Raw genomic sequence first — 144,179 nt, forward strand, 5'->3', positions numbered from 1 at the left:
TGCTGGCATGTCTCCTGCACCACCTGCCCCCATCCATCCCCGGGCAGCAGCAGAGCCAGAGGACAGGGGTTATCCGTGCTCCACACCAACAGCCTGGCAACTTCAGTTGCCCATTTCCATGACAGCGTCACGGGCTGCAGAGAAAGGTTTACAGAGGGCACAATGCCAGGAAAGTCCTGGAGAAGATCTACCTAGAGAAGATTCCCTTTTAAACCACAATCTCACCCACAGCACCCATGACAACTGATCTCTCCTAGAACTGAATACAGGGAAAAGGTATTTCTTTTTATGCCTTTGACTGGCAATGAGCACAAGGCAGATCCCTGGACTTGGGTCTTCATTCACTGGCAGAACTGCAGTGGCTGAGGGAATCGCAGCTCCCAAAGCCTCACAGCAATCATGTGCTTGCTTGCTAGAAAAGTTTTGAAGCTGGATGAGGAAGATGAGCTTCCCTTTACTCAGACCTGGAAACAAAAAAGCCAACATTTCTTCATTCCATAGCATGCCTCTGAGAACCACAGGTACCATGAAATGCCTTGAAACCAGATAGCAGCCAAAAGCAGGCTCCCAAAGTTAGGACATTCTTCTGAATGCCAGGGAGGAGGCTGTGTGTACGCCCTGCCTCTGAGTGTAGCCTCAGGCAAGGCACTGCCTTGGATGCCTACACCTCAAACCTGCTAAAAGTAACCTTTCCTGGTCTTGCTTTAACTCTCCAAGAACATGAATTCCTCTGCAAGCCCAGCACGTACCACTCTCCACATTTAGCTGGCCAAGTAGACCCTCTGCAGCTGCGGCCTGGGCCCTTTAATTGCTGCTCCTGTATTTCAGATGGCTCTTGCAAACCTCCTGTAACCTGAGCAGACAAAATTGGTGCTGGCACTGGAGAGCAGTTATGCAATATGCAGGAGGTAAAACCCTCCTGGCAGGGGCACGTGAAAGGAGATACAAGTGGGAGGTTCCAGTTGCTGAGGTGAACACCATGTCCCACGAAGAGACTGGGAGAGGAGATATACATGTCACAGAATCATAGAATGGTTTGGAGGGGACCTCAAAGATCATCTGGTTCCAGCCCCCACTCCAGTGACTGTCTCCCTCCTTGCTGTTGTTCTCCCAGCCCATCTCTGCCGTGAAAGGTGGACAGACCTGGGCATGGTGAAGACACTGCTGGAAAAAGCAGCACTCTGAATCTGAAACTCCAACAGACAGGAGGCCTGTGCAGAGGCTGTTCACCCTTGTGAACATGTTTCAGGCATCATCTTTTTGTGTTCAAAGCCATCAAGTCAGCCACATGTTCACCGAGTTGTATCCTGTCTTCCCTCTCCCAGTGCTATCCTGGAGCATGCAAACACAGGAGGCTCCTGAGGCAGAGCTGGGAAGGTGCTGGGCACCCCCACGGGGTGCAGCCTGCCTCCTGTTGCCCTGGTAAGCGTGCCATGCCATGCCATGCCATGCCATGCCATGCCATGCCAGGCTCCTCCGCCAGCCGGGCCCCGCTGCTCCCAAGGGCAGGGTTTGGCTGAGGCAGGCTGGCTCTGGCACGTGTGAGCAGCAGGGCACGGATCCTGTTTCCTTGCACTGGCATGTGCTGCGCTCTGTGGTGGGGCTGTACAGGCTTGAGCTGTCCTGTCTCCTCAGGTGAAGTGTGAGGCTGATCCCACCCCTGCTGCCAGGGCAGCTGCTCCAACCTGTAAAGGCAGGATTTTGCCCACAGCATGTTTTTCTCCAGCCATGCAAATTAATGTGAAATTAACCAAGAAGTGGGATCTCGCCAGTGCTCTGCACCACCTGCCTGAGTTGGAGTTGCTGGTGTTCCTCTCCTCCTTTTCTCCCTGCTGAAAGCCCCCAAGTTGCCAGCTCCATGGAGCTGCCCTCTCGCCCTCAGCCAGAGAAACCTGGCTCCCAACGCTGCTGGTTCAGCTGTGAACAAATGTCCAGCAGCTTCTTGCTGCATTCTCCTGCATGAGCCATGCAAGATATTTGGATTTTGGCTGCAGAAGGTCTTGCACCCTTCTCCTTTCCACCCTTGCAAGCAGCTGCCTTGCTTTTCCCTGCCTGATTAAGCACATTCCTTCCTCTCTCTCTCTCTCTCTTTTCTTCGCTCTGCCCCGCAGCAATTTCCAAAGCATTTTTGTGGCATCCAAGACCCGGAGACAAATTCATGAGCTGTGGAGATGTGGTTTCTGCCATGTGCTCTCAGCTCTGAGTCCTGGCTAGTGCAGGGGAGGTGGGTCCACAAGCATGAGGGCACTGTGCTCCTTTCTTGAGGGTCAAGGGGTACTGTTCCACATCTGTGTCCTTCTGAGTGAAATCAAATTTCTCACTGTGAGCTGACTGGGGAAATACTGTCTATGCATTCTCTTCCAGGTTCCTGACTCTCAAAATAATAATAATTATGTGGCCTGGAAAAAATTATTGTTAACCATAAGCCTGGGAAGTGCTTCTATTATTCAGCTTTATGGGAATCCATACAGCTCCCATGGAAGGGGATTATTTACCTAGGCCCTGAGAAAAAGTGGAGGAGCCTGCATGCTCCTTCTGGCTATTGTGCTGCCAAATCCCACGGCAAGGCGGCCGGAGGAGAGCGGTTTCCTCTGGCTGTCATTATTCCTTGTGGGCTTGGCGGCCTCAGCGCACGGCATCCTTGGGTCACCGGCTGCTGGGGAGCCAGGCTATTGTTTGAGGGCTTTTGTCCCAGACAGAGGAGCTGGGGAGCCAGGCTGTTCAGGTGTCCCCACCACACAGTGACTGGTTTGCAGCCTGACACTGGCTCAGGCCTTTCCCGGCTGTGCTGCTGGGATTGGACCCGTTTCGATGAGGCCGAAGGAAGGGGTGGCCCAGGGATGTCCCAGTATGAGCTGTGCTCACCCTGCATGAGGGAGCTTCCCCACACACCTGTGGCTGCAAGGAGAGGGCTCCACCACAGCCCCCATGGATAGGATGGAATGCCCAGGACCCCCAACTCCCCCCGGTCCCTAACTCTCAGCCTGATCTTCTAATCCCTGCAGGGCACAAGCAGGAAGGCTCAGTTTCAATTCAGTGCGTGAACTGGAACAAAGGAAATGTACTCTTTCTCTAAGAGCTAAAAGAAGTCTTGCAGAGAGGCTTTCTAACAGGGATGTTGCCCATGGCATGTATGTGCACAAATGTGCGTGGAAGGAATTGTGGCATGGAGGGAAACCCAAGCAGGCCATTCACTCTTGCCATGGGCTTGCAGAGCCCTTTCTGGTTCTTTTAATGGTGACAACCTTAGAGGAAGAAACAGAAATATGTGTTTTCCAAGCCAGGGTTCAAAGGGGGTTTATAGCTCTGATGGGAAAGTCTCTGTTCAAGGTTGCATCTGTCTCAGCACAAGCTGCACTTTAGAGACAGCTCAGAAGGAAGTAAGCTGTGATTTCTTCCCCACTGATGCTGGCAGGCAGTGCACTGGTAAGTTGCCTTTTCTTTCTCTAGGTGAGGCATACAGCAATGCCTTCATGTGGGCATTTCTCCCCACTCCTGTCCCTCTCAGGGCTTTAGGAAGGTCCCAGAGCAAAGCAGCTAGCCCCTACAGGCACCACATTGTGACTGGAAGCTTTCCTCTCTGGCTTGCAGCTGGAGCTCCCTGTTCCTGCCCAGGGGTGTTGTGTGCCACCGCAGCTTTGCCAGTGGCAGCAATATTATTTTGATGCTGCAATCATTCCTTTTTGGTAACTCATTGCTTTGAGAGGTGCTGCTGATGGACTGGAATGAGAAAGTCACTTTTTACAGCAGCCCAGCAGTGACACCAGAAGAGCATCCAGGATCTGAAGAAGGTCTGTCTGATGGCCCCCATAAGCAGAGCTGTGCTGTTGTCCCCCCCAGTGCCACCTGGGCAAGGGACACAGGGAGAGTCTGTGGGTTTTCCATACCCACACAGTGTGGGGCTGCCTCAGAGACCCCTGGGCTGGTGCACCCCATGGCCCTGTGTGCAGTGCTGGGCTGGGGGCACACTGGTGTGGCTCCATACCTTGGCTCCCAGCCCACACCTCCAGTGTGGAGGTGCAGGGACCCAGCTGTGCAGCTGGCCAGGCAGCCTCCATGCCTTGCAGGGATCACAAAACACCAGCATGGCCCAAGGGACCTGCCCAAGGTTCCCCTGGGAATCTGCAGCAGAGCAAAGGTCCAAGCTCTGTGTGACCCAGCCAGTGCCTGGTGGAAGCAGAGCCACCCTAGTCCTGTATCAGCCTTCACAGAGTGTGGGGGAGTGGGGTGGTGCTGCTCTCAGGCATCAATCCCTCCATCTTCTCCCTGACTTTGCCCAGTGAGGGGCATGCAGGGGTGCAGAGGGACACCCTTGCCCTGCCCTGTGCTCAGCGGATGAGGACGGCAGTGGCAGCCAGACAGAGCTGCTTTCTGCAGCACAGTGCTGCCATTGTCCAGCTGGGCTCTGGGCTCTCTCATCCCCACCAGGATGCAGGCACAGCCTGGAGCTCTGCAGCCCAGCAGCACAGACAAGGTGAAGGGGATGGATGGAAGCCTCTGGAGCAGGCAGCCCACCTTTGTGTCTCCACAGTGCAGCCCCACTGCTTTTTGGACTTCTGTGCAAAAGATGATACAAGGGAGCACAGTAAGGTGGTGGCTAAAAAAAGGAAAATCTGAATGAATAGGAGGGGGAAGGGAGAGCAGATGACGCTGAGATGTGAGGGGCAAGAGAGAGCCAGCGAGAGAGAGCTGGGCTGCGAGCCGGAGAGGAAAAGCCGTGAGCCCCATGGGAGCTGGGCTGTGGGAAGAGACAATGCGATGGAGGGGAAGGAGCCAGCTCCCACTCTGGGACAGGCACAAGGCTGCAATTAGAGAGAGGAGACAGCGTGTCTGCCCAGCCTGGGAAGGCTCTGCCATGGACTCAGGGTCGTGCAGGGGCTGGGGCAGAAAGCCCCCGCCTGCTCTGTGCCCCTGCACACAGCTCCCCTTCGAGTGGCACCCGAGGGGGCAGAGACCCCAAGGGCAGACACTGGCAGTGCCTGTGGCTCCAAGGCGCAGGGGCTTTGCTCCCCAGTGCTGGCACAAGATGTCTGGGTTGCTTTATGCTTGCCCTGCAGTGGCACAGTCATACCAGGCCCCCTTCCCCGGGTCAGCCTTCCTCCCCTGGCTGCCCTGGGCAGCTCCCTCCTGCCTCCTAAACCAGCTGATCAAATACCAATGTCCTCCAGGCAAGCAGGTTGCTTGACTGTTCACCCTTCACAGCTAGCACCCTTCAGCAGGTTTTTGGAATTTTCCTGGATGAAGGATGCTATGGAAATATGCAACTCCAGAGCACACGCTCTGGTTTTAGTGTCCTCCTCTGCACTGCGATTATCTAGCTCCCAATGGAAAATTTAAGTTTGTTTGGAAACAGTCTCTGGGTTTGGCTTGAAAAGACTCAGAAAATGCCATGCAAGGGTCACAAACTTTTAGCACAAGCCATGTTTGGCTGGGGCTGTAAAAGAGGAGGGAGGTGGAGGAGGAATATGAGCACACACCATTTTTGCTACCACAAACTTGGCCGGGAAACTCTGCGCTTCGCTCCCTCTGGACATAAAGGTCCAAGAAAGGAGTTTGGTGCTTTTAAAAGAAAACAACATGCAGCCAGAGGAACTGATTTCCAAATTTGCTTTTTACGGCTCGTTTTCACCACCCAGCCAAGAGGCAGATGAAGCAGAGCTCCTGCAAACTTCTGCTGAAGTGACAGCAAAGGGAGATGCTTGAAAAAAGCCATCAACTCCTGGCAGGGACAGAAGAAAGAGGAGGGCGCTGGTGAACCAACAGTGGTTTTTTAAAATACAAAATAATATACTTCAGACTTGCAGTGGTTTTTTTGCTTCCTGATCAACAGTTTTAAGCCAACCCAACTGCTTTCCTCTTTTTCTGGACATTTTAAGATCTTTTCACCGAGGTGAAATTAAATACGAGGCGCTGGAGGAGACCTGCCCGTTTTCCTGCCATTCTCACCTGCGTGGGAGCAGCAGGAGCTGGGAGTTAAGGCAGCACCGTGTATTCACTGACCAGGCAGGCAGAGAGAAGTGTGGAAGATCACCACAGTGTATTTAAAGCTGTGCAGCAATAACAACTAATTTGTTTTTGCCTAAAGAGCAGTTAGGGTTGGTTTTGTTTCATTTTAAATAAAGACATTTGGACTCCAAAGGTCATTTCCGTGGAATAACAATGCTCCTTTCATAAAGGGGCACCGGCAGGGTCTCCGTTACTCCCAGTGCTCCCAGTCTGGTTTGAAAGCCCAGCTGCAGCTCAGCCGGGTGAGCATCCCCTGGGCTGCCCTCTACATTGCAGCAGCTGCAGTTCCAGTGCCCCCACCACGGGAAGTGCAGGAGCTCCGGAAGAACTGTTGGCTCCTCTGCTGGGGTGTTCATATAGGCACCATCCTCTCCCGGTGCCTATTTGACAGTAAAGTGAGGATGGTGCCCAGTCCATTTCACCCCTCACCCCAACCTCAGCAGCACTCCTGTGCCTTCTGGGAGTGCTGGAAGAGGGTGGTGCATCCCCAGCAGGCAACATACGGCCATAGGTTCTCCTCATCCTCAACAGGTATGGCATGAGGAGCAGATTTGGTCAAAAATTCTGATTCTAAAGTAGGTCATTTGCAGTGTGGAAAGGTTTTCCAGGAGCTGCTGCCTTTAAATGGCAGGTGAACATGCTTCACTGACTTCAGTGAAATTGGTACCATGATCTGTATCCATGCAAACACATCAACGCTAGGCAATACAGGAAGCATTCAGCAGAGCTGGGTGAAAAAGCAGGCACCTTGGTGCCCAGATCCAGTTACATACTTATTTTCCTACATGCTTCCTAAACAGCTACTCTTTCAGGCTTTAAGCAGGCAGAAAGCATTGGAGATGTGAAAAAGTAAACATGAGGTTTAGGCTATTCTCTGTCTTGCAGGCATGTATTTGCCGAAAACTTCCTCTCTGCTTCAGTGCAGCCCCCAGCATCACTTCCTATCAGTTAGTCTTTAAGTTACAGGGCACTTTGCTTGAAAAGTACTTTATCTTTTATTCTATGTGGGGAAAGGATCTTCGGAAAGAAAAAAAGCCTGTGAGTTAAAAAGAGCTCTCCTTAGCAAGCACTGCTGTTTGTCACCATCTCGGAAATTTGTAAACCCTTTTCTCTGTATTTATCTAACTCTGCTATTTTGGGATTTGCCGTAACTGTCTGCACCAATGAGGTGTGTGTGGAAGGGAGAGTGTCTGTGCTGCTTGGCTGATATTTTTGGCCAGTGCAGAGCTCATTTCTGGGAACCTGGGTACCATGGGAAGATGCAGTTCTGATCCCCTCATCTCTCTGCCTCCTCTTCCTCTTCTGAGAGCATTGATGCCCACAGAGGCTCAGCACTCCCCAGCATAGATGCCTCTGGGTGTGCTGAGGGATCGAGGAGAGAGGAGGAGACTGGGATGGATGGCAGTGGGACCTGGCTGCAGTGGGACCTCTTCTCCCATGCCAGCACTCTTGTAGCTCCAGGAAAATTCATCATGACAGCTGAAGGAGGTTTGCACAATTTTGCCTCCCAGGGGCATGGTGGGACTGTGATGCTCCATAAGAAAAGGCAGTTTACTTCCTCTCTTCTTCCCAAAACTGCCCTGGCAACTCCCAGACAGCCAGCTCCTGTGTGGGAAAGAGCAGCATGGGCCAAACGTGGCCAGCCAGGAACAAAAAGGAAAGGGCTTCATCAGCTCACAGTGCTCCCCAGGGAGGTGTGAGTGTGCATGCATATTGTATGCATACACGTGTGTATGTACCTTAATACCCTACAGCTTACAAGATACTCGTAATTTTAATTTTCTTGACTGGCAAGGGTCTTTCCAAACACAGTTAACCCTGTCTTGCCCTATTCTGCTCTCTTGTGCTGTCAATGGAGACACCTGTCCTCGCCTAACCAAAGTTGTGTTCAGAGCCATTGTACATCTACTGATCACACACAAAGGTCTTCCAGATTTCTTGGAAGCTTGCAGGAAAAATTTTTTTCAGTTCCAGAGTTTTGATTAGGGCTTGTCTTCCAGTAGCCAGGAGGTCACAGTGTCTGCACAGATCACAACCTGAACATCTGCATCCTATTACACAGCGTGGTGATTATTTTTCAACATTCCCCATGTCTTCTAGCAGTGACAGTGGTGATTAAAGCCTGGAGTGGATTCCTGAGTAGCATTTCAGCTTCCTTTACTTTCGCATCCTGACCGTAAACAGAAGAAGAGGGTTTTCCTTGGGCACTAGGTCAGGAAGCCCATGTGCCTTAGGGTGATGCTGACGCACTGATGAAAGCCCGGAGATGTCAACTGGTACAAAGCAGCTGAACAAACCTGCCAAGGGATGCCAACAATAGCAGGATGTCACTGCGGCTCACAGGGAGGAGATTTCCATTCACTGATTTAGCTCCCGTGCCAAAAGCCGTCCAGTGGTCCAAGGAATAAAGCCATTGTCTCCAGGAAGTGACCTGCAGCAGACTCTGGTGGCTCAGAGAGAGTGACGGGGATTTGGTTTCCCATCTGCAGTGCCAGAGCAGCAAGAGGAGGAGGAGGAGGAGGAGGAGGAGGAGGTGTGTGAGGCAGAGTCTGGGCAGGGCACCTCTGGGCAGCCCCCCTTGCTCATCTCACATGGTTTGAAGCCCCTGCTACAAGAGCTCCATAAACCGTCTTGTAGAAGACTGGGACTTTATTGTTCTCCTTGGTGGAGGGAGGGGAGACAGGTCAGGGAGATCAAGGAGCCAAGAGGAAAAGGATTATTCATGGCAAGTCTATAGCAAGAGGCTGGAGCTGCCAAGCAAGTATTCCAGCCAGGAGACAGTCTCAAAATTTCCTGACTGAGAAAGGATTTTACTTTCTCTGCTCATTATGCATGGTGGCATTAATGAGCCCACATTTCTGGGCTGCTGGGTTTGGCCTTGTGCAGGTCAGCATTCAACGTTCAAGAAACTTCCTTCACCGTATTTTTCTCTACAAGTCTGTGAGGCAGCCAAGGGCAGGAAACTCTCTATAAATGAGGGCAACTGCTCTGGGTGGGGTCCCAGCACTGAAAGCAGCTGATGTCTATGGTCTGGGTCCAGCCAGAGGGGAGAGAGGAGAGAGAAGGCCAGACTCCTTCTCCTGGGAAGAAGGGCTGTGGCACACACCAGGGCACACGCCCTGCACAGCAGCTCCTGCTGCTTCCCCTCACCACAGCCCTCTGCAGCTCCTCCTGTGCTGTCCCTCATTACCTGCCTGGCATTTCTCTGCTTCTCTGCTCATCTGTCTCCTCCTCGGTGTGCCAGAGTGCTGTCCCCATGTGCCTGCCTGCACGTGCAGCCCTGTCTGTGTGTCTTGCTCTCAGCGAAGGCTCAGGTTGCCCGGGGCTGCCTGCACATCCTCGTCCATCTGTGTTTCTCTGCTCAGTTACGCTTGTGTGCCTCTCCCTGGTCCGCCTTCCAGAGCCTGCCTGTGTCTCTGCTTGCATCTCCCTGCACTGGCCCTTTTCATCCCGGTAAACAGGACAGGCACGTGCATCCAAACCCCGTGTGCCCAAGCTGGCTGGAGCTGCCCCGGCTCAGAGCCAAGACAAAGGAGAGGGAAGAGGAGGAGGGACAGGGAAGTGGAGGGAAGCAAAAGGGCTACTGGAAAAGGCCTGAGGGACAACCCAGCTTCTTGTTGCCTTTGCATTGCCCTCATGGAAAAGATCCTCAGATAAGCCTGCTCACTATGATAATGACCTAGTGCCTCCAAGCCACCAAGCTGGAGATGAAGAGAAGCTCTCCTTCATCCTCTAAGACAAGAAAGGACGAGTATGAACCAAGGCAGCTGCCTCTTGGCTTAATGGGGGTCAAGGGTGGGGGGCACATCAGAGCTCAGGCAAAAGGGGAGGGCTGCAAGACATTTGGAAAAGGCAGACTCAAGGCAAAAATCCTCCAATTTCAGAAAAATGCAGGTTGTGCAATTAAGGCCGTTAAGGAGTAACAATGCACCCCTCCCTCAGAGAAAGGGCAGCTGGCCCTGCACGACATATCTTGGAAATACCTGCTCAGAGCCTTGCTTAAAAATTTGTTCCCTACACACTGGCAACCACATCACACACCAGATGAACTGCCACCTGCATGAGGAGCTTCTGTGCTGTGCCCACAGGTGTGGTGGTGCAGGGGGAGGATGCTGCAGCAAGGACATGTTGAGACTTTCCAAAAGAGTTTGCAAAGGATAGGGGAACTGCAGCTGCTGTGGGCTTTGAAGAGTGCAGAGGACCCTGATGGGCAAAATTACAAGAAGCAGAGAGGTCAGGTGAGAAATCCTGGAAGAGGAAGGACTGGCAAAGTTTCTGGAGACATAGCTGGGAGGAGGGATGGAGCAAGCTGGCTCTTGCTTCTTGCATGGCACGTGCCACACAAGTGGTCAGAGGCACCCTGGAGCACCGGCAGTGCCGGCAGTGTACACATGTGCAGGGAGACAGATGCAGGGGTGGGGAGACAGGAAGAGGCACAGAGGCAGGCACAAGATGAGTCAGCTGTACCAGCTGATGACTAGGGGGGGTCCTGGAAGCTGTCAACATTTCTGTCTCACTTTCTGGAAAATACCCAGCCTCAATGGAAAACTACTGCAGCAGAAGTTACCAGCACAAATCCTGCTTTGAATACTGGGCCAAAACCAACACAGCGGTGCTTGCTTTCCCAAATTTTAATATGACTCCTTTAGTCCTATATGGAACCAAGAAACCTTAATGAAGCAGTTGACACGATGGAAGAAAGGGATGCCATCCAGACAACCTGGACAATCTTAAGATCTGGGTGCTTCCAAGGTCAAGTTGTTGCGTCTTATGCCCTTGCGGTCATAAACACTTAATCCAATTTCAATCTCAGCAATCTCTTCTGGGAGATCAGGACAGAAGACTCTGATGTTTTGAGGAGATGCCTGACGCTTCCTTTTTTGCCTGGCCAGCCAGCAGATGACAGCAAGCAGGACCAGGCCAACTGCTGCAGTCCAAAACAGCCACCCAGAAAAGAACCGGCCTTCCTCTGCAATCGTGCTGTTCTCAATCTCCTGCAGCAAATGAATCAACTCCTGGTGCAGATGCACCTCACGCTCCAGCATCTGTTTGGCCGTGGCTCTGCTGATGTGCTGATACTTCTTCTGGCCAGGCTGGATCATCTCTCTGGCCATCGAAGCTAGGAGGAGAGAATTTGCTGCAGCCATGGCCTGGAGGAGGAGGGAGGAAAGGGGGCTCATCAGGTCTGCGTGGGAGAGAGAATGGAGCTGGGGCCACCCAGAACATTCCCAAAGCCTCTCCAGGCACCTGCCATCTCTGGGAGCCCTGAGCCACTCTGCCCCCAGACCCAAGGGTGGCAGTGCCCTGTCCTGAGGGGCTCAGCTCTCTCTCTCTGTTCCAGAACCCCCTGGCATCTGCCCTATCCTCCATCCAGCCCAGCTTTCTCCCTGCACGAGCACTCACCAACACCTAAGTCCTACATGGGTGCAGCTGTGGTGGAGCTGGGGCTGCCTACTGATGCTCCTGGTGACTTCTCCCACTGTGGGACATCCTCCATGATGTCACAGCCACCAGAGCCACATCACCCGGCCACCAAGCCCAGGCTCCGTCCCCACCACCCAGCTCAGCAAGGCCTGGCCACCACACCAAGAGCAAACCCCAACTGCAGAAGCAAGCTCCCGGGAATCGTCTTGACAAAGGGACTCCCCTCCAAAACTGCAATTGAAATGAAAATGGGGACTGCAGGTGTATGTCCCTGACATAGGGGCGTGATGTTTTCTGGGCCAGGTGGTCTGACTCCAAGTTACCTTGCAAAGAAGAGCTACGAGCCCTTGGGCAGAGACAACTCTACTTGCTCTCATCCTCTTGGCTTTCTTCTGCTGGGCCAGGGCATGTAGATAGCAGTTAATTTAAGAGAAATTTTTAAAAAATCATGGCAGCCACAGCTAAAGGTCTAGCAAGGAATGCCTGCAGCTACCAGTGCTCTCAGGTACAGCAGCAGGAGGGGACATCTTCACTGCCCATGGGAGAAAGCTAAAAAAAACCCAAATAAATCTCATTACTTTTCTTTCCTTCAACTACCCATTTAACTCCCCGTGCCTTCCGCTTGTTCCTTGCTATCTAATTAGATTTCCTCAGATGACCATGTTTCAGGGCAGAAGGCTGGGGGGTGTGCAGGTCTCCCAGGCCTTGGCCAGCTGCAGGGAAGCAGGGGAGCTGTGTGCCCCCCCATTCTCCCTGTGTCCAGGCTCTGTCCCTGGCTGCTTTGTGATGGAGATGTAACAAAGGGAACGCTGCAATCGCTACAGCAGGTTAGCAGATAAGCAGCCCTCCCTTAATGAGGACATGATATACCTGGCAAGATTGTACCCCTCGTGGGGAACAACAGGCTCTTTCACTGCAGGCCTGGCACAGCCAGGAGCAGCTGAGGGACAGAGGGAACAGCAGCTGATAAATCAGCTCAGCAGCACCAGCCATAACAAGCCCACATCAGCTGTTGTTGGGAAGCCCTGGGATGTCCCACATTGGATTCCACCAACAATCACAGCAGGACAGCAATTTTGAAGGGCTACAGCTTTTCTAAATTTGGCTTTTCCAGGAAGGCAGATGGGCATGGCAGCTCTCCAGCACCAAGGGAAAGCTGCATTTCTGCCACCAGTATCTGCTGAGGGAAGCCAATCCCGGAGGGAAAAGGGCAGCATTACCACACTGAGAGACCTCTGCTTGCTGCTTGGGAGGTAAAATCCCCACTGAAAGGAGCCAAATTGTTACTGTGTGTATCTAAAGGCACTGAATTATTAAGGAGATCTCTTAAGGCTGCAGGTGAAGCAGAAAGCTTTATGGATGAATGATATTAAATGTAATGGACTTCTAATGGGAAACCACCTGATTGCCGCAGAATGTTTCTCAGCTGTGGAGCAAACCCAAGCAGCTGGAGTGAGTGTGGTACAGACCATTACTGCCCCAGGGAATGACTGGGTTTAGTAGTCCTTTGCAGCATTTTGGAGTGTTACAGTGAGCCTGTGATGGAGAGGTACTCCCTCCCACCCCATCCTCTGAGAATATTCACAATCCAGCCTTTGCTTTTTCTGGATGAGCTCAAAACAGCCTTTCCCTGTCTCACCAGTGCACACTTACACATGATTAAGGTCATATAAGAGCTGGCTGTTGTTTCCAAGCATCTTGAATTTGCCAAAATTAGACTGGATTTGTGGGAACTGGGTTCCCGAGACCTCGGGCACTCCCTGCTTTGAATAGCAGGCCAAACACAACACAGCAATGCTTGCTGTCCCAAATTTTAATATCACTCTTTTAAAAAGTCTCACATGGAGCCACAAATTACAAAATTCGTTTATCAGAGTGTCAGAGAGGACCCATGAAACACCAATACTTTAGGAAGCAGCAGGGAAATACCTGTCAATGATCCCAAAGGAGTTAGACAGGGTTCTTCCCAAAAGGTAAGGAGGGTGATAGCCCAGCTGAAGTGTGTCTACACCAATGCACACAGCATGGGAAACAAGCAAGAGGAGCTGGAAACCATGGTGCAATTAGAAAACTATTACCTAGTTGCTACCCCAGAAGCACGGTGGGATGAGTAGCACAACTGGAACACTGCAATTGAGGGCTACAAGTGTTCCAGAAGAGACAGGATGGGAAGGAGGGAGGGTTCCTGTGCTGTAGGTTAAGGAATGGATGGATTGTGGAAAATTGCCTCTGAGAAACAGCCACAGACAGGCTGAGAGCTTGTGGATGAAAATAGAGGATGGGACCACCAAAGTACAGCTTTTGAGTGGGGTCTCCTCCAGATACCTGACTGGTTGATAATGCTTCTTGCTTCAGCTGCAGAAGCATCACACCCACACATTTTCATCCAGATGGAGGCTTTCAACCATCCAGACATCTCCCGGGAAAGCAGTACAGCTGGCTGAGAGCAATCCAGGAGACTCCTGGAGTGCCTAGAGGACAACCTACTGGTCCAGACATTGGACAAACCTGCCAGAGAAGTGTTGCTGGACCTGGTGCTCACCTGTGCTGATGAGCTCATCACAGAAGTTTAGTGGAGGCTGTCCTGACTGTAGCAGCCAGGCCCTGGATGAGTCCATGATCTTGAATAAGATGGGTCTCGTGGGGAGCAGAGTGAACTTCTATCTGTTAAAAAAATTAGAGGATGAGATCCCCTGGGAAGATGTCCTTAGGGACAGAAGAGCTGACCAGAGCTTTCAGGACTGTTCTTAGCTCCCCATCCATGTGAGTCAGGAATCAAGCAATGAGTAATTCTTTAGGTGACTTGAGGGGTAGAAAAGGCCATTACAACTGACTGCCCTGCTGTGACAAAGAAGCCCTTGCTCCAAGACCTCATAATCAAATATAAGACAAACAAGAAAGGTGGAATAACCAGGGTGGAGAGGAAGTCAAGGGCTAGAGGAAAGTGTGATGTGTACCAGAGCTGCAGGGACTGAGGCTTTCTATTCCTAATTAACAGGCTCACTTGTCTTATTTTCTGCTCTGACCACCATATGAGCCTTTTAAATATAGAAGGCTCCTCCCTGGCTATGTACACAGCCAGCCAGGCACCACCATCCCTCTCAGCTACATGGCCACAGGTCACATTTTCAGAACCACTTGATGGGTGGATTAATGGCTGCCTTTTTATTGCCAGCTCTCCAGCTTTCAGGGCGGGGTGGAGGTGGGAAGGAGAAAAATAACTAATAAAAAAAAACCCCATATGTGAAGTTTTGAAGTGTCATGAAGGTGGATTAAAAAAAAAGCTGAGATTTTATTTTAAAATTAATCTGTAGGGGGTTTATTTGCTGCTTAGTATGAAAAATGTGAGGCTTGTAGGCTCATTTTTCACACTTTCCCCCACACACAGCCCAGGCCTGGAAAGTTACTTTATTATTTTTAAATGAAAATATGGAGCTTTACTGGAATAACTAGTAACTGTGGGTGTTCTTCAGTGCTGCCCAGTGCAGCCACCCGCACAGAAAAATCAAGGTTTCTATTACATTTAAGGAGAAGAGCAGGGTCTCTCATCCTCTCTTTCAGGCTTTGAGAGGTAATATTTCTAGGAAAATCCTAGAAATTATTTACCATAATTGATACCGGTTTGATGTACTAAACAGCTGAAACTGAAGGGTTTAGGGTTGTTTTGTCTTTTTGTTACTATCAAGAGGGAAACTGCTCAGATTTAAATGCTGTACTGTATGCAGTGCAAATCAAACCCCAGCAGGATGCAGGAGGTCTGGGTGCAGAGTAAGGGGAAGTCAGCAAGTGGCATGCACAGAGCCTGGGCTCAGAAGGGGAGCTAGGACATGAATCCCCACGCCTGGCTGTCTCCATCGCCTGTGGAACTGCGGCGAAGCAGCGCTTCGGTCAGAAATCTCCTGCCCAAATCTCCTGCCCAAGCCGGCGTTTCTCACAGTGGAAATCCAACCCCCCGAAGGCCAGGGCGGGATTGTTTTAACCTCTCGGGCAGAGCCAAGTCTCCAGCCGCGCTGCAACAGGCAGCACGCCGCTCTGATGCTGTTCCTGCTGCGGCACAGCTCCAGCCCTGCTCCTGCTCCTGCTCCTGCTCCTGCTCCTGCTCCAGCCCTGCTCCAGCCCTGCTCCTGCTTCAGCCCTGCTCCTGCTCCTGCTCCTGCTCCTGCCCCTGCTCCTGCTTCAGCCCTGCTCCTGCTCCTGCTCCTGCTCCTGCTCCTGCTCCTGCTTCAGCCCTGCTCCTGCTCCTGCTCCTGCTCCTGCTCCTGCTCCTGCCCCTGCTCCTGCTTCAGCCCTGCTCCTGCTCCTGCTCCTGCTCCTGCTCCTGCTCCTGCTCCTGCTTCAGCCCAGCCCCTGCTCCTGCCCCTGCTCCTGCTCCTGCTCCAGCCCTGCTCCAGCCCCTGCTCCTGCCCCTGCTCCTGCTCCAGCCCCTGCTCCTGCCCCTGCTCCTGCTCCTGCTCCTGCTCCTGCCCCTGCTCCTGCTCCTGCTCCTGCTCCAGCCCCTGCTCCTGCTCCTGCCCCTGCTCCTGCTCCAGCCCCTGCTCCTGCTCCTGCTCCTGCTCCTGCTCCTGCTCCTGCCCCTGCTCCAGCCCTGCTCCAGCCCCTGCTCCTGCTCCAGCCCCTGCTCCTGCTCCTGCTCCTGCTCCTGCTCCAGCCCTGCTCCAGCCCCGCTCCAGCCCCTGCTCCTGCTCCAGCCCCTGCTCCTGCTCCTGCTCCTGCTCCAGCCCCTGCTCCTGCTCCAGCCCTGCTCCTGCTCCTGCTCCTGCTCCAGCCCCTGCTCCTGCTCCAGCCCTGCTCCTGCTCCTGCTCCTGCTTCAGCCCTGCTCCAGCCCTGCTCCTGCTCCTGCTCCTGCTCCTGCTCCTGCCCCTGCTCCTGCTCCAGCCCCTGCTCCTGCCCCTGCTCCTGCTCCTGCTCCTGCTCCTGCTTCAGCCCTGCTCCTGCTCCTGCTCCTGCTCCTGCTCCTGCTCCTGCTCCTGCTCCAGCCCCTGCTCCTGCCCCTGCTCCTGCTCCAGCCCCTGCTCCTGCTCCAGCCCTGCTCCAGCCCCTGCTCCTGCTCCAGCCCCTGCTCCTGCTCCTGCTCCTGCTCCTGCTCCTGCTCCTGCCCCTGCTCCTGCTCCAGCCCCTGCTCCTGCTCCTGCTCCTGCTCCTGCTCCTGCTCCTGCTCCTGCTCCTGCTCCTGCCCCTGCTCCTGCTCCAGCCAGCCCGTGGCCAGCCAGAGGGATTTGACTGCAGCAGCGCTCCTGCTGCCAGTGCACCCGAGGTGCCTGCTGCGCTTTGCATGCAGCTGCTCTGCCCGCAGTGATTCAGCCTCACCCTGGCTGCCCAGTGCTGCCTGTTTTCTTCAGAAAACCAGGGTGATGTGAGTCATCTGGTCACACCAGGGCTCGCCACATCTGGCTCAGCTGCAGGACCATCCTCAGCCCTCTGGCTGCAATGGGCCGTGCTTATCCTCTGGGGTCCTCAGGGCTGCAGCCAAAAGCACCTGTCCATGACACGGGGACACATAGAATCATAGAATGGCTCAGGCTGGAAGGCACCCTGGAGGTCATCTTATCCCTGCCATGGCCAAGGACACCTTCCACACCTCCCACTAGTTTACTCAAAACCCTGTCCAGCCTTGAACATTTCCAGGGATGGAGCATCCACAATTTTTCTGGGCAACCTGTTCCAGTGGCCCACCACCATCAGAGTAAAGAATTTCTTCTAATATCTAATCTCAACCTACCCTGTTTCAGTTCAAAGCCCTTCCCCCTTGTCCTATCACTAGGTGCCCTTGCAAATAGTTCTCTTCCTCTTTCCTGTAGGCTCCCTTTAGGTACTGGAAATCTGCCTCATGGGGCAGAAGACACGTGTATTCTCACCAGGGGCATGCTGTCAAGCTCACAAGAGGTCCTGTCCAGAGCAGGGGAGCATGATTTTTGGTGTGACTCTTGTCTGGGAGGCACATGGAGGGGCCAGGCCCCCTTGGCATCCTATTTCCCACATCCCATGCCCTTACACACTGGGCAGGGCTGGCTGCTGCGCTGCGAGGGTGCACAGGAGGAGAGCTGGGGCCAGCCCTTTCCAGCTGCACCCAGGGGCTGCTGCAGGTTTGGGGATGGTGGCAGGGAGGGGGAGTGCTGACAGGGCACAGTGCTGTCCCCAGGGCTGAGCCAAGCTGTGCTGAGTGCCAGCAAGGTGTCACACCTACAGGTCAATGCTCTTTGTGCCCTGGCTGCCTGTCCCAGGAAGCGCTGTCTTGAAAAACCACATAACCCGAGGTAGGGCTGACTTGCTGACACAGGGCATGCCCTTGCCCAGCAATTAATTGGGATGCAAATAGTATTTGCATGATAACTACTCTGCCTAAATAACACCATGTGTGGTATGGAGTGTGAGTGCTTTTCCTCTACTCTGAAATAACTTAATCTAGAGACAAGCTTTTTGAGATGCATGAAGCTCAGAGCAGATCCAAGGTACTGCCTACAGTTTCCACACAGCATCATCCTGACTTTCTTGGGCTGCTATGTGTGACCAGGGGAGCCATGAGGTGCCTCACATCATAGCAGGAGGGTAGAAGCATCATGCTAAGCAATTAAAGGACACCCCCATCTCCCCACACCAGCTACCCACGTGCCTGGACTTTCCTTCAGGCTGGCACAGCACCCACTGCCTTCCTGAGCTGGCATCTCAGCGGGTGGGAAGGAATTTGGACCCAGTGGGTCTGATTGCCAGCACTGTTAAGGAGGCAGCTGCAGTCTTCACAGGCTGAAAGTCTGGCTTTAGGACCAGCCACTGCATCCCAAGTGCCTGGCTGCATCTGGACCCCATGCTGCCTGAGGGCACCCCGATGCCAGCAAGGGGGGCTGCTGCACTCAGCAGCCTGGAGTCTGCACCATGGTCTGGTGCAGTGAGTGGTCTCAGCTCATCTATGGCTTTAAAAGCCCTTCCAGAGAGAAGGAGCGTGAGGGAGCTCTGTAGCTGTGCAAAGGGCTGATGAGAAATATTTAAATATTTCAGTTCCCAGTGTAACTTGAGTCATTTGGAATGGAAAGTTTCCATTACTCAATAAATCTAGTGCATTCATTTAAAAGAAAAAAATAAAAAGAAAATGGACAACTTTTGGTGTTGGCTTGGGGAACATAAGAGTGCAGCAGAGTCACAGACAAGCACCACCCACCAGCAGGTACATAATGTTCTTGGCCCAGGCTAAGGCCAAGGAGGGACACGGGGCAGGCATGGAGCAGTGGGCACATTTGCTGCCCAGGGAAGGCCTGCTCAGTCATGCTGGCATAGATAATGCAGAGAAAAAGTTAGGCTTGGATCAGAGCAGGTGAAAACAAAAACCCCAAACCTGTGCACCTTCAGATGAAATTAAATTGCATGAGAAACTTTTTAGGAAGATTTATAAGGAGGTGCCCATGTCCGAAGCAATGCTCTGCACTACCTGACTGTGAGAACAAACTCTGCCCAGGGATCAGACATAGTCACCCCTGGCTTCTGCCTAGGAAGGACAAGTACCTACTGCCTTACAGGGATGGCTCTGGGGCTGGACTGTCCCAAATCCAGGAGCCTCCTGCTTATATTGGCATGGAGGATGAGCTCTCCCTGCCCCAGCTCCTCCTGACACTGCCCATCAGTGGTGCTTGCTCCTGAGCCACGTTCCCCACATCAGGATTTGGGGGAAGGGAGGAGGCTTATATGTGCGCGGACTGCTATTGTCAAGCAGCCCTCGGCCACCTCGATGGCTTCAGAGTGGGGACCCGGGCCGGGAGCGGGCGGTGCCGGCTGGCGGGGCTGCACTGCACTCCAGCGGCCGCCGAGCTCCCTCCCGGGAGCAGAATGCCTGGTGGGGAAAGGCATCCCTCGGGCTCCCCCTACATCCCTCAGACCGTCCTCACTGCGACAGCTCCCAGCCCTCCCCAGCGCTCTCTGTCTCAAGGACGATTTTAGTATTACAGCAACTCTGGTGCCTCCCGTTATCCTGCTTCCCCTCGCTCCCAGTCTTCCTGCAGCAACAGTGCAGGCAGGGGAGAAGCTCGCACAAGGACTGTGGCACAGGGTTTGGGGAGCTGGGGGCTGCTTGCAGCAGAGACAGGAACACACGAGTAAAATGAGTAAACAGAGCAGCACCTTCTTCCCTAACACACCAAAGAGGCACGGAGCACAAGGAGAACACAACCAAGGCAGCCTGGAGCCTCCGAGCCCCTTCTCCCCAGAGCTCACAGCTCTTCCAGGGGAAGAAGCAGGGGGATGGCACTGTGACACTCCAGAAGGGACCACCTGGCATGCGCTGGATGTAGGGCGTGAGCTGCGCCCTCGCCAGCTCGCACACACCAGACCCTACAAGCTCAGGAGCAGAGAAGTCTCGGGATCTCTCGCTGGTCAGAGTGAGCCCGAGAAAAGTTGGAAAATCTATTTTCCCAGCCCGGCGCTCAAAGGAGTCAAGGCTCTTCAGTTCTTGGTCTCAAGGTTGTTTATTGTATCTTATCTATAAAATTCTTACTCCTGTCCTGCCAGGATCTGCTCAGCAAGACAGTCCAAGGCACTCTGGCTGCCCCCGGGGTGCTGTTGTGTCTTTATACTAAAAACTACGTGTACAATATTTACAATAACTTTCCAATACCTATCACCTATGTTAGACAGTGAGCTTCTACTCTAAACCAATCTAAAAGTGCCAACATCACAGCAGAAGATGGAGGCCAAGAAGAAGAAGAAGAAGAAGAAGAAAGGCTGGACACACCCAGATTCCTCCATCTTGCCCCCTGAACTCCCATTCTAAAAACCCCAAAATCTACTTTTTCACCCCGTGATAAATTCGCTATCATTCTGCTTAAACTGTCGTGGCTTGCACATCTTCATCTAAGGTTGGTAACTTGTTCCATGGGTCATAATCAAAACCACAGGCATTTTTGGGCTCTGTGCCAGGGTCTCTGAGCCCCCTGGCAGGGGCCTTGGCTGCTCAGGACAGTCAGAGGGATCTCCTGGGTTCCGACAGGAAGGAGAGCAAGAAGGGCTCTCCCTGGAAGGCTGTGAACAGAGCTAGAAGCTGAGATCCCACCTTCACCCTGATGGGCACCAGAGCACCCAGCTGCCAGCAGCAGGGCCAGAGTGATGCCCTGCCCCTGTTGGGGACAAAATAAATGCCCTCTGAGCCTGGAGGTGCAGCTGCAGTGCAGAAACTGTTCCCAAATACAGCTGGAGTTTTTGTGGAGCTGAGGCACAGACAACCCGTGGCAGGGCTCCCACCTGAGCTGGCTGGATCAGGCAGCAGAAAGGAGGGTGGAGCAGTGTTGCCTCCCTGCAGCAGGATAGTGCAATAGCAGACAGCACCCACTCACAGCCCCTGTGTTTCTGGGCAGACACTGACAGTAGTCCAGATACTCATACAGCTTCCTGCCCAAGCCAGAGGAACAGAATTACTGCAAATACTGCTATTTTGGGCACTCTGAGGAATACAACCTTGCCAGTCAGTCCTGCCCTGTTGCAGGGACCATTTTTGAAACAGAGGCCAAGGCAGTGGCATAAAAAATGGTCTCCTCATGACAAATCTTGCATTTACAATTGTAAATAATATTTACATCCAAGGCACAAAAAATGTGCAGAGGGAGCACTGCAGCTTGGCAAGAGATGACTCTATAATCACCAAGAAAGCTTTAAAGAAGCAAACAAACAGAAAGGAAACCGTACCATTAATGATATGAAGTATCAACAAAGGGAAAAACAACACACCCTCACTAGCAGCAGCAGCAGCTTTTTCACCTACAGAGCAGCCAGGCAGCCCCAGATGACTTTCCCAGCTCAGTACAAGCCAGAAGGCTGGGAGAGCTGGGTCCAGATCTGTGTACCACCCTCTGCTGCATCACTTTGGACAAGTCACAGGCCATCCTTTTGCCCCATGCACCAATACAAGGAAGGAGAAGCCTGGAATATGCAGCACCACAATCACACCTCCTTCCCTCTTTCCCAAAATGGTGCACAGTTCTAGCTGTGCCCAATGTACTTGGAAGGAAAAACTTCAGATCTCTCACCTTAAAAATCCTGCTAAATCCAGCTCAAGTTTTACCCAGCTCTTCCAGGTTCTCAGGACAGGCTGATGTGGGTTCATGTCTTGCCCAGGCCAGGGAGAGGGTCTGAAGATACTTTTGAGGATGTTGCAGGGATAAATTGAAGGAAAAAAAAGGGGGAATCCTGTTGATTTTAATGGTCATCTTTCAAAGCACTACCATGTGTCTGTCTTACAAAGGTATCAAATGAGACCCCAGCACCTGCACTTCATTTGACTAGGCTTTTCCAGCTTGTAAGAGCAGGCCACTGGAAAAAAATCAATAAAAGCTAAGCTTGAACTGCAGCCTCTAATAAAATGAGGTTTAGATTGAGCTGTTGTCCAGTGTACATAGGTAGGAACCATTGTATTGTTCCCACACAGCTCTGCTGTCAGCATTACAAGAAGCTTGCTGGTGCTTCTCCCTGCTACCTAGACTTGGTCACATATTACAGTTTCCCTTTATCATTGGTCACAGATCAGATCAGTCTCTGTGTGAACTAAGGGATACCCCTGCTCACACCCACGAGTTTTGTGTGAAATTTCAGTGAAGGTTTAGCACAGCAAGTTTGTGGACACCTGAGCTATGCCTGAGGTGCCCTGCATAAAACAGAAATGAGTATTAGGGCTCTCCCAGACTGCCTTAGGCTGTATTCCAACAACTACTGAGTATTGCCAAGATTTCTATTTGTTTTCTAATATGTTCCCTGTTCAGAAAAACACCCCAAGCCCCCAGTGCCCTCCTATTCACTAACCAGGTGCTACACAGAACTCTGGAAACAAGTACTGGGTTTGGATGCTAGTATGTTTTTAATAAATTACATATATTTTGGATGTAATCAGTGACTATTCATTGAAATGTCATTTTCTATTATCTTGTTTTGACTGTGGGTTGAAGGTTCAAAGAGATTAAATTTTAGAACACCAAAAGTAGCCTTTGCTGTAGTTTCCTAAGCAAAAGGGGAATGTTAAGTACTGGAACACAAATAGGGAAATGGTCCTCCACTTTGAATAGAAGAGCTTTCCTCTTGTTAAATCCTAGCAGATGAAAGCAACCAGTTGCTACAGCCTCTCTGTGCTGGGATTGCAATAAGGGGCTTTGCCCAGGATGCAGGATGAGCCTGCTGCCACCTCCAAATCCCAGCCATCCCCACATCCAGACCTCTGTCACATCCCAAACTCCATCAGTCCAGTTTGCCATGTGGCTGTTTCACATGCAGCAGGAAGAACAGTGATCATCTTAGGTCTTTGATCATGTTTTGAGGTTTCTTTAACAGCCCTTGAAGTATTCCATTTTGCCAGAGGTACATGGTACCCATGTTTTCAGGTGTTCCCTTGCTGTAGGTCCCAAATCCACACGTATCACGTGGTTTGACTTTGTCAGCTCTGATGTCTCAACATTGTGCCTTAGATTCCCCTCTCTCAGTGCCTGGAGGAACCTCACTGAAAACACTTCCAAATCAGTTATCTTACAGCAGCACAGTAAGGACCAGGGCCTTCCTGCATGGGGCTCGAGCAGGATTGCTGCATTTAGGAGCCTTGAGCACAAGGACAGTGCCTGAGCACAGGCTGCCTTGGCTGGAAGAGTCACCAGGGTGACAGGAGGACAACATTTGACTGGTCTGCTCTTCTGGGCAGCTTCTTTTGCACTGTACTTACAGAGGCAGCTGCCTTCAGTTCCAGCTGGAGGCACAGAGCTTGGGCTCTGCCCCAAACTGATGGTGCCCATGCACCTCTGGAGAGTGATGAAGGAAAGCACAGCCCAGGTCTGGCTAGATTGGTGCATACATTATAGAATATCTGTTGCATGCATATTGCATATGATCATCACCACTTATTAAAAATCTTCATCAAGACTCAAGGTGCCATTGCTGGAAGCAGCCTCTGTCATCATCAGGGATGCTTTTGGGATTGTGTGGAGCCAGAGGGGGAGCAGCAGCAGCTTTTGGGGGCACACAGCTGCTGCCATCCTGTACAACACTGTCTCAAGCTGCCACTACACTCAAGGTGGGCTTGGCCAGCCAGGGTAGGATTTCTGCCCCTGCCCCACTCCCACCATGGCTGTAGGCTGAGCAGAAATCCTCCAAGTGTTGTCAAAAGGCTCTGCCTGCTGAGCAGCTTCCCTGGCTCCTCATGGGTCCAGGCACTTGTCCAAAGTCACGATGCTGTGCAGAAGTCCCGGGAACAGCCCAGGGCTATGTCTGGCTCAGAGGAAGCAGAGAGAGTCACTCCACCCTGCTGCAAGGCTGAGGGGTGTCACAGCTGGGTGTGTGCTTTCCCTCTGTGTGAGTGCCCTTCTGCAGCCTCTGTCAGGCTCCAGGAGGGGAGACAGTCTGCTGCAGTCTTTTTTGGGTTGTTAATATCGGGTGTGAGTTGCCCGAAGCCATACACCGAGCATCTGGCACTGCCATCCCCTGAATGCTGCCACTTCATCATCCTAAACCAGGGATGTCATTAGTGATCTGCATGGCTGTGGCACTGCAAGGAGTGCTCATCCATCTGCTCCTCCCCAAGTAACTCCTTATCACTCCAGGAGTTTTCTTGGGTGGCTGGAAAGGCTCTGTTGTCTTTCCAGCTGTTCAGATCAGCATCTCCTTTGTTACTCTGGGGTTTCGCTAAGGGTTTGCATTGTGCTAAGTTTCAGAAAGCTCAAAGAAACCGAAGATCTTTGTATGCCAGGCTCCTGCCCTAAAGTACTTAAGTCTCCAGGGACTAGAGGGCAGACAAAAGAGAAGAAAGTGCAATATCAGAGCAACAGATCAAGCCAGTGAGAGAATATATTATTCATTAAGTATATCTCAGAACAAGTAACAGAGGGAGTGCAGGAACAGAACTTACAATTGTCTTAGGTACAGTTATAAAAAATGTATACACCCATTTTTATCTCCTCTTTTTTAACATCTGTTTACTTCATTTGGGATAGGACTAGGCCTAGCCACCATTTTTGAAAATGAGTGTATTTATATGTTCCCACTGTTGGTCTGAGTTTGATTCTAAAGCTGGTGGTAGCTGGAGTCTTTCCTGAGACTTGCCTGTTAAATGGGCTCACAACAGAGACTGAGCTGCTCTGACCTGTGGTCATTTCTGTCTGGTGGCACAGATGCCAGAAATGCATCTGTATGCTGCCTTTCTTAACGTGCCAACTTTTCTCTATGCTACTTCTAATACCAGCCAAGCCAGTTCAGAGGTGATCACAAGAAGACCTCCTAGATGTATATTCTCACTGTGGGGCTCCTGCTGACTTTTGGAGGGTGTCTCCTGTCCCCAGATTGCTGGAGGACTCATTGGATGCTGTGCTAAATTCCCTGGAACAGGAAGGACCCAGGGAACAGCTGTTCAAGTCAAGGACCTGGGCCTCCAGCACAGAGATGATGATAACTAAGGGCCACTGCCCAGGGCAACCCCCTCCCAGAAGTACCACACTTCAGTGCACCTGCAACTTTGGCTTCTGGCATCCTTTACACCTGCTGAGCTTTCCTTTCCCATGCAAGCCCCCTCTTCAGGCCCTCATTTGGGAATAGAGGGAAGCAGTGAGGGGCTGGTGGCTGCAGAGCTACTCCCTATTTCAAAGTGGGTGCTAAAACCTTTCTGCTCAAAACTGAACAGGGACACAGACAAAACAAATACCCTCAGCTGGAGCCCCCGCAATCACTTTTAACCCTCCTTACCACCTCAAGCAGAGGCAACTCTGCACTGTCATACAGAATTAAACTTCCTCTTCATTCTCCAGTCTAATCTCTGTCTCCACAATATGATCCTGAGGTATAATCTGATTATCAACCTTCATATCGCACTCTAACAAATGGCCCCAGCTGCCAGGCTAAGCGGTTTAATGAGATACTGTGTCAGTTATCAAACCAAAGGCAGAAGAGACACTGCAGACAAAGGCATTGCTTTCTCAGTCCCATCCCCAGGATGGGACATGAAACTAATGTTGTGTCTCTTCTGTAAGAGGAGCAGACCTGCCCTTCTGCAAGAGTTTTGATGGAGAACCGTGCTCTACCAGGCAGGGTGGCAGACGCTCTGTGACTGGCAGCTGTGAGATGTGACCACAGTGTTGTCTGGCCATGAGGGTCTGAATACAAGACAGAGAAAACACAGTTTGTCTTTAGTCAGATGTTATTACATCTGATCCAAACATAAAAGCCCAAGATGTATCACATGGCAAATCAATATAGTTATTTGTTAATCCAAATGCAATCAGACACTTTTTTTTCTTCCTGCCTAGATAAGACCCACCCTTCCCCCTCAGAAGTGCAGCCAAAACATAATTCCCTCTCAGTGGCTAATGGCATTCATAAATTACGCTCAAGATCCATTGTTCATTTAATCCTTTTTGCTGCTATTACGTCTGGTCACTGATTTGTTACCTCTCCAGTCTATGGCATTTTAATGACACAGCTAGAAAACAGCCAAACTCTTCGGCTTAGTGATAAAAGCTGGATATGTGCTACAAAGAGGAATGGTGTCTACCACTAACTCAAGGGGAAGACGTGTGGGAGAACTACAGGCTAGAGCTGGTTGTTGCCTGGGGAAGGCAGAGAGGAACAGGCTGGAACAAACTCATTGATTCTGGCCTGAGCTCAGGTCTTATGGCGATGATGGAGCTGTTGGCCCATGGCCTCGGGAACATGGTTCACTTCCAAGACAAGCAGACCACAGCAAGCCTCTCAACCAGCCTAACCTGGTTTGCCAAGGAAATCATTGATAATAGTCACTCTTCCTTTGAAGTTGCAGTTGTTTTTTAAGTTGTTTAACTTGACCTCTGTGTGTTCTTTCCTCCTCAGCACAGGGGTTATACTGCATGGATTAGTATATCAATGTGACATGCCATTGCAGGAGATACTGATGAGACTCCATCTGGAAGGCTGCAAACCAGCCTGGTTATCTGTGCAGAGATGGATTACACCCAGTGTAGAGCAAGAGTGGAATTACACTCAGTGTAGAGCAAGACTGGAACAGAGGTATTATCAGAGAGAAAGACCACAGAGTCTGGCACATCTAGTCATGCTCAGCTGAAGGCAAGGGAGCTTATGATTACCCTTGTGATGGTTGCACAGACAGCAAACTCCATGGAGGGTGAGCAGCAGCTTGATCTGTACTGGTACAAACCAGACTGCACTGGCTGTGAGCACATCTAGGCTGAAAGTTCAAAGAAAGCTCCTAATGATCTGTGTGGGTCTGAAATAATCTGCCTGCCTTGGGAGCCAGGGGCAAAGTATCCAACCACCTTTGAAAGTACCTACCTACCTTTGCTCTCGGTTAATCTGGGGGAAAGGACCAGGAAGAGCAGCAGATGGATTTGGTGGCAGATGACATTCCTCCCAGTCTTCACCCTTTTAAAATGGGATCCTAGGAATTCAACATTGATGTTAATTTCCTTAGTAATTTTTGCCGTGGATTTTAAAAGTCTCCTCTGAGCTGCATTTTTGTTTTAGTTCACTACTAGCTTGAAACTGGACTTTCTTTCAGCTGTCCTGAATTAACCAGACTTTTTCCCTGGAATGCATTAGCTAGCCTCCTGGAGCTGCAGTGCACAGCCTTGCCCTTCAGGTCCCCCAGCTGTGTGGGTGACAACGCTGTCACCACAAGGGCCATGGCCTGCCCTCTGCTGCTGGGATGTGCTGCAGAAGCAGATGGGTGTAAGGTGCCTGCAGCTGTGGCACAAGAGGTTTGGCTGTTCAAGTTGCTGGTTAACAAATGGTGCCCATCTCCTCCAAGGCAACAGGAAAAATGTGGTGGGCCAGATACAACTGAGCCATGGCTTGGGATCAGGCTCTGGACCACCCTGCCCATAAAGTGGTGCCCTCCCAGGCTGAAGCAGGTTCAGTTCATGCTTCTTGGGGCTGCTGGTTTGTATTGCTGCCTGATTCCAAGAGTGGCTTTTCTAAGAATGGAAACAAAAAGATATTAAGATTTTTAGTCCAGAAATCTTTAAGTAGCATAAGCCACAGTTGTGCAGCTGGTAATTACCACCACCCAGGGGAGCCTAGGAAGATGCCATTCTTTTTTCTAATTATTACAAAGCCTTTCAATTTGATTAATTCTTTCCTTAATGCATTTCCTTGTAATTTGTATTTGTGAAGATGCTAATGGTAAATTAGACAATCTTTCCTATGAAAAATACATTCTGTACTCTCCATAAGCTTGGTTTCTGGTGGCATCTGTGCATTCTTCATCACCCATCCAGGAGAAGCTTTCAAAGCCAGGTGCTGATCCTGTCCTTTCTTTCAGTTCAAAGATGTTGCTTGAAGCAGAACTGACAAGGTACAACTAACACAGGTACAATGGATGGAAGCATTCTCCATTTCTCTGTGCTGCAATGGTTTGGGTCAGAACAGACTAAAACACATTTGCTACCTGGAGCTGTTTAATTTCTTTTGAAATTGTGTATATTACTCCAGCCAGAGAAGTCAGATGCCAAGGAGGTCAAGGGCGCCACAGCCTTCTACAGTAATGGCACAGGTTGGCCTGAAAGGGTGAGTGGGATCCCTTACCATGATTTGAGCACTGGCTGCTGTGTCACTATCTCACATAGTGACATTGCAAGGCCCTCAGATGAGTGTTGGGGGTGGGATATAATAATAAAAAATATGTTTCTCCTCAAAACCAGAAATCCTAGCATTGGTAAGCAGAAAAATATTTAGAGTGAAGGCAAAATTATCCTGCCTATCATTGTCCATGTTCCAGCTTTGCTCAGAGAGGGCAGGCTGCTCCCCTGGGAATATAGTTTGCAAGGTGATCTAACTTCACTGCTGGGCACCATTTCAAACTGAAGATGGAGTGTAAGTGAGGGTGAGGAGATGGTCTGTAACGGCCTCTGTGTACACCTGGGTCCCACGAACTAAAAGAGCTTTGATGTGCACTGAAAAATAACTATTCCCACCAGAGCCAAAAGGGTGGCACCAGAAAACTTGTTCTGAGAATTTATTTTTTTTTTCCTGGAGGAGGGAGAAAACAAGAGGGAGGCAGAGGAGCCTAAGGCACACATGGGAGTCATGGCCTAGTCCCATGGAGAGAGGGAAGGACCCTAATGGAGCAGGGCAGTGGCTATTCCTGCAAGTTCCCTCCTTCCCAGAAGCCTGCCTGCACTTTGCTTGTTGGTGCTTTCCCAATCGAAGGCTGTTGGGAATTACTGCAAGCCTATCAGAAACAATAAATCCATATTCTGGCGCTTAGAGCTTCCAGAATTTAGAGACTTTTTACTCTACTTTTGCTATTTATTAGAAAGCTCCCCCATGGTCTCTTCTCTCCTTTTTGGCAACAGAATTCAGCATTAAATCAATCGAGCTCATTTGTCTCGTCTCGATGATAATAACAAGATGCTGATTTTAAGAGCAAGATCCTGGATCGGTGTTTGTGCTTCAGAGAGACATTGCCCTCTAGTGACTAGAAGGCAGGCTGTGTAAAAAGACAAACCATCACGAGTTTTGTACTGTTTTTATATGTCAGAGCAACACATTCAATTGAAATTTCTGACAGATGGAGCCCTTGCTGACTGTGGCAAGGGCTGAAAATGCAGCAAATACTCATGAAAGCAGTGAAAAAGAGAGGGAGAGAAAATGGTCATCACATTCCTTCCAGACATTCTGAACAAAGAACTTTTGATTAAACTTATTTCAAGAAAGTCTGTATTTGTCCAGATGCTCACTTTTTAAAAAGAAAAATTAGGAATATGAAAAACATAAAAATTATTCTGTAGCCAAAACACAATGTGGTATCTCATTTTGGGGGAAAATCTTGGGATGAGGCCATGATTTTGCAGTCAGGCTTGGTGTATAAGTGAAAAGCTATTTGGAGAAAGTTTACTGTGGTAAGAAATGTGATAAATATATTTGGCAAGTTTGGTTTTTTTAATAAGAGACCTCCTGCACAACTCTCCCACAACCACAAAAAACTGCCTCACAACAAAACCCCACACACCCAAGCAGACCTGCATGAGATGATGTAAGATAGTAGCTCAAAAATGTCTCTGAAAGGAATTAATTCTTGTATTCAACTGCTTCCATGAACACTTTAGTCCTTTCCTCAAAGCCTTTTCCCTTTGCCAGTGGCCACCTGTATCACATCTTGCTGTTCTGGAGAAAAAGCTGCAGGACTGTTCCTGTGTCTTTGTGGTCAGTAGTAATGTACCTTCCATGTTTCAGTGGTGACAAGGATGCTTTCTGCCCCAGCATATGCTAGCTGATGCATTTGCTTGTGTAAACAAGAAGAAAACAGAGCAAAAACTGATCAGACTTGGCTCAGAGCAGGTGTCTATCGTTCTGTGGTTACTTTCTGCCTTTGCTGAGTCATTGCTGGCTGTAAGAGGCTGCCACTGTGGCAGAGCAGTGGAGCATTCCATGTCATGGCTGTGCAGCACACGGTGCATGCCCGTGGTTTTGCGTCACAGCAGGCTGTGACCCCAGCAGCTGAGGACTCTGATACACAGCTGCATCCAAGTTAAGGTATCACCACTGAAACATTTTTTTTCACACAGCTATAAAGGGAGATAAATTCTTCAACAGCCACAACTAAATCCCACAAGAACCATACATCAGAGCAGTAAAATACTAAATTTGGGATTAACAGGTCTGAATGTTTTGCAGTGTCCTCAAACAGTCTGAATTGTTTTTGCCCTCCTCTAACTTCAGAAGCCAGCCCTTCAACCGCAAGACAAAATCAAGATGAGACAGGAGACATTACTTCATTGCCACAGCTGTCTGACTCTGCCTGGTACATCGGCATCTCCTTGCGCGTTACGGGAACAGCTCAGCTCACAGGAAACAGGAAAGCTACACTTGAACAGGAGGTGTCATCATGAAACTGACACTTGTGTCCCATTTAGGGGGCCTGGAGAACAAAGGTCTAGCAAGAGAAGTTAACTGTTGGAAACAGTTCCACACAATGCAGTTACCCATGTGGAAAGGTGGCTTGGAGGGTATTCGAGGTTCGGAGCAATGCGGGTGCCGGTTTACGTGGTGGGATCAGGTCTATACATGGTGAGATCTGGTGCAGGAGACACAGGACCACGACCAGGCCAGGACCACACAGCTGGGATCCTTCCTGACCCGTATCTGCCCTGCTCAGAAAACTAGGTGACAGCCTGCTCCAGAGGCAGAGGCTGTTCTGGAGACCCATGGCTGTACCAGAGTCTGCCACGATGGGGAGATGCCGTGCCGCGGATGCGCCTCATGCAGCTCCCTGGAGCGCGGGATGCAAATCCCACCTCTGCCAGCCCCCTTGGCAAAGGACTTGTTTACTTTCAAGCACAGATGTGACAAAAAAACCCCACCAAACCAAGCCCAAAATCCCCTCTATCTTTGTTTAGTTTCAGCAACTTAATAACATTAAATCCAGCATTCTTTATATTAATTCTAAAGCTCTGTTCTTTTGAAATACTAAAATCCATTTTGTTTTGAAACGTCCTCAAAATTAAAAGCACCGAGAGTCTTGGAGTTAAGAGCCTTTGAAAAAAACTCTCTTCTGCACTGCACCCAAAAATACATAGGTGTTAAGAAGTAGGGAAAGACCTGCTCCTTGTCCAGCCTGCTAGGCAGAGCCAGGGATGGGAGTGAAATCTGCCCTGCCAAAGCCCCTTGATTTTATGGCACTAACACAACCTGCAAAGGCAAAATGAAGAAGACATATTTGAAGAAATTGGAAGAAAAACATAAGTGGAGGAGAGAAAAATGAAGAGGCAAACCCCACTGTTCCTCTTCTTGCTTCCATTGAGCTCTTCAACACTAGCAGCATGTTTAAATCCCTACTGGATTCCTACTGGAGCAGGATCTCCCTGAATTGAATTTCCTCTGAGTAAGCTTCCAGCTTCCAGAACACCTCGGAAATGTTCCTCTGCCCCTCTGCAGAGCTGGCCTGTGAGGTAAGCAGGCAATTAAACCCGCTGTCCTTGTGAGAAAGGTGAGAGCAGCAACAATACATGTGCTGGGTTACAGAGGCAGCAGAGCGAGACTCCTTTGCGCTGCCTTTCAGCTTAGGTGCCACAAGACTGGAGACACAGAACAAGGCAGCTGCCTGCTCTGACTGACACACAAAGTTGGGTTTCACTGGCTGTAGCTTCCAGGCAGGCTGTCACTGTTGAAAGCAAATTAGATCAGCTGGGCATCAAGTGATACCTCCCATCAGTTTTCACCGCCCACCGCTGCCAGCTCCACACTTCTCTTTAGCGCTGCATGTGCCAACTGTCTCACAGAGCCAGCTGCAACATCGACTGAAGGACACAGGGAGCAACCACAGGTGGGGAGAGGAGCTGGGGGATCCACTCAGGGCTGGGGCATGACTTTGCCTGCCTTAGTCCAGGCAGAAAACAGGGTTCTCCAAGAAGACTGCCAGCTTGCTGGCCACCAGGTCCAGGTCACTGGTGTTGGCATATTTGAGCAGATTGGTGTTCTTGAGAAAGTAATGCTTGAGGAAGTGCTGGCTTACACACTTGTGCAGCTTCTGTACCAGCCTCAGAAAGGCTTCAGGGAAGCAGCGCCAATCCTTGGTGCGTGGGTATTTTTCACACGTCCAGAATAGCACTGTCTGCAAGAAGCAGATGGGAGAGAAGATGTGTTAGAGGTTCTGTCGAGGGCTCACACAGCTTACTAAGGCACTTTTAGTGCTGGTAAGTGGCTGGCAGCCTTGGAAATCACAGAGACTCACGCTGCTACCTCCCTGCGTTAACGTTTCTGTAATGGAGGGATCCCAAGTGACCAGGAGGAGCAGCTTGGAGGTGCCTGGTGAGGATCTCTCCCCAGAGGAGCCACTCTCCACTGACTGAGCCAGGAGCCCAAGGAAAATAATCTCACTAAAATAATCTTGGCCTATTTGCCATCCTCCAGAAGGAGGCTCTGTAGAAATGCCAGGCATTTTAAGCTTTAGAAAATGGCCTATTATGCAAGGGTAGAAGTCAGTAGATGCAAGGAGGGACAGAGCATAATGAGATCAACGTAATTATTTGTTAGCTTCAGCTGTATTTGTGCTGAAGATACATGAAGATCTGCATCCTAAACAGACTGAAATTCCAAGAAGCCATTGCAGGTGCAAGGCTTGCTTTCTGGTCAAATGCTGCCTGGTTTATTCTGACATGTGATATTTCATGTCTTATGTTCTATTCCTCCATAATTATTTAATGCAATTTAGCTTTTGAAAAATACATAGTTAAAATAACAAAATGCATATGATTATTGCTCTTACAGTATTATTTTTACACTGCCTATGTAGCATTTTCTCAGACTTTCCCATGATTGAGAAGAATTTTCTCAAGGAACTTAGACTTACTGTACCAAAAAAGCCATACCAACTGCCTCGGTCAGCCTGAAATAACTTTTAAAAGTACAAAATCACCTATTTGGTGTTCAATAATTCTGCTAAGTCCCTTATCTGTCCTCTGAATCCCAATTTTATTTTGCAAATTCAGCTACCCAAAAAGAGACTCAGACATTTTGAGAGGTGACAGAACCACAGCCTTCAACTTGTCTGTTTCTACAGAGGTAGAATTTCACCTATAGTTGTACTGAGGACAAATTTCTTCTCAAACAGTTTTTCAAATGTGAAAAATTTTTTGTTCACAGCTGCAATAACCACAAAGCCTTTTCTTGAATGTCACCAGGGAATAATTCAAGAGGAATTCAAGCTGTAACTCTCTGAGAGCTGCTCCTTGAAGACTTGCAGAGCAGTTGCCTTCTGACATGCTAAAACTACTTCAGCAGGCAGCAGTTGCAATGGAGTTTCTGGAGGCAAGGAAAACAGTGCTGCTTTTTCAGTCAGGAGCCCAAACAAGTGATTTATCCCCCAGCATTTATGTCCCTAACTGCCAGCTCTCTACCTGCAGCATAGAGTTGGCTTTCAGAATGTACCTAGATATTTTTGAAATTCCAGATCTCAAACTTAATTTCTATGCAGGTAAGCAAAAGAAGGGCAATTATGTGGTTGTCTCTGGCTTTCAAAACTTCTGGGATACAGATTTCCTCTGTCAGAGAGGATCTTGTTTAATCCTAATTGCTGGATACCTCTGACAGGGGGAACCTGAGGATGTGAAGAAACCGAACACTAAGCCTCTGCTCAACTGCTGGTTTAACCACTGACTGTTTCTCTCATTTTTCTTTTATTTTTCTCCTGTTTTTCTTTTTAATGTGAGTAATTTTGAAAAATTCTTTCTGTCTGGTAAACCAATCCTCTCTTGCCGTAAAAGCTGGAACTATAGTTACAGTAAAGAACTGAAGAGCTTCTGAATAGTTTCCTACTTTAATCAAGAGTCCATGCAACAGCACTTGCTACACATCTGCTCCTTCAGCCAGGGGAAAACGTTGTTCCCAAGGGTTAAATGGTTTTCTACTTTGTCTTACACATGACAGTTTCCCCACCAGGTTGTTCTTACAGGCACTGAGGAGTTTTGCATTCAGCTAAGCTATAATCAGCCTCATCAAATATTTTTTTACTCCATCTTGACTTAGAGTAGTGCCATGACTGTAACAGCATTTGATGGTTTTTCCAGCTTTTTCTTTAGGAAGAATCTTAACATTGCATTTAGTTTTGGACACCAAAAGATCAGTAACTACTGTAGGAACCTAATGGCTTGAGGCTTCAAGGTGGGAAAAGTACAGCCTCTCCCTGGCAACTCCAGGAGGAAGAAGCCCCAGAAAACAGGATTTTAAATCTATAATCTAACAAATGGTGCTGCCTGTGGCCCATTGGTGTCTGCAGCTGTCAGATGTGGGGACACACTCATAGCAGAGTCTTCTCTCTCTTCTTCACAAATCTTGTTAGAAGTCATCTTGAACCCTGAAATATGTGCGGGGAGGATGCCACCACCCCTTTAACTCTTTCTTCCCTTCCTACCCCAAGTGAAACACCACCAAAACTGTAGTTTGCATCTAATTCATTAATAATGCTTACCTAAGACAGTTTTGTTTGGTGCAAATCCATAAAGAAAAAAATCACTGTCTTTCACCAGAGAGAGAGGGATGGATATAGATGGCTGGGATAGTCAAGAAGCAGGAACTAAATGTGTAATTACAGACAACAGTATAATGTGAAGTCAGAACAGAGCAGGGGCCTCGACCAGAGCAGGGGCCACCTGCAATCATAATGTGCCTACAGGCCTTAGTTTCTTATTGAAGTTTGGAACACATATTTAGTGAACTCCTTGCCACCACAAAGCAGTGAAAAGGTAAAGCAGTTTTGACAGTTACCTTAGAAGTTACACAGGTGCTACACTGATTTACACCACGACATTCTGGCATTACTGGATGGAAGCCCCTGCAACAGATCCCATGACTGTAGGTAGGTATCAGGGTGATGCCTACCTGCAGGTGATAAGCTGTGATGACAGGCTTATTGCCAGCACACCAGACATCTTCCTTCATCTGCCTCATGACCCTGAAGCACTTCCTGCGACAGCCACCATCTTCATCAAGTCCCTCCATGAGGATGTGCTCAGCACGGGAGAAGCACAGCTGCCAGTGATAATTAGAGCGGGCTAGGAGGTCGAAACCCAGCGACTGTGGAACAACAGGGGAAGTGGGACAGCAGATCAGAGGCAAACTTCTCCCACAAAAGCATGTGTGACATCTCTCAAAGCCTATTCTAAACAGGGTTAGCAGAGGCAGCAAACATGAGGAGCGCTCCCATCTTAATTCTTAGTTGAATAAACGTGCATTTTGCATTGTTTCCTTGTGTGCTGGTATCAGTTACTGCAGGGAGATCCTGTTCCAGAACCATCATGCACAGTACCAGCAGTGCCACTAAAGCAGAGGTGCAGCTCTGCAGGCACTTTGCTGTGGAGCAGGAGCTTGTGCATAAGAGGGGAGCAGGACTGGATGGTGGAATGGGACCTGCAGGAACTTGGCAGCTGGGGCTGGACTGAAGTGCCAGAATCCAGCCATGACTGTTGTAGGGAAAGATGGGATTGAGCTGGAAGGAAAACTGCAAGACACCAGCCCATTTGCTGAAGTCTTACATGAGGCAGAGCAAGAATAATGCATGTCAGAGCTGTGTGATGCAGGCAGAACTGTTTGCCAGAGACTCACGCAATAAAAAGCTAACTCAGATTAACAAAATCCAAATAAATTCTGACAGAGTATTTTGAAACATTGCTTCTCTCTTTAGAGAATACATCTTCTAACCGTACTGCCATCACCATGCAGTTCTTCCTTCAGTAAAACACTGTCAGACACTTGAGAGGTAAGTTCCACCCCAGAGTTAAGGGTGTTTTTTACAGTGTTTACCTTGATGCATTGCACTTTTTCCTGAGAAGGCCAACGCTTAAGGCAACGAGGCCACCGGGCTTTCTCAGGCCAGCACGTTGGAATCTCCACAGCAGGGACCAGCTCCACCTCAACCTGGGATTCTGACGTCTCCACAGCCACACGGACCACTGAGCTGAAGCTCTCCAGCACTGTCACTTTACCTGTGAAAGGACAACAAAAGAAAAAAATATAGATAAAAAGGTCCTTTTCCACAAGCCAAGCAAGAGGCTGTCTAGGACCTTGCAGTTCTATTGGTCTGTCTTAACACTTTCTCTTCAATAATGCATGAAGAATATAAGAAAAACCTAAATTAATGTTAGTCTATCCTGGGGAATGAGAATAGGAAGATGAAAGAACAAAGTTCTTAACTTTACACTCAAAATTATCATGCTTTTTTTCCCCTTTGTTGGTCCTCTTAAACCCTAGGATCAGGTTCTTAAAAAAAAAGCTAGACAAGTAGTGCAACCTAACATTTCTAATGGTACACTACAAGGAGATCACTGCAGATTGGAGAGGACCAGATGAACACTTCCTATCTAAAGATGTTCTTCTTCAGAGAACCTGAGATCAGACCCTTGCCAGATCACACTTAGCACTGCCAGTCATTCAGAATGTTTTGTGGGGTATCTGTAAAGTTTGTTTCTGGAGATGCACTTGCACAGAAGACACTACCAGAATTTATGGTCTGTTGTACAGAGCAGTCACCCAGAAAAGGCTAACTTATACATCACTGTGAGTGCTGAGTGTTAAGAAAAGTTAGTTCCAAGGTGATTTGGAGGAAAGAAGTTTCCTCAGTGTGAAAGAAGAGTGGCTCATCTCCAGGAACAGCACAATCTAAGAGTACAGAAAGGAAAGCAAGCTGCAACTAATGGACTTTGTGGGATGTTTCCTGTTGGTCTAGTTGAGTTCATGGAAGAAGTTTCTGTCCCCGTCACTGAGGGACGATCATTGTCCCTTCAGCTCTGCCATCTGAGCCAATTGCATGTTCATCCTCTAACCCACTGAAGTGAAAGCCTGAGCAGATGAACATAAGCAATTTAAAGAGCAGAGTGTTATCCCACCTCATTTTGAGTGGCATGGGCTAAGGAGCAATTCATGGGGTGAATTACCTTGCAAAGAGTAGAGTCCATCCCAAACAGAACTTCATAAACCTCAGAAAATCTATATGCTATTTCCCTGCTGAGCCAAGCCTGACATCAAAACAGGAACTGTTCTGTTCCCAAGCTCCCAACAAGGATCTCTAGCAGCTGAAAAGTGTTAGAGCAACCGCTGTGTCAGCATGTAAATATGTTCATGGCTTTTCCAAAAGCATTGCAATGCTTATAGCTATTTTTCCACTAATGAAAAGTGAGACACCTCAAAAACTGATTTTGCTAGGGTTGAAAGAATTAAAAAAACAGGGAAGCAAAGAAATCAGTGAAGTTTTTCTGTAACTTTAGCCATACTGTGGGATGAAGGAAGTCCATTCTTCACAGAGACAAACAAAAATGGTAATTGCTTCTCCTGACTTCATCTTAGCCCCTCTCCTCCCAGCGGACCTTACAAAAAAGGCATCAGAATACTCAACCTAAACTCCACTCTCTGGGGTCCTTGCAAGTACCTTTCCTGCAGCACTCAACTTTCACTCAAGAACTTGATGTGACTGTGAATGTGACTGCTACCCAACATAAAAACTTTCACATAAGTGAAGCCTCAGAAGCAAGCCTGTTCCAGCTGGTCTTCCCAGCCTCAATGGTGAAATTTCACTCCTATCCACCTTTCCACTCCTATGATAACAAGTATTTCCTGAAAAAAATGCCATTATCTAGCAGAGCTTGACTTTAACAGTTTTTTTTCTGTGACTACAATTCAGAGTGCGATCAGATGAGTGGAAATAGCTTCTACTGCTCTGAAATACAGAAGACTCATTAGGCTACCGATGAAGAAAGTCATTCTGGAAACATGCCATGGGAAGAGGCACCACAGGAGTAGCTTGGACACTGGAGAAAAGAGCACTTGTCCAACATACTTTGCTTCAGTAGAAGTCCCTCTACTTAGTTACCACCATCCCATGCTGGAAAGCTGTGGGCAGCTAAGGTTTCCCCAGAGCATTATCTGCTCTACAAATATCTTCAAACATATTCTTCTCAGATGTACACATCTTTCCAATATCCAATTTTCCTATACTACCTTCTTTAATAATTTAAATATATTGCAGGTGCTGTAGTAGAGAAAGATTTTTTCCCCAAACAAACTCCTAAATGTTATAAAAATCAGGGCTGCCTCTTAGTTGAAGAGGGTGATGTGGCTGGAGACTCTACCCAAATTCCTAAGAAAGGAGTAACACCTTGGTACAAATTGCCCAAGAACTACTGAATTCTATCTTCAGTGCAGGTCTGTGTCTGTCAATGCAATCGCTTGAAGTTTTCCTAGTTTGGGAGAGTTTTGCTCAGCTTCTGACCACACAAGGCAAACACTGTGTGTGTGTGTAATGGATTCCCTCACACCTGTCCCCACCAAACTCACTGGAGAGGTTACAGGAGACAATCGACTTCTCCACCAGCTCCCGGAAGACGATAAGGACCTTGGCTGGAACCAGATCACCCTCGATGTTCACATCCTCTTCATGCCACTGCTGGAGGCTTTTTGAGAACTGCTCTACCTCCAGCCACTGGTGCAGTTCCTCAGGGTCCCGTACGGAGGAGAGGAGCTTGGCTCCATGCACGGTGTAATAGCGCCAGTGCCGTACCTGGCACTCCCTGTAACCCGTCAGGCCACGCAGAGGAACTGTGATGAGGAACTGGCTGGGTGCTAACACCTGGGAGAGTTCAGAGACATTGAGAGAGGAGACAAGGGCAGATCCATGAGCCACAGTAAGGAAAACAGGGTTGAGGAAGTACTAGGTTAAACTGGGGGCTTGAAAAAGAAGGACAAACCATGGTATAATGGGACTAACTGAACACAGCCAGGACCGGTCTAAGGGTTATCTTGGAGGCATGCAGACTAAAAGGAAATTGTCTTAGAAGGCATTTGATGCGAAGCTCTTAGAAGATAAGAGCTCACTGGCTGACTTGCCACCACACCTGCCGTGTTTTCCCCTTCTCTTGCTATTTCTAGTCTGCAATTGCATGAGATGTAATAACCAGCAGCTTCCAAGGAGCAGGAAGGCATGAGAGAATATGTTTTGAGATCCAAGGGAAACCCAAATAGTGCTAGTTATTATCGCAGAATTGTTACTTGAGATAAGCCCAGAGTCCAATACTAGTAATAACTATGGCAAAAGTGCATCTTTCTGATCTCTTTCAAAGTCCACTACAGACATTAGCAAAATAAGGCTATGGCCCATTAATTTTACAAGTGTTTCACTCTGTCTGACTGACATTTAAAGGGACAGAGACATAAGGCAAGTGACATGCCTGAGCCTACAGAGGCACTGTCACTCCCAGAAACAAGTCCAGGTCCTGGCCAGCTGAAATGTACAGAACTGCATCTGTACATTGCCTGATGAGCATGACAGAAACAGTGTAAGGATGGAGGCAGCAACCAATGGACAAGTAAGCCTTAAACAGGCTTGTTTGCAAGCCAGTTCATGTGCCTCACTTGAGGAAAAACCATTTTCCAATAAAATCCAGTTCTGAGACACTATTTGCAAGGAAAGAATGAGGTGACTCAAATACCACAAAACATCATTTGTCTGGTCCAGGGCATAGCCAGACATGTCCAAGAGCTACTTTGGAAGCATCTGGCCGTTGTGGTTCCAGAAAGGGTGCTCAAATTCCTTCAGATTTTTACCATGTTGGCTTAGGAGCTTTTCAAGTCCACTTGCTACCAAGCCTAACTTACAGTGGCATAAGTAAAGTGAAGCTGCTGCATGAGCGGGATGTGAAGTGACAGCCACTGCTGTGAGGTGGTTACACCCACGGTGAATGAAACACGCTTGTCACTCTCCTGTAACAATCCAAAACACTCTGGTAGCCTTCCTCAGCTCAGCTCAGCTGATTTAAAGTATTACCACAGAAGTACCAGGCCCCTGAGGGCACTAACAAGCTTTCTTGTCCCTAAGCAGCCTTCTGGGACTTCTATCCACACCTTCTGCCCATGGGTCTGGGCAGAACCCCAGGTTAATAACCCATTTCAGGTTAGCCCTGGGCTCCAGTGAGTGGGGGAGTGGCTTGACCTCAGACCTGACTTACCAGCAGACTTTCCTGATGATCCAGACTCTTGGCTGGCCCACTGCCCTCCTTGTGTCTGTCTCACTCAGGGACCACAGGGCAGGGGCTGCCTTGCTACACTCAACTCCTGCCTCTCTCTCTCACAGGGAGCAGCTGGTCTTCTCTGCTCCTTGGCAAGAGATTTGGAAAATAAAAGATGGCCAGCCAGAAACACAGAAATAGCAAGGAAAACACCAGGATGCTGCTCTTTTGTCAAATATAAACCATAAAGGCAGGAGGATGCTGAAAGGATGACATTGAAGATGAAGCTAATTTGCACACATCAGATCTGGTGGGACTGAGAAATCCTGTGGGCAGCTCAGAAATAGAGCAGTAGGCTCCATAAGGAAAAAATACAATGGCTGTCATGCAGTTACTGCTCCTCTCACTGCCTCAGCCACATTTGCAGGTAAACAACCATTCCCCCCAACCAAAATGCTGTCTTGTATGCACTGGCACCCAATAGATTGCAAAGGGAAGAGTTGCACATGTCATGTGAGTGCCTACAAATGCAAGGGTTCTCCACCTGGGGCTTACCAGAAAACAACAGAATGCACAAGGCTGGGATTAGCACTGTAAAGCTGGGCAGCTGGTGTCTTCTTGGCCTAAACAAATCCCAGTCCCACACCCATGCTCTGTCACACGATGGTCTCACACACCATGTGCAGGCCACAGGCCCCCGAAAGTTACAGGCTTGAGCAGGAGTCTCCAGTTCTGGGGTGTGTAACTTGTGGCCAGTTCTGCTGTATTAAAATCCTGTCTAGAGTATGCTGGGCAAATTAAATACAACCTCATTCTTGTGAACCTGGCCATGCTGTTCCAGGGAGACAGAAACAGTAGGTTAGAAAGAAAATAATTATGCTTTGAGGGAAAAAAAAAAAAGCAAGCTCTTGTGCAAAAGACAAAACAGTCATGGAAGGATCAGTTTGGTGGGTGCAGTCATCTGAAGAAGAGGGTGTGTGAGGAGGAAGCAAGCACAGGGATTGTCAGGCACCAGGAAGGCTTTGTACCTGGATGGATGGGTGGAATGGGCGCTTCCTCCGAAGCATAGCTGACCACTTGGCCAGTAAAGCTGGCTGATCCTGAGAGAAGCAGAAAGGAAGACAAGTACACAGAACAGAGAGAAAGCATGTGCTAGGTCACTCATTCACAGAGCAAAGCTGCAAGCTTCCCTGGATGCTTGGAGTTTGTTAAAGGAAAATCCCTCCATTGTCCCCACCTTGATTAAACACTTGGCTATGCCACTGGGCAGTGGAGTACCAGTGATCAGTCTGGACCTCTTCATTATAACTTTACTGAAGCCTCCACAGCTTTTGCATCAGCCCTGCACAGTTGACAGCTCCAAAAATGGTGGGCCACTACAAAAACAAACACTTAGAACTTTTAAAAATTAAATAATCTGGTTTGTTCTTCTGAATTTTAATTCAGGTTTTTCATTAAAGCGTGACTTTTGGTTACATGGGTCACAGGAAAACACTGAATACCTAGAGACTTTTCGTAACCATTCTCCACTCAGCCCTTCATATTTACAAGGGAGCTTGAGGCTTCTCAACAAATCTAGATGTCTCACCATGTTAAATTGATTCCTTTTAGCCAGAAGCTGAAAGTTCTGAAAAATCCTGTAGATTCAGCCAACAGAAAAAAAAGATGTTGCACAATGAAACATGGAATAATGAATATATGAATACATTGACTTTTCCTGGACACAAGTCTCCTCTATGTTGAAGTATGTCAGCAACAGTATTAAAGTTTCCAATTTTTGGAGGGAGACAGCCCAAACCAAAATAATTTCTCATCAACTTGTTCTTTGCTTCCCCATACATACAGGACAGTTAGTCAGGTCCTCTGAGTGTAACCTCCACAGATTTGTAACACTGGGTTCAGTTAAGCATGAACAACAGATCTGCCACTTTTAAGGAAACAGATTTTGAGGATTTCTTTCAAGCAGAATTTGTTCAGATCTGCATACTGTAATACCAAGTTGCTGCTCATAATAGATTGCCTTGGTGGTTTTGTTCTGCTTTCCTTTCCAGAAGAACAATTTTACCCTGACCCTGGCCCTGTCAGACCTCATTAGCCAAACAGGTTTGTTCCAGCACAAGAGGTGGCTGGCAGAGCCTGGCACTCAGGAACTTGTGGACCAGGATGTGGCACTGTTTTACGTCACTGTGGCCATACTTACTGACAAGACCACATGCTCTGGGATACACGAAATCCCAATAAAGCTAGGAATCTCAGTGTCTGTGTCCCAGGGCATTATATTTTGCCTCCACCTCCATACCCTTCCAGCAGCTATCACACAAAGACTTCTTCCCTTTCAGTCCCAGAGAGCTGCAAAAGTTGCCTCGTGCTTTTGTGTATTTGCTGTGTTTTGATCTGTAAATGGCTGTGGTTCAGTATAATGGTTGACATTAGTATTTCAACTAGTTCAGATGAAAAAAATTGTTTTCACCTGAAGTTGCCATTGTTGTGATTGTTTCTTGTGTCTTTTCTAGTTACTTTTGTGGAATGAAGTCACAAGAAATAAGCAGCCTTCTTCTGTCACAGCTGGGACAGGGCATTATTATTTTCATGTCTGAAGGTCTAAAACAGGGAGACATTTCACTTCTCCCACTAATAACCTTTTTTTTTTTCCCCAATAAAAAGAAATTCCGATTCATGACAAGGAAAAAACATATTTTTCAGAAGAAGCTTTCTAATGTTCATAGCAGAAGAAGGACTTCTAATTTTTCTTTCTTTTGTTTTAGTGAGTTGACAGCTTTTCCACCTGTGAAAAATACAGATCATAGCTCATGAAGACATGAGCATTTTTTCTTACGTTACTGCTGTGTAACTTTCTTTCTGTCTCCCAAAGAGCTTTGGCTTCTGTTTGTGGATTGACAGCTCTGGCAATAGATGCTGTTTGTAAACACAGCAACTCTAAGAGGCTCTGCTTGATTTACCCATCTCTCTTGAATGCTCCTCTGGCTGTGAGATGTCCATGAGTGAGTGCCAATGACCCAATCTCTAGAACTCCACAGTGAAGAGTCAGCACATCATCTGTGGTGTTTTGGGTGAGGTACCTGCCCATACAAACACTTACATAATGGAGTAATCACTTTCTGGTTGCCCACAGGCTGCCAGAGAGTGCATTAGAGCTCTTGTTCATACCTTAATGTTCTCATTGTGAATGCCAGAGTTGGAGATGGCCTGGAATCGCACAGCCTTGTAGCTGATTTCTGCAGTCAGCTGCTGGATGATTTTCTGCACCTCCTCCACTGCTTTGGAAACCAGGTAATGCCGCCTTTCCACCTGTCAGTTCCAGGAAAGACACTTCATGTTGCAGGTAATTGCAGTCTTTGTCTCCAGTGGGAAGCAGACAAATCAGCTTAAAGCATCCTGAAACATTTGTGCTTGTGCTGCACTGAGAATAAAAATTGTTTCCCTGTGTATTGGAACCAATTTACCATGAGACAGAGCTGTGAACAGCAAAGCGTCAATATTCAAGACTATTGAGCATTAATTGATATTTCCATGCTAACACCATTGGATGGAAGGAAAGGGGTTCTTTACACAGATAAATTTGTTTTCAACTACAGCTACAGTCTCAATTCTTTATCCATTTGATGCAGAATACCAGTTACTCCCCTGCATATGGTAACCATTCTCAAAGTCAGGACATGTTCCATTCCAAGAGCTGACAAGACATCAAGAGTTACAGATCTGTCCATTAGTCAGGGGGCAGATGTATGTGGCATCATTTAGACGCCTACCTTATACACTGAAAGTGTCCACACTGTCTTTATGGCTGAAGTACAGATGAGACTCTACTCCTAGATAGTGTGAAAGCATCTTTCCAAAGCTGGTCCCATTGGGAACTAGGTGTTTGTGTAGCTTAAAGGGTAATTCTTTGAGAAGTAGTAGCATAATGAATTATTGAAAATTATTTCAGTGAAATGTCTGAGTCTTGGGAGAACTGAGGTGAGGGGTGGACAACTCAGAAAAATATAAGATGAACCTGAACCTTCACTTATGACTAAAAATGAAGGGACTATAGGGGGGACTGTCACAATCTGAACAAGGAGATTCAACAGGAGGAACATGAAGGAACCATGTTAGTAAAGGACATTTAATATTTCCCAAATATCCTTACACATGTACCAAAGTGAGGAGATTCAGCTACTGTTAATGAAGTTCATGAACATATTTGTCATTACTTATGCAACCAGAATTACTTATGCAGAGTGAAATATTAAGACTGTTTACTGCTCTTTTTTGGATCCTACACTTCATCTCATATGGTTGCAGCTTTTGCTTTCTTCTTGATTCTTCTTTTTCTTCACCATATTCTACTAAACCTTATTGTCTGCAGGCAAGAAAAAAAAAATCAGAAACAGAGTCCATCACCTGACTAAAGTGAATGATAAAGTGTAATTGCCAGTCAACATAACTGTTACAGTCTTTTGTTATTATCAAAGACCAAAAGGAAGCAAAAGCATAAGTTAAAAATTCTGTACTGTGAGGGTGGTGAGGCCTTGGCACAGGCTGCCTAGAGAAGCTGTGGATGCCCCATCCCTGGAAGTGTTCAAGGCCAGGCTGGACAGGGCTTTGAGCCATGGTCCAGTGGAAGGTATCACAGTCCACAGCAGGGAAATTGCACTGTATGATCTTTAAAGGTGCCCTCCAACCCAAACCAACCTACAGCTTTCCAAAATTCCTGTGTCCTCTTCACTCAGCATCTTCTTCAGCACCTCAACAACTCTCTTTTCTCTTTTAAAAATATCACTGACAAGTACTTCTTTAGAAGTCCTTTTGGACACCTTTATGTCAAATGTTGAACTATCAGCCAAAAACACTCAAGTGTGTTGAAATGTGTCCCCAGGGCCTGGAAGGGGACAAAGAGATTCACTTCTTCACAAAAAGGGACCATTCAATGGGCTAAAGCAGACCAGTGCTTGCCTCACATCCATTAACCATGAACAGCAACTGACTAATACTGAACTTGAAGATGAGCAGAGTTTGAATACCTTCCTCCCTCAGACAACAAAGTTAATGGTATTTTTACTAAGCTGAATAGCTTTTGTAAATGGGAAATACATCAGACAACAGCATCATACTCCCTTGACTGAGCTCTCATCCACTCTTGACATCCTGCTTCTTTGCTATCTTAACACCATGTAGTCCTTTATGTTTATATAATGCCCTTTAATTTCCCTAGTAGTTCACCCTCCCCCTCATTCCAATATCATCCTTTTCTCTAAGAGCAGTTTTAGCTACTTACATGTACTTTAAAAAAACCCCACTGAGATATTTTAGCCCATATTCATTTTCACCTCTTCATCTCAGATATCATTTATGGCACTTCTCCATCTGTATCTATACTGTATCTATTTTCTCCACCTTATTTTTGTTCATCCAGAACAACTCCTTAGAACAGTCCAATAAGCTTGACAAGATACCTAATGGTTTCTCCAGCAAGTGAATGGTGAGTGCCAGAGAAAGCTGTCCATGTCTAAGAGCTTTTAGACAAAAACCAGACTTTTTTTAAACTGAAGAGTATAAAATTATATACAGTGGGTCAGCTCAAAAGACCTACAGTGCCCTCTATATGCATTGCTCATGCTCTGTTCTCTCTAAGGGGCACCTGCTGGGAACATTTCTTGCCACCTCCAATATCCAGGGACAATCCATTCAACCCAGCATGGCCTCATTTAATTCTGCCTTCATCACCTACTGGCTAGGCTACAGCAGTTGTCATGAATTCTTTATAAGAGTATACACTCAAAAGAACAGTTGAGAGAGTACCACTAAAGTCCACTTTCAATGTGTACTCCCCATCACTGGAGCAGGGATAACAGAACAATGGGCATGTGACTGACTGAGGCTGCTCACTATAATTAGCTAACCATAATTAGCTCCCTAATCATCCTGTTGGAAAATATAACCTTCCTACAGAAGGGAGGGCAGAAAATCAGAAAAGAGAATGTGAGTCTGAAGAGCCAAGGCATTTATCTCAGATACTTTTACTACCAGCACAGACGCATTGGGAGAAGAGACATTGTAAGGTCTTTGTTGGACAGTCACTTCTGTGACTTACTGGTATTCCCCTTACCAGGTCTTAACTCAGGGAATTGTGCTAAAACAAATGTACAAAACTTGAATAATTAAGGTTTTATTAAGGAGGAAGGAAGCAGGATTGCGATTTATTATGAACTGTTAAGAACATTTGGGCTTCCTCTTATTTACCCAGCCACATCCACTCCATATGCATTTGAATTTTTCCCTTGATGAGTGGCTTAAGGATGAAATCTATGGTATTACAGAGATTCATTGCACCAGGTGGTTGACCTGTTTCCAAAAACAGGCAGCATTTGACAAGCTGAACTGCCTGAAGTTGGACAAGAGACTCGGGAGCAGGCAGAAATAAGAATCCATCAGAGTTGGAGGGCTGCTAGAAAACAGACTTCGAGTATAACCTAAAATATTGGCAACTATGAGCCTCACTGAACTACAGTCTGCTTCTGTTCCTTGTACTTATGGCTGTCATATGAGCATTTTCCTGTGCATTGCTTCCCTCTGTTCCCTCCTTTGTAGCTCTTCTTTTTAAATCTTCAGAGAAGCATTCACTGTTATAGCTCGCTGAACAGATTCTCATGGAATGATTTTCCTGTGCACAACACCCCATGCCTGAAGAAGGTATATTTCTGGGAGAACCTTCATACTTGCCACTAAAACATTTCCATAGAGAAAACAAACCTTTCTTACCAGCCCCTTCATTGTAACAGAATATGCTATCCTTTACAGAAAATAAAACCTTATACTTTCTGATTTTGAAATTATTTGTCACTTTGGTGTCTTGCATTTTGTTGGGAAAAGCAGACTATAAAACAGGATCTAGCTAAGTACTACCATGAAATATGTCAGCTTTAAAAAATGTTATGGCTCACTTAGAGCTTTTATTAAACAGTATTGTTTCACAGAAGATTTTATTCTGTTTTATTTCATTTCATAATGGGGGGAAAATTGAGTGCTGGAATATCTTATAAAATAGAAAATGAGATTCCAGTCTGCATGTGCTAATGAGACATGATATTTTAATCATGGTATATAGAGAAGTATCCTAAGCTGAGGTGACAGACTGATGACTGAATTCTAACAATATTGGTCTGTCTCTGCAGTTCCTACATGAATCTTTCTTAGAGGCAACGCCTGGTGTTGCACTTGTTTCAGTCAAGCCAAGACCACCAGACAGGGAGAGAGGCAAGGACACTTCCTTAGATTTAAATGCTGGCAATTACAGCTAGTCTCACATCTGGAATTCCAGATCAGGAACAAAAATTCAGGATACCTAGAAGAAGAGGACAAGCCCCTTGGAAAATTAGGCTACCAGCAGATAAGATTCTGCAACAGAAACCTAGAAATCTCATTAGAAATACAGTTCTCATGAAACTTCACCCAATCTTGTCTCAGAAATGAAGACAGCAGGCGAGCAACTAACTGTCAAATTTGGCACCCTTCAGAATCAACACCTAGTGTGGGAGACAGAAAATCTGGTCAGATAAAGTCTTACCTTGCTCTGGATGTAGATTTCTACATCTTCATCTGTGAATGGTTTCATGGCAAGATGGTCTTCGCTGCTCTTTAAAGTGTGAATTCACTCTTCACTTGTTCACCTGCCTCTGGAAGTAGAGGAACACTCAGAGAGAGCTGCTCAGAGCCTTCTTGCCCTGTGAAGCTCAAGTCACCTAATATCTCTGTGCTGGGGATGAGTAAGAGAAGAGAGAAACAAGGAAGCATGCCTATTTTTAATAATTTTCTTTTTCTGGTTTGAGCTACGATGGTGACATCCAGCTCATTCAGAAAACTATCTCCAAATCTTATTCTCTAAGTTCAATTGTTATTATTCATCGTATTACTTTTAAATGGTGGATCTTGCATGCAGCCATACACAAAAATACCCCAGCAAGTGCTCTGTCTCAGGGCAGATCTGGAAGTGCTTTTCAGATTGCAGTGCAGCTTCAGTACATTTATGCACAGTATTATTACTCTGCATGCTACTAGTTCATCCCTGCCTTGCTAGACCTTCACTACATCCTTTCTTAAATGCTCTCAGTTATTCCTTGTTGACTAATCCACTCTCTTTCCATCTGAAAATGCATGGGTATTTTTACACTCAGATCACTCACTGGGGTTGCAGTCTGCAACCCCTGCTCCCCTCTCCTCCCCTCTCCTTATATCTCCTCTCTCTCTCTGGCTGTATTGACAGTAAATACTGTGCAGCCTGTCGCCTCCTGTAGCTTGCTTCGCTTTCTTTACAGTAAACAGACAGAAAGCTGCCTCTCGTTTTCTGCCAGCAGCTCAGCTAACAACCCCATATGGATGATTCAGAGGCAAAAACAATTGATCAGGCCTCATTGATCCAGTGAAGCTTGCTGGCTTTTAGAAAGAAGGGTACATCAGCACATGGAAGGGAGTGACAGAGTATAGACATGAGATCCTGTGGTGCTAAGCATTCCTTATTAAGGAAGGCACACTCCACTTTTGGGTAATATCACTATTTCCCCCTGGAAAATGAACTTTGACATCCCTTGACCAATTTACTGCCTCTGCAGCAGCTGGCAAAGGCAGCACCTGGGTGGGCACTGGGTGCTACCTCAGGAAAGGCACTGTTGTTGCTAGTTATCCTTCATTATGTCCTTCATTAAGTCAAATATGAAGTACATTAATTTAAGTGATTGATTGGAGCACAAATACCTGCAGGACATCTGTTTCTCCAGCACCTACAAAGCAAACCTTTCTATGCCAGACAGCTGCCACTGTCTTTTTGCTGAGGAACTCGTGGACTCCTTCACAAAGACACGTAGCCATTTACTTCCCAAAGCAACTTCCACTAGAATTGGGCACTGACAAAGATTTTCTTGGTTCCCCAATGTTTAGTGACTCATGCCACATTCTTGCTCACTTCAAAACTTACTGGCTACCTTTCCTCTGAGGAGCCAGCAGTTTATGTGAGCTCTGCTAGGGAAACCAGATAAAAGGCAGGGTCTGAAAGACGGTAAGTGAAAATTACAGGATGGAGCAGAACTTGTAGAGGCAGGTTGGATGGGATTATATCCAAGTTGAGTGTACAAGAGAGAAGAATTAGCCTTTTAAATGGCATTATAAGCATGCTCCTAAAACATTAAGTCCCTTGTGTCCCCTCAGATAGTCAGCTGCACATACAGCAGACAACTTCCTTTACACTCTTGACACCACCACACATTAATACTCAGAACCTTGAATATGTATTATGAAGGAAGAAGAGATTCAAGGGTCTCTCTTTCTTGCACCTGTAAGGTCTCTTCTCATGACAGCTGTCCAGCAGAGACATGGTGCTGGCAGAGAGATGAAGTGGGTTTGGTAATCTTTCTTTTATATAATAACATACCTTATGCTCATAATCATTATTATTATTATGCATCCATTATTTCCATCCTGTCAGTAGCACATATTATGCTACTATTTGGCTGACAGTAAATACTACAACTGATAAAGGCCTTTACACCACCAGCAAAATACAGGTTAGAGTGGTATGGGAGGCAGCAGCCAGTCTTGACCTCACAAGAACTTGTGGTTGTCACATGAGGACCAGATAGCACAGAATGCAGCAGAAAAGTAGAGGCAGATGGCCATGTGTGAAGAGAGAATGTTACTGTGGGAAAAGCCTGCATCAGAAGGAAAGAGTGAAGAGAAAGGACAGAGCAGAAATCAGAACATCTGCAGAGATAAAAGAGGATGTGGTTACAAAGTGGGAAGAATCCAAGCTTCTCCAGTGAGGTCTACTGAGCTGATGTAGTGGTACTGCAGAGAAACCTCCATCAGATGTGTCCTTCTCAGGACCTTCTACCATGACAGTGCTTGTATAAAGTAAGACTAAGGTGGAGAAAATCTGGGATGGATCCAAGCTCCAAAAGCTAATAAACAAAATCTCCTGAGAAAATATTTCCTCTGAGCCTACAACTCAATTCCCCAGGCACACCTGCAAGAGGGAGTGAAGAATGGCTATTTCTTTTTCCTCACTCTTCAAGAAGCACAGAAGGAAAGAAGGAGACCATGAAGAGGATGAAGCCAGGCTCTTCTCAGTGGTTTCAAGCATCAGGACAAGAGACAATGGGCAGAAACTGATGCACAGGAAGTTCCAGCCGAACATGAGAAAGAACTTCTTGAATGTGGGGCTGATTGAGCACTGGAACAGGTTGTCCAGAGAGGTTGTGGAGTCTCCCTCACTGGAAATATTCCAGAACTGTCTGTATGCAACCCTGTGCCATGTGCTCTGGGATGACCCTGCTTGAGCAGGGAGGTTGGACCAGATGACCCATTCTTTTGTGAAAAGCTCACAACAGCTTCATGGAGATAAAAAGCACTCTGCTGAAGCCAGGCAACCATGTGAAGATCAAACCACAAAAGGTCTCTTCAGTTCTAGTTAGCTCACAATCCATCAGATATCATGGACATGAACACTGTTGAGAGCTTTTGAACTTGATTAATTTGGCAAATTAAACTCCCAAGTATACTTGTTTCTAAGGAGATTCCCATCCACACTGAGAATGGCTATCTTTTTGACACCTCCGAATCCTTTTCTTTTCTAGTGATTGTTAGAAGTGTCTTAAGTCCCCGCTAGGGTCTGGGCATATTTTTGACAGAGTTTCTCCAGACAGATCTTGCTGAAGCACCGCAACCTTCCTTCCCTCTTTGGTGGTGTCTCTGAGGAGGTTTTCAGCATCACATATCTAATTAGCCAACCACAGACACCCAAATTCTGCTTGATGACCATCCATTGATTTATACAGCTTCTCTCAAGTATTTTCAAGCCACACTTCAATACTTTGGTTTTCTCAAGTCACAGTTCCCTGCCTGCTGATCTGCACAAGATCATATGTAATGACTCAGGTGTATTACATCACCCCATTTATATTATTTCAGTTCCCATTTCATAGTACCTTGTAATGGAGTTCAGATGGTGGCTAATTTCCTTTCTACCTGCATCTTCATTTACTTAGCAGTACTCTTTTAAGAGGACTTAGAAATTTCCTAGTATCTGCAAAAACACTGAATCTGTGGTATATAATTTTCATTCATGCTGTTGGCAATGTGCAGGACTGAATATGATTTTGGATCTGTGAAACCCTTGTGAAAGTATTCTGTGAATATATGCCTTGAATGGTATTAGATTGGCTCTTGTACATTCTGAAGATGCCAATTACTGATGCTTTCCATGCTTGCTTGGCTTTGCTTTCTTCACTCTTCAGTTTCAGGGATATGACAAAGACATTTCAAACCTACAATCAAAAGTAATATGAACTGTGAACTGCACAACAATAAAGAAATCACCAACATCTTGTGAATAAGAGCAGCAGTATTAACTGCACAGGGTTGTCTAATGTTGTGCCTTTTCTGTTGGGCAACTATTTAGAAAAACTATTCATACGGAACAGTGAGCATGTATTAAAAAGCCTCTGCTAAATCACACAAATGAGTCAGACCAATGTACCACTTGTGACTCACAGATGATCTGCAGTGGCAACAAATAAGCCCTGCTGAAGATGCTGCCTTCCAGATGAAATACAACCCTGAATTTCTAGTTGCTAATGATGACCCATCTCTTCTTGCTCTAATTACCGGAGGCATTAAGTCTGTTGCATTAGCTGAAGCATGTACTTGGGTCAAGACAGACTACTAGACCAAATGATCCCAACAGATTTAATACTCTCTGACAGTTCTCTTGCCTTCTTAAACTGTTGTCCCATTTCTCCCCATTAGTGGATTAAGTGACTGTGCAAAATGAGTAATTGTAGCTCGAATCCCCTATACCATTTATGCTGTGATAGTCGTTAGAACTGCTCAGCCTCCATTCAGAGGATAGCAGCATAACATAATCAGGCTTTTTGGGGGCAAAAGTTCTGGGAATTTATTTGGGTTTTTTTCCACTTTGTCTTTTAACAAGTTGATAAGAGCAAAGGGGATACTTCAATGACAAAAGCCTGGGATGGACTAGAGGGAAAAGAAAGTCCTGCTAATTCACTGTGACAGCACCAGAATCACATGTGGGTGCCAAATTGAAATGCTTCTCCACTCATTCCCTCCCATTACCAATCAATACTTGGCAGGCTCAAAAATGCTCCAAATGCTTATGCTGCTTGTTCTCACTGCCACACGTTCTCACATTAGCCTTGGGCCTGCACTTCATATCATTCAAGTTAAAGGTTTATATCCTTTCCAAACTAAGCACAGGATTGGATCAGGTCCAGTCATTTATAAAACCTAGTACCTTTTTTCCATTTGTGGTCATACCAGACACGTCAGAAAAAGGCAGAGAGCTTTTGCTAGAAATGAGTTCTCTTAATCTGGGAAGAGATTTTAAACCCCAAATTGTTTACAACCTGAATGTTTTCAGGCTGCAGTCTAATATTTCCAAAGAAAGTGATCACTCCAGGATCACCAGTTGAGGATGTAGGGAATTCTGAAAAATGCTGAGATTATAATGCTGCTACCAACCACTGACCAGCCTCAACTAGGAAATTCATCAGAATCCAGTCCATTTTGCAGCTGCTATTATGCATCAAGCCACTGGGCAACAAATATAAATCACACAGCAGTGCTTCTAGTATTGCCAACATCACTGGGACCAAGTGCGGTGATGTGCCCAGGGTCTGGAAATTTCCAAGTTTAAAATGGTCACCTCAGAAGATGGCAGGAGAGACAGGAAGCTGGGAGTCCTGGCTGCATCAGCTCTGAGGCTTCCAGGAGAGTTCACTGAGATGTGGGACAGGAAGACTGGCATTTTGTGTTCTGAATCCATGTTCTATCCTCTGAAAGTTCACTGAAATAGTGTAATTTCAGTGCATCATAATTTAAACATAAAATATTCCACTAGACCATTTCTAAGGATATTTTTCCTCTGTGTTTTATCCATCACTAAACTACAACTACTGTTCTACCGTTTCAATCAGGATGTCCCACTATCTAGAAAACCTACCTGCAGCCAACATCCACAAAAATGAGAGACTTCCAGCACTTTTATTTATATGCCTACATAAATAGCCTGCATGCCAAAAAGAAAATACTTGATACCACTGATTTAAACACATGGTTAGAAAAACAGCATCTGGAAAAAACATGTTTGGCAGAGCACAGTGCAACTGGGAAAACTTTTAGCACTGGAAGTCTTTTCAGGTGAGAAAAAGCTGCCTCACTTTTGATGTCAGCATAGGGTTGCTGGTTATTTTCAGGTGTCAAAAAAAGGATTTTAAATTTAGGGGCACAGTAACTTGGGACAGAGAGACCAAGTCCAAGATTTAAAAGAGCCAAACCAAGAAGCACGCTTGCAATGATGCTCTTTCAACAAGAGGGGCTGAATGAGACTGGATCACTGCATTCCCAGGAGCTGGTATTTTTTTTCATGACTGCTCTCAGAGCACAATGTTAGTTTGTATTATTTTTACACTTTGCTGTTGTGTCCAAATTGACCTGATTCAGAACTTATTGCTTGAGTCCACAGCAGTTTGAAGTAAATTGAGTAAATTACCAGTGCTAAGTGAGAACAGTCACTCCAACACAAACTCACTTGGGAAAGAGAAGACTCAGACTGGCATCCCTGTTTATGTGCTTCATCCAGTCACTGACTAATAAAAAATGTACAAGAGTTCACTGGAGGCAGAGCTAGAAACTAGGTCTCATATATCACAGACCAACAACAGCTACACACCCATTAAGATCTATTGCCTTCTCTTGATCAAAATACAATTACCGAAGAACAAACAGGTCAGCTTGAGCAAGGAAACTGAGAAGGGTCTCCAGGCCCAAAAAATCCTGGTCCCTAGGAGCTATTTTAGAGTGCTGGAAGAAATACTTGTGTGGGAGGAGAGTGAGATTAAATAAAAAGCTAAACCAAACAAATAAAACAACAAAAAACCCCCCAACAACAATGAAGCAAACTCCCCCCATCCTCTCCCACCCAAAACAAACAAAAACCCACAAAAAGCCCCCAGGAGAGTGAAGACAGCTGACAACCACATTCTGTCTGAACCACATGAAAAGCAGATGTGTTTTTGTATGATCTTGGTTAACAGTATTGCCAATCTACTATAAAAGCTGTCTGATCAAACTCCTCAGCTTGCCACCCTATACACAAGGTCAGAGATACCAAACTTCCCAGGTGATCCTTAGGATATGTCAACTTGGACACTGTGTTGTGTCCTGGGGCTAATGTGGCACTATGGAGAGGACAGAAAGGAGAAGCTGAAGAAGCAGTCAGGATTAAAGGAAGAGTTTGCCAATATTCCTGTAAAAGTGTCTCAAGAAAAGCACAGGGGAAGGCCCAGACAACTACATGCTTTGTGTGGGAAGAAAGCAGAGGAGAGTCACAGGGACTCTGCCATGCATGGGCCCAGAGGGTAACAATTCCCATGCAGGAACAATTACTGTACAGTAAGAGCACCAGCAGAAGTGATAAATAATTTGCTTTTTATTGAAAGCATGATGCATGTACCATAAAGCAGACCAAGATAATCAGCTAACTAGTGAGAACAAGCCTTGTCACAATGTCTACAGAGGTTTCAGTCAGGTATTTTCAGAGAATTTCTAGACAGATCAGATAATGACCTCCATAGCCACACACTCCAGCTTCAGTCATTGGAACATGAGCTAACACAGCCTCCAGCCCAAGCTAAGTCTGGCTACTACATATGCTATTCTTTTAGATAATAACTTCGGAAAATTTGTCATCTGAAGAGCAGGTAGCAGGAGAAAGCAAGCAAGCAAGCAATTTAATTCTCAAGCAAACACTTCCTCCTTCATCTCAGACCAATAAAACTATACAGCATCAAGCTAATTCCCATCAGCTGCCCAACCCTTTCCCCTTTATTGGCTGTTTGTGCAGTCAAAGCCAAACTGCCAAAGGGAGAGGGTCAATCGTTTGTGCTGTATCTGCTCCAGGCAGTGACAGGCCACGGGACTGATATTCAGGGCTAGAACTAGTTAAATGCAGATTAAGGGCACTGAAAACAGGAGTGGGGGAGGAGAAACAATAGTGGAATAAAACCAGAGCAAGTTGCTTGGCCAGGCTAGTGCAGAAAGGAGCAAGCCATCTCTGCTCCTTGGGTTTTCATGGAGGGAAGGAAACAAGCAGATGTGCTTCAAATGGGAAATGGGGTGAATAATGCTACCAGTCCTCTGGTGGGACAGGGACAGTTTGGGGCAGGAGGGAAGAACCACATTCACAGGAGCACAGAGCTATTCAGTTTCTGCTACCAGGACTCCATGAACTGCTCTCTAACAAAGCAAAGGCTGGCAGAGAAAACAATCAAATGGCAGTTTAGAACAGAGCACTGATCCCTATTCCCCTACAGTCACTTTTTCCAGGTTTTGACAATATTTTCTTTGTTGCTGGACAGGGGACAGGAAATGCAGTCAAGCTATTTATCACCTCATTGCCAGGTAATGAAGACAAATGTTCAAATTTTGCCATTCCCTGACAGATGTTTTGGCAGGAGCATTGAGGACAGGGACCACAGTCTTGTGCATCTGCATCCACTTTAAGAAGGGGTGTTTAAGAGACAGCTAGAGCTCATGGGAACCCCCCCAGTACGTGTTAGTAACACCACCACAGACATTTGGCTATGCTAAACCCCCCAAAGTGTTTCCAGTCTTTCAACATCAATCAGCACAACTGAAGCCAGTAGTAAATTGATTCTCACATTCCACTGGTGCCAGTTTTTGTTAGAAATGATTTGCGATAGATATGGTGGAATATATTGATTAGTACTGACAGTCCCAGTTTCCCAGGCGCTTTGTAGCACTGCCTTTCCAAAATGACCTGCTTTCCACCTTGTCAATTTTCTTCTGCAGAGTCCATTAGAAATATCTATTCTATTCTGAGAGCTTCATGTCCCTCCAGAAAACAAACAAAAGGGTCAGGCAAGTAAAAAAATCAGTACAATAAAATAGGTTTGTGGTGTTGCAAAAGAACTTGTTTTTATTGAGACATTTTGTGTCATGGGAAGAAAAGGCACAAAATAAGTTACAAAGACATTGGATGAACTGTACGAGTCAGAGGCAGTATCAGAGCTGTTACAAATCACCTAAAAGTTGGTTTACTAACATAAGTTAGCCTCTACAAAATTCCTAAAATATATGTATTTAAAATTGTTGAAATAATTCAGAAATTAAAAGAGAAAGTAAAGACAACCAATATTAACTTTTTGACTAAATTCACCTGGGCTTACCAATCATCACCCTCTCTTAGCAGACAGATCACTGGAAAATATTTAGTATTACAGAATTATTTTAAAAACTCATTAACACATTCTAAATGAAGAACCTGATATTGACTTTTCGTACCGCCAGTGAAGTACAATACATACAGGTAAGGCAGTATGCATAGGAAATACATTAAGAAAACAGAATAGATAAGTGCAATTATTCTGAATATTTCAACATTTGTTATGGCCCCTCACTATGGCAAAGAACATCTTAAAAAGATGGATCCAACAGCTGTTCACAGAACATATGAATATATCACCATAAAAGGTCTACTGTGGAAAAGCTTACGCTGTCTTCAGTTGTGACTTCTCAGATGAAGTATTCTACAAACAGACTTTCCAGCAGTACAGCTCTGAGTTAACAACAGCACATTAATACAGTTAGAGAAGAGAAAGTACTTCTGAAATATATCAGTCCTCATTTTAACATGGGAATGCTTGTAACACTCAGTATTCCATTAATCCAAATTAAATACTTAACAGTACACACATCAACTATATACAACTTCATTTTTGAACTGAATCTGCTCCCCCTGCCCCCGTTACCAATTTCCTGTTACTCAGCTCTCAACTGGCAAGGACTTTTGATTGTTAGTTCACATTAAACAGGAATGAGAAAACAATGCAAAAGTCTACAGCATACAGAGAATACATAAAGATTTCTTTTCATGATGATGAAAGGTGGAGCAGCAAAAAAAGTAATTTACCCCTCTGGTCAAGAGGAGGTCTAAGTTCTGTCTTCTGAAATCAGCAAAGATGTAAATGTACACAGACAGAGCTTGGCTATAAATGTCTGTTCATGTCCTTAGGAGTTTCAGTTCCTTGACCTAAGACAACAGCAACACAGAAAGGCAAGACAGTACCAGCCACCTGTCAGCCCAGGCCAAGGACTTGACGTGCAAGAAAACCCTGTGGAGTGGTGTATGAGCACGGCTGTCAGGGCTTGGGCAGGGTGTCCTGTGAGGGAAGATGCCAGGGACTGCCTGTGCTGGTCCCAGACAGCTCAGCAGCAGCCAGCACAGGAATCCCAGAACGGCTGAGGATGGAAGGCACCTCTGGAGGTGGCACCTCTGGTGGTGCCCTCCATCCTCAGAGGAAGGCAGGCACCTCCTCTGCAGGTCACCTGGCCCAACCTCCCAGCTCAAGCAGAGCCAAGTACTAAAGCAGACTTCCTAGGACATGTCCCAGTGACTCCTGAGTATCTGCACACATGGAGACTCCACAACCTCTCCAGGCAACTTGTGCCAGTGCTCCATCTCCCTGACATTAAAAAGGGGCTTCCCTGTGTTCAGATGGATCCTCCAGTGTTTCAGGTAGTGGCCACTGCCTCTCAGGCCCAGTGAGCACTGACTCACTGCACTCCAACACTGCCAGAGGAGCTGATGGCACTTGGACAAAAGCATGTTTAAGATAAGGCTGTAAATGCCAAGAAAAAGAGATTACAGTGCTACAACAGGATGAGGAAAAAGGATAAGCCCACATCAGCGCAAGACAAACAGAAAGACAGCTGAGCAGGAGAAACACCAAAGGAAAATCAGCCTGAGCAGAGGCTGAGAGTAGACTCAAAAGGAGCTACAACTCTAAATGGACTGTGGCTGGTGCTGGAACCCACAAGAGAGCAGCAGAACAAGAAACAAAGAGCAGTGAATAAACAGAAGCACAACAGACTGATCCCAGTCTCCTGCGCTGCCTGTTGCCTTTCTGAGGGGACTGAGCATGACAAGCAGCCAAGGAATTGGAGGATGGCATGGGGTAGAAAGAAGGAAGACCAGTGTCTGGAGAAAAGAAGCAGTATTTTTCTTAAGTGTTTTCATTATTATTAATTCCAATACCAAAGCAGTAACAAAAAAACTCTAACTGGCAATAAATTAAATTGATTAAAGCCCCCTGACTCAAAACTTACTGCTCCTGAAAAGTCATGCCTTCAGCTGACATTAGTATAGAATTAAGGGCTTTCTGTCCCTTTTAAAGGCAAACAATATATACAGGAAAGCCATTTCCTAACTGTGTAATTATGAAGATCCTCAGAAGTTTTAAGTCTTTTAACTAAATTAAATAAAGCTTTTACAGAACCTTTAAAAGGGAAGGATGACTTGAGGACTAAGTAATAGATTCCCACACAAATAAAAAAAGGAAATATTTTGTCGTTTCCCCAAAATCATTTAAATACAAAAGTGACAACAAAAAGCTCAACATAAAAGAGGTAGCCTAAAAAATCAAAATACTATTTGATTCAGGAAGCAAAGGTAGTGCAATAAAAGTATCCATATGAAAAACATACTTCTCATTTCCACATTACTCAAATTTTAACAGGAATAAAATAAAATCTGGGTTGGATTTTGAGGAGCAAAAGGGATCAAATAGTAGAAACCAGTATTTTAGAGGCCTATTTGAAGTCAAAGCATACACAACTCTCACCACAAATCCCCTAGCAGTTTTTGCTCTGTAACAGTTTTCGTCAGTATCTGCAAAACTGATTTTTCCTACAGACTAACATCAGAAATGCAAGTCTCCTAATTAGGCTTCCAAAATTTAAAAAATTTGTTTGGAAATAGATGTACCAGATACCTCTCTGAGGAGATTTTTTAGTAAATACAACTTTCAATACTGGCAAAGGTTTTCTTACCATCATACTTTTGCTTGGCTCCTGACAAAACAGGTACAAAATGAGCACCTCAGATGTGTTGGTGGGATGCAGAAACATGCATGACAAAGACAGATTTCCTCTAGAAACCTTTAGTGAATGAGGGCAGGCAAGTATTTAAACATATTCCATCCTACAATCTTACTGTATACACCCCATGGTCCCCTTTTATTGTGTACACATAGCAGAGAATGGCTTGAAAGAAATAATCTTTCTTTTTTCCTGACAAATATGCAGCCATAACAAGGCTGACTTGCAGTGAATATTAGCTGTAGTAGGGATTTAAAATCCATATATTATTATTTAGCAATGCCTCAAACAGAGTGTGCATTTTATAAAAACCTGCTAGATCCCAAGAAGCTCCAGGCAAACTGTTTACTAGCAATGCTAATTTGTAAGATTGATGAATGAACTAACAAATTCCAGTGTACAGTTTTTAACCAGGTTTTATCAGTCTTAGAGAGTAAACTTTGACACTTGCAATTCAGAATCAAAACAGGTTCTGCAGATTTCTCTGCAATGGCTACATGGTATAAACTTTGAATGTTCTACAAAAAGAACACTTTAATCCTTCATTTAATTTCTTTGGTTTCTCAGAAACAAAAGCTACTTAAGTGAACCAAGCAATGAAAGACAAGCAAACAAAGGTAACTCTCTGTCCCTATAGTTTCAGGGATGCCTGTAAATACCAGTTCTGCGGACCAGTTCTGCATGGATAAAGTCTAAATAAAGGCAGCTCAAACTAGTTTTGGACTATTGCTCTCCAGCAAAAACTGTCTTTGGCACACATATAATCCAATTCTGTGATGCTACTTTACACATAGTCCCATATAAAATTGACGGAGGAAATTAAAGACTACTTTCACAAAACAGGCACTTCAAATTAGAACAAAAAAAATCTGTTCCCTATTAGGCAATACAGGGGCATTTTTCAGAATGACAGAAACAGAGAATAGTACCAAAATTGGGATGAGAAAGTTCAGTAAATTTAGACTACCAGGGTACACTTTTACCCAGCTCTACTAGCCTTACATAACAGTAGCACCTGGAAAATCTGAAGGCTACAACAGACTAGACAAAATTAAAATACATTAAAATACACAGCATGAAAAAATTATGTATAAATTTGTTCACCCTCCAATTCCACATTTAGATCTGCCAGAGAGGTTAACTTATGTAGATGTCTTTCTACCACATATCTTGCAGTAAGATACAACAAATGAGACTCAAAAATACAGCTATACCCTAAGTCTCCTGTTTGGTAAACAGCTGAATATAGACATTTCTGATAGAAACACTGTGTCAGATCAGACTAACTTCCACCATCAAATGACAGCACTGCTCTTGGGCTTTTCTGACATCTTTACTGCAAGGCTCACAGTCTGCAGTCACAGATTCTGCTGTGTCAAAGAGCTGGGCCAGAGAAGCGCTCATGGGGTGGGAAAAGGGATAAACACACAACCTTCAGCTAAAACAAAATACTGCTCACCCAGTCTGCAGTCGTGATTATTATCTGCATTCAGAAGACTTAAGAACAAGAGTTTTAGTGCTAATATTCCCTTTAACACACTCCAGGAAAATTTCCATACTTTCCCTTTTTCCTGAATGCAAGAAAAACATTCTCTTGCAAACTGCTTTTACATGCTTAGATGAAATACGTTGTAAAATGTATGGCTCAACTGCATTCCCCATGGCTCTGTAAATCATGTCCTACTAAGAACATCCACACAGTTTGGAAAAGCTGGCATGGATTGCACACTTTGAGCTGATGAACGCTAATGATGGCTCCCATCCTTACAGCCTGGACTGTAACTATGGTGGAAACAAGCTGCAACCTGCTCCATGTTAGCTGGGGGTCTCTGGAGGGGCTCCTCACTCAGCATCCTGACCTGAACACAGAGTCACCTCTGGCTCTCCTTTAACACAGAGCTTCTACGTTTCTGGTATGTCAGGGGTCTCTGAACTTTCCAATTCCTAATTAGAGAACACTATCTTTGTTGTCAGTAAAAATTTAAAATTTTATTGTATTAAAGGGTATTTCTACCCAACAGTTATTTTGTGTTTTCACTTACCCTTGCCCTAAAGTGTTTCAGTTGAATCCTCCATTTTTTTTTTTTTCACTTCTTCCAGCTCATTCTCCTCCATGCTGCCTCACATGACCTGTCACTCTCCTTCACTCTTAGGTGTATTCACTTATCATTTGTGAGCTCCCCAGGCAGGTGAAGTGTGTTTGGGATTCTGCTCAGACCTGACTAATCAGCACCATGGGAAAAGCTCTCCTCTCTCTAGCATAATCCCACTAAGTGAGCTACCTGAAAAAAAAAAAAAAAAGAAAAAGAAAAAGAAAAAAAAATCACAGCCAAAGGAATCCAGAGAAGAAATTCCACCTTGGGAAAAGTGGTACCTTAGGGCCTGCACAACATGAAAATGGCTTTACAGTACTGGCTACTCTAGCAAAAAAACATGGCAGAAGATTATCACACTGCAGTAAACTATAGCAAGAACCTTGGTCTCAGACTCCTAGCACTACAACATGTAGTAGACTGATGTACCCAGTGTTCTACTTTCCAGTAGCTCCTCATGGCAAACTTACTGCTCACACACTGAGATACAACTATCTCAACATTGTAAAGCATTACATATCATGGGTAAGAAGAAAAGTGATCCTATAGGTTTCTGTATCAGAAGGCCAGCTCATACTAAAAATGAACAGCCTCAGAAAAGAAACTTAATGCACCTAATGGATCTGAACTTCAGAACACAAAGCTGGAATGCAAAGTTTGATGCTACACTGCTGAGCTCCTCCTGCAGGGATTCTCTCCTCTAAACTTTCTCAATTAACTGATATGGGAAAGTAACAATGGAAGATTCATAACTCCTTTTTAAATATTCCCTTTAGAATTCCAAAGGTAAAAGCATGGGACAGATTTAACGTTAATAAAAGAGCAGCAACTCCTATGCAAAAAAGTTGCTAATTTTGTCTTCACTCTTGTTTCTGCAATTTTACATATGTATACCAATACCATAAAGTGCATGAGTGGAGAGGTAAATTTAATTTTTATTTAAAGACTCACAAAATCTAGCTCAGGTCCTGCAGAGAGTAATCTTCTCCTCCTGAACCATTACAACATCCTACTGTTAATGAAAATTCTGTTGAGGGTCTTGAGGCATTACACAGGGTCGCTAGGGCAGATAATTGCAGCTCCTGACTAGTTCCACCCAACACCCAAAGATGAACAGAGGCAACAAACACCTAAAAACAAACATGTAAAAACACCTTGGCAACGTGTTATTACTGCCAGGCTTACTGCTGATTGCCACCAGCAATAAAAAGTCATTTTCCCAGCTGTCCATAAATTAAAGTGTGAGTAAAAAAATTAAAACTATTTGAATAGCTCCAACTTTTCCAACTATTTCTGAGTACCTTATTTGGTGAAATTTCCTTATACACAAAAGGGCCAAATAAGGCAGAAAGACTACCCACCTGGGTTAAAAAGTGCCACATCTACAACAACTACTCAACAGTCTGTGGGGGAAAAAAAAGGGAAGACTATGAGTGAGAATTCTTCCAGTGAAGAATAATACAGGCAAAAAGCACAACAATATTGACAGACTGTTCATAGGGACTGAAGTTCCCAACTTTGCTCACAGTCAACACCTGGATCAAGTTCACACCCCATTGGAATGCTGCATGTGTCAAACTGCAGACTCTGGGCTGCTCTTTGCACCAATCAGGGCAGATGCACTTTGCTCAGCGTTACAGTTCCCAGTGAACAAAGTTCAAGCAGCTGGCTGCAAACGTCAGATGCTGGTTACTTTCACTTCCTTGCAAGTAAAGGAACTTCCCACTCTAACCAGGACATATTCAGCAGACAGCTTTTTGATATTTTTAGACCCACCTTTTTTAATTCTTAGATCTGCAAAAATGACTCATGAGCCTGAAAATATATTTACTGCCATTGTGAGCACTTTGCTAGGAACTCAAAGTAGGAAGACTAACATTTTAAGGAAACCAATCTTGACAAAGAGAAAGCCACAAGTTAGAGGATGAAGATGGCAATGTCATCAAGAAAACTGAATCTCTGTAAGGCCTCATTTTTGTAGTTGGAACATTCCACATGTTTCACACTTTGGGATTCCATATCCCTCTAATGAAGCACCTACAGAAAGTTCAGTGAAACAGGAAAGTGAAGTTGTTTTCCTTAACAAGGTCAAGTAACCAAGTGCTTGAGCAAGCATTGGTCAGAAAACATCAAGTAACCAAAAAGGTCCAAAGAGATTTGCTGTCTTTTTAAATTAAAACCTTAGCTACACAAAAGATTTTAAAATAAGCACCAGCAGCTTCCTGATAACAGCACCCAAAATATAAAAGCACTCCACAGTTCCTCTTACCACTTCAAAGTTAAGCCTTTTCCAGAAATAAAGACCCAGACAGGTCCACAAAAGTGAGCTATACATTCTATCACATCACACACATGGTATGTGATAAATGCCTCACCTTTGTTGCACCCAGGAAACGATATCCATCACAGAATTATTTCACTCCACAGAGAAGTTGCTGAGCTTCAACAGTTATGGCAAAGTGAGGACAAGGTAAAAGTAGGTGAAGCTATAAACAGCTATGCTGAGATGTGGGGAACATGTGGCAAACATTCACAAGACCAAGAAAAAGCTTTGTGTATGAAAAGAAGGAAAAAAGTCAGTAACTTCCTGTATGTTGGCAGGCGTTGTGGCCGCTCTTTTGTGCAGTCCTTCCTCCCAACCTTCCATTATCACTAAGTTAAAGCCCAGCTCATGACTAACCACCTGTAGGTGTGCACGCAGAAACCTTTTGTTCACAGCTGCCTCTCCTCCACTGAATACGCAAAAGCCATTTAAACATACAATTTCAGCAATTTGTTCCCACTGGAGTAGCACATAGCACATTCTCTGACCACTTTCACCCTTATGGAAAATACAGTGGCTGTTTCCAAGTTTACCAATTTGTACTGAAATAAAATCCACCACCTTGAGAATAAAATAGTAACACACACACTGATGATCTCTCCAAATTTGTCTAAGCCTAGGTTATTCCTGGGCTTCTGAAATACATCATCTCACTCCGGCTGTCTCACCTGGCTTCAAATGCAGTCCATGCACTGTATTCTGAACCACAAGAATTGGAATGGCTGCGTCATATGGAGAACATCACTGATGTCATCAGTCTGAACAGTACCCAAATCCCTCTCCAAGTAAGGAAAAACATAGGCACTTGCCCAATTACATTGCCTGGCAAGCAATACTTGTCATACAGTACAAGTACTTGTCATACAGCTGGACTGACTGGGCAAGAAGAGGCATAAAATAGGCCAGTGTTTCTTCTTTTCATTACTTTATCATGTGAGTCTCTTCATCAGCATCATAAAACTCCTCATCTTCACTTCCACTCCCTGTAGAGCTGTCTTTGTCTCCAGACTAGAAGCAAAAAGGAAGTTGTTTGTTAGACTGAAGCCACTAAATCAATCTCAACATACATGAGCATGAACCATTACACTTATGTGGAATGCTGGTATAGAAAAAGTAAGAAAACAGAGGTCTAACCCCTGTATTAAAACTTTATAAAAGACATTATGTGAATTCAGATTCAAATCCTTGGTTCCTCAAAATATCTTTAAAAGACATGGGGTTGTAGTGGATGGACTTTCTCTGCTTCACCAGTACACTAGAGAATATAGGCAGGAGAGACTGGCTAGACTGGTTCTGAAGTGGTAATCTACTAAGTTTTCTTAAATTTAGTCTAAGGTGCCTACTCTGTGGAGAGCTACTGGAAACATAATAGTCTCACCACAGCTCAGAACACATATTACTTATTTAGGTAAAGATTCTCCATCCCCAGTTCATACTTTTTCCTTGGCTAGCATGGACATTTTACTGCGCAAGTTGAATTAAAAAGATTCCCCTGCAATACTAATGAAAGTGTTATGGAAAAGGGAAAATCATTACCGTGCTGTATGTTCAGAAGGTAATATCCCTATTATAGGCATACCTACTCCAGTCAGAGTCCTTTCCACAACATAATTTATATCACATCCCCAAAATAAAGTCAGCTATTACAGCTAATTGATTTTTATTTGGCCAGTGCAGCGTTTTTCCATGGAACTGACACAAACGATTCCAGTTAAAAAGGTTCTCCTGCTAGTATAAGTTCTATCTCATTTGATTATTTAGGATTTTCTCCCCAATATGCTTGCATCCATCCTAAGACCTCTGTCTGCCTAGTCATATGCTAAGAAGGGTGAGAGAGAGGGTGAAAAATAGAGAAATGGAAATAGTACTCCTGACTGACAGTACCATGCAAGCAAAATCTGTAGCTTTAGACCTCTCTTCAGAGGAGCTTTGCTACGGCAATGTGCGTTAACTGCAAAGGAATTTCAAACAGTTTGAGCACTACGACCTGTCAGAAGATGTAAAGGGAATTGTGTTAGGCTTTTTTTTCCCTAGACTTCTAAAACTATGTGAGGAAAGTCAGGCTATTACTGGATGCTGCCCAACTTGAATATCACATTCATGTATGTTAACAGGAACAAAACCTCCGTTCTGGGCAATCAGAACACATGTTATCTTGAAAATGGTACAAAAGGACAATGGATTCCACAGGGGGAATTCAGGGCATGCCAAATAAATTCTAAATCTTTCTCGCAACATCTTCATAAGACCTCTCATGGCCTTGTCAAATAGGGTTAATGTTTAACAGCTTCCCATTTTATCAGTACTTTCTTTGTGAGCTTTAAAATAAATCCCTAATGCATTCCAGATATAACTTCACTGAAGTTACAGGATTAGTTAAGGCCTGAACCAATGACTTTTTCATTCAGATTCAGTAATTTTAATCCATCCTGGGCAAAATCTTTCTGAAAACCATTCAGAACAACGTCCCCTTTTGTGGGTCCTGTTCAGGTTGGGATTTTTAAGAAGCCTACAGAAGGACAAGCAAAGAAGATTTAAACTTGAGAGGACTGACTGACATAAGCTAACCAATTTGTGGGAATACTAACAGAAAATACTCGTCACCTCAAAGGGTAACCAACTAATGACTGCAGTTGGTTAAAGAATAAATGAAAAATGTGACTTCCCACCTGTAAGCTGGAGCACCTGCACTGCTTACAAAAATTGCTTTCATTGGTAAACCATCTGCACAATTAAGACGTAATAATCGTGTAATTACCAAAATAACAGCTGATGTCAACGTATATGATGGATTTGTGTAGTCAGCAAGAACGTGGTGCCATAACACGTTACCCAGTGTGGTTGAAAATGTTTATAAAATAACCATGTAAAGTAGCTAAAGTATAAAATTAATGGTTACAGGGCTGCCTTTTCCAGCCTTTCTTCAAGGGTGCTTTTGTCACTAAACTGTGCTGTCCTATCAAGAACTATTACAGCTAAACTTGGTAAACAAGGCAACGCATCGAAGCTTCTGATAGGAAGCTATTCCTATTCTAGAGGTATGTGATTTCTGTGAAAATAAATATGACTACCTGTGAATGTCAGAGTGCTTGACCAACAACTATTCAAATGAAAGTAAAGGTGTTAAAATGATCCTGTCTCATCTCAGCCTAATGGGGCAACTAACATTGTTTGTTACGAGTTTCCCTTCAAGTCTTCTGACTACCTATTCTATTTCTTTAAGTCCCTCCATACTTCAAGTTTTAGGACCAGGATTTAAACTTTAAAACTTTAACCAGATTCAAACATCCACTCCCAGCTCTCTAGCCACGTCTTTCTAATCCCACTTCATTCACAGAGAATTAACCATGTCAAAAAACCTCCACGTGAGTGGAAGATACAGGCATCCAGAGAGGTGTCCAGGAGTTTAATAAAATAAAGTGATTTGAAAATCACAGTTCAAGGAAACCTCATTGAAAAACATCCTGCTGCCACATTTATTTATACTTATATCTGGGAGTTTTGTAGTTCCAGTGTTTTCAATGAATCTCATTTCCCAGAGTCAATAGTGGGAGAGATCTCAGAGGTTAGTCTGGCTTTAACCCATTCAGAGCCTGTCTAGGACAGACCTGGTAACTGGCACTGCAGAACAGCTGGGGCAGGTCAGAAGTAGTGTGCTGCCTTTGAGAGCAGCCCTTCACAAACAGGTTTCTGGTTTTGTTACCATCTAAGGCTTCTCAAGCTTCAGTGTCCAGCTTTGGCTGAAGCACACTGTAGCAATCAGTCTTTGAGATTAGAGACGCACAGACATCACTTTATCCCAAAGGGAAATGATGTAAGCTTGTGGCCTTGAAGGGATGAATTAATCCAGCTATATTTCAGCCTGCATTTCCAGAAAACATTTCAGACATGATGGTAGGGCTGCTACACTATCTTCTCCTTGGGGCCTATCCTCCACAGGCCAAGAATCACTACCCTAATCTATTTAGAGTGGCAGATTCAAGCTGACAGCTGATATAAACACAACAGAAAAGTATCAGGAAAAGAATTAGTGTACCTGTGAGCCATCTAGGGCTTGCAGTGACATGGCTTCATCACCCAACCTCCAGTAGGAGCACACCTGCAGGTCTGAAATAGTTTCTAGCAAAGGGCTGTTTAAGGTCTCTGGCAACAACAAGCTTAAGAGCCCGGACAACAGACCAGTTGCTCCAAACACAATATAAGGCAGAGACCACTGAACAGATTTCTGGAAAAAATAACAGAGTTAGGTTGAGATTGGTTCCTTGTAGTTCATATTGCATATTAAAGGATTTAGCCTTTACAACCATTCCCTCTGGCAGTGTTTGTGTTCCTATTCAGCACAAAAGTCACCAATCCTTCTGCCATGGGTTTTTTTGTTTGTTTGGTTGGTTTTTTACCAGTATTGCCAATTGTACCTTGTCAATACTATTAGAACCCCACAGATTTTGTAATGAACTTTAAAAGAAACACCTGCTGAATTTGAACTCAATTCTTCCCTCTAATCTATGTACTTTTAAGCAAACGTAACATTCCTCTGTAGAAGGGAATAGATACCCCAGAAACACAAACATGCTGCTTGGAGATCTCTTGAGGTCATCTAGGCCAACCACCTAGTCTAAGCACAATTACAGCCTCAATCAGATAAGCTCAATCACTGCTTCACATAATCAAACAGCAAAAAATCTCCAAGGATGGAGATTTCCCCTCCAAGTAGATTGTTCCAGGCTGCTTTAAGCCTCTCAAAAACACTATTTTCCAAATTTCTTTGGAAGCCAAAACCTGTGATAAACATACGCTAACAATGTGGGATACTGTCAAAGGCCTTCCCTGCTCTCCTCCCTTTCCCCATCCATACTGCCCTCCTTGATGAAATGGCTGACTATCAAATCAAGCTGGCTGAGAAGGAACTGTCCTTAATAAATCCATGTTCATGATCCCAATTACCTTCCTTGCCTTCACATGCTTATAAACAGGTTCTGGGAGGTCATGTCTCAGTCTTCCCACAGACTGAGTTAGAGGTGCTCAGCCTGTCACACCTGGGTCACACTTTCTGATATTGAAGACACACACAGGATGAGCCTTTTTCCTCCCACAGCTATCAGGGATCCTTCACTACAATAGTGGTTTCCCACAGATGATGAAAACACTTGCTCCACTATCACAACCATTCTCATGGAATCTTACCCCATGGAATGGAAAGCTTTCAGCCCTAAGTGTTCTTGAACCTATTGCTCCTCCTACTGTTTGCTGGCCTTCTGCTTCCTCAACTGTGCTGACAGGCAGAGTATTGGAGAGAAGCTTTGTCTCTCAAGACTGAAGCACAACTATTTCAGCTTATTCCATGTCACCCACCAATGGGATGCCCCTCCCATTCATCCACAGACATATTTTTCTTTAGCTGACAGAATCCCTATTTATGCTCCTGGCTAGTTTTAGCTTCAACTGAGCTTTGGCATTCCTGGCATCACCTGTAACAGCCTAAGCAATGTTTATACTTCTCTTTTGATGCCTGTCCCTGTTTTCACAGTAAAGAAGGCTCATTTTAAAACAGGGAGTTTGGCTGTTTGTTTCAAAAACTCACATCATAGATAGCAATTCTAAATTCATGAAAATAACAGGCTGCGATCAAATAAAAGACCAACAATTCATCTCTTATCTCAGCAGTTAACTTCTCCTATTTTTACTATTATGAGATCTCCAGGCAAAAGACACAGAATTCTTTAAAATACCAGAAGAAATGGTGAAACACAAAAATTACCGATTATTTTCTCAAATCAGAGTTCATTTGTTATGCAACCAGAGCTACTTTCATTTTCATGGAACCCCTTCAAACATTATGATCCAAGATTTGGGTCTCATGCAGTATCAAATCTCTGGCAGACACAATATAATGAATGCCCCAACTGCTACATAAAAGCTGCCTATTAAATCCACCTGGTAGACTGGCAGCGCTCTTGGCTTTGCCTGTTGCTCCCCAGAGGTGTTCACACTCTCACCTGCCCAGTGCTTCGTTCTGCAGATTAAAAGGCTCTCTGTGCTCACCTGCCTTTTTGCTAACCTTCTGCCTCACATGTAAAATGGCAAATGGCAGAGAGGAATATTAACTGAAATGAAATCTGTCACATTAAAGGAATTGTCATGGGGCCTCAGCAAACAGCTGGGAAAAACTGGCACACTTTTTCCTGCATACACATAACACACTAAGCACAGGAAAGTAATGGTATCATCCCCATGTTTTGTTCTTTAAAATCTTTCTTTGCCTTGCCAGTGTATCAGATCTCCACATCACTTTCATTTACTGAAAGGTAAACTGCTTTGCTGATATTTATAACCCATGGATATTTAATGAAGTGTACTGACATTAAAACAAACTTTTTCTCAAAAATATGAGTTATCGAGCCCATATGCTTAATTTTGATGTAGTAGTTCTTTTAACCACATGGGTGTTTTGCTATTGCTTGTGCAGGGTTTAAAATTTGGTATCACCATCTTGGTGATTTGAAATAATTATATTTTAAGGTCCACTAGATAGGTCCCAAAATTCCTATAAAGCTAAAATACATTCTAAATTAAATAATGCTGAGGTTCTGTCTAATCACACAGAAGATACTGCAATTCTTTTGGCCTACCATAATACTGTTAAGACAGGCAACTTATGCATCTTAATTTATAAATGAAATTTATCCCAAACATTCCCATCTCTGCAAGCCTCTGATACACCACAAAACAAGAATATATGTAACAGAAGTTCAGACAAACCAATGAAGGGACAAAAGGCGCAATGATGCCACCAACACGGGAAAACATGGAGCAGGCACCCATTCCAACATTCCTACGAAAAAACCAAAAAGAATTAATCTTTTGAAAAGTGTTACTGAGCAAGGAAAAAGATTCATCAGTCATTATCCTGAGCACATTAATTGGCAAAGGAAAGTCAAATGTAACTGAAAGCATCTCAAGACAGGAATGAAACGTGGGTTTTGTGATTAAAATGAAGCAAAACCCCCCTTTAGATTCAGAATTTTTACATACATACATAGGCAAAACAAGTGTGATTTCAGTTCATGCATTTGGCCTGTGTCTAACACTCTGGCTGAATTCATTTATTCAAATCCTACTTATCATCAGATTTACCCACTGATGAAAAACACCACAGCATGGTTTCACTGGTGGCTGACCACCATATGCACCTCTATGGCAGAAGCTCCTGTCTTCCCTGTCAGCAGAAGCAGGGGGTGCTTCTGCCCCTACTGTTGCTCACACACAGCCTGAGAAGCATCAAGTTACTTCAACAAAGTTTATTAACCAGCCATCTTCAATGTTCTTGTTTAAGCATGTATGATGATAGAGTTGTCTGGTTTTATAAAACACTCATTAAAAGAAATATCTGCAGTGCTACAGTTACCCTCATTATAGAAGGGAGTTGTAAGCAGGCCAAGCAGATAAGGGTCTATTTTACTGTTACATAAAAATACACTCAGTCTGAAGAGAATGCTGCAAACTTGATGGAAGAGGGAGTGAGAAGATAAGGAGAAAAATTTCAGACGTAAAACTACATCTAACCTTTATATGTGACTGAAAAAGTCAAATTAAAAACTATAGTTAATAGAAAAAAAAATAGAGAAATAAAAGATGATCATGTAAGAGAACCAGAAAAACGAAGACTTAAAATTAACTTGTGTTACCTTATGACTGTGGGATAAAGTTCTGATGTGTAGATGTAGACAATATTAAAAGCAGCACTGATTGTCAGTTTTCCCAGCAAAGACAGAGAGCGACTGTTCACCACAGCAAACACTCCAGTATCTGAGACAGAAAATGTGACCCTGGTAAGGCTTCTGAGCACTCCAATACACCTCAAAGCATTTCAATCACACAATAGTATGGTGTGAAAAGGAATCTGGTGAACAATCTAAAAGCTGAAGCTACAACAGTATTTTCAGTCTACCACTAATTAAATACTAAATGAGTTCTATAAGAAAGTTCAAGAATAGTATAACAGATACCTTTTCCAAAAGTGAGTACATTTTTTTTTTAACAAGAGACGTATTCATTGTCATTTCTACAGCATGACAATATTCTTCTAATATTATTACTTTGAAAGGAAGATGCTGCGAAGAATCATACTAAATTCCCATCCAGCTTAGTTTATCAGAACAGCCAGTGCTTATCTGCTTTTAACAGGCAAATCAGAGCTCATGCCCAGTGAAGACAGGTGCTTGCTTCTGGCCAGTGAGCCCTTTCACTTCCCCAAGCACTTCACCCTTGCCTGACTTGGGCAGTTCAGTACACAGCTGATTTCCTGGGGTCTCATGGTTCTGTCCTCTCTTTTCACATCTTATGTTTGGAATGACATGAAAAAAATACTTGGTGACTGGTACCAGGCAAACCAGAATATTTCAAATTGTCCATGCTGGAAAAATTCTGAAAACTTAAGTTGCATCCCTTTAAAAAAGCTTTACCTATGAGACCCACTGCCATCTAGGGCAAATTCTGTACTCTGTCATAGATGTTTAATTTCTTGAATCACTCTTCAAGCATTTGAAACATTCTCTTACTTTATGAAAGGTAATATACATGCATAGATCTTACAAACAAGGTGAATTTATCTATCTGGTTTTAAAAAGAAAAATTGCTACATAATCTGAAAATTAACATTAGTGCATCTTCACACAAAAGATGTTAAATTTCACATTTTTTAAAGACTCCCCATTTCAGAAGTTTATCAGAATGCTCTCCTGAGCTGTAAATTATGTGGCCACATTACTACTGCCACAACCACACTACTTTTGAATATTACAGAGCAGCGTGGGAAAGATGGGAACTTGCTCCATCACTCAGTTCTTCACATCTTCTAATACTGATCTTCCCCTTGGAGAGTTATATCCAAGTTGCATGGGTACCACTTACACTAACCTGTCATCTAGCTGTTGGAGATACCGCAAGAACATAATTCATTGGGATTATGTCAAAAACACTGGAAAGAAGCAACCAATGTGAACAGAAGTAAAGGGCAGAATCCAAAGGCAAAAGTTCAAATCCAAATCTTACTAACAAGTTTTCTCTAAGGTCTTAGGGAGGTTAATGCTTATTGTTCTTTTTCTAATGAGTTGGCCCATTAGAAAAATGAGCTTCTCCAGCTTCAAAAATTGAGACTCACATATGGTATGAGCCTAATCTTCCAGCAGCCATCAAATTGTTATGCTGTAGGATGCTGCTTTTACCAGTTCTTATCACATACTCCAGAAATAAAAAACTACTTACCTCTCTTCTTAGGCAGAAACATGACAATAAGACAGGCCAATCCTCCCAGGAAGAGAAATGCACTCAACGTTCGCTTCCGACCAAACCTGATACACAAAGATAACAAAGGTTTATATTTACATTCTGCATTAGGTTTGTGGGTTGCAGAGTAATGAATCCTCTGAATTCACACTGACTCTTTCTTTGCAGTTGGGAATTCTGACTTCCATCTTCCACCAACACCTCCTCTCACACCGTTTTTAAACAAGCTTCTGCTGCACACTTAACAAAATGAGTGCCAACTTTATACAGCGACTGACAATTTCTAGGATTTGGGGCTGCTTCCTGCTGTGTGTGACATTTGTAAAACTCCTCAGGAGACACAGAGCAGAGACTGGGAGGAAATTCTACAAAAACTGAGAGGCATTGGACAATGGCTCTCAATGTATCGTGGTTCAGGAAAAGGTAGAATATCTGCTCTGCTCTCACAGTTGCTCAGAGAGGTATTGCTATTGCAGGAGACCACAGCACAGCCCGGGCAGAGCGGAGTCGGGATAGCTCTGTCCCAGCAGCGAGGATGGGATCACGGGGCAGCGGTGGGAAGGACGCTATCTAGTGTCAGCCTGCAGGCAGAGCAGCTTCCTCCCAGCTACATCAACCCCACCCAAGCCAGAGGGATGGCTCACCGTGAGGTGTGTGACTGAAAACAAGTTAAACTGCTATTTGAAACAGACATAAATCAATGGCACGTTCACATCGAAGTGTAAAGCCCACTCAACAGATACAAGCTAGGAGGTGTGATACACAGAAAACCTATCTTTGAGAAATATTATAAGGAAATCCTGAATGGGTTAATAAATTCCATACTTACCATTTTTGGTTAATCAAGTAAATACAGATTGGGTATGCTGGGATTTCTATCAAGCCTGACAGGGCTAAATTGGCATAAATATTTCCGCCTAAGTCACCCACATTAAGGGTAAGACCGTAGTAAACCAAGCTGCACACAAACCTGCAAAAGACAGGAGAAAAAAAAAAAAAGTGAAATCAGAGCTGACACTTTGCCTGCCAAATTGAAGTACTGGTCTGGCACAATACAATATAAACTATATCTAGTGTTTCAGCAGATAGGTGTAAAATGTTTCCCTTTAAGTGTATGATGCCTTCTAGGCAAATAAACCATTTTGTCCCAGCAAAGACCCAATTCCTGACTTACTACTGAGTAAAACTTAAAACTACACTTATGAACAACATGCATAAACCAGTATAAAGTAAAAATACAATCATGACTATATTTATTATTTAACTTCTTATCCCTTTTGTTTTTATCAGGTTACACTTTCATCCACACTTTTTCCAATTGTGTCTAAACCAAATTTCTCAAGCAGTTCAAACAACACTTGAACCTTTTTTTAATTTCTACACCCTGGTCCCATTTTATTAATTCATTCTCCAAATCTGTTAACTTTTCTTTTCTAATCCTATTGTCATGTTAACCCCTGTAAAAGGGAGTTGTCTTTACAGAGAGGAAAGAAACTGGTCATGAATTTGTTCTGCAGCAAATCAGCCATTCTCATTTAAGGAACAGAGCAATCAACTATTTATTCTGCAGTTAGCACTTTGAAAAGCAACATGAAAACAGTTCAGTGCTGTATGCTGACAAAACCATTTGTTTTATTCTTAATTGACGCATCTTACCCAAATATATGCCTTATACAAGCAACTATATGAGCAGTCATGCCCAAGGACCTGCATACTATGTCACACATAAGGTTTTTTTAAAGAAGCAGCAAAAGACCTCAGAGCTACCAAGAGATCTGAAAGAAAACCAAAAACCAACAGGCACTTTTGGAGTTAAATTTCTGCTAGTAACTGGAGGGAGCATCACAGGCTCCTGCTCCTCACTGCAGCAACAGCAAGCACTTTCTCTTAAGAACTGTTGCCTGCAATGTCTACTCATTAGACAAGGTAGGCCACCCACCTGCTAATGGGCTCCTTACACACAAAACAAGAAATAATCCAGGAGAAGAGATACTGACAGCCTTGGGCCTAAAGGAGGACGCTGTGATTAATCTCAGCAGTCTTGTGGGTCAGAACAGAAAGGGGAGTTCTCAACTATTTTGAGACTCAAAACACAAGACCGAAATGCAGAGATAAAACACCTCAGAACTGGACTGTAAAAATGGCTTTGTGCTAGCAATGTACTAAGGAAATACTCTAATAGATACTTAAATACTATAAAGGATCCTTTTTAGGTACAGTGTCCCTAACAATCTGTAGGATGAGGCAATTCCCAGCACCACATTCTCTCAAAGACTTAAAGCGGTCGCAGCAGCACAGCTGGGCCTACAAAGCATTCCCAGTACCAGGTGAACATCATGATCAAGGTGCGTCCCAGGAGAATCCTGTATCGGAACAGGTCCAGAAAGCTGCCAGCCTCTCTGGAGCTCCTCTCTGCTGGCAGTTTTAATGAAAAAGTGCATTTCTGCTTGTGGTTCCTCTTGGCAATGAGGTAGAGGGCATCTTCCGCCTCGTTCAGACGGCCCTGGGAATAGAGCCAGCGGGGGGACTCGGGAATGAATCTGAAACACAGGCACACACAGACACCTTTAGGGGTTTTCTTCTCCATGAGGCTGGACTTGTCAAAAGGAATAAGGCTGAAATGCACTTCACTATAATAAAGAGTTTTCAAACAACCCTTCAGGTATAAAATTCATGTACTGAAACAGAAACAAAGCATGTTGAAAGGAAATGTAAGCCGTACATAATTTAGATACCAAAAAATTACACTGAGTGCATACATATCTACACACATAGAATGACACTACAAGTATGATTTTATACACATATACATACAAGTACAATTAGGATCCTGTCTTTGGAGAATTCATAATAAAGGAGGCACACATTACTACAAGTAACACAGGATGCTTTTGTAAGACCCACTAGCTCCATTTCTCATTTTCCACAAGACCAACTTCCACTTCCCAGTTTTCAACTTTTTACCAAATTCTCTCCTGTAGACAAGAAGGCAGAAACTGTGCAAAGGTCATGCTCCTTGTGTGCACTCTTCACTTGGCAGGTCTGTAACTCCAACAATATCTACTACACACATCTTCTATTATTTTGAGGCTTCCAGAACTAATTTAAACTTCAGTCTTTGGCCAGAAGCTTTTTAAGATTTTTGCCTCAGACCAAAAATTTTATTTTTCCTGTAAGTTTAAAAGAATATGATTTTGTGTTTTCACCAAAAAAAGAGCTTAGAAAGGAATATATTTTCTTCCCCAGGATAAAAATCTGATAGTATTTTCTACATTGAGTAATTTTTAAGCAATGTGGCAGGGAGGCAGTGTGAAATATGGAATTAAAAAAACCCTCTTCTTACAGGAAAGACAGGCTTCTGAGGACAGCTCTGGAGTCACCAGCATAACTCACTTCAAAAAATTGTACATATCAATCTGAAAGCTAATTTTTTTTCCAAGAGTGCCTATCACCACAAGGTTTTGAAATATCCTAAGTGTCATCTCTGCCTTTCACCTCATAAACAGGCTCAACCCTTCCCTGAGTTCTGATGCTTCCACTGAAAGGGTTGTGTGGATTTTTTGACGAGCAAAAGTTTTATTCAAAGAGTTACTGAAGTAAAATAGATGTTGGAAAGGAAAAGACCTCTAGTTTAAACAGCAGCTAAAGTAATTTTGCTCTTTTAGTTACTGAGATTTAGATGTCAGAAAGCAAATAAGAAAAGAAGACCACACTGGATCACAGAGCTTTCACGGTTGAAATTCACAAATCCCCTACTATCTCCAAAAAGATCACATTTGAAAAATTAAAGGCAGCTGCCCATTTTTTCTTTTGCATGCCACTTTTAAGACTGGACAGGCAAGCAATTTTGATGCTGTTTCCTCTGTGTAAACACAGGAGAAGCATCAAGTTCTCACATAAAGACGAAATCATTCCTGTATCTTTTATCATGTACTCAGAGTGCCTTGTAGCACACCAGTTTAGGTCATCTACAGCACACCAGCTAAAGAACAGGATGTGCTTCTCTTCCACCTTAGAGACTGTTCCCATCTACAGGAATACTGTACACACAGTGCAGTGTACACTTACAGGCTCAGATATTGCAGCACTACTATTTGAGGAAACCACATACCATGTGGGGAGGAGGGATGTGTACAAGTTGAGAGAAATACCTTATTTACATCATTTCATGCCATCGTAGAAAGGCAACTTGACTTAATAGTTTGGGTACTCTGTTTGATTTTTTTTTTGACATCTTTCTTTATGAAACTCAGTTTGAACAACTTACAGAGAGAAGAGAAAGACGACTGCTCCTTCCAGATTAACCACAACAGCCAGAGTCCTCCAGGAACGAACAAAATACCCTAATAAAGCATACTGGGCAATTCCAACAGCAAAGAACAAGCCACCAATAGAACCTAACACACAAGTAAAAACAAAACAAAACAAAACATTATCACTTCTGTAAGAAACACTAGTAAATCTCAACAAATGAGATCAGACAAGAACTAACTCTTTACTAATAACAATTCATTCAGCAACTCAGGCAAAACCACAGTTCTTTAACCAAAGAACACCCTGGCCTTCATTCATGCAGAGCAGAAGTATTACATCTAATTACAAAGATCAATAAAAGCCCTTTCCACATCCTCCACACCCAACAAAGCCTCGTGAAAAATGAAGTCATCTAATTCCAAATATGTGTATGTATGCAGCATAAGTATGCAACTTTCTATGTGTAAAAATAAATACTGAAAAACATTGAAAACCTGGTAGTTTTAGGAATATGTAGCATTCATTTACAGCTTCCATTATAAATAAGACACCCTATTTTAAAACAGGCTCAGCATAGCACTTCTTGAGTTTTCTAAGTCAGGCCCTGGAGCTCTAGTGATGCCTTAGGTTTTAGCTTTCATATTTTTCTGATTCTGTACTGCTTTAGTATGTAGTTCTGAACTCTATATTAAGGCACGGTAAGCTCTCTTCACAGAATAGCTAGACAAAACAATTCCTTTTCTAGCTTGGGACCGAGGACCACTGATCCAAATCTCAGGCCCAAGAGCACAAAAAGCAGTGGACTGAAGAGAAAAACAAGATGGGACTTATAACCTAAAGCTATAGTTGGACAATGCACTCCAATATGCAAATGGATGAGAACTTATAAAAGTGAGAGACCCCGTGACCGGTCGTCCATTTTTGTGACCGTTTTGGTTCACCTTGGGTGTAGCCCTGGTATTTATTGAGGCCTTTTAATAAATACCTACTTTATTCTTTAACTCCATCTAGCCTCTGTTCTAGGCCAGCCTTCACAAGGCATCAGTAGCAGTACAGGTTACACACATTTCTGAAGGACAGGTCCAACACTAGCAATCAAAACAGTTAAGAGGGTCTGTATCTTCTAAATTCCAAGGGCAATTACTACATGGTACAACTTTTTTTAATAACATATCAGCAACAGTTTTCACATCCTCCTATGATATAAAAACACTTCTGATTTCTTTTTAAAAACCGCCAGGAAGGAAACAATTTATATGTAGAGTACGAACACTTGCCTGTGTTCAGCAGAGTCCAACATTCTGATTAGTAGAGCTCAGTTGTGACAAACCTTGGATGAGTATTTAGCTAGTAACATTCATGGGAGAGGTTTCAGCTGGATCTTTGTCAACTTGAGTGATGCAGAGATCTGAATGGCCCCAAGTCATCTGCCCTGCTTGTCCAAGGTTCATATTAAACAAGCAGAGTTCAAAGGCTGTGATCACAGATACGCTCAAGCAGAGCTAAATTTGCAACTGCTTTGTATGCCTCAAGTGGTGTGTGAGATTGAAATCTATAAATTCTGACAATAAAGGCAGTTTACCTGCTAATGCCCAGTAGGCTGTACCCACACACTCATTCAGCAGAACAAAGGCTACCAGGGACATCCCACCATTCATCATCCCTACCAAGAATCGGGAAACGGCAAAGAATTCATACGAGGGTGAGAATCCGTTTGCAATGGCAAACAAGATGTCAAGTGCAAAACCTGGAAAACAAAGCAAAAAGTTTCATGTTAGAAGGGTACCTAAAGAAACAGAAGCAGTTACTGGTATCTTTACTTGATGCCCAGTGGCATCTGTCCTAAGCCATCATAGTAACCACCATCGCAGGTTTGGAAAGAAATTTAAATACCTAGAGTCAATATCCAAAAGGAGGGGACACAGAAGGAGTGCTTTTCTGATACATAGTTTGCAGTTTGAACCTTTAAATTCAGTTCATAGCACACAGTTTTTTTATACAGCCAGAACCATTGTCTGACTCCTGTTAAAGATGGCTTTATATTTATCCCCGATACAGAAGCCACAGGTTAAGTATATGACCAAATATCCCCCTCATTTTTAGAGAGCTATGTATAGAAACCAGAGAAGAGAAACATTGCCAGGGAACAATACATGATGGGTTTGCACAGAGAGCAGGCCCACCTTTTTGTGCTTTGAATGAGTGCTGTTCCTTCAAAGAAAAACAAAAAGCATAAAACATTTATTTAAACTCTACATGCTCATGTATTGACTCACAACTTTATACATACACAAAACATGCAGTTTTAAATGCTGTTTCATCTGGGGATAGTTAGAAAGCTTATGAGCTTCAAAACAGTATGAGGATCACAAATATATAAAAATTAAATCATGCAGACAGGGGATAAAACATGCAACAAATTCCTAACAGGTTATACAGGTAAGAATGCTGTTATAAAACTACTAAACATACTAATTGCAACTTGCAGAGATCCCATGAGCACAATGTTGCACGAGTGAAAGCCTTTTACGGTGTGACTCACAAACCCAGAACACCTCGCAGAAATCCAAATGGTGACTGAACAGTGAAATATTGATTTGTCATCTCAACTTCTATGGCACAAGTATATTGGAATGCCAAAACAAACAAAACCACAGCACATGATTTACAGCTGCATATCAAGCTCTCAGCAGGAACTGGGCTGCTGCCACTGATCTTCAGGGACACGACACCTTCGTGCCATTAATGCTGTCGAGGGGTTACCTGTGAGATAGACTTTCTTCCTCCCGAAGCGATCGGACAGCTGCCCAAAGGAGATGGCTCCAACAAACACACCACTGAAGTAGAAAGAACTGGCAGCACTGACTTTGTACGATGCATTGCCAATTAAAAACCACTGGATGGAGGGGGAAGAAAAACCAGAAACAACAAACCAGCAAAAAAGCAAATTAATCAGAATCCGAACAGTTCACCAACAGCTAATAGCTGGAGGGGATGTTACAAATTTTAAAGAAGATCAAACTCTTCATAAATCTCCTAAGCATCATATTCAGTAAATCATCAGTCCCCACTGCTGTCTCCCATACTCCTTGCAGGATACTAATAATCACAGTTCTCCCAAATCAAATGCAGTCTTTGGTTCTGAAATCAAGAACAGATTCCTCACAACACTCTAATTTTTGCAGCTTTCTCCCACTTTCCTTCTTCTGCCTTCTTTTACATAAAGCTGTTTACCTAAACCGATTCAGATCTACCTACTGACACGTGTCACTGCAGTGTGCAGAATACACATTGTGAAAAAATAGTTGTGCTTTATGTCTGAAGATACTCCTGCACATTCTCCTCTTTATGAACTGTCTTGTCCCTGAGCAATACTTTGGTAGCAGGCTAGTCAGGTTTTCTGCACACACTCATCTTTTTTACAGTGTACTTCATCACTTCCAGTTCTCTTCAATTCCAATACAAATACATCTTGAAATGTTTGATTCTTAGAGACTTAATGTCTCAAGTTGAACCTAACAAAATTTTTTGACCCACAGAAGTGCAGAATGAAAATACGCCATGCTGTCAATGTACAAAAGTTATTTTCTTTTGTATTCTAAACACTCCACATCTTCTGTTCTTTTCTTTTACTATTCCTCTTGCACCTTGAGATAATGTTTCCTTTTAGTGACAACCAACTCTTCTTCCTGTGCTGGTAAGCTGGTGATTATGTCATTATCCCTGCAATAACTCTCTAATCTTCTCCTCATAATCTCCTCTTCCTCTACCAAAATCTCATTAAATATCCTCTCTAGCAAAGCTTATATTATTTCAAAGCTCAGTTATAAACTACCTCATCATGAGAACAGAGCCATGCAATTAAACCTCACAAAGATTAGGATGCTAACAAAACATCATTCATAAGCTCCAAGAAAATAACTTGCTTACTTTCTCTATCTGCTTCATTTTGAATTGTTACTTTAACAGGAAGGTAGTTACTGATAATAGTAGGAAATGCATCCATAAAGTGTCAAGACTGACAAAATTCAACTGAAACCAACCATATGACCATAAAGCAGCTTTTGAAACTTCTGCAGACTTCAAAAACAATTGCCAGAAAAATGCATTTGTAAAACAACTGCATATGAGATTAATTTCACCCTGGAATAACATGGTCAGTTTGTTTTATAACAGCTACAAGAATCATGCCCTAAATTTTGGCATAAAAATTAAAAAAGCTGCCAATATGAAAATTGTTGATGTGAAACACTTTCTGAATCATTCAGGGATTAAGGGATAATTTGGTTGTAAAGCAAAATTTCTTCTCAAGATTTATCTCAATGTCTAAGCCCTTTAGAGAGCTCAAGGCTTTTCTACATAAAAACATGCTACATATATTATTCAGAAACCAAGCTTTTTGCAATCTTTTTCACTGTAAATTTGTAATGGTCATGGTATCAGTGATGCCACAAGGTTAAGCACTGACACGTCCTCTTTCAATGTAGGAAAAAACTTCTTTACAATCAATCATGAAATTAGATTAATAATGAATTAGTGGTGAAATATTTTCCAGCTATGTATGTTCTCTCTCAAAATGCTTGTGCTTAGCACATAACCTCCAAATACACCAAATATTTAGCTAAAAAATTCATAAAAACTGTACTTTAATAGAGGGAAACAGAAGTGGTGTGAAGATTTTATTCAAATGGGCCTCTACTGAAACATATGCTAAAGAATTAGAAAGCAGACTCTACACAAGTTGCCTTGAGGCTGGGGTTTTTCAGGTTTTTTTTTGGTTGGGGAGATTTTTAGGGTTTTTTCTTGCTCAAGCAGGCTTTGTTCTTTACCAGCATTTCTTAATTATGCAACCAAAATGTATAAAGATCAGTATAAAATCTATGTCATATGCTAGGCTCTACAAGCATGTCTGACTCGTCAAGTTTAAGAGAGTAAAAGATTCTTGGGCAAGTTAAAAAAAAAAAAAAAACAAAAAAGAAAAACCCCAGAGAAAATTTAAAAACCTTACTGAATTTTAAATAATGCTTAAGAAATCCACCATCCATTAAAATTTTAATTTAAATGGTATCATAAGTACTCATATCCTCTTTACTGAGAGAATAAGAAGCAATGCCTTTTGTACACAAAGACTTGGTACTATTCCAAAGCTGGCCATTTTTATTAACATGCTCCTAACCAATAAACTGCTTTACAGGAGTAATTTGGATAGCATTAATACCTCAGGACAGTAGCCACAAACTATCAGGTGGTACTACACTTGACTCCACAGTTCAGCTCTACATTCAGGCCTTGTAACCAATGCACTCAGGGCTCTCGTAAAGAGAAATTTGACATTAACAGATACTGACAGACCCAGGAAGGGCAGGTGTTGCACACATCAGTGCAGAGTCTGGAATCATTCCTGTAGGGACTATGGTTAGACCATGAAAGAAATCACTTAAAAAACACAGAGGTCGTGCCAACAAAGCCAAAGCTTGTTTTGGAGTAGAATGGGAGGGATCTGCTTTGTCCACCTGACTCCCCACTGCCCATGTTCTTGCGTGTGGAACTGCAAAAACTGCAGGAACCACATCCTCTCCAGTTCCTCCAGTGCTTGCTAACTGCATGATGGATGCACTACATGCACTGGAGCTCAGCAAGGGGATGGCCAGAAAGAGCTCAGAGTCCATAAAGGATTTTGAGCAAATTAGTAAAATGAAATAGTAAAATGTAAAATAGTAAAATGAATGTCATGATTCCAGCTCAAATGTGAAACCAGGCTGCAGGATGCAATATCTAACCTCCATACAGAAAAGGTGGGAAGTTTTGGAGCAGAACACTGATCAAGATCTGCATAGCAACATACAGCTAGCTTTTGTTGCCAGTAAAGACATGAGCACATTACCTGGGCTCTAGCTGGAGGTAGCACATTTTATTTGCTAATCAAAACATCCATTAGTATGCAAGAAAAAAGCAGTACAAAGAGACCCCCAAAACCATCTCAGTAAGATTTACTACTCACACATGAGACTGCAAAACACATCTCAGACTCACCTCAGAGACAATGGATGTGAAGTTGCTGCCGAAGTGTACGTGCTTACGCACCTCGCTGCTGTTGGCAGTCAGAAGCCATTCCCCAAAAGCTCCCTGCTCGCTCACTGAGTGGTTGCCGTGGCTCTCATTAGCAGAGAGCCCCTGGAGATCCCACTGGTAGGGAGGAGTTGCCCCCACCAATGCGATGAGGATGGCTTCAGTGGCCACATAGAGCTGGTGTGAAAGACAAAAAACATCAGAGATGCTCAGCTTGAATCCAAGTAATGTCTCCTCCACAGCTGTGTGAAAAACGCCAATCACTTGGTTTAAAATTTTAAAAGTTTAATAGTAATAAAATGGTTATAAAAATAGTAATACAATTAGAGTAATAATAATTTGGGCAATTTGATTTAGGACAATATGAGACAATAGAAACAAAGAGTTACGGACATCTGGGTACCTTTTTCTGGGCAGCATAAACCCGAAAAAGGACACATGTTAACAGAGGATTAACCCTTAAAAACAATAACCTGTTGCATATTCATACACTTCATACATGATGCATAAATTCCATTCAAACACAGGATTCTGTCTGGTCATCATGAACTTTTTCCTCATAATCCTAACGGTGTGATCCTGCCCGAGCGAGGAGGGAAGAAGTTCATTTCTCCTGACAATGGAGCAATAAATTCTCTTTCTCTGAAAGATTTAGGTGTCCTGTGGCTGCTATCTCAGTGCGAGTCCTTTCTTTAGGAAAAAAGCATCCTACATAGCATAGTTTCTATTTTAACACTTTGTTATAACCTAAAACTGTATTTAATACACTACTTAAGAGAATTAATATAGCATTACTTTCTAACACAACACATATAATATTCATTCTAATATCTGCGAAAAGCCAATCATATAATACGCATTTTTCACAGCTGGATCCAATCAGTATTAAAAGCATTCCTACTTTTGTATGTGTCTTCTACCACTATGAGATGTCATGTATAGCCCTTATCTACCAAACAGCACACACTGAAGAACCACAGCTTTAACAAAGTGGTTCTTGCACTTTTTATGTGCGAGATATTTGAGAGAAGTTTCCCTCCTGACACCCTTCCCTCAGTCAGAGAGCCCCAAACTCCCACCCACAGCAGGTACGGATCATGGATGGAGGAAAAGCTATTTGATGTAGGGTCTCCTCAAGCCAGGTCTTATAGGCTCTTGGATATTTATATCACACCTGAGATAGCTCAGCTACCTCATATGGCATAAAATCAGCAAGATGGCTTCTGTGGCTGTGTTGAAAACAGAAAAGTTTTAATGAAAGGCAAAATAACAAAGCTTTTTACAGAGAAAAATTGAGCCAGGACAAGAGGTTCTTGCTCGTGGTAAAACACCTCACAAAAGTCATTAGTTCCTTTGTTCTCTTCTTTTTTTAGTACATTACTTAGGCGGGACTTTCGGGCTTCCGTCCAATTTGCTATCCTTAAGTTTGAGGTGAAGTCCCCAAGGTGCTATGAGGTGTCTTTCTACCTAATTGAGGAGAGAAACTTCTGGGCTTTTTTCTTTTTTCAGGAGACAAAGGATAGTTTTGTCACTCCGTCAACAGGGGGCACATTCCTACAGCTATTGGATGTGCTAAGGAGGAGAAACCAGCTATTCTTTCATGCAATATTTTACTCTTCTATCTTCTCCTTCCACCTGTGCAGTTCACTCCTCTAATTCGATATTTGGGCTAGATCTCCTCCTCATGTTTTCATATCTAATCCTTCCTAGTTTTGACAAAATGAATTCTTTGCTGGCTTTCTAACTTCTGCGGACCTGTTTTACTTTTAGAAGAGACAGGAACAACACACATGCTTTTTTAATATACCTAAATAATAACAGATACCCACAAGGTCTAAATAGTGATCAAGTCACTTTTGTTTAGGAAAGAATAAATAAAACTGCTGGAAACCCAGACATTTCAAGTCTGGTCCAGAGCTGGTTTGCTGCTGCTTGCTGAGAAGAATATTCATAGGTCACATTACAACTACAGCTTAAAACCCCATGGTTCGAGACCTGTTTGAATATAGAAGTGGCACAAATTCTGCCAAAGATGATGGATCATAAAGTCTTGAGAGACAAAAGGCATTGTTAGTAACAGCCCCACACTCTCCAAATAAAACTGCTTCATCTCTCAAGCCCTCATTGAGTAACTGTCCTCGGCACAGTGGTTCCTGATAAAACAAACGCCTTCCCCCCAAAAAACTCTCATTCATGCCTCTCCAAGCTTCAAACCCTACTTGGGTACCTCCTGAACAGTCCTTGCTCTGCTCCCAGCATCTCCTCCCCATGTTCTTGGGAAGAACATATCCACAGGACGTGTGTTCTCTCAGAAGGCTGCTTCACAAATAATTCACAAAACTGGGAGAACCATGGGTAAAAAAAAGCAGCCTGAGGACCTCTGAATTCTCATGCAAGCAACACCAGATAATACTGCTCTGTTCTGTACAAAAGCTGAGCAGCTGGAGTTACACCCAAGTCTAAGTGAGAATTATTACTAAACTAAAACAGAGCCCCGAGTTATTATCTGAAAGCAATTTTTCCCATTAGCTCCTCTTTGTATTCTACTTGATAAACTGCTACTTTAGTGGCAGGAGGTAGATAAATATTTTTTAAAACAATTCTCTTTCAATTTTTCATTTTCAGAAGAAATTTGGAAAAACAAACAGTTAAGTGTTATTATTTAAGTTTAAGAACTCCTAGATCGACAACAATGAAAAGTAAAAGAGCTCATCTGGGAAAGAAGGCAATGACTAAGATCACATGGGAAAAGAGGTTTAAAAAAGCTGAGTGACCATGTTGCTAGGGATGTGTGGATACAGTACTCTCAAGAACAACTTGAAATTACTGAGAAATGAGAATTACAGGTCATGATGTGTGGTGCATCCCCCTACACTGACTCACTCAGACAATTATGTGCCATGGCTAAGTGAAACATCCTTGCTTTTGTCCTGTGAAATAATAAGCATATTTTTGAATTAGGTCAAGAAGATAAATCCTCAAGACATTTGGTTTCAAGAAGGAAAACATAACATTTTCCATTTTTACACGAGGTGAAACCAGCTACAGAAAACTGAATAGAAAAATAAGTGATTGCAGGCACATGCAGAAACACTACAGGGTTTTTCAATAGAAAACCCCCAACAATCAGCCTCTGACATCCTAGTGGGTGCAGCAACTAAGGATATCACAAAGATAAAAACACTTTCAATTGATTTGTGCACTCAGCAAACCACATGAAGATGGAGATGTGTTTTGATATTATCAAATAGTATTGTTCCATACTCAAGTTCACTGAATCACTGCTGACACAAAACTCTCTTTCCTAATGGGCACCTGCCTTGTATTCTGGATAAGAGGTACAGTAAACCCTATTAATCTCATCGTGGAAACAAAACAAAGCCCACAAAACACCCCCCAAAATTCACTGACAATTCTCAAGGTCAGAAGCATTTTCTAGAAGTGATTTTAAAAACATGATGAAGGAAACTGTAGACTTAATTACGAAATAAAACTTTCATTTAAGTAAGAGTTGTGTTAATGAATCTGAAGATTTCTCCCTTAAGAACTCTAAATGCTTGCATTTAGTATTAGTAACATACTTGTGCAGACTGGTGAACAACACAAAGCAGTAACAAATCAAATAGAAATGTTATATAACAACTATGTAAAATATAAAATGACTACATAATATGCATTGTGGCAAACAAAGTCCTTGATTTTTCATTTGTTCTATAACCCAAATCAAGTCAAATATATGTCATTTAGTGTATAGATCCCATTCATAAAATGTTTTAATTGGCTCTATATGGATATTAACAGTTCCCTACCAAATTCCCTCCACTGATCTGTATTAATCAGGATGAATACCAAGTACAGGGGGAAAGGCACCAGCTCCCAGTCACTGATGATGAGATGCTTAGAGTTCTATTAGTTGAAGTTTCTCCTATTTGTCAATATTCTATTTAGGTTAAAATTTTATAGTCTGCCTAAATTAGAAGACTGTGGTGTCAGGGAATTTATTAAAAGGCAATGCCCTAATAACCTGTAACCTTTCATGTTCCCTGCTAAGTAGAAGGGATTTTAGTTAGCCAGTTCAAGCTATTTCACTAATACACTTTGAAATTAACTTAATATTATTATTAATAGAAGTGACCAGTTTTCCAGATGTTTGTTTTCATAATAAATTACATCCAAGAAAGATGTAGAACCTCCAATAAGACTAGCAAGGAAGGGGGAGAATGAATTTAAAGTCTCATTTGTGTATAGTGAAATGAGCACAAAAATAATTTAAGAAACTCTTTTAGACCTCATAATTTACCCATTATGAAGCACAAATGAAAAAACAAAAGCAAGACTTCGATTCTAGGAAGAGGAGCTTTCAACATTTTTTAGTCAGCTCATCAGCAATTCTCAACTAGCCTGGTCATTCTAGACAAGTATCAGTGGAAGCATTCATTGCTGAACAAAATAATGAGTAAGACAGTAACTTCTGACCTTTCCAATACAGAAACATTAAAACTGCACCCTGAGGAAAGAAAGAAATTAAGGAAGAACAATGAATGACCTTGCTCTGGCAGAAGCTTTTGATAAAGAGATGGTTACAGTTCAGGATTAGAGTAATTTCTTCCAAACCCATGACAAGCAGCTGAAAAGCTGGAGGGCAACCTCATTTTTGAAAATATGATGATGTCATCTGCTCCAAGTCATCTCCAAAGGGTGATTTGGCTTTAAATCCACATTATTTTTTTCTCCTCAACAACTCCTATGTAGAAAAGCCCTGCAATGTCTTCATGCCTCAGAATTATTCTTTGCTGCCAACAACACATTCCTCCATGAAAGTATCCTTCCTTCCTGGTGGCAGGGTAAGAGGAAGAACACAGTAAGACAGAAGGAAAAGCTGTAGTTAAAGCAAAGAATCACCATGTGCAGAAGAACATGACATCTCAGTTCCTCAGCAAGGCCAGACCCACTTTGACAGGATGTATTTCCCACACAGAATGCAACCATTGTTGGTTGTTATAACCTGTGACTTACCAACGAAAGATTGGACACATATTTTGAAAGAACTTAGGGTTTCTGCAGACAAACAGAGAAAACAGAAAACCTACACAGTTTAGAGTTTTTAAGCCTGAAACTGCTGGCCTCCAGAATCCACAGCAAAAAGTCCAAAATCTGTCCAAAACCTTACATAACTTCAACCTAGAAATTCTTTAACATCCACAATAGAGACAAACACTGCACAGCAGACCACAACTCTTAGAGCCTCACCTCCGAAAAGTTTGTGGAAAATGTCCCTCAAGCTTCTCCCTCCGGTTCCAAATATCCAAACACACCCCTCTCAGCTCTGTTTGATTCTCAGTGTTATTTTGGTGGGCAGTGGCAGCAGCAGGGGTTTGCTGCTCCTGCTCAGCCTGGGTGCCCACGAGCCACGTGACTGCTGCCATACACAGACAAGGGCTGCTTTACTTTCCACGGGCAAACACTGGAGTCTGAAGAACAAACACCTTCATTGTACAAGCTCTCTGCAACATCTCCTGTGTACGCACCTTTGTCTGACAGGGCCACGGGAACACAGCACCCTCACTCACATCACAGGCTCACACATCTCTGAACATGAAGAATGAAGTTATTTTTCTGCCTTTAGAAACACAAGGCAAAAAGAAAGCTCACGGACTGATAAGTTAAAGAACCAAGGCAATACACATGAACCAAAATTACAAAAAGCACTATCAATACTACCTCTGCTTCAATAGGAAAATTCAAGGAAGGCAAATTACATTAATGTGCAATCAAGTGCCACAATTCCGCAGACAAGTACCAGCTACATAGTTCCACCAATATCACATCAAAGGTGCCACTCCACTCTTCTTATGAGGAAAAGGACTTAGAAAGGAATAAAGCAAAGAAGTGGTGTAAGTTCCTATTCCAGTTTATGAATATAATGCAAAGTCCAGGAGCGGACCATCCCAACGGTATTACAGGGTAACATGAAAAATAGTCAGCAACTGCTGGCAAAAAAAGCAGGAACTGTGGGCTGACAAGTACCAGGCAGGGTTTAGTCCTGCTTCCACAAGCATGATTATTCTTCTGTCTGCATTTCACGTTTGCCCCTCTTTCTCTCCATACTTTGCAGTCTGTGTTGGCTATAAACTTACCTGAGTCACAGGCAGTATTTTAAGAGATCAAAGTCCTCACCTATGCATGACATTTTGGGACACTGCCAAGGAACACTGGGTGAGCATCCTGGTCTCAGAGAGGCAGTTCTGCTAAGACTATAAGAAAAGCACATTCTTGGCTCAAGCATTTAACTTGGCAATTTAGTGATTACTTCCAAAGTTCTCGTTTAAGTATCCAGACTAAAAGACAATGCTGACATTTGTATAAGCTACTTTCATTTATTTATTCATTTTAAGGACCTGCATGAGGGCAAGCAATTAGATCTACTTGTGTTTTGTTTATGGGTTTTTTTAAACTGAAAATGTCTTCTGTTTACTACTATTTCAGAGCATGAAATAGTAGTATGATGCTCCAGAACTGAAAAAATATGTTTTTCCAGTTTCATTGTGGAACTTGCTAAACCATTAATTTTCAGCTTACAGCCTACAGGCCTAAGAATTCACTGAATTACTTCTTAAAAGTGCTCAGAAAAATAATTAAGAATTACAAAACTGTTTCAGCACTCTTAAATTTACTGTAAAAAGGCATAACCTCTTCAGGAGGAAGTCTGTCAAGGGTCTACAAATTGAAAGATATTAAATATATAAATATTTTTAAGACATCACTAACTAAACATCACACCACAAAGTTTTGTAAGCTACACACACACAATTCACTCCATCTTTCCTTATATGAGGATCTCAAAACCTTCATCAAGCCTTCCAAGGCAAATTCTTAACACCCTTTCACCCTGAGCCCACCACAACTGGAAAAAAGACCAGGTAAACACAACGTTTAACCAGGTTCCACTCCAAACTTAGTCAGAGATCATATTGTAAACAGACAAGACCTAGAAAACAGATGCTATTGCTCCAGAGGGACTCCAGTCCCACTGGGCTAACACTTGGAAAAAGCAAACAGCTTTTGCTTAATGTAAACAATACACAAGAAGCACTGTCTTAAAGTAGTTATATTAACTATTCCAGTTAAAATAAGAAAGACATTTGAGAAAACAAAACTTTATCAAAAATAAAGAGCAACTATCTCATGCAAGTGGCAAACAACTATTCTGAGTTCAATTACACACCTACTAATTCTCTCACCCAAGAGGAAAGGAATTTAGAGCCTCTAAAATGGAGACGTGTCAGTGAGGAGTGCCTTGATATTGCTAGTGGAAAAACACAGGTAATTTATTGCCTACAAAACATGGCAAGTCAGAGACTGTGTGTACACAGGGGCAGAAAAGAAGGAAGGGGAGATAATGTGTCATAATACAAATATTTTTAACCCACAGTGTTTGCTACCCAGTAGAATTATGCCTGTTAACTCCCAGGCTGCTCTTCCAAGGGTGCTTAGAGGACAGAGTGGCTGGATGGATTGCAGTTTGCCAGACTGAAAGGCAAATAACAGAAGATGGGATTGCTTCAGCAAGTCCAAATATGATCCCATAGCACCAAGTATTCTGTATAATAACAACTTTATTATTAAGAAACTGAAAATATCTCCCCATATGTACCCATAGCCCATACAAAGATGACAATCACTATTGATACTGTGCCTGCACGCACCTTCCATTCCCTGTTGTTAAAAAGACTTGGCAAAAATCAAGGCATTCAGCCACAGCTCCAGCAAAGAGCCCCAGAGCAAACTCCTTCTGACAACTTCACTCTACACACCATGTAGCCACCTTTCCTCTTTCAAAAAAAAAAAAAAAAAAGCAAGCTGGATTTTGGTTTGCTTTTAGGGTTGCTTTTTGTTTTTAACAGGCAGAATATTCTACTACATTCCCTCTGTTGGTAAGCTTTCAGCATGCCTGCTCTGTGCCTCTCTCAAAACTAATGCTTCCTGCTATGCCCGTCAGCAGTAGTTCTGCCAAGGTCTTCACAACAGCACACTGAACAGGCATCTTCTTGGGGTGAAGTCAGCCTTGTAAGTTAAATTACAGAAGCTGAGCAGAGGTGTTTATACAGGCAGAAACCACACAGAATGTGTGGTTTAGTGTCAGAGTGAATGTTGTGATCATTAGAAGAGCAAGAACATCCAGCAACTGGCACTTAAAAACACCTAAATATGAGCTCAACTGCACGTGCTTTGCAGTTCAGATACAGCTAAAGAGGAAAGGTCTTGAAGTCACAGCTCACATTTCTTCTCTCCTCGAGCTTGCTATGACCATACTCTTGCAGATAAATGTAAAGCAGATAAATGTATGTGAATGATGCACTGGTTTGATTAAGACACAGCATAACTTTAAGGGAAGATTGAGGCATAGGCAGCTGATTACATGTTCCTAACTTCCCTCCACTAGGGATTCTTTTTTAAAAAAACAAACAGAAGCATGTTAGCTTTTCAAATTTAATCATTAAGGAGACAACTGTTAGCATCCAGACTTCTGCAATCTATCTGACAGTTAAGGACTCCACTGCTAATAAGGCATGTCACAGGCCAGCATGGTTATTTTAGGTTATCTTCAGAAAATACTACAATGTCTGCATCAGCTGCATTCATATTTTTAATGTTATATGTCATATGTTATATATGTTTATAACATATATTTGTGTTATAAATATAATAACATTAAAGGCAGGTGATGGTCTCTCTTAAGGAAGTTAGTTATGGATCTGAAAGAAGGACAAAGAGACCAAGGATTGTTGGCTAGCACCACTGAAATCCAATGTCATGTGTCAACCAAGAACTACCTTTTTTCCTTGAAAGATTCCCCCCTCCCAATTGAAGTAAATGGTAGGATCTGTCTTCACTTAGCAGTTTCATCAGTCTTCAGATGGAAATAGTCTTAGCTAAATCAGTAGCAGCACATCTTTATGCATCAATAGCTTCCATACTCACACCCACCTCATTTACTTGTCCTCCCAAAGAGGAGTATGCTATACCAGAACAAGGATTTGTATTCAGCGATGCAAGTACTCCAAAAGACTTCATCATGTTTACATGGAAAGCAACACCATCCTTCAGAATAAGCATGCTCTGACTAGGATACAATGCACAAAAATATGAGAGAATACAAAGCTTTCCTTAAGAAAAACATTTGGGTCCCTACATTTTATGTTTGTATTCATGTCACATTTGAAGCCTCTCCTCCACGGAAGTGGCTGCACATGTCTGACATACATTCTGCAACTGCTTTATTGAGAATCAGACAGACTCATACTTCTCCCACATACAGAAAACAAAACAAACATTGAGGAAATCAAACTCAAAAAAGATTACACAGAAATTCTGAAAATCCTTTTTATATCTGCCACCTTGCTCACTTACCTTACAGACACTTGAACTGTGTCTAAGTTACAGTGCAAGTAACTTTGAGTAAACATCGCCCCTGTCATGGTGCCCCTGGAACAAGTGCAGCACACTATACCAGAGTTGTAATGCAATCTGTGAAATATCCCTCTCCTTTCTTAATTTTAAATTGTTCATTACATTTCCAGTTTGTTTTGCTCTTCCTATTTAGATAAGTTCAAATAGTATATATCATCAAGGACTGGGAATAAGTTGTTCAATGTACAGTTGTTCAGTTCTGGCTGGTTCAAAGAAAAGTTTAAAAGATTCAAGCAAATGTAAGTATTAAAAGAAGATTCAATGACCAAGTATTTCATTACTGTCATTGCAACTATAGAGTGATGTCTCATGCCATTAAAAGAGGTAGAGTATGTACAGGGCATAAATAAGAAATGTCAAGAAACAGGCAAGGCTACATAGGGGATCACATCTGCATCCTGTCTGAAGACAGACACTATTCCTTCTGAATTATTTCTAGAGATTTGGAATGTACTTAAGCCACATGCCCCAGAATGCGCTTTCCCTCAAAACATTTGTGCAGATGATTAAAGACCATCTTTCTGCACTGTAATGACAGAAGTCATACATGATATTGTTGTCATTAGTAAAGTGATGTGAGCAACACCACTCATTACAGCTGCACTGCATCACAAACAGCTTAAGGCAAAGGTGTTATTCAAGCCACTTGATGTAACTATCTTAACTGTTTTTCCATCCTACTCTCAGTTAGTAAGGAGTTCCCAAGATGGATGGGAACAACCACCCTTGGTAATTATCTGTATTACTGTGCAAAGCACATTACTCAAGGCAAAGGCTTTTTCAGCTGTGCAAACAAGAACTCCCTTCTGAATTTTAACATGTTTTTAAAGCCTTTTAGTAGAGACACTGTAAGAGCACATCTCCATTCTGTTTGGGCTTAGGCAATCCTGTAGCTCCAACTCACTGGCACAGGCCAGACTCGTTCAACCAGGTACGTTGAACTACAAGAGACAAAAAAACTTTTTAAGTATGTTTGTGTGCTCTCAAGTATCTGATCATGGTGTGGGATTTTGCTCACATTGCTACACACATTAAACACCAAAAGACTATTCTTTAATAATACTTCAGTATAATTTCTTCAAAACGTTGTTACAACCTTTCCAGTAATCAACAGGTATTGAGTACTTACTTTAAGCTCAAAATAAAATCCTAAGTATTTTAAGAGTTATCAGATCCCTTTGTTTCTTCCTCACTTTCTTAAACTACCAATGCAAGACTAATCCAGCCTTAATTTCACATCATTAGTCATTCTTCACATTCTTCAGGTGAGTCTGGTGTTTCTGTAATTCCATGTTATTTGGAAAAACATTTCTCTGTTGTCAGTCCATTATAAAGTCAGCAACTATTGCTATAGAATACACCTAAAAATCTTCCAAATTCCTATTAACTTGGCAGTGAACAAGCCAGACATACCTTGATATAATAACAGCTCAGCAGGTTAATGAGTAACAGCAGCAGGTAGCAGAGGATAATAGAAATCAGGGAGGATGAAAGAAGGAGCCCACAAGACTCACACTTAATCTAGTTTTACACTGATAACACAGAAAAACATTTTTCTAATTAGAAGCAACCTGGAGGTTTTTGCCAGAATGTCAGTAAGCTCATTCCACACATCAAGTACCAACTCACTCAAGCTCCACTAAAATTGACTCATGTGGAAAGTCTCACCCCTACAGACAGAAGTGTTTGGTAGAGCTTGACAGCTCTACCAAAGAGCTTCTGTGAACTAAACTATGTCTGTAATTAGAATTCAGGGACCAGATACACTGGTATATCACTAAGGCTAGCTGGTGGAAGTAGCTTACTGTAGAAATTTATATTTAAAAAACCCACTAAAATGAAGGAAAGTACTTATAAAGTATGAAACTCAAAGAGATTAATAACATACAAAGATGAAAAAGCATAAAAGCCTACAAGGAAAGCAAGTGCACCTGCTGGGAATCTTACTGGGAAGGGAAAGCAGAGTGTAAGCTCTGGATATTGGCTACAATGATGAAGGGACTTGACACAGCAGACAAATATTTTCACACATTGGGTGTTCTTACCTTTAAGAATGTAAAAATATTTTTTATCCCAACAGGCCAACATAAAAATGTAGGCCAGCTGCAGGAGCACATGGAAGGGAACAGGGAAACTAGCAACAAAATGGAATAATCATGGCACAGCCAGTGATATAGACTACCAGGAATTCTCATTCTGCTGTCATATGCTGCATCTAATTCACTACAGGAGCCCATGATTTCCTAGGTCTACATTCTACATCACACACAAGATACATCACTTACCTTTGGGTAATCCTCCAAAGGCTGATGATAAAACAGACAAAAGATTAACACCAGTCGTGGAGCCTGCCTTCAGCCGTGCTCCTGCACCTCCCAGTGACACATTATGTAACTTGGCACCAATAAAGGAACACAAAGAGCAATCAACCACCCAAGCAGGAACCAGATGAATAAGTCCAAATTTACCAATGAACTGAAAGACAACAAGCTTCACATCTAAACTCCTTACAGACTCCTATGCCTGCATGATCTGAAGTAAAGAAAGCCTACAAGTTGGAGGATGATACTCAATTGGTACAGTTCAAGAATTAAAGATAACATGAGAAGAAAAAACACAGCCCCGCAAACCTGTTATTCTTCTTTATTTATTCTGAATTAGTTCCAGGATTTGCAAAGGCTTTTCTGTTTACTTGTCCCATGAGAAATGCAAGTTAATCCATTAAAAACAAAACAAACGAACACAAACATTATGGAACAGATGACCCACACTAAAAATTCTGGAAATTGACAGAGCACTTGTCATGGTTTGCAGTTCATTCCAGAACATGACCAGCACTGGAAAAAGAAGTAACTACTGCCTCCTTAATTCTTAATCTTCAGTGAACATATACATTTACTAGCCAGCTGGCCAGCAGAATAAGCAGTGTCTAAGCAATAAAGAATTTATCCGCTAAATCATATAAATCAAATAGTATAAATGAAAGAAAGAGAGGAAAAAACCCCAAACAGTACAAGGAAATAGAAACCTACAAAGCTTTTGCTGTTTATCATCAAAACTTTGCAACCAAGTATAGAGCTCCCATCCAACAGGACTGGGCATCTTAATCTTCTTCAGTCATCTCATAAAGCATCTTAATATTTTGGTCAGTCTAGGGGAAGTAGGGGTTGCCACAAAAAGATCTCTTCAGTCTCACAGCTCATGACTGAAGTTCTCGATTAGTACAAAATGGGTCAGCAGAGGAGGGAGGACACTTATATTCCCCTCTTCCTTCCTGCAACTATTAAATTGCCACAGTGGAAGTAACCCAGCACATATCAGCCTAGCTGAATTCATGACAACAAAGTTTTTGAAGCTAACATGGGGTAAACCAGACTTCTCTCAGATTCAAACCATACTTCAGTCCTACGCCTGACTGTAACAGTTCATGTATTATTCTTCTCTTCCTTTCCTGTCTTCACAGGAAAATGCACAAAGATGAAACGAAATTGAAAGGTGACAAACATGGCTGCAGAGCACATCAGTTGTACTTGCAGGCTCTGAAACTCTCTCTCCAGAGAGCCTGTCTCTTCTAGAGCACTAGAAGAGTGTTCTCTCCTCTAGCACTCTCCTGTTATTTTGGACTCCACTTCTATCACGAAACTCAAGAGAGTTCCAGCTTTGTATCTCACAAACCTGACTACCCAAAATGCAGGGCCTCATCCAATACCTAATGGAGAGACACTGCCCCTGTACTCTAAGAGTTAAGTCAGGGCAAATCAAAGCACCATAAGCAATCATCACCTGTCAGCTGGTTACACGAGAGCTTCTGCACACAGAGGTATCAGTGGCCACCTGTCACTTTATCAGTGACAACCAAGCCACATGCAACCTAGGAATTCCCAGCCTAGCCCATAAACTCCAGGTTGCGCAGGATTCCCAGCAGCGCCTCTTACAGAACTCCACGTCTTCCAGTCCAGATCACGGAAACCTCCGTTTAACCTCAGCCAGCCCTTCACCTGACCGGCTCCTCAAGTGCTCCCCGAGTGGCACAAGGTGTACCCGCCCAGGAAATGCGGCGCAGAGAGCATCAGCTGCCTGCCCCAAATTCACTCCGCACAACTGAGCGCTGCCTTTGGGCAGAGCTCACCTGTGTCCCAGGAGCGCAGCACGCTGCTGCAGGACAGTCCCAGAGGGGAGGACGCGTTAGTGCCACAGCAGCCCCCAGCAGAAGCCCTCCCGCAGCAGCCTTCGCAGCGGGCAGCACTCCCCGCAGGGACATCCAGCCAACACTTTGGGAACAGCTGTTCACCGCAGCCAGAGCATCCCCCTCCCGGCACTGCTTCCCCCTCGGGACAGCAGACAGGAGCGGGCGGGAAGGGCGGCCTCTCACCTGGAGGAGCACAGCCAGCAGGACGCACAGGTACACCTGGTAAGGGCCCATCTGCCCCACCAGCGGGAACGCCTCCTCCACCTCCATCCCGCTCCCCGCCCGCCGCGCAGCTCCTTCGAGCGGCCGCCGAGCAGCGCATTCCCGGGGCGGGGCGGGGCGCGGAGTGGCGGCCGGGCCCTCGCGGAGCTGGAGCAGAAGGAGAGGGAGGAGGAGGAGGGAAAGGAGGGAAGGGCGGGAGGCGCGATGCGGCGCTCATGCGCAGGCTCCGGGGAGAGCAGCCGGGATGCGGCCGCCTCCCTCCTTCCCGGGCGCCCGGCGGGGAAGCGGAAACGCGCGCGGCCTCAGCGCAGGCGCGCGGGCCGCGATTCAGCGGTTTGGGATGGGGCGTGAGGGGCGGCGGGCGGCGGCAGCGCCTCGGGCCGGGCCCTCACAGTGAGCTCGGCGCTGGGGGATGTGTTTCCTGCCGTCACACCTGGGCACAGCTCTTGGCAAGGGGAAAGGGCACTCCGCACCCTTGCTTAGATCAGGGCAGCACGCTGGGCGAGAAGGCTGCCCTGGGTCCGTGCTGGCGAGGTGTTCCCGGTTTTATGGCATTGTCCACGTAGCAGCTGCGCTCCCGCCGTCCAGGGTCATCCAGGAAGGCACAGTGGAGTCCCAGTGTGCACTTACCGTGGGAAGCTGTACCCACACAGTTAACTTCTGTCAGTTCACAGCGGACCCCAAAATGCAGACACACCTCAGCTGTGGAATACTCTGCAATGATGCTTCATGGCCTACCTGCCGATAGTTGGGGGAAAAAAAAAACCCGAATCTGACATTCTGCCATAAGGCTATTGTGTAGGTGCCACTAGAGGTCAGTTCAGCACCCACACAAATCTTGCTGTTCTTGATTTAATGCCTGGTGAGGACGTGCCTCTCTCTGTTACACCAGTTTCCACAAAACTGTAGTTGTAGTGTATTTTATGGAAAAAAAATTGAGAGCCTCCATGGGGTAGAAGTTCTCACTTAGAAAGAGACATGGGACTAGTTTGGGAAGGAGCATGAACTCTACTGCATAGAGAAGGGAAAGGAGATAAATACAAGTGAAATAGGCATCTTGCAAAATGGCAATGATCTTTTCATGGTCCATTTTCATTACACCTTTACAATATAGCTCCAGGAACACGAAACAAGTTATATTGTTGAGACTTTTTTAACCTAGCGGTACCGAGAAGCAGCAGCAACATCTTTATGCTTGTAGCTTTTATTGTATGAACAATAGAAAGAAAGAGAGTTGTCATGAGCTATGACCTTTAGGACCATGCCAGAAGCCTGGGAAATAATACCATTTCTGTGCTGAAAAAATCTTGGCAAATCGACAATCATCAAAGCAATTTACTCTTAAAATGAAATTCACCTTTGCCCTAAGCACTTCTTTTCATATTTGAGGCTTAGTACAGATTGATTAAAGGCAAAACAGCAAAGGATTTCTGAAATGTCAGGACCTTTTTGCTGTTCACCCAACTGCACTTGTCTCATTTTATTGCTCAGCTAAGATGTGGAGGACATGTCCTTGTGTTTGGGAGTTCTGCACTCATCTCCGCTGCATCCTTCCCATTCTTGCCAGTTCAGCCACACTTTGTGGCAGCCACAGCTTTATTCCAGCTTGTCCAGTAACAGGGAGCTTTACCATCAACACCCAGCTCCTCCCTGGCTCTTGAGCCAAGGTGAACAGACCATGGGGAAGGATGTGGTACATGTCAGGACTGTACTGCCCCCCGAGTGCACCCTGCATTCCCTGGCACTTCTCATCTTTGGCTCACTTGGGACCTCCAGCAATCCTGCCTGGAGGTTTTCCTCCCTATGCTCCCTGCTTGCTTACAGGCACACAAGCTCCAGGCTCTGCCTGCTATAGGGGCAGCAATTAAGAACAGTCAGCTTTCTGTATTCCCCTCCATGCGGTGCTGCCTTCCAGATGATGCCTCTGCTCTGCTCCTGCCACGCCTCTGCTGAGATAACACCTCTGATTCAGCTTCCAGGCCCGACCATAGTGAAGTTACAGCGTTGGCCTTACACATATCAACACTGTGCAACAATGCCCTGTGCCTGGGGAAAACAGCTGTCAGGGAGCTGTCTCCTCTGGTGCTGCTGCTTCCCAAACTGAGTCCAGCAGAGAGCCATGAAGGGGATTAAGGGACTGGAGCGTCTGTCATGAAAGGCAAGGCCAAGAGATGGTACTGTCTAGCCTAAAGCTAAGAAGGCTCAGGGAAGAACTTCACAATGTGTGTAGATAACGTGATGGAAAGGAATGAAGAGGAGGAGCCCAGGCCCTTCTCAGTGCTGCCTTCCAACAGGACAAGAGCCAATGGGGACAAGTTAAGAAAAACTCACTGGCAATGAAAGGCCAGTGCCCCATGAGGCCAGTGGTTCTGGAGATGATTGGATGCAATACTTAGAGGTTTCAGTCAACAATAGTACTGCACTCCACTTAGCCAATGATCTGCCCTTGCTGGAGCCCTCAGATCTTTCCAGAGAATTACTGTCTGTGAAGTTCATTAATGTAGAATTTGCTCCCTCCTCCTCATTAATAACCATGTCAAATAAGAATACTCTTAATAATCCTGTCTGTGGGGAATTTTTCTTTTAATGAGAGCAAATCAGGCTTCTTACTCAGCCATAAATGTGGTGCCCTCTAGGTTTTTCCACATCGCTCCCAACCCTTTCCCTGTTACTACTGCTTCATGGGTTTGTTCCATTAGAGGCTTAAACATCAAATTCATCTGGGCAACCCAAAACTGAGACAGCTGCATGGCTTCTTTTTCAGCCTTTCTGAAATAATAGTTCCAGATATATTATGCCCTTTTCTGTCTGTATGTAATGATGACCCAGAGCATTCAAAGTACTAGATATACGTAAATGCAAAGGGATAACCCTAAGCTATGCTCCTCTCTGGGAAACAAACAAACAAACAAAAAATTAAAATAATAATAATAAAAAAGTAAAATCAGTGTTTTAGAGCTAAAAACTCATTCTGGTTCACTGATGTTGTTTCCAGATTTGCTATATTCTTTTGTAGTAGATTCTGATAATGGCCAGTCATTTTTCTTTGGAAACACAATCAATAGTAGTTTTAAAAAAGACCTTAAAAGAACTTCTGATGTTCCCACCTTCTGGCTGGGGATTGCTTACCTCCATTCAAAGGTGCCCACACAAATTGTTGATTCAGCAGTTGGCACAGGTGAGATCTGAAGAAGTTCTGTTCCTGATGGAGGAAGTTTCAGGTCATCCATGAGTGGATAGTGTGAGTTAGATATGAGACTCTGTAGCCAGGCTGCTGTAGATGACAGAAGATAAGTGGGTTCAAGTGAAGGATCAACAAGTACTAAACAGTATAAAATTCCTCTGAGGTTTATCTAAAAAAGGAAACATCTCTGACTCTGAAAAGTCCCCAGGAGACAAATTGCTCAAAGCAGATATCTGAAGGAAATATTTGCCTTCTCTTGTGATACTCCTATGTAGGCATTAGCTTTTGGCCACAGCAAGAGACAGCATTTGGGCCAGAAAGGACATTTGCAGTCCTGCTGCCACTTGTGCAATCTTGCACTTCATCAGGTTCCCATCTCCTCGTGGCCTCCACCCCCACCTCACAGGAGGTTTCTACCACATCAGCTGTGCTGAATGCTGAGCACTGAATGGCAAAAGAACTGAGGTCTTACTGCAGCTGTGAGAATGGCAGTGAGAATAGGAAGAGTGGTGGGAATCTCTTCCACAGGAATATAAAAGGGTTATGGTTCATAAAACCTGTTACTATTAAACAAGTCCAGGGCTAAGAAGGGGTCCCTCCTTTAGAATGAAAATAAAGCAGAGGTTCTCTTGATCTCTTAACTTCATCTGGTCCACAGCACAATGACAGGAGCAGTCAGAGGGTTGACAGTATCTGCCAGAATGCTTGCCTTTGCTGGCCCCCTGTTACAGAAAATGAAGATTTTTTTCCAACCAGACTAATCAGCTGCTCGTTGCAGCTGGCTTACCCCATAATACTATGCAAAGCTAGCATATGGCTCATTACAATATACCCTGACTAAGTGTGCAGCCAAACAATCCACCAAGGCATTTTTGCTTCTCTGATGTGTTGTTTGCACTTTTTGCAAACAAAGCAACAAACAATTCCTTTGGAGGCACTTTTCAATTTTAGATGAGGCTTGGGGATACTGAATTTCTGTCTGAAGTGCGAATGATGTTAAAAGCTGATTCCCTGTCCCTTCCTAGACGGACAGTTGTCTGTTGCAAAACAGATCCAGTTCAGGTTCCTGAGAAATCTGAGCTTGCTCACATGTCATGTATCTCTGGCAGGGGATAGTTGCTCTCAGGATGTCTCCCCTGGTCGTGCCCCAAAGTGCACATCTGTGACCAACACCTTCTTGGCCAGAAGCTGCTGTAACTCTCAATCCTGCTCAGTTTCCCATCACTTAGACATTGCCCAGTGTCCATCCTGGGGTGGGAGCTCTGCTTTCATCACAAAAGGGGGTTTCAGGTTTGAGAGGGGTTTCAGGTGGAGCAAAGGAGTTTATGAAGCCCACCTCTGTGCTTAAACATAGTAAAATCTTAGACATTAAAAAAAACAAACAAACATGGTAGTCTTAAGAAGCAGGATTGGCCTCTGTGGCCTCCCAGCACTGACTGGGACAGAGATGACAATGTTGAACATAAAGGTGAATGCTTGTACCTCTAAATGTCTCTGTTGAACAGTTGAGCCACACTGCCTTTGAGAGAACCCATGTGTTCTCTGTAGGTTCTTTTCTTTCCAAGCAGTCATCACTTGGCTGCAGTACTTCTCATAATCTTGACATTTACACCATTCATTCTCTGCCATATCACCAGCATGCAAAAGACTTGTTTGGACCATGCTTCGCTCTGGAGACTGATGAAGATCCCAGAGAAGTAAGCAGAAGCACTTACAGGTGGTTTGTCTGGCAGAGACAACAGCACTCTGGATTTGGAGGCAAAGAGGGCATTCAGCAAGTGATAGCTTTTTCACAATTCCCTCAAAATGCAAAAATTAAGGATAACCTCATGGATTTCAGCAGCTATTTCTATCCCAGGTGTGCCATGTAGTGCAGTACTGGTATTCTGCTCAGTATGTTTGACCCCCCCATTAAATTTCTTAATCATCTCTGCTGCAGGTTATCAAAGGAGTAATTCATTTTCAACAGCAACTCCAAACTGAAAAAATAAGGCTTTTGTTCCTGTCCTGCTCTTGCAAGAGAAATGTGATAATTTAGGAGCACCCCTCAAAAAGGAAGGTGTAAAGTCAGCCAGACACCAGGCAAGTGTTGCTGAGTATAAGGTAGAAGCTCATAGTCAAAATTATCAGAAGTTTGAAGACCTAGGAGCACTGTGGCAGCACCATGGAAAGTCTGATGAGGACCTGCTTGTTGGACCTGATGGGCAGGCACAGACTGTGTTATATGGACTGCAGGCTCTGCCTGGCACTAGCTCAGGGCTATCCAAAGTATGATCTAAGGAAACATGTAGATGTACCTTAGGCTTCTGCACAAAACAGGGGAAGCATGCATGGATGATGGGATTCTGTATATCTAGCTCTAGACATGGGAGGTGCGGGATACTCATTATGTGAATAAACAGAATTCCACAAAGAGGTTTTTTATAGGTAGTTATAGGACATTTCTCCAGCAAACAGATTTGCACCCTGGGAGAGTTCCAAAATCACAAAGGTCTTGTGGACTTTGTTTCTCCAAAGAACTGTAGTTCTCAAAGTGATCTTGTAGAGCATCTACAAAAGATGTCGGTAAGAGAAGACCCTCACTCAATAATACCAGGAAGGGATAGTAACACAATCTGGGTTTTGCGGCAAAGAAGTCTTTTGAAATTTATGCATCTAGGCAGTGGAAGAAGATAATCCCAGGTGCTTACCTTGTTACCCAAGGAAAAAGGAGGTTTCAAGTCATCCTTGTGTTCTGATATCGCAGTTCATTTATGGGTTAAAAAAAGACACACAGGGGCACAGTTTCGTAGTATCGTATAATTGTTAAGGTTGGAAAAGACCTCTGAGATCATTGATTCCAACCATTACCCCAGCACCGCCATCTTTACCACAAGGCCATGTCCCCAAAGTGCCACTTCTGGATGGTTTTGAGCATTTCCAAGGTCCCTGTGCATCCAGTTGCAATGCCTGACCACCCTTCCAGCAAAGAAATTTTTCCTAATATCCAATCTAAACCTACCCTGGTGCCACGTTTCTCATGTTTCTGCTCGGCACCCTCAGCAATTGGCACTTAGGGTAAAAGAGCAGGGTGGGAAGGAGGCGAAAGCGAGCCCTTCTGTGTTCAGAGGCTCCCTCCCGGCCCCCAACTCTGGCCCGACGCGGGTGGAACAAACGGGAGGGCGGAACTCTTCCACCCAACAGAAGGCAGGAGCCGAGGAAGATGCCTAAATCTCTTTTCAGTTCGGGACAAAACCCATCAATAAGTGACCAGCTGGCGGAGGTTCCTGCGCGCCGCGAACAAAGAGCGGCTGCGGCGCCGGCGGGGGCCGGCAGGGGGCGGCCGAGCGCTGCGCGCCGGGCGGAGGCGCGGAGGGGCGCGGAGCGCTGCGCGGGGCTCTGCGCGCTGCTAATTAATGCCCTGCGAGCCGCTCGGGCTGGGCGGCACTCGAGCATTAGCCCTCTTGGCGTGTCTCCTGAAGCATAGGGCATGACAGCAACTTGCACATCTTGCTGCTTAAATGTGCTATTTAAATATGGCACGGCTGAAATCTGGGCTTGGATGCTGTAGCCTGGATTAATCTTTGACAGAATATGAAAGCGGTCTCGTCGGATGTTTCTGGCAAAAGATATGCAAATTTGCCATTCAGACTTGTACAGATCTAGTTCTTAATTGCTATGACTATTAGTCACTGTGCCCATCACTACATCACGCTATTCCAGCATGGAGCTGTGATATACAACAAAAGTCAAAGAACACTTTTCTACCAGAGGTGAGAGCAGCAGCTGCTCTGCAAAGGGTTGACTTCCACAACATGGCAATGATAAGTACCAGTCTTACCAGTATATTGTCTCTTGGCCATGATGGTCATGTTTTCCAGACTGCTGCGGTGTTTTAAATTGCCATAACAGGTACAGAGTGGCTGCAAAATTTGTTTATGTTGGCAAAACCTAGGAGAAGGGCAGAATGACACCTTTCCCAACTCTAAATCACATAGCTGAGTTCCTGAAGGTAAATGCATGTGGCAGTTTTATACATTTTTAAGTCTCTGGGCTACTGCACAGAAGCAATTTTATTTTGAGTTAGTGTAGGTTGAATGGGAGAAATCTTTTTAGAAAACTGAAATGGTAGAATACAAGTCTTATGCAGCAAACTCAAAGACTTTTTAGAAAATCTGGATGATGCTAAAATCTGAGAGTCATTATTGTCCTCCAACTAGAGAAGGATTTCTTCATATTAAAAATACATGATCTTCTGAATCAACATGTTCTAGAGGAATTCAAAATACATTCAGCAAGAGGCAACCACATTTCTGGTCTTTCTGGATTTGTATGATAAAGGAAAGGGAGATCTTATTTCCACTAGTATTTCTATCGTGTAAAATTGTGGGTGATTTCCTGAACAAATATGGTGACTCTGCTGCATTCATTCCAGGACAGCTTCTGTACTCTGTAGGTCTGCTAGAAATGTGAATGCCTCTCCAAAACATCATGTTGCTGTTCTGGGTGTATTTCAGTAAAAGTTGTTACACAGCTCTATAGGGGTGGGTTTGGATGTCTTCCTCAATCCAGAGTCAAAGGCCACTTCAGTTCCTGTAAGTGTTGTAAGGCCACAGGAAAAGCCTATGTTGGCCAGAGTGGGCTGTCTGACTTGGAAATGAGCTCCTTCTAAGATCCAACTAATCCCATTGACCCTTGCCAGTGTCGTTAGTGTGCACCTCATATAGAAGTAGCTGTAGAGTGTCTCAACAAAGATCAGTCCTGTCTCTACCACTGACAAGTTGCAGATACCAAGGGAAGACTACAGGGAAGGTGGAAAGTTTACCACAACATTTCCCAGGCGCCTTTCCCAGTCTCCTTGCAATGTGTGGCTGGTTCAGGCACAGCTGATGCCTTCATGCCTAGCAGGTCTGGATAGGTTCTCTTCCATTGTCCAGTCCCTTTTGAAAGTCCTGCCCACTCTTTTGTTCACTGTGTCTTGTAGCAAGGATTTCCACCATGTCACTGCATGTTCTTTGAAAGAGGACCTCCTGTTGTTATCCTGACACCCGCCACTTGCCAATGCCTTGTTCTTCATTTGGTGAAATTGGAGGAGATTTTGCATCTTCCATGCCACTTATAGTTCTGTAAACTTTCACAGAATCACAGAATGGTTTGGGTTGAAAAGGACCTTAGAGACTACCTAGTTCCAAACCCCCTCACCATGGTCTTCCACAAGACCAGGGTGCTCAGAGCTTCACCCAACCCAACCTTGATATAAATGAAGTAAAAGCACTTTATGTAAGTAAAAGTGAAGGAGAGCACTTTTGCTGTGAAAGGTGGTGCTGAATTCAAGCTATGCAGAGCCTTCGTATCTACACACTTCTAGAAGAGGTTGCAAACAATGTTCCTGCTCTATTTCCTCCTTCTGTGGGAGCTCTGGACTGTGAGAACAATCCATCCAGCTGAGTTTGGTCTCCCAGTCTAATTCTTTCTGGTAGTATCAAGCATGCATTTCTTCTCCCCAAAATCTGGTTATCCACAAGCTGTACTTGTCAGTTGGCCTCAGACCCTGCAATTCTTGATGGGATTGCTCTGCAGATTTGCTCTGAGGATTGCTCACCCTCAGACTGATCTCCAGGAGGCCTTTGTGGAGCCAAGGAAAGAAGTTTCCTGAGCAGGGGACAGTTCACACAAGCAACTATATTAGATTTTGGTGACAAACAGCATCAGTAGGAACTGACATCATCTCCAAGCCTCAGCAGGGAGCAGCAATAGAGAACTTCCCTTCTTCAGTTTCCACTGCTGGCATCAGGGCCTGAGGCCTCTTCTTGGAGACTGGGTTCATTCTCCATCACTTAGCTCCTCATTGACTCAAACTGCCAAGGAGGACATCTGGTAGCAAAGGGAGGTGGTGCTCTTTCTGAGGTGGAAATACAGTGTCTTTATTAGCTGCTGCATTTAGACTTGTAACTAATTTCATCTAGGCCACTAAACAGTTGGAGAATGACAGCAACTCCACTGAGTTTTGAGGGTACAAGTGTACCTAAAGGCTTCAGCTGTATTAACATGTTTGGCTACTGTGTGACAGATCTGCCGTGGGGTATGAATTCAGGGATGGCATTCTAAGAGGAGCTGGCATTTTTGATCGGTTCGTTGGTCATGACACCTGAGGCAGGAGTTTGCATAAGTCTCAAACCCTATTTCCAACGCCTTTAATGATTGCACTCACTGAAGTGCATTGTGTCGAGGGGGCAAAGGCTCCATTTGGAGGGATAAAGGAAGCACAAGTGTGAACAGCTGCGTTACTCTTCAGTGAGGCTGGGATATCCATCCTAACCCCAGGGTGGGCAAGAGAAAGGGCTCCGAGCTTCACAGCAGAGATAAACTTCCTCACTGCCTCCTAGTTTATTTTTCAAATCCTCACATGTGAGTATGGGGAACTGAATTCCACCCAAAATTACCAAATCTCCTAGGGGCTAGAGTGGAGCAAGAATTCAAAAGTCAGTTTTAGGAGTCTTAGGGAAATGGACGCCATAAGCAAAGCTGATTTTTGTCAGCTTTGTGAGATGCACAGAGAGTCAGCAACAGTGCTGGAGGACGTTATGAGATCTTTTTTCAGATCTTTTGCCAGTTGTGAAGTGGACTGCCACTATCCCAGGTCCTTTTGCAAAGACTGGGCTGGCAACCTTCCTGCAAGGAGGGGACCAAAAGTAGAAAACTCACAGGATAGACACATTAGGACAACAGATATCTAGGAGGATAAAATAAAGTCCCTGTAGGGATTTTGATTTTAAATAATTTGTGAATGCACAGGGAGGCAGATGGGTTTTAAACAAAGATTGTAGGGACAAGCTCATTTCTCAGTCAAAGAGTATCCTGATCCTGTTGATGCTTCAGATGTGTGCCACATTTTTATACCAAGTGGAAAAAGAAACCCGACTTCTTGGACTTGACTTGCTTTGCTTCCTGTGAAATATGTTTCTAAGGATCAGTTTGTGAAGCTGAAAGTGATGCATGGGACATGAATGGAACATGGTGCAGTGAAGCTAACACACCATAACATTTCCAGTACTCTGAATCAAGTTTCTCTGCATGACACAGTGTGGACCTGGCAGTTCATTCAGCCAGCTTACAGCTCTTAGACTTGATATGCACTTGCATACCAGACTCAGCCATTCTGGCCTTGCTAAGCGGGACTTTGATTGTTGTTTCTTCACTGAACATTTTTTTCTCAGTCAAAAACTTCATGTCAGTTCAGCCCTGTTCCATTCAAGTTACAGTGTTGAGAGAGGGAAAGCTACCAATGTTTGCTTTCTGTACTGAGAACAATAATGTTGGAAGCACTAATGAAGAGAAGGAAGGGTGTTTTCATAGAAAACATGTTGCCTACGTTCCATCTGAGAATGCGAAAAAACTGTGGTTGCCAGCTCTAAACTTGACAGGTTGCTGCCAAAACAGAAGCATTGCCAATAAAAGCAAGGAGTGATTTGCTAAGAATACAGGCAGAGCTGATTTTGCTCTTCATGATTGGAGAACAGTTGGAAAGTGATTAGTCCACAGTGCCACTTGAAACAACTTTATCATATGTGCCATATGGACTTCAATACAAACTTCTCTATAGTTTAATACTTGCTAATAAAGAAATCAACAGAAAGAAGCTAAGTGAGAAAAGTTACATCTATGTCTATGTAGACTGAAAGAGAAAAAGCGAAAATGGAAATTCAGAAGGGGTTTTTTTGGCAGAAATGCACTGCTAAACCTACAAGCAAATAGTCAAGAGGTGAGAACCACAGATCTGCCCATGGGGAGGACAGGAAAACTAACAATCAGCCAGCATGGATGAATCACCTCCCAGGAAAGGTAAGGCAACACTTGGGGTAAAATGCATCACCCCCTTCCTCAAAACGTGCTGTAACTTGTCATCTGACCAGAGTTCTGTGTTCTCCTCTGTCATTTTCTGGCCCATCATACCCACTTAAATTACATTACCAGTTACATTATATATGATCAGTTAAGTTATATTTCTAATACCAAAAGAAGGAACCACACTCCATAACTGAAACAAGGATCTATATTTTCAGTTATTTGAAAGTCAATAAAGACTTGTCAATTGAATCAATTGAGTGCTGTGATCAGAGGCAGGTCAATCTTCTACAAAACACTTGAGCAAGTCAGTTCCTAGATTTTAGGTCTGGGGACTTAGTTTTTCTCTATACCAGGAAAATATGGGGTCATATCTAGATAATCTAAGATATTTTCGCCCCACATGTCAGAACGTAGCTTTTGCCACCCATTCTGTCCATTCATCCATCAATCCATCCATCCATCCATCCATCCATCCATCCATCCATCCATCCATCCATCATTAATGCCTCTAAGCAAGATTATTTTAAATACACTCATAAATTGCTGATTTCTTTAGAGTTCCAGTTAGGATTATTTATGTTCCATTTCCAGTTATCTGTAAATAAAATGTAACAGCTACAAAGACAGCAAAGGAGGGCAAAGGCAGAAATGGAAGAGAGAATAGTCAAGACAGCTTTTTAGTTTTCAATTAAAAGAAGTTTTTCCTTAATTCATGCTATATCAAATCCACATGAGACTTTGGGATTTTTTAGATTGAAAAGTTTCTTGAAGCAATTTGAATTTTCATTTTGAAGTTTTTCCCTTTTCTCATCAACTAAACATCCTCACGCCATGCTCAGTACTTAAAAGTTCTATACATTTATCTAGTGTCAGTGTCAGATTATCCAAGCAGCAGCAGACAAGCCATTTCACCTCTGTGCCTCCATTCCTCCTCTTACCCTTCAAGAGGAGCCAGAGTATTCTTCTTGCCTACATGCTAAGATTTTCCAGAACCTGCATATTTCCTTATTTTGTCACTGATCCAAAAGCTACTTAAGGTCAATGCAAAGATTTCAACTGATCTTTGAGCTTTACCTTAGTTTATAAATGTACTCACTCTGAAGCCTTTGGACAAACAGCACTGTACAAATGCACTGTTGGTGCTGCTGCATCTTACACTGTCTCCCATCCCTTCTTTAGCTGGCGATAGTCCCACAGAAGACAGACTGAGTGAAAGCCAAGTGTCAAGCTCCAGATTTCACCCATTGTCTTCTAAAACAACTGAGTTGTAATGCAAATTGTTCTGCTTTGTTAGGAATGAAGTGCAGCAACTCAACAGAAGTGTTTATTCTCAGGGATATTTCTTGATAGACAAGCTGTATTGCACCCAGGTGGGGAGATTTAGCTTTTTGTTACATCCTAGACGGTGCAAGCCGAAAGGGAGCTTCCCTAGTGAGCAGAAGTATCCATATTTCCAAAGCAGGGAAGGCAATGACAGTTTAAAGCCAAACTCCTGTCAGACAACAGGAAACCTCCCGTTAGCCTCAGAAGTGCCCAGATTTATCTAATGAATCGGCAGCGCAGGCAGGGAACTGACCCAGAGCTCACATGAGCAAGAATAGCTCTGCAGATTGGCCCCATGACTCTGCTCCTTCTTTTAGCATTGTCTAAACTCCTTGCATTCATTTAGCCATGTTGATGAATGGCTGTCGACTATCGCCATTCATCAGTGCTGAGGCTGGGAAACGGCGTGGAGGCGCTTCTGGCCTTTTCGGTCCCATTTGGTTTAACACTCATCTGCTGAGGTCTCTGTTTAGTGCTTAAGGCCCTGACAGGAATCTTTCTGTGGTGAAGATCCAGCACTAGTTAATACTGGAAAGGAATCCCGCCAGACAGAGAAACCCTGCAATGCTTCCTCGATGTCTCCCAGGCTAGAAGGGTTTACCTCTTAACAAGATCGCCAAGATGAACAGATGTGCCCTGACCCGAAAATTCTCAGCGTTTTGATCAGTGTATTAACACACAACACTTGAATTGTCAAAATCATTTACACCTCCAAACACATTCCTTTTGCCAGGCAGTTGGAAGAAGTGTGTTGAATGTTTAAACAAAGGCACTGACCTGTGTGTGAGACTCAGCAAGCTCTTTGGATGGCTCACCCTGTAATATTGCTTGTCAAAGCAAGACAGAGGTAGGAGTTCCCAAGTCTGAATTGCCACTCTGGAGTCACACAATACAAAACAGACATTTCTTTCTGGCCTAGAAGTGGTGTCACATGCAGAGAATCCTCTGTAAGCTCATGCAAGTGCACTGTGTCAGGTGGGTAAGCAGGGAAGGTCAATCATGCTGCTCCTCAAGGTGTTTCCCAGGGCTGGGCAAGAGGGGCAGCATTTATGGTCAGATAAAGGTCAGAAATCAACAGTGTTTAGGGTACATTTCTATGTCTGTTAATAAGCAAGATCATCTTCAGATCCTTTTACAATAGTGTGTTGCATCATTCTTCATTGAGGGTGGAAGGGCAGAGGTTGAAGATTTCAGTTTCTGTAGCCTGGGATATTTTGTAGAAGCTGCCAATGTCTTATTTCTCTCTATCAAATGATCTACCAAAGCCATCAGTTCATCTTGGAGAGGATCCAGGGAATAAGAAAGAAATGGGTAACAATAACTCATTATTAAACCTGGGTTGTTGACTCCTTCCACCAGTGAGTAGTTTAGATATCAGGGATCAAAGGCATTGCTTCCAGCAGGAGGCATTTGCACACACATCTGTTTGGCACTAATAAAATAGCTGCTAGACAAAGTGGAGACTCCAGCCTTTGAAACCTATCCATCTGTTGTTTGGGGCTGAGGGCTCACAGTTCCTTGGGCAGCATTTGGAGTGATTTTGAGGATCCAGCAAAAGACATCTTTTCTGATGTAGCAGTCTGTGTTGAAGTGGGAAGGAAATATTGGAGGAACTGCTAAGTCAGTTTGCACATGTATTTTAATGCTATTTGTAAAAAGACGTCTCATCCCTAAGGAGACTTCTTCTCTTTTGTAGCTGGAACCTTTCTGGTTCTTACCCAGTGAGCATGTGGCAATATAGAAGAGGATGACTGCCTGCAATCCTGTGAGATCTACAGCAAGAGTGAGACTACATGGAAGGAAAGCATCCTGCAGAAATGGTGCAGGGGTAGTCTGCTTCAAGTTTCAAAATTATGTGCCCTAGCCTCCAAGGAAGTGTTCCTGCTTTGATTTTTTTATCATCATTGGTTATGGGGCACATGAACACAGAAGTCAAAGCTATCCCTTTCACATGTCACTCTAGTAAAAGGTTAAGTAGTGAGTGAGATACAAGAGTACAAGTTTACAACAAGAGTAACACACCCATACCCCCCTGATATAGGGAAGCCTGCAATGTATTTGGTGAGTACAGTAGCCCCAGTGCAATAAGAACTGAGAGGGCTGCTTTTAGGGAAGTTACAACGTATTATGCTTGTACAAACATACCACGCAGGATAAACATAGGCAGAGGAAGAACCATCAACAACAAAACTCTCAGTGAGCCTCACTAAAGATCCTGCAAGTGATCCTACCTGTGAACTGAGAGAACTCCAGCTTGCCCAAAGACACAAACCTAGAGACAATTCAGAGAAAGCGTAGTATGGGGTCCTGAACTGAACAAAAAGCAGCATCAAAACCATGGCTGATATAGAACGTGTATTTTTCAGAGCTAACAGTTTTCATTAAGCAGGAAAGCCAAATAATAAATCATAATCCAGGACACATCCCACAGAAACAATTCAAGAGATAAGGTGGATAACATACAGGTCATGAGCAGGTGTGGAAGATGCTGGAGAAACAGCACCATTTCACTTCCCATTGGGATCTCTTCTGCAGAAGGAAAGCACAGCTGTATAATGGATGTTAAGGTACATGACACAGACTTCCAGTGCAAAGGATTTCTGTAGTGTGACAACAGAGCCAGGGAGATTCACATATGCGAGGCACATCTCTGAAGGCTGTCATTCAGCTACCATTGTAGTAACTGCTCTGAGATCAATGACCAATGTGATTTCTGCTGGACTGCTGACCCAGCTGCCATGCAATACTAAGAAAAATGATAAGCAGGAAAATGAGCTGGGAGAAATACATCCGTGTGCTGATTATGCATTGGCCAGTGGAAGGTAAATGCAATTCATAGTAGAAAATGCATTATTCTGTACAAGAAATGGCAACCTATTATGCACCGGAAACAGCTAAATATCCTGATCTCAGGAAAGATTCAAAGAAAGCAACATGCTTTAGAAGAGTCAAGCAGACCCACAACAGCATGCAGAATTTCAGTATTGATGTGTGTAGTGTACTAAAGCAGGGTTACCTGGGTGCCAACATCTCCCTGAAGGTTATAGAGATGATGACTTATTTGTCTCTCTAGATCTGCCACAACAACATTGGGCCATTTCTCCTGGTAAGTTGGCTCCTTCCATTCTCCTGGAAAGCTGGCTGCTTTTTGTTGCTATGGAGTTGACCAAACAGGATGTGCCTGACAGCACCAATACCTGTCCAGGAGCAGCATGAGAAGGGCTGCTCTGCTAAGGAGGGCAGGCAGGAAACTGGGCGTGACCTCAGCATAATCAGAACAGCACCTTCACCCACATGGTCTCTTAGTTCTGGAGCAGGGCAGAGCAATGGCAGTCCACTGCCTGGCCTGGACAAGATGAAGAGGTGAGAGAGCTCAATCAGAAGCTGCAGGAGATGTGGTCAGAGCTAGGGCAAAGCTAGTTACAACACAGGTCTGGAAAACCAGCCAGTGAGGCAGGGTAAGGCAGAGGTACAGCTCAGTCTAGATCTGGGCATCTGTGCCCTGAGCTTACCTCGGGTCTGTGGCAGACAGCCTAACAAAGGCTGTGTGAGACGCTGGTACTCAGTTTATTGTATGGAATCATGGGGGAATACCAGAACATCCTTGTCATATGTGAGGATGAAGAGGTTATTGTAGGTCTTATCCAGCTCTGTACCAAAATACTTCAAGGAGGTGAAAACCCTTCAACACTAAGATAAAGTTAGATAGTAACCCCTTTGTGCCATCTGTGAGACTAATGAAGCTGAGAGTTTTGCTGGCCTTGACTATAAAGCCAGAAAACAATGAAGAACATCTACAGATGTTTTCTGACAACATGAAGAGAAAAATACAGTGGCAAGAAGATTCCTGGCTCTATGACAAAAATCAAGTATGCAGTCTATTACAATTCATGTTCATACACAGCATTAAAATTATAATTTCTGCAAATGGCTGGACTCTTAGAAACTGAGATACATTAAGGATGTGATGGAAATCAAGGACCTTATGAGAAGATGCAAGAATCAGGCCTCACACTCGTTTCAAGTGCAAATCTGGGTATATAATTAAATGAAACATACTTCATGTCATCAGTACAGACCTAAGTCTGCCTTCATTGGGGGCAATGGGAGACACAGTTTCCAGCATGAGGCTGCCACCATGATTCGCATGTACCATCACAGTGACACTGAATGAACAGTGTTGGTCAGAAGAGACCTCTGTTTGATCCTCACAGTGCCACACACCACAAGGGCTCTGGTAATTGTGATCAGAAAAATCAAAGGCTGGTGATGGACATGGAGCAGGGTGAAAGGAATGCACCACTTTGCAAAACCCTTCTGTGTTTTGCTTAATTCCCAAAACAAGAAACACAATCAAAGGCAATGCAAGAGAACGAGCAGACAGCACACCCAAAGAGACAAGAGCCATGTCCAGAAATGGGTGCACTTGTAAGTAGTCTCTGCCGTCAGCTTACTTGATGGGCAGTTAGGAAGAAAAAGCTGTGGGGACAGCAAGAGGAATCAGCTAAATGGATGCAGCAAGAGGAAGGAAAACATCCATCTGAGAACAGGAACAGTGCAAACAATGAGTAGGAGAGAGATCCAAAGTCTGGCAGATTTGAAAGGCAGCAATAAATGTTCTTCTAGATGGGTCTGTGTGTTGGTACTGCAGGGTTTGGCAAGGCAGCAAGCATTCAAACAAAACAGACCATCAAAAGCAGCTATAAAGCAAGAAACAGCAAGTTGTGTGGGCCATGGAGCTGTGAGTGCAGGCGTGGAGCAGCCTGGGCTTTGGAGAATGCACTAGGAAGTCTGTCCAGCCACATGCAGACACAATGACTGCTGTTGCTGCAATGCCTCCAAAACAGCTGGTGTTGGTGAAGCACAGGTTTACTCTTAGAAATATTGCACTTTTCTGTGCTGTTGGTCCTACTAAGCAGTGCATGAAGCCGTATCTGAAGCTACAGTCCAAGCTGAACACACTGCCAGTGCCCCCAGAGACATTTAAGGCTCTTTTCCTGCCTTATACTCCATCAGCTCCAGAAGAGCGCACGTGTCTAGAAGAAACCCAGATCCAAACCATACCAGGATCCCCGATTTTCCAATTGTTTTGGTGTTTAGGCTGCTGAGGGTGAGCAAAGTGTGTGATAAGACACACTGGAACATCTGACATGAAGCCCGTCTCCAATTCTTTCAAAACAAATAGCATGCAAAAAAGGAGCAGGTTTTAACCAGCCTTGGTCTGCAGCCAACATGGGCACATGGTTAGCTTTAGCAGGACTGGACAGCATATGGCACAGCGACCTGGCTTGTTGTGAATAATGGAGTATAATAAAACCTGTCAAACTGCTATTGGCAGCTAGGGTGAGGAAAAGTCTCAGTGCACAGACAGTTTGAGAAAACCTACTTGTCACTGCTATGCAAAATATTTTATGGCAGTAAATACACATCATAAAGTGCTTCTCAGCCCTGCGTGTTTTATCCTCAGTCCCTGAAGTTCTACAGGAGTCCAGCACAACTGTGGGGATAGCAAAGTGGGGAATACTAACAGCTGGGAGGAACAAAAAGCAGGTGCACAAGAAGGTGAAGAAGATGAAGAGCCAAAGTCCAGAAGCAAGAACAGCAGGAGGAGTTAGAAGGGGTAGTAGGAAGACAGAGGAGTGTCATGGCACCAGCAGGTGTGTTGGCTGAGAAACACGAGGGGGCTGCCTGTTGGCCCGGATGGCAGAGGAGGAAATGGTGTGTACTCAAGGCAGGCAAAGGGAGGAGGAGGCAAGATCCTGTTGGAGAGGGCAGCACTGTCTGGCTCTAGGTTGGAGGAGGACTTTATGGCTGATGGGAGGGCTGCATTTTGTGTGCTAAAGCTTGAAGGCAAGGAATCGACAGGGGAATTTCTTTGTTGTTCCATCCACACAGCCAGCAGGGAAATGTGGGATAGGCATAATGCAGCTCTTGACCTATAAAAGTTCAGCCAGTGCCTGACCCCGCAGCATCTCTGCAGAGCATGTGGGGCCATGAACTAGGCTTGTGAGGGCAAATCCAGCTGACATGCAAGGACTCCAAGCCCCAGTTCCATCCCTGGCCTTGGAGCACTGAACAGAATTCTGGCTAAGCATTGCAGGTCAGAATTAACCTCGAATTTTCGTGTTTTGAGTCATCAGCCTGAGCCTAATTTTAGGCTGCATCTCTGGAGAAAAGTGAGTACTGCAAGGCTTAAGGGCAGCTCAGCCTGGGCTTCTTTGTGCCCTGCAGTGCTGTTCTCCCTCTGGCCTTGGATTTTTCTGGTTCCTGGAATTGTCCTGCTCTGCAAGAGCATAACAAGGCAGTAGAAGCACTGCTTAGTCATTATATCCTGCCATTTCAAGCACCAGTCTTGGTTTTTTTTTTTTTTTTTTTGGGTTTTTTTGTTTTGTTTTGTTTTGTTTTGTTTTTAAAGAAAACACTGAAAGTACTTCCCTTATAGACTTAACTGCCTTAAATATTGCTACTGCTGCTTGGGGTGCCTTGTTTGTAGTATCAATGGCCTGCCTTAGCTGCACTAAATGCACTTACATGGGAGCAATAGCAACAATCTGGAATTCAGAAAGTCTACAAACAGGCAGGCCTGTTTTAATTAGTTGAGTACAGAGACTAATTAATATGTAAATGAGGAGCTTACCAATATTAATCATCTGTTTTACTAGGCTGCGTTACTAAAGAGTTTCTAACGAATTTGCAGATGAAGTTTCCATGACATTAAAAATCAGCTAAACACCTACCTGAGAAATAGTCTCCCATAATAAAAGGGAAAGAGAGAAGGGGAGAGTGATGCTTTGGTTTTTTGGAAGGAAAACTTCAATGACTGAAACTAATTTTGTCTTTGGCAAGTGTCACATAGGCTGACTGAGTCAACTGCTTCCAAACCCTAATTGAAAGCATTTCAGTAAGCGAGACACCAAAAGGCACTTGGACAGTAGCAGCACACATGTCCATGTGTGCATATTTCCTTCTGAGAATTGAGTAAAAAATTGCATTATTTTCTAAAAAATTGCATGAATGACTAAAAAATTGCTGTCTACCTTTGACATCTCTCAATAGCTGTCAACACTGTGGAGCATAACCCCCAGGTAAGATCACACTGGGTTGTACCTTCTGTGTATTTTCCTATCTCCGCTCCTGTTACCAACGCCTTAGAACACGGTAACCGAAATCCTGCCCCTGAGCTACACCACTCTTTCCTCTGTTAGCTTTACATTTTGCACTTCACTGAGCTTCTGGGTGGGTTTGGTGGAGCTTCTTGTCAAATTTGCTCTCTGATTTTCATACTTTAGTTCAATGCAATTGCATATGGGTTCCTCTCACTGCCCCGGGGAATGCAGAAATCAAATAAAGAATGTTTTCATCTCTAACAAATCTGTCAAAGCATTTCTGTACCTCCTGGTTTTCTTTTCATATACCTTTACCCCTGTGTTTCCTCTATTGAAAGCAGAGCCTAAATTCTTGGTGTGATGTGCACCTTTAAGTGGCTGAATGTGAGAATGAGATTTGCAAATCTCTTCTTAAGTTACAGGTGAGACCAAAAATCCGCCAGCAAGATACTTCAAAAAAAAAAATTAAAGACAGCCCTAAAAATGAATCCAGATCCACTGGCTGATCTTCAGGGTGAATGAATGGAGCTTGGCGGGTGGTTTGGATTAAAGAGGTTCCTGAGGTTGCAGAGCTGGAAAATGGAAATAGCTCAGCAGCACCTGCCATCACTCCTGAGATAGCCTTCTCCCTCCCAGCTGAAAATGTGGAAGATACACGTTTCATTTATTCAGAAACAAGACTGGGGCTGAGGCTGCCCTTGCACTCCATTTACCTGCACTGAAGTCAAAGCCAGGGGTATGTTTCCTTCCTGAGCTGGGGATTTTGAGACAAGAATAGCTGAGCCCCATCCTGATTCCCAGCATCTCTTGAAAATTCCTGCTGCTGCTAACTGGTAACCAGTTTTCCTGTAGCTGTCTAAAACATGGAAAATTGCTTTAATTTCAGTTTTTGCATTTAATGTGGGAGCATTGCTCATTCTTCATCCTAGCACCAACTCTTTTTACCACTCCTTCCATGATGCTTTTAGCACATGGCCTCAGGAGCTCTTGATGCCGTGCAGTAGGTGCCAGGAGAGCCCCACAAATGGAGGGTCCATTTGCTGGTGTTGGCAGGACCTTGTGGAGGACAGGATGGGGCAAAGGGGAAAGGATGGGCTATGAGTCTGTTTTTGAGGGATTTTTTTGTGTTCGGGAGTAAAGAAGGGAAGCAAAGAGGGGGAAGTGAGGAGTGGGAGATGTCATGTTAGTGTGGGAGGGTCTACAGGCTTTAAATCCACCTCAGAATTAGGATTTAATACCAACTACCCCACCATTGTTTCTGCTTGAGCTCCAATAGTACTCATTGCCCTAACAACCCCAAATTTGGCTTTCATGGAAAGAACTGTGCACACCATGGAAAGAGGAATGCTCATGAAACAAGGACACTTCCCTGAATGGTTCAGATCCTTTAGAGGGGCTGGGGTATTAGCCAGGTGCATAACCCCATCCTGGACCCCATCCCCATGCTCCCACACACCTCTCACAGGCATGAAGGTGTGAGCTTCATTCCTTCAGGTGTTTGTGGCATATCCCATCTCATCTCCCTTGATGTGCTCCCTAATTCTCCTGGCCTTCTGCCCTCCAGAACTGGAAACAAGCAGAACAGGGCTGGCAACCTCCCAGTGTTGGTTCAAGGTCCTCTTCTCCATGCATGGTGCCTCTTCAGGCACTTCAGCCTCAGTACTGAGGTGATAGAAGTGTTTCCTTCTACAGAACTGCTGAATGGCTTGGAGTCATCTTTCCTAGAGAAAACCACCTTTGAGTGGTCATGAGAAATGGGCAGACTGCAGCCTCCCAAACAAACATTTTAGAAAGTTATGAGTGACTGCAGATTAGTGAACAGAACAAACTGTTTCGCTGACTTTAGCTGTAGCTGTCATTAGCACAACACCCACACCAGCAGGTGGAAAGGAGGTGAGTGCAGGAGTTGAAGAGGTGTGATAAATACAACTAAGTAGTTGAAAAAGCAAGAACTATATCATTTTGCTGATACAAGTGATTTAAAGTAGCCTCAAATTTTAGGATCTGTGAAATGTGCTCTTTCCATGTTTAAGGCTAATAGTACTATTCTCATGGGGGGGGAAAGACCCCATTAATTGGAGAGAATTCCAACAGGAAATGTTTTTTCTCAGTAGTAGCAATGCAAATAAGAATAGAGTGCTAGAGTTTGGTAATGGAAGGATTAAATCATGTAGAAAGTCACTGAGAAAAAAGGAGAAAGCATGACATTTTTTCCATGGAAAAGTAAGCAGAACTGAATGAGATTAAAAACCCAGGTAGGATGTTTCAGGCCGTTTATACAAGAAACTTCCATTGTGCCATTGGCCAGACTTCTGGGGTCATTTTGTTTTGGGGAGTTTTTAGGAAAATTTACAGGTTTTAGTATGATGTCATTATTTTTACAGCATATTAAAAGTTTCAGAGGAAAATGAGCAGTCTTCCTATTCTTTAAAGGGAGCATAAGGACAAGAGAAAAGACAGAAAGAAAAGAACAAATTTGGATAAACAGAAGCAGTGGAGTGTCTCATCTCTGATACAGAATCCCACAAAAAAGACCCCTGAAATGGTCTTTCCAAGCCCTGATGCCCTATCTGGGTATAATCCCTTCAAAGTAGTGTAAACCTCAGTGATTATTAATATAATTTTGGTTGTTTATATGAACCTTGAGGGGGAAAGGAAGCTTCTGCCATTTTAATTCCTTTGTTAATGTCTTTATGAATGCAATTAGCACTTCATTCACGCTTCTTTGTTTCTGGATCCCATTACGATATGGCTTATGCCAACTTCTCTCTCCCAGGAGAGGTGAGGCATCATGCAGCACTCCACTCAGCTGCGTGGCTGAGCACTGACAAACTCAATTTGCTGGAGGAGAGCATGAGATGACACGGTGCAGTTGCTGCTGCTGTGATATGGACAAATGGCCTCTTTTGTTCCAAGCAAGACATCACCTGTCCTGAGGAAGTGCATCTGTGCATAGGTAAGTGAAAGAAAAACAAGGTTGATTTACCTGACAAGAAATTAGCCTACTGCAGTTGTAAAATGATAGTATCTAATTATTTAGTCCCTTTTTTACAATTGCACCATGCCTACTCAAGTTCCTGTTCAGTTGTTTTAAATTTCTTAAGATGATGATAAAGTCATACCTTTTATAACACCATCAGCCTCTACAGTCCTAAACCAGGGATGGATTTGACCCCTCAGTTTTTTTCCTGACTGCTCCAAAGGGCTTTGATGTGAGGTCAATGCCCCAAGCTGCAGGGCAGCTGAGGTTGCACAGCCGGACTCGTACAATCAAATGAAGCAATCGTGAGTTGGAAGGATCCCACAAGGATCCCACTGAGTCTGACTTAAGAAAGCTTTACCTTTACATTAGCAGAATCTTGGGTTCATTTGGGGCTGATCCTGTCCTTGGTGTTCATCAGGGGAGGTCAAGAGGAAGCCCAATGAGATGAGTGGGCTTGTAGTGGTGTAAAGTTGAAGCCAGGAGGAGCTGAAGCCTGTCATTCTGTGAGGGCAGCTCTCCAGTGCTTCATGGGCATTTATAGATGCAGGGACTGTGAGCATCAGGGGCTTGGGCAGCCCCTCTGGGCAGGAGGGAGCCTGTGTGTTTCTAAATATCCCACCAGGTACCAATTCACACCTAAATACTCTTGGAAATGCTGTTCAGGACTTCTCTGAGGCGAAGAGCCAGCCCTGATTCAGGAGTGTGTTAACTGAGCACAGCCAAGGAAATCCAGAGAGATTTGAGCCTGTGGGAGCCCAGCAATGCTCCCAGCTGCAGGCTGATGAAATTTTTGCCACCTCCATCAGTGAGAGGATTGAGCTAGGTGCAGTTTACCCACAGGATTGATTCTTTAAAATTACCACAATATCCCATGAAGGGTGAAGAATGTCTCTTCCCAAACAGGGATGAGGGCAGTGAAGACATAAGCTGTTCCTCCCACCAGAAATTTCTGGTGAGGCAGATGGGAAAATGCTGATTTACAGACCATGTTGTAGAGTCTTTTTCCCTCTTTTTATGTTGATCCCATGCACTCTTTACCATACCCAGTGCAACCTGGCATACAAAGCACATCAGCAGGCACAGAAGTCCAGACACTCCCTGTGGGCTCCAGGTCCCGTTTTACACTGCCCCCACATCCCCAAGCAACCTACTGCCAGGTAAAGGGGATTGTTGTTTCCATCACAAGACAGAAGGGAGGGAAAAACTGTGGGCTGAAAGCCCAAGGAAAAGAGACAGGAATTCTTTATCGCTTATTAAATGTGCAATTCAAAACCTGGTGAATAGGGAGATGAAAAGCTCCTGCTGAGAAATGGAGAGAGAAATTGCATTTTGGCCTTGGGGAAACCTGTGCCTATAATATTAAAGATGTGCAAATAAATAAATAAAGGCAATAGCTCGATTTACGTGTCTAATATCCTTGCATGCCGTGATCAATGTCGATATTTTACTTTTTTATGAGGTTCTCCAAAAATCTATGGCACTTTCCTTTATTAATTGTTATCCTCATTGTAAAGGTCTTTCACATGTCTCCAGCAACTAGGTCTTAGCTGTCAACTCCATTAAATTCTATTATAATGTGGCATGATTGAATGCTCCAGTGGGATTGGCCAGCCAGTGTGTATTAATATATTATGGAGCATGCAGAGGCAGGCACCAGCACCTTGCTGCATTCACAAAGATGCTGTTGTGTTTACATTTTTTTCCCCTCTCTGTGCACGTCTGCTGTTTCAGTGGAAACTGGCTTTACCATAAATTATCCCTTGCAAAAAGAAAAATGTAAACTGTGAGGGAGCTTTCCCTGGGACGTGGAAGCCAGCGGTCTTCCCTCAAGTGAGCAGATTCTCATTCTCTGCCTAGGATGTATTTGTACGACTTTAATTAGTTTGTGTTTGTACAGTATGAAAATCTAGGAGGCCCATGTTATTTAACATTAGGGAATATTGAAGAGCACAGGATTTCCCACCCTGCTGGTTATGAGCAGGGATGTTATGCTGCCAGGAGGGAGCAGAATCAGAATTCAAATAGATGTGATCATAAATTTATTTTTTTTAAACAAAGGAGTTTGGCAGATCACACATAAGCACAGTTTAAGACCTGTGCCTTTTGGGGGTGGTGCATGCACACTGGATAGGACGTCACCTGCAATGACACCCCTTAGACAACTTAATACCATCCTCAGTCCCTATCTGCAGCCTGAACTGAGCGACCCAACTTGGTCACCTTGTGCTTCTACCAGCAAGGCAAAAAAGCAAAGCAAGACCAGGCTCCAGCTAAAAGTCAGTCCAATTCAGAACTGGGAAAGAGAAAAGTAAAGGCATATCCAGCTCTCAAATCTTTGTTTTTCCAGAGGTGCTCTGATCGGATGCATTCCGTAGTTAGCAGCATTAAGTCAGCACTCCTGGATCTCTGGAGAACTCTGATGGGTCACCAGCTTCCCAGCCCATCACAGCCGTGTTCATTGCTGCTATTATCTCCCTTTGGCTGTGCTCACATTTGCCATTTCCAAAGCCCTGTGTGCTACCATGAGCAGGAACGTGGCCAGGCAGCAGCTGCCCCAGCACTGCAATGGGTGAGCTTTGATGAGTACTAATGCCTTGGCTGCAGCCAGACAACAGAAGATGTAACCTGATTGCCTTTTGGGGGCCATGCTGAGGTCAAATCAAGCACAATTTGTGTTGGACCAGGCAGAATATGGCTATCAGAGAACCAGACAGGGTGTACCTGGGTGGTGCACTATAGGCAAACTTTGTGAAATTCTTGGATTATTGAGGGGTGTCTGCCACAATGGCATTGTTTGAAAGGCAGCAGTATCCTTCTCCTCCCCTGATTCATGCAGGTTCGTATTCTGCACTGTGTAGTTTTTGTTCCCATGCTCCTGACGCACTAATTGCCATGGTCCAGGATGTTGCCATGCCCAACTCAATCTGCTTTTAAAGACAAGAAACTCACCTAATTCAATAATTCATCCTTAGGATCACACTCCACTTGCTTCCAAACAAAAAATAATATACAGATTGAGTGATCTTTTACAAGCGCTGAAGATGGCCTAGTGTTAGGGGATGAGGCCAGGGAGAAATAGATACTGCTCATATACTAATAAACTGTAATTCTTTTCCCAGAATACATGGGAAATTGCCTTTAGTCAATTCAAGAGACTAACCAATTTAGAAGAATAAAAATAATCATTATGGTTACAACAGTGACTGGGGGGGATTAAAAAAAGGTAAAAAATCAAACCTTTCAGAGAAGCAGAAGGGGAAAGGGAAGCTTCTCCCAAAGATGTGGTTCACTTTTGTGCCTGTGCTATGCAGAAAGAAAAACAAGTCTGCTTTGTTCCTCCTCGAGCCAAGTCAAAGGGTGATGATGTAAAACAGAAGTGCAGGCTACATTTTCCTGGATCTGAGGAAGATATAAATGCGTAAAATGTGATGGAAGAGCTTTGATTTTTATTCTTTCTTTTTTTTCTTTTTTTTTTTTCTTTTTTATTCTTTTTTTTTTCCTTTTTTTTTTTTAATTTTTTTTTTATTATTTCTCTCAGGAATGGTCTGACAGCCCCAGGCTGGAGTATGTGTCTCTCCCAACTACTCTGTCACCCAGGTAACCATGGAGACCATGACGATCGATTAGATGCCATCTGATCTCAACCTCATAAAAAAAGCCCCACATGCACCCGCGCGCGCGCATACGCGCACGCACTCACACAAAAAACAACCCAGGCAGCAGATGGCAACCAGGCCACTAGACCTGTCTCCAGAGAGAGTGAGCCGGGGAGAGGGACTGAGACACACAGGCACAGGGAGATCATGAGGGAACAGGGTAAAAAAAACAAAGGCAGAAAAAGTGGGGAGGAGGGAGACAAAGAAGTGAAGAGATCAGGAGAAAGAAAGGAAAGAGGGAGAGGTGAGAAGAGGGTCCACAGCTGCTCTGATTTCTGGGGGACTGCCTTGGGTGGAGCAGCAATCATTTACACTGCCTGCAAGTCTGTCTCCTTCTGAGGGTGGAGATTGAGGCTGAGAGAGATCAAGGAATAGAAGTATAAAACTACCAGGTCAAATCCAAGGGAAAGCCCACGGAAGTGCAGTAAATGCGCCCTTGCGCACTTCTGCCCCAGCGACAGCTGACCCCTCCTTGCAATCGGTCAGGCCAAACAAGGTCTCTCTATAAGGATGTGAGAAGGGCTCTGAACAGAAATCAGAGCTTCTCACCCCTCCCCAGGACAGAGTGGGTACAATGTGAGAACTGCAGCACCAGCTCCATGCCGCCAAGAGGATTGCAGCTACCCTCTGGACATCCTATGGGGATGTGAGAGATGGAGCCAGAGGAGCTGCCTCACCTGCAGCTTACCTCTGAGGACCTGTGCATTCTCACTAGCCTGGAGGTGACTGGCAGAAGCAAAACTGCCAAAACCCTTACCAGCAGGAACTCCTATGTCTGTACAACACTTACAAAAACTGGGTCTCTCCAAGGCCCTTGTGGAAATGCCAAATAACCAAAGAAATTGCAAAGGGCTCTTGGAATTGTAGGACAAAGGATTGGAGTAAGATCCCAACAGCATCTCAAAAAATACTGGTGTTTGTACCATCACTTTGGTAGGGAGATACCAAAATGAGACAGGTTAGAACCTCTCTGAAATCTTGCAGCAAGGGTGTCCATTTTTCCTGCTGCTGTCAGCTGTAGAAGAAATGGACTTCCTGTTCCAGTATGAACTGATTTGAAAATGGATGGGCCCAGCGTGGAGGTGCAAGGTGCAGAATCTCAGCTGGGGAGAAGGCCAGACTTATGTATGTGACTTGCATGGGCCTCTTTTGGAAGCTGGGGGTGGGATTTATATGATCAGTGCTGAGCATCTCCAGTCATCAGTCTGAACTACTCTTACTGGGGAGAAACAGGTCCTTCTGGTGAGTATTTCACATCTGTCTACCACAAACATCTGAAATAAGCAAGATGTGTCACATCATCATCACGTCGTCTTTTCTCCAGTGAGTGTAAAGGGAGCCAGGAGGAACTCTCTCAGATGAAGTGGGGACATAAGAAGTTAACGGGGATAAACCCCACTCCAGGCATGTCAATGGCACCAAGACTCCCGCAAAATAGCTCATCTTTATCCCTTCCATTGTTCTTCTACAGACACAAATGAATTCACATCTCAGCAAATGGGAGTTGGTCCCTAGGGATCCCTTCCCAGGATGCTTGTCAGGAATAGCGAGGATGGTACCTTCATTGTGAGGAGATTGTCAGGTGAGGAAAATGGCTCATGTTCAGAACATGGGGACTCAGGTGACCTTGAAAATTGTTCTCAGGAACAGTGGACAAGTTGAAAATTTGGTAACTGCCAGCGCCTGAAGTTAACCATATCTAGTTTAAATACCGAAATGACAATCATCCTTCCTAAATATGGTACCTGTCTGATGTCAGGGGAGGCAGGAGAGGGCAGGGGACTGATGCTTTTCTGAAGTGGGGCTTCTTTAAGACCAGCTCTCAAGAAGGTGTTAATCTGCCTCTACTTTAAGGAGTGGGTAGAGAGGACCAGATCTGTATTCCTGCTCCATAAAGATTAGTCATGTGCATGATCTCTCTTTCCTGGAGTTTTGTGGAACATTCGAAACAGGATATTGACCCCACTGATGTCTAACATTACTTCACAGATTGACCTTTACTCTAGTTGACACAACAATCCAAACTTCAGCAAAGAAAAATAGCCATGAGCATTATCAAACTCAGAGAATAGTTCTGCAAATCCTGAAGATGGCCTGTAGCCCAAATCCTTATTTTCAGAAATGTCAGATTTCCTGGTTTCTTCTCTCAATAAGTCCTTTTAAAAGAAAGGTTTATTTACCTCTCCTCAAGGAAGCATAGAAGGGAAGCAAATCAGAAAGCCAAGAAGATGCTGGAGATGGTCAACTACAACTCTGCAAGTATTTTTTTCTAGACGCCTTCAAGGAAGATGAAGGCACAAAGTCATCTTCTATTCTCAGCCACCCCTGTAAAAAGTCACATGGAATATTTCTGCAACAATAAAGTTGCTCTGACTTGCAATGAAGAAACTGAAAAGGCAACATAACAAGTCATCTCATGGCAGTCTGATCAGGTCTAATGTAATCCCCCTGACCACACTGGTTATTTGTCTGAACCCTTGTCATTCACCAGGAATGTCCTGCGTCTCTCTGAGTATAAGGCAGTGACACTGGATTAGTGTCAGTAGCTGAGGGACAAAATTGCCCTAAGAAGGCTGAGAGTCCAGCTATCATGTGTGGGATTGTTGAAATGAACAGAAACTGGATCACACATGCAGGAAGAGCTGAGTTCCAGGACTGTCAGAGCAGTGTCATGTCTAAAGGCAAGTATTGTTTCAGATAAAATTTGTTCCGTTTACTTGATTAGAAGCAGATGGTCTCTGACCTTATATGACTAGAATGACAACCCCCCTAAACATTCATGTCTCTGTCTACTTTTCATTTTTCCTGCCCTCCTTCAAGAGTTTCAATAGTGTTTGGTGTTTAAACAAGTTTGGTACTCATGTCCAGCTCCCATGACATTTTTTTCTGGGATAACAAGTCCAAAACCTATGACAGAATTGATGGTTCTGGTTCTGTTAAGAGTCCACCTGGAGCTCATACCAAACTTCCTAGCTCTTCACTACCTTTCCCATATTGATGTAGCTTAAGAGAAGTACCAGGGATTTACTGACATTGATTGTACAGTAAGAGATGCTTAAGGGCTCCTCACCAGCAGCAAGGATAGATGTAAAATGTGAATGGGAAGCCTAGCATCAGGATGGGTATAAGCTGGCAGGGCACAGCGCGCTCAAACATTTGCTAATTACCAATGCATCTATCTCCCAGCAGAACTGGCTATTTGTTATCCTCAGGGCTGGAGGGCACCATTATTACTGCAGTGTTTTCTCACTGAGCTATCACACCAAGAGGTGGCAACATGTGATACAGCATTTTTAAGCAAATGATCCTGAATCTCACTTGATTCATGAACAAATAGGAAAACCAGATCAATTCCACCTCAGAGATTTTGCAAGAGGAACAGGAACCGGGCAGTGGGCTCAGTTTGGTCTGTTGGGTTGACAGGGCTTTGCTTGACAGTTTCTCCTGCCTGCCAAAATATTACTGAGGTGCCCTGTTTGGAGCAAATCACCAGAGCATTACCCAGGGAATTTTCTGAAATACACGGTAATGGAAATCAATATCCCATAATGATGTGACACAGGAGTACAAGAAAATGGCATGTTTGGTGTCTGAGAGAAATTCTGAGTAGTTGATTTCTCTGTTTTGGCTAAATTGCTGTGGATTACATGATCACATCAATAAAAACAGAGCACAGAACATCTTGGTTTGGGTGACCATAGTTAAGTTCCCAAAAATGAAGACACACTGAAACAAATAGGGCCTTATCTTCAGAGCTCCTGTACAGCCATAAATTCTCTAGCCTTTGCTGCTGTGAGAGATAAATGACACTTTTATTTAGATGTTAAGATCTGAGATTAATTTTATTCACTCAGGTATAAAAATATGAGCCACTGTGCTTGGATAGGTAATTAACAGTGCTTGTGAGGATTCTTCTTGAAATGACACCCATTATGGCTCTCATCAAACAGATCTCTCTGTTCTTGCTCTTTAGATAATATTTTCACATTTAGTTAAACTGGGAAAGGTAGCAGATTTCTCTTACAAGAAAGTACTTTCCTACAGCCTGTTATCACTTGCCCTCATTTCCACAAGTCCTATCAGCCAGACTGTAAGCCGTAAGGCCTCTCCTCCCTTCAGTGGAGGTAATATACCTTCTACTTTTATTTTTTTTTTCTTTTTTTTTTCCATTTCAGCCAAACTCAGTGTTTTGCCATAAATTTGCATGCTGATCTTGCAGCTCGTTTTCTGTCCGCAGACTTAGCCCACCTGACTCAAGAGACTGTGGCCCACTTCAGCCTCTCCTATGCCAAGAACCACTGGCATATTCAAATTTCTCAGAGCTTTTCTAAGTCTTATTTAACCAACAGGGCAAGAAAAATATTATTACTGCATCCTCTGGCTCTCAAACTCAAAAGCATTGCTTCACTAAGGAGTACAAGCACCGATACAATTTCAATATCTCCCAAATGTCCTTTTTGCCTAGTGAACTAAATGTAAATGCCTGATTTGCACAGACACAAGAGCAAACTACAAGGACAAACTGAGGAACAATAGAAATAACCCTAAATTTGGGAAGACCAGCTTTATTTTGAGGAAAGAGCATGGGAAGAGCAGCTCTTGGCAGCAACCAGTGGAGAGCACAGACAGTGATTATTCGCAAGAGCAAGGAAAGTATTGTGGGACTGCATTAAGGAGCAAAACAAGAAGGTATACAGGACATAGCAGCAGGAAAATGTGATCTGGACCTGTAAAGACAGAGGCTGCCAGCGAGCCTGTGGCTCTCCCACAGGCCTGAATCACGATGTGTGAAAGAGTGGTGAGCACAGTCCAATGCCAGTGAAGGACTCGGCTGGCCCATACAGCTTGGTGGCACAGAGTCACTCATGACAAGTGTAAGAATCCATCAGCTTCCTGGGAAACCACTCCTGCTAGTGCTTCCTGAAAGAAAATGATCACATGGAATGGAATGGAATGGAATGGAATGGAATGGAATGGAATGGAATGGAATGGAATGGAATGCTTCTGTCTGAGGGATGCCACAGGTTGATGTAGCTCAAATAGTGGCAAATCAGACAAGCTGTAGAACATGCATATCCTCTGTGGGTCTGACACAGGTTGAGGTGCTGGAGAAGGTCTCCTGAAGCACCTTTTGAACATATGAGAGCTGCTGGTAGATGGAAGAGCCTTCCATGGGACTCAGAAATCCTGTGGCTAGAGTATTTAAAACCAGGCAAAAGAGTAAGAGAGGTGTGATCCTTCATAAGCATAGGACAGGAGAAGAAGGGAGCAGACAGGACCTCATAAATCTTTACCATCTCTAGTTTCATAAGCCCATTTCCTATTTTGTTTTACCCTATGTCTGCATGTGATATTCATATGGAACTCAGCAGAAGGGTGACCTACCAATATTTGCAAGATGTCACACCTATGTCTGGTGTAAAAAATAATGCCATCAGTGCTAGTTATAGTGTGCACTGGGGGCTCTGGGGACACCCAAGCTCTGGGCCAGAAGAAGTGGGACATGGTAAAGCCATTACTAATGAGAGTCTTCAGCCCAGACCGTTGCTCTGAAAGGTGGAGGGCAACAAATGTTCGAGCCTGAGTTTTGCTTCTGGGCCTGGGTGGTTTTGTTCCTTTGCTAATGAAGCTATTTAGGCTTCTTTAGGTCTCTGTACTTGCTGAGCCACCCTGTTTTTACTACAGAAGGCTTTAGGCTAAAGAACAAGAGAGCCACTTGCTCTCAGCTGCTCAGGATGAGGTAAATTCACCAATTTCAAGCAATAGATTTGTCTGCCTATTGACTGGCCACAACTATTGAGATCAGCTTTGAAACTTGTCTTTAGAACCTAACTTTTCAATACAAGTCCTAAGTTTTGTTTCCTTCTCAAGTCAAAAATTATGCAGAATTCCTAGGTGTGAATAATTTAGATTAGGGGATGGTGTTAGATTAACACACTCACATAAGTTCACCACCCTCAAGGATGCTCAAAGCTCAACATGACCTGATCTTACTGCTAAGAATATTTTTTTTCTTTTTTTTTCCTCGTTTTTTAGTAATTTCTCCTTCCTCTTTTCCTACTCCTTTCTTCTTTCCTTCCTTTTCATATCTTTCCTTGCCATTTACGCCGTGCAGTACACTCTCCTCTCCTTAGTAGAAAGCTTTGTACAGAGCAGGATTCAGATAAGATGACCTGGAGTGGGCAGTCAGGCACTATTTTGGACAGTGCTTAGCCCAACAACTCTCTTCCTCATGAAGCTTTTTGTCAAAGCTTGCTCTGGATTTGATTCCCCCAGCCTTCAGGACTGCATCCTGCCAGTTTGATATAGTGCAATGCCAATTATTTCAGCTGTGACATGTGAGGATAAAGTTGTGGGGGAGGAGGCTGAATAAGTCCCTGAGAAATCACAGTGGCCAGATCTTCAGGAGCTCTGAAGAAACTAATTCCCTTCAAAATCAATACTGCAATGCCATTGAGAAATCAAAGCAATGCACTTAAGTGAGAGCAGGGCAGAATATACCCATGAACAAGTGTCCTGATCACACACACCACGGTGCCTGATCCCCTCTCCCTTGCAATATTGCAAGTCACAAAGAAATTAATTGCAGTCCACAGGGCGGTGCAATCATAAAGCATGAGTGAATCAGGGCTGATAAAAATACACTCCCAGTGATCGAAACATTCTTTGCCACACCATTCTTTTCCTCTTCCATTTTTTTTGTCTTCTCCTCTTCATGCTTAACTTCACTTTTCAGGCTTCCCAGCACTATGATTATTATTATCGCTATTATTATTATCATTGTTGCTTTGTGGGCTGAGGGTTGCAGATCTCAAAAATAAAGCAGATGTCAGCAGCTCTGAAGGATCCTATTCTATTACACAGCAGAACAAATGAGTATGTCAAGAAAGGGCTTTCCAATCTAACAAGAAAACAGCACAAACAGACACTAAATAAATAAATAAATAAACCCTGCGGGGACAGGCAGACTAGTTCTGATTAGATATTATGCTAACATGATGCCTACTTTCTACACTAACAGTGTTTTAATACATTTAAATGATACTGGGGAAATAAGTCATGAAATAGGAGAAGTAGTCTTCATGTCAGAAATTATTAAACTTATCCAAGAGGCCAGACTGCCTCTCTCATGGAAATGTGGCTCATGGTGTGGGATTATGAATGTAGCCCAAACAGTATTTACATAGTGTGCCTGACTCCATCTCATTACCTTTGCCAATGATTGCTTTTCCTGGCTGCTGGAAGAGCAGTCCAGCTGGTGAGGGGGAGCCCAGCACCAATGTCTGCACCATGGCAAAGTCTCAGTCTCTGCTGAGGCTCTGGGATGCCTCTGGCTTTTACAGGGATATGTCACAGGGAAATGCCCGAGCAGCCATAAGAGGGACTGGAGCCACCTGCCACACTGGTGCCCCTGCTTGATGCTTGCAGCGGGTGCAGGCCCACCTCCTGCTTTCCTGCAAATGGACTGTGAGCCAGGCTGAGCTTTTTGGGAAGGCATGATTCCAGAGCCAGGCTACATTCCTTAATGTAGTCTCCCTCCAAACTTTCTGAGCAGGGATAAAACCAAGCCTTGCCTGACTCAATCTGTAGCCTCTAATCTTTCTCTCATCCCCAGCTACCTGCCCATGCTCCCCATTTCACAAAAAAGGAGATCTCTTTTCTCTTGAGGGATTTACATAAAGAGCCTGAATAAACCTTCAAGCTCCATGCAGCAATGTTAATTTTGCTCGTGAAACTGCAGCCTTGGAAGACCCTCCATCTCCCGAGTCTTTGCAGCCCTAGTAAATGGCCATTTATTAGCTGCAGTCCATAATTTGCTTCCTTCTTTGACCCATCTTGTAATTTTCCTTGAGATGACAAGCTCTGAATGAACAGCATACTCATTTTCCAGCTATAGCATATAAAATATGGATATGGTCATGAAATCTTGAATCCATCAAAAAAAGCAAAGACCTTTTCCTTTTAGGACCTAAGGCTCTAAGGACCCAGGGCTGGGCTGGAGCCTCCATACCCTGCAAACTGCAGTCTGCTCAGGCACAGAGCAGTGATACTGATCTCAATTACCAGTAACTTGATTCACTGTAGTGCTCCAACAGATGAGCTTTGATGAGCCCCACAGTAGCAGTTTAAGAACTTCCTGGTGACCCTCCTCCCATTACTCCCTTTGCAGAATTGGCAGATGAGAATGTGCATCCTCCTGTGGCTCTGCCGTGGTGAAGTTTGGTGCATTAGCTTTAAAGCACTGAGACACCAGATGATGAACTGGAGCTGCTGAGACTTTCTGTCACAGGGGCAATAACTTGTGGCTGGTGGAGGGGGCAGACAGCTGGACATGAAAGTAGCCTAAACTGCCACAAAAAGACTGACCAGTTCATCTGTCAGCCCTAAGTGAGTGGTGAATCAAACTGCATTATCTTCTGCTCAATACTGAAGAGCAACAGTTGTCAGGAAGCTCATGCTCACTACACAGAAGGGGACAACTCACAACTAAGTCCTCATTCTAAGAGACTCTGGAGAGAGTGAACAGTGAAGAGACCTCACCTGAGAAAACCAGAAAAGGACTTCAAGACAGTCAAAAGTTTAACTTTATTTCTTTAAACCTGGACCCTGAATATAAGCAAACTATGGTCAGTAGCAAGCAAGGTTGTTTACAGACCAAAACCAGCTTAGAGGTTTCATTTTTTTCTGAAACCAAGGACTCAGAGATGCCATGCTTTGTAAATGACCCTATGGAGACTTTAAGTACCACCAGTCTGTGGAATATTTCCCTTGGAATTTCTCCAAACACTGGGATCAGAGAATGACAGCATCAGCAGACCTGAGAGCGTGAGCTTATTTGGTTTAGCAGAGCACCATTAGTTACTGCTCTATCCTAAGCCACTTCATGGTGATAAGCAGGGGACTGTTCTTCTGTGTAAAAGCTCCTGACATCTGAGTCTTGGTGAAGAAAGGTTTGAATTGGCTCATAGAATCATAGAATGGTTTGGGTTGGAAGAGACCTTAGAGACCTCCTAGTTCCAATGCCCCCACCATGGACAGGAACACCTTCCACTGGACCGCGCTGCTCAAAGCCCCATCCAACCTGACCCTGAACATTTACAGGATTGGGGCATCCACAGCTTCTCTAGGCAACCTGTGCCAGTGCCTCACCACTCTCAGAGTAAAGAATTGCTTCCTAATATCTAAACCTACCCTCTTTCATTTTGAAGCCATTCCCCCTTGTCCTGTCACTACACCTGTAAAAAGTCCCTTTCCAGTCATTTAGTGAGAGTTTCTTGGGGCAACAGGCACAACCCTGTCAGGGATAAGAAAGACTGCTGAAGTGGAGCTACACAGAGCTGAACATTTAACTACAATATGCAGAAATGGAAACATCTTCCATCCCACAGCCTTCAACATCAGGCACTCTTCACCTCCTAGAAATTCATACACTTGCTAAGCCATATGGGCTTTCAAGTGCTTTACAGCATCCTACTACAACTCTAGTCTTATTAAAAATCTTGTCAGTAACTGTGAATGATGAAATTGTGCCCCATCACAATGATGCAAGATAGTTCATATCTCATAGAATTTTGACCTCAGTACTCTTCATGCACATTCGTACTTCTCTGCGTCTAACACTCTCCAGGCACAGTTTCAAATTCATCTCAACACCATGAGGGCTAGAAGCACTTTTCTAAGGGGATGCTGTAATTTTACATAATCGTGACTCCAGAAAAAATCCAGACTCCCTAACCAGATATGTCTCATACTAACCCTGCAGACATGAACACAGAGGCCACAGAAGAAGGAGTAAATTAGAATGTGAATTAAAACATGGAATTTCCTAGACATACAATTGCTTTGCTTTATTTATTTTATCTTTAATTGAAGCCCTAAAGTGGACTTTTCTTGAGAAGACAAGCAGAAAATCTGGAACCTGAGATTAATCTAAAGAAGCTGCCTTACAAATGTGCCTATCTGAATTCATATGTACACATATATATAACAAGTTACGGCCCTAGGATGTTTCAGTAGAGCTCCTATAAGCATCAAGCATTGTCATACATACAAATAGAAATGGTCTGAGTTCATGAGGAAATCCTGAAAAGATAAGAGAGGTTATTTTATTCCTTCAGGGAGGCTGTGTTCTTTGCTTGGACTGAGTCCTCACCAGCCACTCTTCTTGTTTAGACTTCTCCCCTTCAAACAAGGGACCACCCAACCAGGTAGTTTGAGAAGAGTTTATGATGAACAATAACAAATAGCAGCATGGGGAAACAAAAAGAAAAATAGGGGGTCCAGGCAGGAAGGATAACAGTGTCCAATGGACAAATTTCATATTGAGAAAGATAGGAGGAAACATGTCAAAGAAGAGGATGCAAAACCAACTCTAGAGCCCACACCAAAAGACAGAGTTCAAAATTATGGGAATAGAAGGAGAGGAACATCCAGCAGTTAATGACCTAGTTGGTTTAAGTTCAGAGAGAATCTCAAAAATCAGGACACTAGTGCTACATAGCCTCAGTGAAATGGAGAAGGTGGTCAGTGGAAAAGATTGAAGACACAGAAAACCCAACACTACCTTCCACATGCTCAGGACCAGAGAACTAGAGCTCTGGAAGTTGAGGGAGAAGCAGCTGTTGGAGAACATTAAGCCTGCACAGTGATGGAGCCTAGGATAGGGTGTGTGCCTCTGTGGGAAACAAGTGGCTTTTCAGACACCTGATTTTATTCCCTGGAATAATTTTGATAGGAAAAACAATTTGTTAGGCCTGAATGACTTCTTGGAATAAATCAATTTTCGTCCTTTACCAGGAATGACCATACATCTTGTTTACAGCATTACCAAAAGAGGGAAACCTGTAAGAATAACATAAATCCATACAGCTCACAGAAGCCAGCATAAAGCCAGTTACAGCTGGCCTAAGGTATACAAGTAGAAATAAAATGGTCTTGAACACTCCACATGCTGGTGAAAACCTTCCTGCTCATTCCAGGAGAGGTTGATACTGGCCATGGCTGGGGAAAAGACATTGAACTGGGCAGAGTACTTGTGAGGTACCTCCTGTGAGGCCCTTCTTACCCTGCATGTAAGGTAAGAAAAGCATGGCAGCTTTACTTCCCTGGTCTACTGTCCTAAGCAGTCCAGTAATGATCACTGGGATTTGTTCTACAAGTTCTGCTTCCAAGTGAAGGAAGGAAGCCTGTGGGCTGGGGTGCTTGGCATCAATAGAGGGAGAAACATCTGCTTATGGAATGCAGGTGGCTGCAGAATCTTTTTTTTTTTTCTTTTTCTATTTTTTTTTTCTTTTTCTATTTTTTCTTTTTCATAGGAAAGAGCATTCCCCATGGCTACACACACAGACATCAGATTTAAAAATAGCCAAGTTCCACCTCGACTGTGGGTGAGTGAAAGACAGAAGACAGATGCATTGGCTGCCAGCTACACTTGACATCCACTTTTTCTTTCCTCACCCTGGCAGCCAGCAGTTGCACACATGTGCACAGGTAAGGTCCTCAGTGGCAGAGCACACGGTGTCTGCCTCCCCCTCAATTCACTGACTGCTGCCTGCCAGCCGTGTGTGTCTGGGAGCCACATAAACCCACACTCCCCATTTAGTGCATCAGGCATGTATAAAAATCACCAAGTTCCTCCTATTTGTCCTACTTAATTCACAAATTCCTCACTAGTCATTTATGTGTGGAGATTGCTATCGAGTTCATTGTAAAGGTTAACACATCTCTGTTTCTGGCTTGTTTTGTTAACTCCTTTAGTGCTTGATCCACATGGACACTTTCCATGGCTCCAACCTATATAGTGATTGTGTGTGCTTGTACATGACTGGCCTCACTTTCAGAACCTGGCCCAGGCCAATTAAAAGTGATCAATTTCAAGGAACAGGTCTTGGTCTTGCTTCCTTCCTCTTACCCAGACTGCAGGAGATTCCTCCTCTTTTTCTTCACTGGCTTTAATCCACCCACTGTTTATGCTTCCAACCAAATTCATTCAATGAAAACATAAGGCACTACTGCCCACATACTTAATGCTACTCTTCATGTGCTCATCAGCAGTAGAAGCCACAGTAATTCAGCAAATTTGGCTATCTTATTTGCAAACATGTTTACAAGCATCCCTCTATGCATTTACCTAAATCACATGGTTTGCAGAGAAGTCCTTTCCATGGAAAATTATGGATGCTGAAAAGTCACTTGCATTCAAACCACAACTTGACAAATTCAGAAAAGGAAAATTCACCCAGTGCATTAAACTTTAATTAACTGGATGTCAGGGCACTATTTGAGGGCAGTATCACTGTAGATTTATGTTATTCTTACAGATTTCCCTCTTTTAGTAATGCTGAAAACAAGATACCTTTGGTCTAAGCCACTGTGGACATTCTTAGGTTTTTACGTGTGTTTTCCATAATTTTAGTGTGATGTGATTTCCTAATAAATCTGTTCTTGGAGTATCCAGAATGCATTAGGATCCTGCACACACACTAGAGCACAGTAAGTATTTCTTGTTCTACATTCAGAGCTTGGCATGCTAAGCATCACATTTCTGGTCTAGGAAGATGGACAGGAAGAATGGAAAAGATCCCATTATCAGAACAACCTTAGAAATAGAACAGACTTGGTCTCTTCTGCATAATGACAAGGCATTGAATCTTGTTCGTTTTAACAAAAAGGAGGCTGCAGAATTGATATGGCCACTACTAATGAATACTGACCTAGGAAGGACCAACAGATGTCTGGGTTCACTCAGGCATGTCTTGTCTTTCTGTCTGAAATGTTTGCCCAGGTGGAAATTTCCCATTTGTCCAAAATTCCCAAACATTTGACCTGAGCAGCAGCAATAACTGTAGCTATGCTCTGCATGACCAGAAAGTCCAAGCTAATAACTGGTGTATGCAGACATATCAGTAGTACAGCACACATGCATATACCTATTTTAAAAATCCCACCTAAACCTGATAACAAAATAAAAGAGAACTCTTAATCCAGAGGCCAACATATAGGAAAATCCCACAGCTGGATGCTGAAGGTGTGCATACTCATTTTTCACATCAGTGTTTTCAAAAGTGGGGAGAAACAGCTGGTGGAGTAATTTTCCAGGCATCATTGGGAATCCTCCACCACCATCAATGTTTAAACCACAAATGGGTATTATTCCTGAAAAATGCTCCTAAAGGAAATTAAGAGGGAAGTCCTGTAGCCTTCCACCTGTGGAGAGATGCTCACAGTGGTCCCTTCTGCCTTTAAAAACTCCTCATCATCCTCCATTTCTCAAAATACCCTTCTCTCAGGAGAGCTGTGACTACTCACTGACATCACAAGGACGATCTTTGGAGAGGTCAAGACAACATGGTGGTGAAGAGGTATGACCACCCTCATGAGCACTCCTGGCTCTTTACAGTGGCAGCTGGATCTTAATGCCATGTCTCCTCTAGTCCAACAAGCAAAGGAAAAGACTGGAAGTGGAGACCAAGAGACATAAGCCAAAGGCTGCAATCAGACGAAAAAGAAGATTTTGTCCAAGAGCCATACATCTCAACCGGTTTAAACATAGCAGCTGCTCCCAGGGAAGTCACACTCGCATTTGTGATGGAGCAGCTGAGGGTCCTGCCTGTCCCACAAACACTGGCAGACCTCAGCCAGGGTGAAGGTCAGCCAGGTCCTCACATCTAGACATGGTGGCCCTAGTACCTCAGTTCATGGGACACTTATATTTTTCCCCTTACCCAGCTGCAGGCTGTTCCTGCCAGCAGCCTCAAAGCTCCCGACCTGTTATTAAAACAGCCTCAGAGAAAGTAAACATGACCAATGGAAAAACAAAAAATATCACCCAAATTTCTAAGGAAACCATGAGCTACATCCAGCACAGATTTTTCAAAAGGACAAGGATTTTCATGGCTCAGCGTTCTAATTTGTTTGACCGTTTATTTCCAAGGAACACATCCAAGAGTGACAAGCTCCATTTATTTCAATGGGCAGCATATGCCAGCAACGTGAATGGCGTACGCTGTAAAAGAGAATGGATGTTCTCAAGCATCCTGGAAAGCTGTCCTTTCAGCAGACAGAGGACATGGAGGTAATAGAAGTGCAGCTCTGCTCTGACAAGCAACACCATAAAAGCACCATCCTGGCTTCTCATGTTTGATGTCTCCCCACAGCAGACCTGAGAGATTTGCTCAAGCTGAAAGTGAAAAATTATTACCTAATATCTGGCCCAGTGCTGAAGAGAGCAGCTGGATTCTTTCATTGTTCTACTTTTCTGGGCCATAAGGACATCTCCTTGGGACATATGGCTACTTCAGGGTGTTAGTGCTTCACCCTTTTAGACTTTTAGAGGCTACCCACTAACCCAGACTATCCTCACAAATGACATCACCTTCAAAGCATTGTCTGATGTGAATATTAGATGTTCACACAAGAAAGTGCCTTCTATTCATAAAATACCATCACGTGGCAGCACTGTTTTCTGTCTTGTCTCTTTGTACTACACCCTGAAGACAATCCTCTTCTCAATCTTGCCTTTCCAAAGTCTGATTCCACTGAAGCCTGAAAAACTGTGAGTTGTGAGTCTCTCTCACAAATTCAGTACCACCTAGAACTTGATATTGTGTGGTGGCCTGTGACACTTTACTGTAAGTCTCACAGGAGTGGGCAACTTTTATTGGCTATCATTAATGAATTAACTAATATTAGTTCTGTGTTAGGACTTACCTAGGGAGCAGTCTAGTTCATTAGGTTTTATTGGTTTGTCAGCAAGCATTGGAAGTCAAAATAGAATGATTCTCATCTTGCTTCTCAGTAAGATGGCCCCAACAAAGGTTGGGTTTGGCTTTGTTCATACTGAGTCTTTCTCTGGACACCTTTCATTCTCATTAAACTTAAGAAGTTGCTGGAAGGAGCAGTGTGAGCTGCGGTGCTGTCCACAGGAATCCACTTCCCCTTCTTCTGTACCTCCAGCCAGGCAACATCTCAAGCCAGGTAAAGAAGAAGAAATGTTCCTGACTCCCTTACAGCCCTCCAGCATGGCAAAATGAAATCCCAAATTCTCCTTCAGGAGATTCATGTCTACCTGTGCTGCAAGGCTCACTATCCTAGATTTAGTCTGCAGTAAGGCCACAGCCATACAATACCCCTGGATGCCCATTGTACAGGCTGGAGACCCTTGTTGTGAGACTGTTTTTCCTATTCACTTTCTCTTCAGCAGGTGCAGCTTGTAGGTTGCTGTTTCACCTTTTCTGGAGAAGCCAAATCAATGCTGTTCATGCCATTGAGGGCATCTTTGAAACCGTGTGGGAATCTTAGCTTGCCTTGAGGCCAGTGAGATGCTTAGTGAAGAGGCCAACCATAGACTTGTGGCTGGCTCTGTGGGTATTTGGGGATAAACCATAAGGTGGCTTTGCATCTATGCAGCTTCCTTTGGGACCATGCTGATTGCCAACATGCTGGTCTCCACTTGCTATGAGCTATTTCCAAGGGAAAAGACAAAAAATGGTTGAGGGAGAGCTACAGTCATCCTTCCTTTGTCAAAGTGGAACTTTTCGTTTCCATCAAATCCACTTTTGTTTCTCAATTTCTGGTTGTTTCAGGTGACTTCCACGCCTGGGCCAGTTGGCCCCATGTATGTTGAGCTCTCAAACCCAGCCTCTTGCTCCAGGTGTGAGTGGTGAGAGTCAGGAGAGCTCTCTGCTGGAAGAATTTGTCCCTGCTTCTGGGCTTTGGGGCTTTATTAGGTCAAAGAAGAGCCAGGCTGTCAGTTCCAGCATTTCTGACTGGCATTTTAAAGCTAAAGATACAGATTACACCCTGGGTCTTGCAGTTGATGTGAGAAGATTTGCAGCATCTCAGCAGAGAGGTTTGGGAAGACACCCCAGGCCTGTCATGCCCAGGGCAATCTAGGATCCTCTAGATTTAACACATCTGGTAGTGGAGCAGTGGGGTAATAGAATCCCAGTAACCAGTGCTTTACAAGGTGTCAAAAATGTCCATCATAACTGAACAGCCTTGTGAAGCAACTGTGTGGTCTTTTCCTGAAAATTAAAACTAAAAAGCAAGCCATATGATGACAGCATCTGTAGCAGAGAGCAGGGTGGCTTGCATGAATTAGCAGCTTCCTGGCTGTTATCTGTGGCAGCCTTAGCCAGCTACTTCTTCCATCACCTGCAGCTTCTGTGGGCTGAGGCCTCAGACTTACACCTTGGGGATCACTGCAAGCCAAAGCCCCCAGCACTGAGCCACAGTCAAAAAAGAGCTGGAGAAGGTCTCCTCCACAGCTTTCTCACTGAAGTCTGGGATCGTGGCATTTGATGGAATAGGATCTTGGGTCTGGGAATGTGGAGCACAGTGGCCTTGAACGGCTCAGATCCTGATCTCTAAAGAGCCCCTGTGAAGGTTACCAGTAAGGTGGCTATCTGGGGATGTGCCACAGCCTCAGTGACTTGCATCCGAATCTTCCTGGCATGTCCCAATGAAGGCAAGAATAGATTAGTCAAGAATCTCCAGAAGCCCTGCTGAGATCATGTTGGATATCCATGGAACCAGTGCCAGTATGTGGGGTCAGAGCAAGTGATAGCCTCCTGCTGCCTTGGAGACTTGTTATGGGTAGGGGAAGAGAGATAAATCCCCAAATTTCCCTGGAAGAAGTGCTCATTAGGATCCACTTTCAGGCATTTCTTTCCCAGGTGGGCCAGGTGTCATGCAGGGGGTTATATTCTGTGCAACAGTATCCACCATTAAAAAAAAATAGACAAAACCCAAAATTACTCAGATATTACTCAACTCATTCTTGTTAAGGTCCTGTAAATCATATCAAGTGCAGAACCTCTCCCCTTTCAGAGATCTTCCAGCCTGTTGCATATGCATGACGCTCAGGAATCCCTGCAAGTGTCCTCCTACCACCTCTCCCCTGTTCTTCCTGCTGATGGGACCCAGAACAACCCACTGAGCTGCTGGTGAGCAGCAGAATCAGTTCTGCTCTGTCTTACCCACCCCTCCTGCTGTCCCTTTCTGGGGGCTCCTGGCACAGAAAAGTCCCCATGGAAGAAGATGATTACACCCAGAAAGGTGGCCATGGCACCCATTTGAAGGGATCTGCAGGGAGGGTAATGGGGATCAGAGCAGAGAAGGCACTGCCATCTGGCAGGGGCTGGAGCAGGGTGACAGCAAGAGGAGTCACTTTGGTCACAGGCATCCCCTGACTCAGGCACGAAGGGGCCTGGCTCCATCCAGTCTCCTGAGAGCAGAAAAGCCACAGACTCATGGCTGACTCCCTCGCCTCATTGTCTGTGCACTGGAGCAGGGAGGGCAGGAGGCAGAGGGAGTGAGGGAGCCCTTTTGTCCCCCTGGCTCTGACAGGTCCGTGCCTGCCACGCACTGGGATTGGGGGTGGGTGGGAGACAGGGCAGGGGGACCGCCAAAATAAACGAGCTAAGAAAGCAGTCTGATGATTCTCCACAAGCTTGGTGTACATGATGCAAATTGATGTTTAAAGCTTATTTATTAGCTTACATGCGAAATGCCAGCGGTGTTTTTCTAGATCAGTGGGTATCCAATATTTGGGCGGGGGGAGACGACGGCAGTGGGAGCGAGCATGGCTAGAGACTGTATATCCAGAGGCTAGGGTTTATATCATGGGCTGCTCTCGACTGTTATAATTTGTGGCACAGATTCAGCGAGAATCTGATCTGCTGAAAATATTTGGGCTGTGAAAACTCCCACACTGTGACAGATGTCAAGTCCAATTAAGTGACTCGTGTCCAGGTTTCTGTCCAATAGGCTTTCCCATTAAATACCAATTTAAGAGGGAAAAAATGCCGCCCCCTTTTCTCCGAGCCTTTATCTCTTCCGACCATCTCTAGGCGAAACCCTTTGGTACCAGAAGTGGAGCCACACGCATCTCTACTCCGTCTGTCTGTCTCGCCCCTGCCACCTTCCGCACCCCTCCTTGGCTTCTTTGCCGCTCCGGGAGGGGTGGGAGGAGGAACTGCACTTTCTTTTTATGCATGTGAGCGTACCTTGTCCTGCACCGCCGTTATCTCTCACAGCCGCTCCGAACCCGCGCCGAGATTTTCGTTTATTTCGTTTTGTTTTTCTTTTTCAGCGTTCGCATATTTTCGTTTATTTTTCACTCGAAAGATGCAGGAGGAGTTAGGAAGCTCAGGGACGGATGGGGGTTTTGTTTATCCTTTTTTTTCTCCCCTCGCCAGTTCTTGAAGGACCAAAAGAAGAACTAAACCAAACATTCATTTTCCGACGGCGTCTCCCCAGCTCCTGCCCCTCTCCGCCGGACCGGTGAATTAACAAACCCTCACGTTACAACCCCCACCCCCCCTCCCAAAAAAAAAAAATAGAGAAGAAAGGAGGGAGCGACGCATTGTTACCCCGACCCGCGGCGTGCCTGCGCGCCGGGCCGCGGCGGAACAAAGCCGGCAGCGCCGCGCCGGGCTCCGCGCTCCGGGCTCCGCGCCCCGGGCCCCGCCACCGGCCCGGCCCGGCCCGGGAGCGGCGGGGCTGCCGCAGGGAAGGAGAGGCTCAGGGGGCGGGAGAGGGAATAATCCCGGACGGTGCCGGTGCTGTCGCCGCATCCCTTTTGTTATTTATCGCGGTCGGGGAAGAGGAGGAAGAAAAGCGGGGGAGAGGGCACTTTCCTCCTCTAAAACCGACCGGCCGAAGCCGCCGGTGCGCTGAAGCCGCTGCCCCGGACAAGCGGGCGGAGGAGGACTTTGATGGGGAAACGCTTTTTCTCCCCTGATGCATCGTAAGTAACTTAAGTTGATATTTATACTCCGCAAACAAACACGACAGTATAACATCTCCCATCTCTGGAGCGCTGGAGGCCGCGGCGAGGGATGAGATCTGCCTTTCCCCATTCGAGCAGGACACTTTTTCGCTCGTAATTAATTTTATTTGATTTTGATTTTTTAATTTTTCCATGCTCCGCTCCCGAAGGGTCATTTGAACTGTAAAGAAATCGCCGAGGGGGCGAGGGGACCTGGACAGAGAGGCTATCCAAACGGCTCCGCCGAGGTAAGCAGCCTTAACAATATCTTTCCCTTTTGCAGGTAGCAGGGAGCATGGGTTTACAGTAATAATAATAATAATAATAATAATAATAATTTTTTAAAAATAGAGACGGGGGAGGGGGGAAAGAGCCTCTTTCCAGATCAGCTCGCCAAACCTCACCGTACAGATAAATCCAAATCAAAGCGAAAAATTCAACACACACCGTTAGAGAAACCTATAAGCAACTTTCTTCAGGAATCACCGCTTTAATTGCCCGTATTCGTACAATCAGCCTGCAAATCCTGCCTCTCTAACCTGCTTTTTGCATAAGCCCCCTCGCTTGGGTGCCAGTTGAAAGGCGATTTTAAACCTTTCCTCTGTATCTTTTTGCCCCACGAGATCACTGATACCTGACTTGCGCGCTAATGGGGTTTTTTCCCTACCCCTGCCTTGTGGGCCTGATTAACGCTCCTTATTAAAAATCGAAGAAGAAGCGTTTCCGACGGCCCTGGCAAGAGACGGCCCTTTCCCAGAGAAGGAAGAGCTCTCGTCTCCCACTGCCCAGCCCTGGCTGCACCTCGGGGAGCGCTGAGCCTCGGCCCGCGGCGGAGCCCCGGTGCCCCGCCACGCGTGCCCCGCGCCTCGCCCCGCTGGGGCAGCTTGGCTCTACCCCTGCCTGGGGAGAACTCCTCCTGCCCATGTGGTTGCTGTTGTTATCATTACCACAATAATAGTTTATTTTTCCGAACCGGATCTGAGGCCCGACTGGGACTTTCCCTGGAAACTTTATGTGGAAATAGTTTGCAATCTTAATTCGGGGGAAGGGGGGATGCGATGTTCCCTCCCCACTTCGCTCGACACCCCAGCTGCACACACGCACGCACACACACACACACATTTGTGTCCAAGGTTATTCACTAGTTGCCTGATGTATTGTTTTATTACATGCCGGCATGTCCACGGACGCGCTCGGATTTGTATTGCTGTCTACATGACAGATGGTGCTCTGTGAGGCCGCAAGAAGATACGATTCAATTTTCTTTTGAAAGGCACGTCCGCATTTATTTATTTATTTATTTAGCCTCCCCCTCTTTTCGCGCAGGGAGGGGAGAGGAGGGAAAATTTAAAGGGATGGAAAAGTTCGGCCTCTGCTTTGAGGTTTTGTTTCTTTTTGAATCCGACGCTTAGAAAACGGAAACTCTCCAAACATTCCCATCTGATCGCTAGCAAATCGCTATCTGCACCATTAGCATCAGGAAAGGAAAGAAAGAAAAAGAAAAAAAGAAGGAGCACAGAGAAAAGAGCAGAGGGAAGAGCCTAGCAGATACATCGGATCCCGTAGGGATTGGGGAAATAAATCTCCCCACTGGCCTTGTTATATTTGTGGAGCCTTGAGCTGTGTATTTAAAAGTATCATGTCTGTAGCCTGGATCCCATAGAGCGTTTTCGAAAGAGAAACAGTTGAGCAGAAACTGACAGGCTAGAAAGAACAATATTAAAATTGGGGGCCTGGACGGAGAGGGGGGCGGGGAATCACCATATTATTGGAACACTGGATATTAGCTTGCTTGGAAAAAAAAATTCCACTATTGCTCTCTGGGCCTGTTTCAAGACCCTAGGAAGCGCAGGGAATAACGGCAGGAAGTATATTCCGCTGAAGCTGCCGTCAAACGCTAGAGAAGGGATGGATAAATGAGGGTATCGTTTATCCCCGGTATTGCTCTCATTAGTACTCTCTGAAGGAGCTGCAACTCGTCCAGCCGGCTCTCCCCCCGCCCCGGTCGGGCGGTACCGGCGCCAGGGGCAGTGCGCGGGGACCGGCATGTCCCCCGTGTCCCTGCTCCCCGCCTTGCCCCTGTATCCCGGGGCCGGGGCCCTGACCCACTCTCTTTGCTTCTCTGTCTCGGGAAGGCTCCTCCGCCCCCTCCAAGATGATGCTTAGCCCGGACCAAGCTGCCGACTCCGACCACCCCTCCTCGGCGCCCTCCGACCCGGAGTCCCTGGGCGGCGCGGACGCCCAGGCGCTCAGCTGCTGCGTCTCCGACCCGGAGCCCGCCGAGGGCGGCGGCGGCGAGGGCCGGGGCGGCGGCGGCGGCGGCGGCGGCGGCGAGGGTCGCGGCGGGGGCCGGCCCGGGCTGCACCCGCCGCCGCTGAGCCGCGAGGAGAAGCGCCGGCGGCGCCGCGCCACGGCCAAGTACCGCTCGGCGCACGCCACGCGTGAGCGGATCCGCGTGGAGGCCTTCAACCTGGCCTTCGCCGAGCTGCGCAAGCTGCTGCCCACCCTGCCCCCCGACAAGAAGCTCTCCAAGATCGAGATCCTGCGCCTCGCCATCTGCTACATCTCCTATCTCAACCACGTGCTGGACGTGTAGCGGCC

At 44.5% G+C, this 144,179-nt stretch overlaps 3 protein-coding genes across 4 annotated transcripts; 1 reads left to right on the forward strand and 2 right to left on the reverse strand.

Annotated features, from left to right (window-relative positions):
* Nucleotides 1–31,313: 31,313 nt before the first annotated feature.
* On the reverse strand, nucleotides 31,314–47,480 carry MAB21L3 (mab-21 like 3). The gene is made up of 6 exons (XM_054269738.1): nucleotides 47,420–47,480; nucleotides 43,021–43,161; nucleotides 38,186–38,477; nucleotides 35,660–35,841; nucleotides 34,739–34,933; nucleotides 31,314–31,973 (listed from the first exon to the last, which is right to left on the reverse strand). Exons 1-6 carry the CDS (start codon nucleotides 47,465–47,467, stop codon nucleotides 31,740–31,742), a joined length of 1,092 nt encoding a protein of 363 aa, XP_054125713.1. The 5' UTR covers nucleotides 47,468–47,480; the 3' UTR covers nucleotides 31,314–31,739.
* Nucleotides 47,481–59,011: 11,531 nt separating this feature from the next.
* On the reverse strand, nucleotides 59,012–96,839 carry SLC22A15 (solute carrier family 22 member 15). Of its 2 annotated transcripts, XR_008482735.1 has the most exons (13): nucleotides 96,689–96,839; nucleotides 82,810–83,022; nucleotides 79,540–79,672; nucleotides 78,359–78,523; nucleotides 76,790–76,919; nucleotides 74,847–75,062; nucleotides 73,352–73,492; nucleotides 72,502–72,587; nucleotides 70,923–71,043; nucleotides 69,997–70,069; nucleotides 67,274–67,462; nucleotides 62,276–64,245; nucleotides 59,012–61,103 (listed from the first exon to the last, which is right to left on the reverse strand). XR_008482735.1 is itself a non-coding variant. In XM_054269736.1 (12 exons), exons 1-12 carry the CDS (start codon nucleotides 96,773–96,775, stop codon nucleotides 64,159–64,161), a joined length of 1,641 nt encoding a protein of 546 aa, XP_054125711.1. In that variant the 5' UTR covers nucleotides 96,776–96,839; the 3' UTR covers nucleotides 59,012–64,158. The 2 variants fall into 2 exon arrangements, 1 of the variants encoding a protein (XP_054125711.1); XM_054269736.1 differs by having other exon boundaries at nucleotides 59,012–64,245.
* Nucleotides 96,840–141,443: 44,604 nt separating this feature from the next.
* On the forward strand, nucleotides 141,444–144,174 carry NHLH2 (nescient helix-loop-helix 2). Its single transcript, XM_054270047.1, has 2 exons — nucleotides 141,444–141,826; nucleotides 143,714–144,174. The coding sequence occupies exon 2, from the start codon at nucleotides 143,734–143,736 to the stop codon at nucleotides 144,172–144,174; it is 441 nt and encodes a 146-aa protein (XP_054126022.1). The 5' UTR covers nucleotides 141,444–141,826; nucleotides 143,714–143,733.
* Nucleotides 144,175–144,179: the final 5 nt, after the last annotated feature.

This window comes from Melozone crissalis, unplaced genomic scaffold, assembly GCF_028551555.1.
Source record: "Melozone crissalis strain CALT ecotype California unplaced genomic scaffold, PUWL_Pcris_2 ptg000008l_1, whole genome shotgun sequence".
Classification (NCBI taxonomy): Eukaryota; Metazoa; Chordata; class Aves; order Passeriformes; family Passerellidae; genus Melozone; species Melozone crissalis.

Excerpts from the sequence above, each read along its gene's own strand:
- MAB21L3 (XM_054269738.1), bottom strand. The coding sequence starts at position 47,467 with ATGAAACCATTCACAGATGAAGATGTAGAAATCTACATCCAGAGCAAG. Across the intron at positions 43,162-47,419 it reads AAATCTACATCCAGAGCAAG|GTGGAAAGGCGGCATTACCT; the intron begins GTAAGACTTTAT and ends TGGAACTGACAG. Across the intron at positions 35,842-38,185 it reads TGTCTCCTGTAACCTCTCCA|GTAAAGTGACAGTGCTGGAG; the intron begins GTGAGTTTGGTG and ends GTCCTTTCACAG.
- SLC22A15 (XM_054269736.1), bottom strand. The coding sequence starts at position 96,775 with ATGGAGGTGGAGGAGGCGTTCCCGCTGGTGGGGCAGATGGGCCCTTAC. Across the intron at positions 79,673-82,809 it reads TCACATCCATTGTCTCTGAG|TGGTTTTTAATTGGCAATGC; the intron begins GTGAGTCTGAGA and ends CCCTCCATCCAG. Across the intron at positions 78,524-79,539 it reads GAAGAAAGTCTATCTCACAG|GTTTTGCACTTGACATCTTG; the intron begins GTAACCCCTCGA and ends TTTGTTTTCCAG.
- NHLH2 (XM_054270047.1), top strand. The coding sequence starts at position 143,734 with ATGATGCTTAGCCCGGACCAAGCTGCCGACTCCGACCACCCCTCCTCG.